The sequence below is a fragment of the Amblyomma americanum genome, chromosome 3, assembly GCF_052857255.1.
Source record: "Amblyomma americanum isolate KBUSLIRL-KWMA chromosome 3, ASM5285725v1, whole genome shotgun sequence".
In the NCBI taxonomy this organism is placed as follows: domain Eukaryota; kingdom Metazoa; phylum Arthropoda; class Arachnida; order Ixodida; family Ixodidae; genus Amblyomma; species Amblyomma americanum.
The window spans coordinates 181,193,708-181,295,865 of record NC_135499.1 but is presented as its reverse complement, the minus strand read 5'-3'; the positions used below and the strand labels follow the sequence as shown (position 1 = coordinate 181,295,865).

Sequence of the window (102,158 nt, the reverse complement as noted above, 5' to 3'; positions counted from 1 at the left end):
TTTGCCGATCTGATCCCAGACTGCTGCCGTTGCCGTTCCCGTCGCCCCAGTACCTCGTAACAAACCCCCCCGTTACATTTGGTGGAGGTGCTGGGTAAAAACATCGGCCCTGGAGCTCCGTAGTCGTGCTCTCCCGGCGCGCACGATGCCTGAGGACGTCCAACACCAGGCCGTACAAGTGGGCCAGGCTGTCATCTGTGCCGGCTCTCTTCGTCAACGGGACCCGACCATTTTCAGCGGGACTGACGAGAACGATGTGGAAGATTGGCTCACATCGTACGAGCGGGTGAGCGTATACAACAAATTGGACGATGTGACGAAGCTAAACAACGTCATCTTTTATCTCGCCGGTGTGGCTAACCTCTGGTATCGCAACCATGAGGCAGATATTCAAACCTGGTCCATTTTTAAGACTAAATTTGCAGACGTATTTGGTCGACCGGCTGTCAGGCAACTCCGAGCCGAACAGCGATTGCGTGAACGATCTCAGCAGGCTAGTGAAAGCTTCACTAGCTACATTGAAGATGTCGTCGACTTGTGCAAGCGGGTCAACGCTCGTATGTCGGAAGCCGACAAGATCCAACACATCTTGAAAGGCATCGATGACGACGCTTTTCAGATGCTTCTAGCGCGCGACTTGCGTACCGTTGCTGAAGTCGTCACGCTGTGTCAAAGCTTTGAGCAGTTGCGCAAGCAGCGGATTCTGACACGCCAGCGGCCACAGCAGGTTGAGTCGCTCGCTGGGCTCACGCCTGCTCCTGACCCCTCGCTGCTACAGCAGATTAAAGACTTCGTGCGGGAAGAAGTGGCACGTCAACTTTCCTTTCTGCCGAGCGCTCACGACCGACCCTCATATCTGACTCCAGCGCTCCGACATACAATTCAAGAGCAAGTTGCTGAGGCTCTTCCACCGGCTCATCCGTCACCACCTGTCACGGTTCCGCTGACATACGCTGACGTTGTCGCCAGACCACAACCTGTGGCGGCTCCGCTCACATATGCCGAAGCCGTCGCGAGACCGCCTCCTGTCGCGGCTCCAGTGACATATGCCGATGTCGTAGCAAGACCGCAGCCGCCAATCTATAGTGCGCCTCCGGCGCATTTGCGAGGGCCAGTGGCTTACCGACGACCTACTCCAAGGGTCCGCGATTCCTGGCGCACAACGGACAATCGGCCGATTTGCTTCTTTTGTGGTCTCCCAGGTCATGTAGCTCGGCATTGCCGCCGTCGTCTCCCGGACGCGGAAATTCCTCCCCAAGCTCCTGGGTACTGGCCCCCACCGAGTCAGTACTCTGTACCAGCTGCGCCGCCGCAAAGTCGTACTTCCTCGCCGGACCGTTCTACCCTCTCCAGCCGCCGGCCCTCTTCTCCACGACGCCGGTCTATTTCGCCTATGCGACGTCGCCCCACCGCTAACCAGGAGGAAAACTAGGCGCCGCAGTTCCTGAGGCGAGAACTGCGTCCACAACGAACTTCGAAAGGCCTCATCCGTCAGCCGCTAACCTCATTGAAATTTCCGTCGACGGCGTTTCTGTCATGGCGCTTGTCGACACTGGTGCTGCCGTTTCCGTCATGGACGCAAAGCTGTGTAGTTCTTTAAGAAAAGTAAGGACGCCAATTGCTGGACTCTCACTGCGCACCACCAGCGCTCAGAACATCCAGCCGTCAGCAGCGTGTACCGCTCGCGTTGTAATTCAGGGGACCATTTATGCCGTCGAATTCGTCGTACTGCCCTGCTGTTCTCATGCTGTTATCCTGGGCTGGGATTTCCTATCGCGCCATGCTGCTATCATCGATTGTGCTCGAGCTGAAGTCGAGTTCTCTCACCTGCCCGAAGCTGTCTTGGACACTGCCCCTCCTGGTGCCTGTGTTAAGGCCCTAGTTGCCGAAGACATTGACCTGCCTCCCTGCTCTTCAGTCCTCGTACCCCTCTCTTGCGGCCCTCTTCGCGACGACACTGTCCTCTTCACTCCGTCCCCTATCTTTCTGCACCGCAAGTGTCTGCCTCTGCCATACGCTGTACTGACTATATCCGCTGGCCTCTCCGTACTGTTCGTGTCTAACCCATTCTCGTTCCCCAACGCCTTGCGCCTAGGTGAATGTCTCGGCACGGTACAACCATTCGCGTCTCTGCTCATCCGCGAAGAGACGGACGACGCGCCGCACCTCTCCATAGCCGCACTCAGCCCACCTACTGCTGCGCCCGATCCCTACTCAACCGAAGCATTCCTTCGCTCCATCGACGACAACCTTCCAGCGCCGCAAAGGGCACAGCTTCTCACTTTACTTAATCAGTTTCGCTCATCATTTGACTCACATCAAAGTTCCTTGGGCCAAACTTCCACTGTCACCCATGCCATCGACACAGGTGACCACGCACCGCTGCGACAACGTCCCTATCGTGTGTCTGTCGCCGAGCGCCAAGTTATTGAAGACCAAGTCGACAAGATGCTCCAGAGCGGCGTCATTCAGCCCTCAAGCAGCCCATGGGCGTCGCCTGTGGTGCTCGTCAAAAAGAAGGATGGCTCCATACGCTTCTGTGTAGATTACCGCCGCCTTAATAAGATTACGCGCAAAGATGTCCATCCCCTCCCGCGCATAGACGACGCTCTGGACTCTTTGCAAGGGGCCGAACTCTTTTCATCTCTTGATTTGCGTTCCGGGTACTGGCAAGTTCCTATGAAAGAAGCCGATCGCCCCAAAACCGCCTTTGTGACACCGGATGGCTTGTATGAATTTACGGTGATGCCCTTCGGGCTTTGTAACGCCCCCGCGACTTTTGAGAGGATGATGGACACCATTTTGCGCGGACTTAAGTGGAAGACATGCCTTTGCTACCTCGACGACATTGTGGTCTTTTCCCCGGACTTTGACACCCACCTCTCCCGTTTGAAGCACGTCTTGACCTGCCTCTCTGACGCCGGCCTGCAGCTGAACTTAAAAAAATGCCGTTTTGCCGCTCGTCAATTAACCATCTTAGGTCATGTTGTCTCTAAGCAGGGCGTCAGTCCCGACCCAGCGAAACTTCGTGCTGTGGTTGACTTTCCCAAACCTACCTCCATCAAAGACCTGCGCAGCTTCCTGGGTTTGTGCTCATATTTCCGCCGGTTTATTCGCAACTTTGCGTCCATTGCTGCGCCTTTGACTCAACTGCTGTCTGGAAGTGCGGATTTATCACTGTGGTCTCCAGCGTGCGACGACGCATACACCACCTTGCGCCGTCTCCTCACGGCGCCGCCCATTCTGCGCCATTTCGACTCGGCCGCTCCTACCGAAGTTCACACGGACGCCAGCGGTGTTGGCCTCGGCGCTGTCCTCGCCCAACGAAAACCTGGCTTTGACGAATACGTCGTTGCTTATGCTAGCCGCACACTCACACCAGCAGAACGCAACTACTCCGTAACTGAAAAAGAGTGTTTGGCGATTGTATGGGCCCTCGCGAAGTTTCGACCGTACATTTATGGGCGCCCTTTTGACGTTGTGACCGACCACCATGCGCTCTGTTGGCTTTGCAACCTGAAAGACCCCTCCGGCCGCCTCGCTAGGTGGGCCCTTCGCTTGCAAGAATATGATATCCGCGTCGTGTATCGCACCGGCCGCAAGCATCAAGACGCCGATGCACTGTCACGCTGCCCCCTTCCAGCCGAGATCGCCAGCCTTTCCACCTCCGACGCTTCTCTGCCCTTGCTTCGCCTCAGCGACATGCCTTCAGCGCAACGCATGGATCCCTGGATCGCTTCCCTTCTCGACTTTCTCGCCAACCCGACGGCTGCTTCACCGTCACGTGCGCTCCGCCGCCAATCTGCCCATTTTGCGATCCGTGACACCCTACTTTATCGCCGTAACTACAACTCCGAAGGTCGCAAGTGGCTGCTCGTTATTCCACGTCACTTACGCTCGGAGATATGCGCATACTTCCATGCTGCCCCCCACAGCGGTCACGCGGGCGTTTTCAAGACCTACACCCGCATACGGCTGCGCTACTACTGGCGCGGAATGTACACCTTTATCATGAAGTACGTGCGCGCATGCATTCCCTGCCAACGTCGCAAGACACCTCCCCATCGTTCTGCTGCTGAGCTGCAGCCGTTACCATGCCCTCCACGCCCGTTCGACCGCGTTGGCATTGATTTATACGGTCCGCTTCCATACACTGCAGACGGCAACCGTTGGGCTATAGTAGCGGTGGATCACCTTACACGATATGCCGAAACTGCTGCCCTTCCGGCTGCCACAGCGACGGACGTCGCCTCCTTCATTTTGCACCGATTCATCCTTCGCCACGGTGCACCTCGTGAACTGCTCAGTGACCGAGGCCGCGTGTTCTTATCTGAGGTGGTGAAGGCGCTTCTCAAAGAGTGCAACACGATTCACCGAACTACCACCGCCTATCATCCGCAGACCAATGGCCTCACTGAGCGATTTAACCGCACACTCGGAGACATGCTCTCCAAGTACGTCGCTTCTGACCACACGAATTGGGATCTCGTCCTTCCGTACGTTACTTATGCGTACAATACCGCTACGCAGTCTACCACCGGATTCTCTCCTTTCTTCCTACTTTACGGCCGCCAACCCTCTGCTACTATCGACACTATCCTCCCTTACCGCCCTGATGAATCCGAATATCGGCCTGTTTCCGACGCCGCGCAACACGCCGAAGCCTGCCGCCAAATTGCCCGGTCACTCACCACTGACACCCAGCATCGCCAGCGCTCCCGTCTCGACCAAGACCGAACCCCACCGAACTACACTTCTGGTGCACTTGTGTGGCTCTGGATCCCTTCAGGAACTCCCGGTCTCTCCTCAAAATTTCTTGCGAAGTACCATGGTCCCTACCGTGTGCTGGAGCGCACCTCTCCGGTTAATTATATCGTGGAACCCCTCACGCCGTCTCCTGATCTCCGCCGCCGAGGACGGGAGACCGTTCATGTCCAGCGCCTCAAGCCCTACTACGACCCCGCCGTCTTGCCATCATCCTAAGTCGCCAGGATGGCTCCTCTTGTCCCCGGGGTGATTGTAAGGCTAAAGAAGAAGATGCGTCTGATGATTTGAAAAGACGAAGACTAGGTGACAGTGTTCTCGAGAGTTTTTGCCAGCGCTACGCTTGTGTGTCTTTTGCCGATCTGATCCCAGACTGCTGCCGTTGCCGTTCCCGTCGCCCCAGTACCTCGTAACAAACCCTACGTTACAATATTCTGTAAAAAAAGGCGAATCCGTTTTAGCGAGTGAGATTTCATAGTATCTCAATCACATAACGTGATCCAACATTCATGGAAACCAGGTGCCAAAGGAGAACGTGTCTCTCTTGATATTACATGGTTTGTGGTGTATGGTGCAAATCTGGTGCATGTTCAATGATACCAAGTGCAGATAGGCGAAATGAGAATTTCTTCTCACGCACCTTTACAACTTGTGAGGTTTCATGACGAAGTTGATGTTTATGTTTGCCGGCCAGAAAGGTATGTGAAAGAAAAAAATGCAAGAAAGCGTAATCGCAACTACACAGATAAGCTGCATGCTTAGTCACTGTAGAGCTAGCTTGGGGTCTTTTGTTTCCAACAAATGGTCCAGCCATGGCTGTGACGTCATTTTCAGATTAAAACGCCACTTCTCCCGACAAGAGCTGACTTCGCATAGAGTGACAAAAGTGATTTGTCGTAAAAAAAATGTATTGATGTAGAAGACCTTTGCGAGTTCTATTAAAACAGCTGTCATTTTCGTCTCTACCACATCTTGCTGCTGCACGATGCACTAGCAAGACAATTTGAGAAGTGCAGTTTATTTTTTGCGGTTTCTGTTCCATAGCCGAGACCATGTCTCGAAAACGACAGCAAACATTTTTGATATTTATACGTTTTGTCAGAAACAGAGGAATGAAGTAAGTCATCGAATTCACTGTGGGGTATTTTAGTCGCGAGTGTTGCTCTATCTAGTGCCATCTGTCCTGAATGTCATTGCGAGTGGTGTTCGAAGGGACGCTTTTCTATGTGCTAAAATGTTTAATGCGACGGAATTGAGGTTTCAAAGCTTTCAAATTGAACGCCAGTTTTTCAGCGTGATAAAGACTTACGGGGAAAGAAACAAAAACGGTGGTGCTCTGCAAACGACGAGCGACCGGCTGTGGTTATGGCGCTCCTCTACTGAGCCGGAGTACCCGTAGTCGAACCCGGCCGCGGCGGTCGCGTTTCGATGGAGGCGACACGCAAAGGCGCCAGGGTGCTGTGCGACGTCAGTGCGCTTTATAGATCCTCAGGTGGTCGAAATTATTCCGGAGCCCTCCACTACGGCACCTCTTTCTTCCATTCTTCTTTTCCTTCCTTCTTTATTCCTTCCCTTACGGCGTGGTTCGGGAGTTCGCCGAGATAAGTGAGACATTATGGCGTCATTTCCTTTCCTCAAAAACCAATTTTAAATTTTTTAGCTACAAAATATGTGAGGACATTCAAGCAATTAATAAAAAGTGAAAATATGAGAGCAAGTGTAACTGCTGACTGAGTGAGTGAAAATTTCGATCGCGCTGTGAGTATTCGGGGCCGTCGATCTACAAGAAGAGGAAGTTACGCACCTTTCATTTTCCCAAAACCAGCGCCGGTGTTGGTGACAAATTTTTATTCGCATAAAGACAATGAGTCTGAGAGGTTACAGGTCATCTTTAAGTATGTTGCGTGGATATTCACGGTGGCGTCAGGTGGCGGGAAGGCCTAGCTCAACTTCCGCAGTTTTGTTCGGGATCCGCACTGAGCAATGGAGTCTCCCACTGATTTTGGCTTCAGAGCTGGAGCCCTCAGGGTAAAGCCATAGGGCGCTTGTCCAGTATTTGTTTGGTATTAGCTTCTGAAAAATGCATCAATTGCAATTTTGCGAAATCGCATGTACTCATGTATTTCGCACAATAGAATTCGCACAAGTACGCGTTTGCGATTGCCTCTAGGCAACTTGTCTTGATTTGGGTTGGAATCTATAGTCACCCCCGCTTAGAACAAGATTAAGGCTTTCATTCTGTTAATATATAAAAAAAAGGTGGATAACTGGCTTGCGAAGTCAGCAGACACATCAATCGCCCTATGAAGTACGTGGCGTTCCCAACGCTGGCGCCTGTTGGGATGGGGTAGCGTGGTCGGGCCGGAGAAGGAACGAGGAGCATCGGAGACGTGGTAACGAAGGGAAAACAAGGAAAACTTTATACAAAGGCTATTTACATATTGTACAGGTGAGAGCAACTGAGAGTACGTGCCTCTCAGTAAAGGGAGCTTCTTAGCAGTCGGGAGTCTCTCCCAGCAAAGCGTATCTTTCAAGAGGGGGGCTCTCCTTTGGTACCAAACCAGCCGCTCCTTAAATTCTCTTCGTATTCCTCAGATCCCTAGCTGTGGAATACAGCTCGAAGAATGATGTCCAATCACACGATGGCACTGATGGTACCACCCACGGCAGGGCGGTCCTCATGTTTCCTCGCAGCTTGGTCGGCGGAAAGGGAACAGGACCCGGTCACGTTGTCGTCCACGCGGCCTCCAGGTGGGCGCGCACGTGTGTCCGGACCGCGCCCATGTTGACCCGGAAGGCGCCTGCATGACACTGGAATGCAGGCTGTCTCCCAGCAGGTGTTGAAAGATCTTGTACTGGTGACCGGAACGCAGAAACTCTGTCGAAGGTGCGGCACTCGGGCAATTGTTCAACCCCAGCGTGACCGAAGGGGACCACACTGATACCGCACTTCATCGTCTGAGGATCGGAACGAATACGCTTATGGTCGTCGCTGCTTCCGGCATTCCTGTTCGAACACGTGGGGACGCTATTGTCGCTGCTTCCGGCATTCCTGCAGCCACGTCTCCCCCAGAGGGCTCACCCACCCTCGCGGTGGTCTTCAGGGAATATTCCTCATGCCCAACTTCGCCGAACTCCACAGCAGAAAGGAAGCGCGAGCAGAACACGCCCTACTGCTCAAGGAGGAGTGAGGACATCGTTTGCGTGCCACGCTTCGGCCGCTTGCTTGAAGTGGAACTGGATCACTGGCGAGCAGACATCTCAATCGCGCTCTCAGGCACGTGGGGTTGGGGACCCAGCGATTTACTGCTCCAGGAGGGTCGATGAGGTCATTTGTGTGCGGCATTTCGGCCACGGGTTTCTGATGATGGCAGTGATTTTCGTACAGTGAGGCATGTAAAGCTGTTGCTTTAAAAGTAGATTTTAGGCTACTAGCATGCACCGGGTACCACAGTGAACCACTCTCTGTAACAGCGGCTGAGTTCTCGCACTCTCGTGTCTGAGTCACGCGGAAAAACAGTTTAAAAGAACACCGCACAGCCACGTACTAATACTCAGGTTATAAAAACTATTTCCAAGCGGTCATCAACAAAAGCACATGGATTGACCTCTGATAGTCTCGGCAAGTGAATAAGCGTGGAGCCAGGCCGACAACCAGGCAGACCTCTCCTGTTCCCTTAAAGTCACCTCCTCCTCCTCCTCCTATGCTTTGCTTCTGAATTTCTATCTCAGCCCGATAATAATTATTGCTCATGCTCATTATTCGTGCGCTTAGTTTTTCGTCCGCCTAACCCGAATCAGTTGAGGAAGATTTAAACGCGGCTTAATAAGGGCAATTGCAGGACTCTAGTAATTCCTTCATACGCGGTAGCGTATACAGCTCGTTTGGTCGAAAAACCGTCGGCGTAGTCGGCACCGCGTGTTGAAAATAATCGGAGGCTGTGTAAAATAAATCCTACCATGCCAACTGTGGGCCGCAGAATGTTAAGTATGGTGCCATACGATTCAGCCTAGCTCGCGGCAGGGATTCGAATCGGCGACCTACAATAGGGGCTGCGTGGAAAAATCGTGTTTTGGTAATTTGGGTTCTTGTGATTGTTGATTTATTGGTGTGTGATAGGCGATGAAGAGTTAATGAAATCAGTGCAATTGTTTGATGTATTACTCAAAGAAAGAAATTTAAAACTGAAAATGTGGGGTTCAAAGGTGTGAATAGGTTCAAAATGAAGATCCATTGCTTGCGTATGCTAATTAGGAAAATTTAGAGCGTGTAATGTATCAATAATTATTTGAAACAATTAAAAATAAAAAATGCGTTCAAAGGTGTCAAGATGCTCAGAATGGAAAGCGTAACCGACGACGCTATCGCGTCATACCCTGAAGGCGCAGCTGTAGTGTCCTCTTCAACATTTCAGTTGGTTTCTATAAGTTTCAAGCTTCAGAAAAATGTCCGACTGACGTGTTTCAAGAAAAAGATTTTAATTTATTATTGTTTGATCCTCTCTGCGCTATCACTGTATACAACATGCCGTCAACCTGTGCCACCTTGCAGAGCGCAAAGAAATCCTAATGATCTGGGGCTTAGCTCATTTCACAACATGTTTCTTCTTTAGGCTTCCCCGATCATTAGCTGTGAAATCAAAGCTGTCTTCGTAAGTTATCGTCGATAAATTGCAGATTCGTGTCATCTTATCATGAGACGATGCCAACTATTCTATGTAAGTTTAGAATTTCTTTTTGCACACTAAAAAAAAATTGACCAAAGCTGTTCCATGCGGCGCTTTGTATGTAATAATTGCTAAATTACACATTGTGTTGCCAAAATTTTAGCTTTAGAAACTATTTTTTAGTTATCCATTTTAATGAAGTGCTTCTCGACGTATCATATATTTATCTCTTTTTGAAATGAATGCTGTGAGTATTTGAACGAAAGCTTTCTTGAAATTCAAAATATATGGTTGCACATCTTCATATGATTTTTCAATCCTAGGAAAGGCACACTCCACGTAATTACCTTTGTGAAGTTCTGTTTGATTCTGTTTTCTAATGCTTTTCCTTATTTTAAGTGTCTTATCGTTGTGAAAGTCAGTGGAAGCGCATTAGGCGATCGTAAAACTGTCGTTTAAATGCCCTCGGGGCTATTCAAGCATGCCTGGTAGAGCCGTCACTACAGTGCAGGATTTTACTCAAGTAGTGGCGGTTTTTGAAAACATTATCATCTCGGTTGGGTACGTTTTCCTCTGCGTCTGCGATCAACTTCAGATTGCGTGTGTGCTAAGTAATGTCACTCGGCAGAAGGTCGTCGGTAGCGGCGGATGTTCCATCGTAAACATAGGTCGGGAAATACTGCTGCTCATAAAGGGCCCGGGCCAGCCGTTAGTTCAGTGTATTTAATATTTTTTGCGTTGTCGTAATAAACTGCATAATAATTTACAATTAGAAAATGAGGCGTTACTCAGCACTTTTCATTTCTCATAAAAGAGGAGGGCAGGAAAGCAACGCGGCAATGGCATGAGGCAGAGCGTCTTTTTTTCTATTTTTGGATATGACATGTCCGTTTACCGATGCCTAAGCCAACGTCAGAAGCGCAACGGAAAACGCGGCTTCTTCCGGAATAAACATCACTTGGAACTCAGCGCCTCGGGTTCTTAAGCTCACATTACGAGTGAGGGTCTTGGTGTCGCGCTAGGAGCTCTTTAAAGACAAAAAAAGCTGGCTGAATGTGCTTTTTTCTTTGAAAACTTTCTCTATAATAATCAAAAACTGTTAGAGCGGACTTCAAGGATTCTTTAAAATACGCATTCTAATAAGTTAATTATTCTCAAAAAATTGCTTTTAGGAACTTTCTCTTCTTCACTACTTCGCATACTTTGTATAGAAGACAATTAAAATTCGGGGATAATATCCTGCATATTGAACCCAGCTGTATTTTTTTATGAAAGTATAACATGAGGTATTTTAGGTCGTGAGGATAATAATAATAATGCTAACTATAGAGCATATAATGCTGTTAAAATTTCAAAACTTGACTGGGGAAATTAAATATGATTTCGTTCATGCGGTTTTGCGTGTTCGCCCCAGTTAAAGTACGGGGTCAATAAAAGAATAGTTTGTATTAAGCAGCTGTCTAAAAAAAAACATGGCACGTGCATGAGCACTCAATGTTCATGCTTTGACATTCCATGCATACCATTTTCCGTATGCAAGGTCGATAGAAAAAGAACAAACATCGAATTGACTATTCATCTTGATAATGAGCCGCAACATCAGTCTTCAGAGGAATATGAGACCGCAGGCTTCGGCTCGTGGTGACTCCCTGCTGACGCGTGTTGGAGCACGGACGTGGTGCTGTATTCTTATCCAAAATAAATGCCGGGTGCCCAATCTGAACTTTTTCAGAGAAGCATTTTATATGTTTTCCAATCCAATGTCACTTTATGTTCCGGCTGTAGTTTCTCTGTCAGCCACAGTTGCACCACCGGTAGGAACAGGTAGTGGGGCGAATGAAGATCATAAAACTGAAAGAATACAGTGATTAGAAATAGGCTGCGGCTAATTGAATTCACGATATATAAATAACGCTCGCACATGGCACGGACATAAAACAATCGTTTTTATAACAGACATGTATTTTTGTTTTATTATTTCTATATCTGCTTCAGCAAGGCAGCGCAGACTTGTTGCGCGGGCACTTATGCCATGCATGTGCTTCGCAGCCGTTGTGTCTCAGGGCATGGCCGAGTAAAGATTTTATTTAGACAGCAAAAGCGCCACGGCCCAATTTTTCCTGATGTGCACTACGTGGACCCTCGTTATTCGTTTCCACTATATTCAACTCCGAACGTGGAGAAGTTATAACTATTGGCTGAAAATTTTACACAGCATTAAAATTTTGCATTCCTGTGATGTGATATTTCAATACCTTTATGGAAGAAACATCATCGCTGTGTGCACAGACAATCCGCCAACCCTTCGCCAGTTTTCCACGGATACGCATCTGGATTGCGTTCATGGGTAACGAGATAAGAAATGAACATGAAGAAACCCTTACTAAAACTAAACGTACTTTCTGGCCATCACGCCGTACAGTGAAACAAAAGGTGTACGCGCTTGCCTGATGAGCGAATTTCACAACCCTGTGGACGAGAGTGCAGTGAGCAACCTAACTCAGAAGACGTAGGCTTTTTGAAGTACGTGTCTACCATTCCTTTTAACCTCGCGCATAGTTTTTGCCGTGTACTTGCTTGATTCTTAACTGAGATTCTCTGCTCATGCTTCGGAGTGTAGGAATTGTCTGCTTGCTCTAAACAGAAGTGCAGACTGTAAGAAAGGGGCCAGTGCATCGAGGTACTATTGCTGACACTGACTCTTATTTCGCGCATGATGAAGTACCTCCGAACTTACCACCAACCTCATGGGAAGCTTTCCAAGAAATACTTGATGCTAAATGAACGAATGGCGAATATACTTTTGAGTTTTTAATGAAGACCTTCCACTAGCAGTTGCCCTTTCAATTCACTTTTTCAATCGTATGTGAACCCGATCCTGCTACGGCATCAAAGTGAGACACACGTACATATTGAAAAAAATGAATACAATCCACCAAAGGAGGCATCATTTGAAATATGACCAATCCAGTTTGTTCATGAGGAAAGGAAATCGTGTCTTGCTCGCTGTTTAGAAACTGAAGCACGTGTCTTCATCGTAGGACATGTGGGCGCCTTCGCAGTTTTTTTCAAACTCTTCCACGCAAGTTTGCGGGGCTTCGTTTTTTGCCTCCCAGGAGGTCCACAGCAAGCACTCTGCGGTGACGGAAACAAGGAAAACAATGACGATGAGTGGACGGCGAAACTTGTCCTGCGCATAGCTACAGTTGTTACCTCATTCGCCATTCCCTCTAAACGACGGTGGGTTTTACAAAACGCGAGGAATTTTGGTCACATTGCGCGTTTTCGTGCACGTTACCACATCATGTATGAGCACACTTGTATTTGCAAGCTGTAAAGCTGCATGTTTTATCGTACACTAAATTAAAAAGAATAAGCACAGGCCTCAGGTAAGTCACGTTCTTATCAAACCAGGACAAAATGCTACCTTCCAAGCTTCCTGGCACGCACTGCATGAAGAGCGGGTTGTCTCCTGTTTTTCCTTACCTTGCTTCTCGACCATGTACACGAGAGCGCAGTCCTTGTAGTCAGTTTAATGCAAGATACCGTTCTCAAGAGTTCCGTCACCTGTAATGTCATGATAAATATAATGGATGCATTTTCAGAAAACCCCTTGGGCGGCCCTATTTTCCTTGATGAATCATTTGGCTTGGTCTTCCTTTTGAATGATGTCATCGTTAGGTTCATGTTGCTTCTTCGATTCGGCCCATTTGGGATTTCTGACCTCGCAAACAGCATGGAATTTCTTGTCCTTAGCATGTGAAATGAGATGAAGGCATAATTCGAATGCTATCTTAGAGCTTGGGCGCACTTAGGACTTATCCGCAGTGCGAAAAAAGTTGCTGTTTGGCCTTTATTTTTACTGCAGAATGCTTTCACGTTGTTCGCCCCATTTTTCATTGCTCTCTACATTAGTGTTACGCAGATATTGTTGCCAGGAAACTTGCCTAGTTACTGATTTTCTCTCCCCATTATGCACTTTGCGTCGACATGTGTTCAAACGTTGTTGGCCCAAATCATTCATTGAGAAATAGTACCGCGCTCTTTTTAAGTGATTAGCCAGCAGCAAAAACATTTTCACAGGTTTTGGAAAATCATCCAGTGCAGCATGCTGTTTCTAGAGTGCCCTCGAACTTCGGAAGGACTTTAGTGAAAGCAACATTTTCTTTTAACATCAATGGGCAGGTTACTTATTATGTTCGTACTTCCCGCGGTTGTGGCCATTGCGAAGGTTGCGCCCTTTCGATGCCAGTGCGAATATGATGAGCAGTTCTCTAGAACCCAGGAATCGTTGGTTGCTTATCACTCGTATTTGTTTTTGAATATTAGGTACCGTTACGAACTTCCTCACAACTTGATAAAATTTTGTTGTACATTTGTTGACAGAAACATATTCACGATATTTGTCTCAGAAGTTGAAATAGTTTGGCGTCTTTCCAGGTACAACACAAAATGTAATATTCCGCCTGAAATAGGAGCAAAAACATTGTACTTAAAATGCAACATTCTTATGAGCGCAACCCTGAAACACGTGCTGTATATGCTAAAGTTCCGGCTGTCTGAGCGTGTTCGACGGCTAACTACGAGTCTGTTTCTTCAACTCTCGATGCTAAACCCCTATTTCAACGCGCTAGTTGCGGGAAGAGCTCGGGAAGGGTACTGCTAGTGAAGATAAACCTGCTTCTTACAAGCTCCACAACCACTTGTGGTAAACGTACTTCGTGCTTACGAATGATAAACCGTCAGCCATTATTTTCGTGCCGACACGTATACCGTCTCAATACCCGTCAGTGTGTGAACACACAGTTAGAAGAGCTTAGGCATACCTTGACCGCATACGTAGGCTCCCACATAGCGATGCATTGCCGGGGGACGGTTGCTGCAGTATGTTCGATAGAACAGCAGTATTATTTCGCCATGAGGATGAGATAAAACGGAATGTAGTTGAGGCGTACGAAATGAAGCAATAGATTAATATTTGTGTTGCCATGCGCTGTCTATTGACTTACATGAGAGAGAATTTCTATTTCTGAACTTGTGATGCAGGTGCCTTTGTTTCGTTTGGGATTTTGTCTTTCGTGGTTTTTAGCCAGTGGGCAGCTTAGCATCTAGTCGTATAATGCTCGTATTTTTCAAATTTATTTCAGGTGATAGTTCAGCGCTTGTGGTGTCTAGTTTTTGTTTTTTCCTTGCCTTATCCCCCTTACATTTCAAAACGTGCTAAACTAGCCCTGCTTTAAGTTGTCGTACACCCTATTAGAATAGGTCATTGTGGCACGGCTGAATGCTCCTCACTACAAATTTCTTCCCGTTTGAGGTGACGGGCCGATGCGAGAATCACTGGAGCACGTATTAGCAGATTGGATCTGGCAGCTGTCGACGGTATTCTACCAGGTGAAATCAAAGCATTTAGCTTAGCTGTACCTTAGGTGACAGTGGAACATTGTAGTGGAGGTTCAGGCTGAAAGCTGTAGGATTGTGGGAATCTTACCTTTTTTATTCCAGAACATATTGCCGCCAGGTGTCCCCGGGCGGCGCCTTGAGGACAAAGAAATGAGACGCACGTGCTCTTGCAGCTGGCACACTGCTTGACTGCTTGCTGCCTGTGCCCAGCCCTTTTTGGTTCTGCAGCCTATTTGTGGCATTTTGTGGTGGAGGTGCTGGGTGTCGATCCCAGTACCTCTTAGCGCGTTGGTGGACACAGGAGCGGAGTTTTCAATTATCAGTGGCAAATTGGCAGTGCATATACAGAAAGTTACAACTCCTTGCTCTGGCGTGCAGATCCGGACGGCGGGGGGCCATATCATTACTCCGCTTGGACAGTGCACGGATAGGGTCCAGATCAGCGACTCGACGTTCATAGTTAGCTGCCTGGTGCTCCGCGACTGTTCTCGTGACCTGATTTTGGGCGTAGATTTTCTCCGTGAGAATGGCGTTGTTATCGACCTGTGGTACAGCACCGTAACGTTTTCTACCGCGAAAGCGACGACACTTCCGACGTTTGTCAACGCAGCTCCGTCTTTCGTATTTCCTCTGACAGTGTCTTGATCCCGCTGAGATCCAATGTTTTTGCGAGCGTCGAATGCGATGATGAGTTACGTGATGGACCTGCAGTCGCCGAGGGCAACCTTTCCTTGCTGCTGACACATGGCATTTGCTCGGCCCGAAGCGTTGTCCACCTCTGTAACGGTCGGTCGGAACTCCTGATTACTAATTTTACGAACGAACCTCGTCACCTTTTCCGAGCTACTGCCGTCGCGTGGGCCGACCAATTGGCCGATGTTACTGAGTGCTTTGCGTCCGAGGCCATGGAACGTCCGGGCACGTCCTTGGATCGCATCGATATTAGCTCCGGGCTCTCAGCGACTTCCGGGCTTCCATGTTCAAATCTCTAGTTAGGGTTGCAATCAGGCTAAGCACTTTTAAAACACAAACAACCAGGTGTCTGGCTTTTTTTTTGAAATCTTTGCGTGAATAAGTATGAGGTGCTGTTTCTGGAGAGGTGCAGGCTTTCCGAAACAAGTATTTTTGAAAAAACACGAACTACTGATAAAACATTTTCTCTTACGTGTTTCATTTATTGTCTAGCTCTGTATCGAAACCACTTGCATTTAGTCAGTTATGCTTCTCTATATTGTCATGAAATTATACCGTGAGGCGGTAATTGTCGTGACAATAACGATGATAACACTTATTAGAGCCACAAAACCTTGGTAAAAAGTGTGTTGGTACGGGGGAATACGAAACACGGCACTCCGTTCGCCTGGATGCGCCTGTTCGCCAATATAAAAGTATGCCGCCTATCAAACGGCACTTTGAACTAAAATAACATCTTAGAAACACACATATCACATGAATAGGTTTGCTGTGCACTAACAACCTCTTAATAGCTAGTTGCATGTACTGGTCGGCCGGAAAAGCACGCATATTGCCCTCAATCTTCACATCCATATTGAACCGCAAACTCACTCTTCAGAAGAGTGTGGCACCGTAAGCCTCGCCTCAGGGGGAATCACGGCGGACGCCTCTGACTGCTCTAGCGTGGTACTCGTTTCTGCTTTAAAATGAACTAAACCAATTCCGATGCCAACGACTTTCAGTCTGTTAATATACTTTTTTTTTTCCACCGCATGTCACTTTGCCTTTTGACGGTAATTACTCTGACAGGCCCAGCTAATGGTCAGGAATGAAAAGGTAGTGCGGCGAGTTAGGATCGAGAAAAAAAAATGAATAGAAAGTGCAAAAAAAGGGCATCACTATTTTCCTTGACGAGGTTGGAATGAACACATGCATTGCTTTCAAAGCCGTTATTCCGTTGTAATATTTTAGTATCTGCTATAGCAAGAGAACAAACAATAGAAGTGGGCGTGACTGTGCGATCAGGTGCGCATTCCTTTTCGTCACGTGGTCACCTCGTTGTATGGCAAAGTGCAGAATGTTTTGAAGGCGAAAGCCTGTAATTAGGCATCGTTGTCCGTCCGCACTGTCGCACTGTGACGTCATCAATGGCCTAATTGCGGTAACCCATATACTCTTAGCAATTACTATGTAATGGGTGACTAGTAATTAGTCATTAAAAAGCGTTTGGTTAGAAAATAAAATAATTAATGAAAAATTAATGAATAAAATGTTGAGAAAAGTAAAAGCAAAATCAAACACAAAATTAAAAAAAAACGATTGTTAAGCGCATTCAATCATAAACAGAAGCAGCCGAAGTGGGCGCAAAAAGGCTTTCGCCTCGCACACTTTAGATCGCCAAAGTGCCTCCTAAATTTTTTGTCATAGAGGAAGAATGGCACAACGGTTTTTTTCCGGGTTCAGACGGCGTTCCCATTGGCGAAGGATGTCTTAACCGAAGACACATGCGTTCACCTCGGCACTTGTGGGAATTTTTTGACATGGACCCTTAACAGGCGTCACCGAGGAAGAGCTCCATTGGTAGTTGTCGTTCACGCGCACATATCTTATGTGTAGTCTCTTTAATCGTCACCAGTGTTTTCTGTTCTTAATGCGGACTAGGCGTAAATATTAGAGAAATTGAATTAAAAGCATTCGAACTTCGTTTCGCTTGAGTGGATTCTTCAACATGTTCACGAAAAAAGACACTACCATTGTGCATAGGGGCAGGGAAGGTACATCCCATGAATCCGATGAATACTCCTGGGGCGACAAAATACTTATATGCACAAGCATCCCAAACTGCAGGCATTTCCAGAACATCATGTTTCACGTGAACGCAGCGCTAAGAACACACGGGAGAAAAAGAAAATGATATGAAATAGCGTCCACCCATCCACTTCCGGGACTTGTGTAGTCTCAGAGCTGTGACTAAACTTTTAGTGACTTCTCGCCCTTAAGAATTTAACCACGACCTAACACCGCAACGGTTTAGTGCAGGATTTGGCCTCACAACAGATGGAAGTGGAGGCAAGAAAAAATAATGGTTTCGTTTCATGTGTGGATAACGGCGCGTACGATGGTACGTACGACACACTTCGTGAAAATTTGACGGAGGTCGAATTTGCGCGCAAATTCTGCGAGCGCAAAGTTCTCAGCCTTGGCTTCATCCGCATGGCTACGCTATTCTCCCTTCGCGTGGTATTCACGTTTGGCTGGTTGGCCGTAGTGTAAAACAATATCGGGGACAAAATACGGTTTATGAAAAGAATTTTATTGAAAGCCGCCAAAAATGAACGTGTCGTAAGTGCAGCTTTTCTATTTAGAGGCATGGCTACCGCTCGATTACCGCAAATGGGGCCTGAATAGGGAGTTCAGGGTGCCTTTTTTTTTTTTAAATCGGCGAATCTTCTTAATGGCAAGTGCTTTGCGGCCAGGTGATGGAAAGATTTCATACTTTATTGAAACGCACATTTATTTCTGTTTCACATTATAGTCTTTTCCGTGTAATTTCTTAAGTCAAGGCGGGGATTCCTGGGCATTTTTCTTAAAAAATGAACGCGCATTGTTCTCTCATGTTCTTAAGTCAACTGACAAATTTGTGAAGAAGGGCGTGAATAGAATTGCATATTAGTGCAGGCTGAATTTTATTCCGAATTCCATCACTTACTTCTGAAGTTACTACCGAACCTCCTGTGAAACTTTTCAAAACATTCTTCATACTAAATGAACTAAAAGCGGATGCGCAGCTGAATTTCTAATGAAGACGTACCACTACCAGTTCAATGTTCAATAAAACAGTCAATCGAAACATCGCCATCCACAAAGCGACAAAGCAATCTTTCTTATAAATATACCAATGCTTCGTTGATATCTTGTTAAACATTGTAGAACGGAAGCAATCTATCTTATAAATATACCAAATGCTTCCTTGATATCTTGTTAAACATTGAAGAACGGGCTGCACGTTTCTTCGTCGTAGGACTTGTGTGCCCCGTCGCAGTTATCTTCGTACTGATCCATGCACGTTTGCGGGACGGCGTCTTTCATATCCCTGGAAGTCCAAAGCATGCATTCTGCCGGGAAAAAAAAGAGAGGGTTTTAAAGTAGTAAACCGAATAGACATGTTAAAAGCATGTGTTTAGCCTGATTGGCTCTTGGTTTTTGCGTTGCTGGGTCGTCGGAACGTCTGTAAACTATATAAGACTCAGGTTAAACTCTAATCGCGGTTAAGATGATGTTATCTGTTTGTGCCGATGATGGAAGAAGTTTACGAAGACGACGATGTGCTTTGCCCAGCGCGAGGACGTGTTAGAGTTTCACACGGCGCGTGATCGGCCGCGGCGATTACATGGTGCTCTCCTGCAGTGGCCAGCGAAGCTGATCTTTTCGTAGCGCCTCCGGTTCGAATATCAGTCGCGGTAATATTTATTTTTCCAAGGTCAAGATGAAGTCTTCAGCGATGAGTCGGCTTTGGCAGTTCTGGTCGTGAAGTAGAGCTTCCGCACTAAAAAATGCTACACTAGCGCACCGAGAGTACGACCAAAATGTACTGCGGCAGAGAAAGCGTTGGCGCATTCAACACTACCTCGAGACGAAGATGTCTTTCACAAAAAATTGAGGCACCTTGGTCGCCATGCAATTGCCTGATTTCTTGCTCCTTTCCTACCCTTTGGGCAAACAAGACTCTTCTTGGACTCTGAACTTCTCTCATCGAAGGGTGCTATGTTTATTTTGATTTTTACATACGCCTTTATCTTCGATATATCAATTTTTTTCCACTCCCTTTATTTTTTTCTATCGGCACATGTTTTCTCTTGTTTATACACAGATATGAGCATTTTACATCCTGCTCTGACTGTTACATACGCGTCAGGTTTTGGGTAAGTGTATGCTTTAGCTTACGTCTTATACATATTCTCCACCCCAGCCCATTTTTTAGTTCATATTGTGTTGCACTGTCAAATTCTGTACAAATTATCGATGTCTACTTTCTCGAATTTTTACCCCTCAACCTTCTTTTTCTGGCTACATTCTTTATTTTTAGGCACTATTCCTTGAAGTTTCCTGCACATCTATTCTTTTGCATTTTATTTTTTCTCCACGTTTACCACCTAATTTCAAAGCAACTATTTCATGTCAAATTAATCTTATTCCAATAGTGGCGTACATTGACAACGGTGCTCACTTTTTTCCCTAATATTATCTCTTTCTGGCCATTCCCTCCTTCTTAAGAACATTTGGCCTTTTGTCTCGATAGTTTCTCTCATTCTACAGTCCGCGTGTTCTTTATTACTTCCTTTTTATTTGGTTGTTTTAGCATAATTTGCTTTTTTGGCAATGTGACCACATTTATCGCTTTCTTTTTCGGATCACAGCTGCTTGTAACACATGACCAGTCTATCATGTAGCCTCTACGTGCCTCCTTAGTTGACGGTTTGCCTTTAGTACTTTTTATCTTTTTTTAACCTCTTTGTTTCTCTCTCACTGCTGTCTTCTTGTATGTTCTGCTCTACTGCTTCTTACCGATGAATTCATAAGGACACCTCGACTTGAGCTGCTATTACAAGCAGCTCACGTTGCCTGGTTTTCATTTCAGAAACCAGCCTCCGTTCTAATCGCTCCTAGAGTGAAGGAAAACCTTGAGAATTTCTTCCACAACCTCAAGATAGCTCCGCCGGTGCCTTGAGCACTCCTCCAGGATCTTCGACCGCCAGTTTCCTTGTGAACATCGCGAACGTCGCATCGTCTGCTCGCTCATTTGATTTCGTTACCTCGGTAGACAAAGGTTTTCACGAGCGTGCATATACGAGTTGAGTTCGTTCGACCCGGAATTTTTGACACGTTACCATTTTTCGAAAGAGGACCGTGGCTAGTTTCTTGACAATCGTGCCTGCCGCTGAACCGGAGCACGGATAGTGGTCAGCCGCAGCCTCTAATTCTATAGCTCTTCGTCACACCTTTATAAGGCGCGGGACAAAATTGAAATTGTAACTGGAAACCTGAGCAACGTTTTATATATCCCACCATGTGTGGAGTGCTCGCTATTTACCTGGTTTTTGACGTTTCTGCACACGTTGGTGCACTCGTAGGGAATGATGCACCGCGCAGCGGAAACTCGGGGGCTCCGGAAGCATGGCTGAGGTGTGCGAATGCCTGTGCCATCCGCACCCATGGCTTTCCCGGCGCCTAAGGGTACGTACGTTTTGAAACGCGGCGCGGCGAAGCCGTATACTGCAGAAGCGATATTCGCGATCGGCAGAAGAGAATGGCTTTTAAAGTGCGTTCACGATCACGGCTCCCAGGTGGTTTCCTACCGGCAAGCGGTGCCCACGTCTGCAGTGTCCAATTCTACATGTTAAGAAAATTCAGCGCGAAAAAAATACTAGGACGAAAAGCAGGATCACACACGGGAACGCTGCGTTTCGTCCTCGTCTTTTTTTTTTTGTACGCTGAATTTTCCAAACATGCATCCACTGCAACTCGCCCAATTCAGCATCCCCGTGCAGTTCCACTTTCCTACTTCAAGCTGATGCGTTGAAATCGTGCAGGAAGGAAATAATTTTGGAGAGGCCATTAAGTCACATTTTTTGAAGCCGGACACGAGGTCTCTCCCTCGTTAGTTGGCCGCCGTCTCAGTGTGTTTGCGCATGCGCAGCCCACAATGAAGCACCCGACGCCGCTGCCCCCAATGCTACTATTGGCTGCGCCATCGGCAAAAGACTCCCAGTAGCCCTTGCGAAATCGCGTGACTTCCGGTAAATTTATTGTAACGGAGCTCGTACAGTGATGGGCGGGCCTCTACTAAGCTTGCTTCCTCCATGGTTGCAGCAGTTCAAATGCGCTGCCTCCACTATAAACACGAAAACACCTATGTGGGAGTTGAAAGGAAGTAAGCTCTCGTCTAACGCAATCCAATTTACAAAAAAGCAGCGCTAGAGGTCAGCTTACTCTGTTTTTGCTCCTATATTGGCGTATTTGCGTTTAGAGCGTCGGCGGTGACATGCCGCCTTATAGCCGACTTTCTGTCTTAACCTCGTCTCCTTGCGTCATTCCTAGCGTCCTCGAGGAAGGCGGGGTGCAGGAAGGTTTCTCGAAAAGCTCCTTCGTAGAAGGAAGCGTCGAGCTGCGTTTTTAGAATCCGGAACGTCCCTCGAGCGCTGGAGCGGCTGTTTCCTGAGCACCGGAGTGCTGACTCAAAACGCGTTTGTGAATTCGGCGGTTAATTACATTAACGTGTATCTAAATTAACGCTATTTAGAAGGCGAATTTTTCCTTCTCATTTTACATGTATAATATTCCCCCTTCTCACTGCTTCGTTTGCCGCTCTTTTGGTCACTTTTTTTCAGTTCTGAGGTGGTGCACCCTGTCTTACCAGTTTCATCTGCCATCCTTTACTGGGGTTGTTAGTGCTTCGTGCCCTGTCTTCGTGCTTTAATTTATGATTCTCCAAACTGCCACGTTTGCTTCATCGTGAACTAATTGTGAGCGCTACCTGCACACATTTCTTATTGTGTAAATAGTTTGTGTACGTTACCTCTCCCCTATCCTCTCTTCCTGTCCCCTCACCTCTTTCATTTCATTTTTCCATTCTGCCTGCTATCCTTTACTTCCGCTTCCCCAGCTCAGGTGCTTCAGTATCGATGGCAGATGCCAAGGCTAGCAAAAATCTTACCCTTCCTTTTTATTATTATTTTAATAAACCATCACTACTACTGCTACTACTACTACTACTACTGGGACGTTGGGCTTTTGTTGTTTTCGCTTGATGTTTTTTTCTTAATCTACTTTGTGAGTGTATTGCTACCTGTAGGCCACACAGGCTTACGCCTGGTAGCGCTCTATTGGTCCGGGCTGCCCCCTTCTTTCATTTCGGTTTTATTTGCTTTTGAGGCGGCTAAATAAATAAAGACATTCTGCACTTTCTCATTTTAATACTATCTTGTATTAGCGAACCTTTTCCTGTGTGTGCCTTGGCTGCAAAAATGTACGTGTTTTCTTAAACCAAATTTAAGAATGAAAAATGAAATATAGACTTACGGCTACCTGCTCGGTTCGATATAGCATGCACTCTATGAAGTGTGGTTTGTCATTTTTTTTCTTACCTTCTCGCTCGTGAAGGTACATAATAACGCAGTCCTTGTAGTCCGTGTAAATATATCTGCCGTTCTCAACAGTTCCGTCCCCTGTAAGGTCATGACAACGATGAGGAGCAGTACTGACAGATACTCACTTGGAACAGCCATTTTTCTGTTGCCGAATTGTCTGGCTAAATCGACTTTCCGCAAGTATTTGATATCTATGGTCATTTGTCTTCTTGCATTCAATCCATCTAGATTGGTGGCTTCGAAAATAGAGTGACATCTCTGGTTAAAAAGTTAAGTTGGGTGTAGTCGTAATAAGAACGCCATTAGCATAGGCCCACGTAGGAGTTATCCAGATTTCGCAGAAAGGCAGCGTATGAACTGCTGGTTAAAGGGACAGTGAGGAGAACACTATCAATTTTTTTTAGCAAAATCTGATAGTTCGGCATTTCATGGCTTTGTTGCCGCTTGTCCGGGAGCGAAATATGCATGTATTTCAAAGAAATTTGGATCCGAAGTTCAAGCAGTTTTTCCCGCCCTCCGATTCAAACTCGGCGCACTCTTATGACGTCACATCACGGAGTGACGTGAAACGTGACGTAAACGCAGACTCCGTGATTTCTGGCGCCTAGTGGTGCGGTCTAGCAGCAGCCGAAATGAAAGCTACCGCTGCCGCACGTTGAAGGGATCTATCGAGGGTCGCTACCGTCGCTTCGTTTACGTTTGCACCGGCGTCTTGCCAGCGTAACGATGGATCCCGTTCCCGAACCCGCCAACGAAGTTCTCGCAAAAACTCCGGCCTGCATTTCAGCGACCTCAACCCGACAGAGCGTGCCATGCATTTGAGGGAGTACGGTTAGGTTATGCGCCGGCGGGTCGTTTCCCCCTTCCTCAGTGAGCAGCCGTTTCTAACAAAATATTAACCCCAGTGCGGGGAGTCGCGAGGGGCGAGGAGAAGTCGGCACGTCGCGCCCATCGGAGTCTGGCCGAGGCTTTGGGGCCAATGGATTGTGAATCCTTGAAAGGCGCTGTTGCACGGTGCAGCAGGTGGCGTCGAGGAGGTTTCTCACGGTTGCAAGTGCCAGGTTATTTTTTTTTTTTTTGCCACAACAAAGGAATGGGTGCTCAAAGGCGCTCGCGTTTAAAGTTGGCGGCTTGAAAGTAAAAGCAATGCGCGACGCTTCAACGGGTTCCACGCGTTTCCGGAGGTACGGGGTCCACTGGATCGGGTTCTCTCGCCCACTTGCATGTACCTTCAGATGTGTACTGTGAATGGATTAAATTAGCCGAGAGCTCGAAGAGAACAGCTCCGCCCAACTGCCAAAGCTATTTAATGGAGCCGCAAACAAACTATTTGGAAGAGAGCCGATCTCTTTTAAAGCAAAAGCTTTACTGGCCGCGAACTTGCGATTTCGCCGTGGCGGTGCTCCGTGGAGGCACATTACGTCACAACGCGCGCCTCGCCGCGGAGCCAAATCGGTCTGGACGGGCTGGCGGCGGCTGGCGCACTCGGCGCGAAATAGAGACGTGCTCCAAGTCTCCGCCAGTGCGGTCAGAGCGCGCCGAAGCGCTGAACGCGTCGGCGGTCAAGCGCAGTTGGTGTATAGAGGGTATCGCTTTGGCCTACGTAACGTCGCCGCACAGCGCGCGCGCGCGCGTTACGCCGGAGTATAAACGCGCCTTAACAGAGCCTACGCTTAACCGCTAACCAACGTGTTCGGTGGAGGCATCTATGGGAGCCACTTAAAGCCGCGCACACTCAATGAATTTAAAAAAAAAACCTGTGCCGAGGCTCGGAATTGAACCAGTGCCTTTGGCAATTGAGGCGGAGACGCTACCCCTCCGCCACGACGGCCGAATATTTAACTACGAATAAAGGCGCATCTAGTGAATGCACTCTTCCGATACAGAAGTGTCCGCGCTTTCGCTACGTATATCATGGCCTAACAAAGCTAGGCCATAAGAATTTTTCTTAAACTGCCTTGTACCTTGTCTCTTGTCCTTAATAAACGATTTCCGTTAAGTAGTTCGAAGTTGACTGGCACAGCCGGGAATGTTTCGCCGGGCGAGCGTGCGAAGACACAAGTGCTCTTTATACTACGAACTGCCTTGTACGATCACCGACCATCGTGCCATCATAGTTTTTCATCGACCGTGGCGATCATCTCACCAGCCTTAACAGGCTCCTTCAAAGGTTAACTAGCACTTGAAGCGGCACTTGGAGTTCCTCTGCTGTTCGGCGCTTGTAAATCGAGGCGCATCAAAAACAAAACGACGGGGCACGCAAAGCTCATAGACGCGAAGCGCCATAAAAAATCGAAACTCTCCTGGCCGCCTGTGGCGCCGCCAAGCGTCGGTTTTGTTTGCTACCAACATTCACGTTGTCTTTTGTCTGTCTTCCTTGTGTGATAAAAGTGCACTATCAGTTTCCAAACAAAACTTACTTCAATATTGAACCGCGCCACCTTAGTTTGTTAGCCTCAGAGATTCGTGGCTTCCATGGAGGAATGAAAATTCCTCCAAGGTGGTGTCTCTTGTCCTATGACGTCACCACGCTTGTGTTTGCGAGATTGGCCTGTGGCGGCGATACCTGTATTTTGGTTCTTGCTATTTTCAACCTTACAAGAACTTTGTTTTCAGTAAGAGTAGCGGTTTTGTGATCAGGAGCTGGTATTCTATCGATACAAGCCAACTTCAATTTCCCCTCAGTGTCCCTTTAAGAAACCTGCGGCGCAGTCTCAGGCTGTTCGGAATTTTGGCTTTGAGCTCGACTGTGCTGTTATAAAAGATTTGTTGTGCAGAGAAGCTTGCCTACTCTTTCATTTTAATTCCGCCACGATGCATCCCTTCAGCAAGCAGTCTGTAGCCGTCCTGGTGGCCCAGTGGTTATCGTTCTCGGCTGCTGACCCGAATGAGGCTGGTTCGATCCCTGCCGCGGCGCTCGCATTTTTATGGAGGCGGAATGCTAGAGGCCCGTGTACCTTGCGGTGACAGTGCACGTTGAAGATCCCCAAGTGGTTGAAATTGTCCAGAGCCGTACACTACAGCGTCCCTCGTAGCCTCAATCGCGTTGGGACGTTAAACCCTGTAAAACCAATCCCAGTATACTCTGCGTGTTATCTGCGCAAATAATTCGTTACACAAATACTGAAAATTCGGCAAGTGCAAGAAGTTGGCCTAATTGTTACCCAGTACTTAGTAAGATCTGTTAGCGATAGCGGCATTTTCCTAAGAAGCCCTGGGTAGGCTCCTTATGTTTGTACTTCAAGCGGCTGCATAACCTTTCGATGCCGCTGCGAACAACGACTACTTCTCAAGAGCGTATTTGCCTCTTTTATCTAGCGCTCGTATTTCATTCTTTTCAATGATAAAGTATCGTTCGCAACTTTCTGACTACTTGCCGAACTTTGCGGGAACATTTCGTGAGCTAAAAATAATTACCATTTTTGTCCCAGAAGCGGAAAGTGCCAGGCTTCGCTCCCGGTACAACAGGAAAGGAGATGTTTCTCCTGAAATGCGAGAAAAAAAAGCAAACAAAAAAGCGCAGGAAGGAAACTTTTGCTGTATAAGCTGGAGCCGTGCTTGCGTGAACGTCTCCCACTTCATTTCATGCGGCCTTATCCTCAATGATTGTAGCTGAGACCTTTCTAACGACGTTGACGCTTTATAAAGTAGCGCCATCCATTCAACAACTCCGCCACCTTCTGTACGCACGCGCAAATTGCATTTGGGCATCATATTTTCGGATTCCTTGGGTAGACGCTGTCAATTTTTATATGCTTTTTTTGTACGCTGTTTCTCCGCCGATCTGATTTGCATCGGAGCAGCATAGCCGTACAGAAGAATCGTCAAATTATTCGCGCTATTTAAACCTTTGTTCCGTGAGGCTTGCGCCCAAAGTGTCTCACCCTCTACTGCCTATATCGTGTGGGACGATGATCCGTCGCCTTTCGTTACTCGACCCGTATGCTGCGTAGTTTATTTATTTTTTTTTGTTTCGCATAATCTCAGTCGTTGAAGCATTGAAGAGGGGAATAGTTTACAAGAAGCAAAATATGATATAAAGGTGCAAGGCATACAGTAAAAAAAATACCAAATAAGAATGGGTAGCATGTTATGTAAACAACGAGAAAAAGAAAAGAATACAACTGTAATAAATACAAAGAAGAAAGGAAGAACCCAAGAAGAAATAACAGTAAGGAAACTGCAAATGCAGAAATAACAACAGAAATAATAATCCCTGCGGTGACATCACAACAAACGTCGACAATGCTGGCCTGAAAATAGCTGCTTGCCTGACGACACGCGCTCGTTGACAGCACAGCGCGCTGTTCGATAGCGTGTTATTTCGCACTCAGATGGGGTGTTGAGCGAAAGAAATTGCAGATATTTTTTTTCCTAAATTCTTTAAGCGTGCGAAAGCAGGATTGCAGGAGAAATAACGACGTCGACTAAGTCAGACAATTTTCTGTGTCTTCGCGCCGCAGAGAAGACGACGGCGCGCAATGCACAGAGCGAGAATGTGTTGCAGTTTGGCGCGAGGCGTGATTGGTTGCGGGAATAGCCTTACATCGCAAGATTCTTCTCACAAACACACAAAAATTGCAAGATCTTGCTCGGAAGGCCTTTGAAGCTATATATGTTTACTCTTCATCTTCACAACAGCACACAACGTGCGGAAGGCCACGTGCGCGAGTTGTAGTTCCCGATGTGTCCGCGCGTGAGCGTGATAAGAGAGAGAGAGAGAAACACAGAAAGGCAGGGAGGTTAACTAGGCAGCACCCGGTATGCTACCCTACACGTGGGAAGGGGAACGGAGGGAGAGATAGAAAGGGGAGAGAACAAAGGAGATGATCACTTTTCCACATGTCCGTTGGCCGTTACTTGCAGGGTACACAGGGCACACACTGGAAGCGCGATAAGAAGTTTGTTCTGCAGAATGCGGCAGCTATCGATCGATAACGGAGGCTATTTCTACCACCACGTGTGTAGCAACAAGAGGGATTATGGCCTACGGCTTTAGAGTGTTAAGTTTACAAAGCGACTCGGGCTATGAGGGATGTCCTAATGAAGGGCTAAGGATAATTCGAAACACTTGGGGCTCCTTAACGTGCACTGACATCGCACTGTACACGAACCTCTAGCATTCTGTCTCCGTCGAAAAGCGGCTGCTGCGGCCGGGATCGCACCCGCGTCTTTCACGTCAGCAGCCAAGCACCATAACCTCTGAGCCACCGGCGCCACGCAACGAGACGAATGATGCACGTGATGCAGAGAAGCGAGGGCATCTCCCTTTCAGGACAGAGGGGGAGGCGCATGCACTTGGCCGCGTTCACTGTCCTTCGAGATAGCCCCTTATTCGTCGGAGAACTTCACGCGAATGCGTCATAGCAGTTAGGTAACTAGGCGCATTTTTCGCGGTCAGTTTTAATGTGATAAGGTTTTCGGACTTCCATTTATGATGTTCTCGGCAGCGCAGCCATCATTATTGCTTAAAAGAAAAGTCCGTAGCGTTTCTGAGGATTAATCTGTTCGTGTCGCTTATTTTAATATTTGTTTTTAGGGCCTCTTTGAAGAACTCTAGACGTTCTAAATAAATCCGCAACCCTCTAATGCGGCATCTCTTATAGAAGTCTTGAACACTCGACAGAAAATAAGTAATCACTTACAGGTACTTAATGTGAACTGTACTGTTAGCAATTGTTAGCTATACCTCAATAAAAAGTAACTGAACAATTACAGATAAGTAATCTATTACTATTCCGCTACTTTTTATCTATATGTTGTTACGATAGCAGAAATATACCCGGACGAGAATCATCTAGCGCATTTTTTTTTACCTCTAGTGTGCTTCACTACATTCGCTTGTGATTTTACCAGCAGGTGCTTTTCAAAGTTATCATAGCAATTTTTTCAGGTTACTTTGTGAACACAATATATGTGCAACACATAGAACACTGCCCAACAAAATAGCGTGTACAGAACTGAAGTGTTAGATTTTCTCTAGATTGCATCCTTTTACCCATGCGAACGAAGGAGGATCTTAGTTGCTTTCAGAACCGCGAAGAGCAACGCACGAAGTGCGAATGAAAGAGGCAGAGGCGAAGTAACGCCAGGAACAAGATGTGGGCAACCTTCACACTTTCGCATTAAATTCAAGGTGTTTACAAAGCCACCATATTTTATATCAGTACTCATGATCAACATCATCATCAGTCTGACTACGGCCCCTCCAGAACAAAGGCCTCTCCCATGTCTCTCCAACTCACCCTCTCCTTTGTCAGCAGCGCCCACCCTATGCCTGCAAACTTCCTAATCTCATCCGCCCACCTAACCTTCTGCCGCTCCCTGCTACGCTTGCCTTCTCTTGGAATCCACTCCGTTACCCTTAAGGACCAGCGGTTATCTTGCCTTCGCAGTACATGCAATGCCCAAGCCCATTTCTTCCTCTTGATTTTGACTTCGATGTCATTAACTAAAGTAATGTTCAACAGTCTAGCAAGGAAACAGCAGTTCACAATTCGGAACGAGGTGCTGGAAGTGGTAAACGAATACGTCTACTTAGGGCAGGTAGTGACAGCTGATCCGGATCATGAGAAGGAAATAACTAGAAGGATAAGAATTGGGTGGAGCGCATATGACAGGTTCTCTCAGATCATGAATAGCAGGTTACAAATATCCCTCAAGAGAAAAGTGTACTACAGCTGTATCTTACCAGTACAAACCTATGGGGCAGAAACGTGGAGGCTAACGAAAAGGGTTCAGCTTAAGTTAAGGACAACGCAGCGAGCCATGGAAAGAAAAATGAAAGGCGTAACGTTATGAGACCGGAAACTGGCAGAATGGGTGAGGGAACAAACGCATTTTAATGACATCCTAGTCGATATCAAGAGGAAGAAATGGGCCTGGGCAGGGCATGTAATGCGAAGGCAAGATAACTGCTGGTCCTTAAGGGTAGCGGAGTGGATTCCAAGAGGAGGCAAACGTAGCTGGGGGCGGCAGAAATTTATGTGGGTGGATGAGATTAGAAGGTTTGCAGGCATAGGGTGGGCGCAGCTGACAAAGGAGAGGGTTAATTGGAGAGACATGGGATAGGTCTTTGCCCTGCAGTGGGTGCAGTCATGCAGCTGCTGCTGCTGCTGATGATGATGTCATTAGCCCGTGTTTACACCCTCAGCCACTCTTCCCTCTTCCGGTGCCTATTAAGAAACCAATTTGTGTTACCATGCATTAAATATTTCCAACATAAGAAAATGAACACATGGAGGCACTTGCCATGCGCGATTTTTGTTTTCGCCGTTTCAGATAAACGAACGACGCAACAAGTCGGTCTCACTCGTTCTTACACTAAACAGGTCCGTGAACAGGATACTATTTCCATACCCTGAAAAAAAAAGGACACGGTCTCGGTGCAGCAGAGAAAAAAGCAGCAGTGCTGCAGCATAGCTACCATGCCGAAATGAGGATGCCAACAAGAGTGAACACCGAACGGGAGACAGAACAGCTGTATAGTAAGCGGACACCTTGCATTCATGCTTTTCATAAAGAACAAGCTCTTAATTGTAGGAAAGAGGAAGGTGTTACGAATCCGACATTTCCCAGCCTGTCACAATGAAGCAAGACGGAATATTTAGCCAGGCAGACAAACGTAATCTAACCTTTGATCAACCCAAGCACAGATGACTAGATTAGAGCAGAGCCCTGAATAAGTTAATATAGATCTAGAACAGTTCGTGAGAGAACATACCACTGATGCGGAGTTTAAAACGGTAGTTAGATATGCCAGGAAGATATCTTCTGTACTGTCGCATCTGCGAATACACATTTATGTGTCGGGTGAACGCTACGTTGTATTATCAAACAGTACGAACGGGCGTGTCTCCAAGCGCGAAACAGACGGGAAATGAATTCTTGAAGCTACCCAAAATAACTTTACCATCAGAAGCACGGGGGTTGTCATCAGCATAACAATGACGAGAATGCATGTGAGGAAGACGAGGACATTGAGAGAAGTTTTCCACCTTTTTGAGTCGATGGCGAAACCAGGCAGAGAACTCCATTATAGACTCTATTGACAAAACTCTTCTACAGTACTCTTCAGAACTGCCTTGAGTACCCGATTTCGGGAAAGATGGCGACGAGGTGACCAGATGCATCGTCAGAACAAAACCTCGAATGTGGATGATAAACAAAAGCCTGCACATGTCAGCTACATTGGAAACAGAGATGATGCATGCAAGTGAGCCGGGCAGTGATAGCATGAAGTCCCAGCGCAAGAGTAGCTACCAAGGCGGAGAGCAGAGAGATGAGAAACTGTTGCTCAAGAAGAGTTTACTCCAAGACCGTGACTGGCATGAAACTGGCATAGAGCACTCAGGAAATATCGTGCGCAAATTAAGACTGAGACTCCCGAGCATTGTTTCCCTCACAACTACGGCCAGTGAAGAAGGAACGACGGCCCGACCAGGAAGAGTATACCTATGCCGACGCCCAAGGCGTCACTGACACGAGGACACTGTAGCCGGTGTGAAGAACAAACACTTCGCCCTGCTAGGAGAGAAAGATTTTCATACCCTTTACAAGACGGTCCGGGCCGATTTAAAAAGACGCATATTGAATTAGATGCTGCTAGGAAGGTGTTATTTCTAACATTGAACAAACAAGAAACAACCCGTACATCATTCCACAAAGCACATCTGCCCACTTGAAGAAAGTTTCAAGTAGGTACCAAGCGAACTTACAAGTTGCCACTACTGGCGGTCGAGACTCTGCTACTCATTTGAACGATAAGAGGAAGGAGAAGGTTAAGACACCGAAGCCTCTGTCACAAGCCGTTTTTTTTTTCATTAAAGCGAAACGTGCGACGCCAGCACTTGGCTTCATTTGTGCTTACACAATGTATCACATTTCCGATAGCTTGATATACCTGCAGTCATGTCGTCCCGGCTCCAGCCTCGTCTAAATTAGTATTTAACTTAAGGTGGTCTGCAAAAATGCGATTTAAAAGGACACTGAGAGCAACTCAGTCAAATCATTTTGACGTATGAAGCGATTCTCTCGAAGTTCTGGCTAAGTTGCGCTTGGTCCGGCACCAATGGAAGCAATTATTCGCCCGCAAATTGGACTTGAAATCTTGCCACCAATCAGATAAAACTCGTGACGCTCTCTACGAAAGAGACTGTTGGCCAGCGTTGTGTAATGAACAGCGATTGGACGTAGTCTCGGGATACGCGCAAGAAAATTCGTGTGGACGCATGTATTTTTCATTCCAAATCTGCCGGCGATGGCGACACCTGTATTACGTTTTTTTTTCTTTTCTAGGTTTAAAAGCTCAGCTGTAGGTGTAAGTGGTGCTTTCTGATTTGACTGCCTTACGTTACTGAGACAGGCTAGTTACTATTTGTCGTCACTGATCCTTAAGAGCGCCAGATTTTGCAAATGTGCTCTAAATAGGGAAACAGTTCGTTTTAGCCAGTGACATCACTGAGTATCTCACTATCTGAAGCACATAAAGCAAGCCACAATCCCCAAAGCCAAAGAGCATACTGCAATCTTTCTTTCTTTTTTAACATAACATTTCATATATAGGAAACAATAGGACAAGTAATTTATCGTTGAATAAGAACTGATTAAAAAGGAGAAAAAGAAACAATCACATGCCGCGGGTGGGATCCGAAACCAGAGCCGAATATCTCAATGACGTGTATGCTCAGCTGAAATGTTTGTTTTCATTTCCTTTCTAACGCAAACTCTCCATGTAGTTCGACTGAAGCGAAACGTACGGTTCGCGTCCATTGATCCCTGGGAGCATCCAGACGTATGTCGCTCGTGGCGCGCTCCGATCGTAGTCCGTCCGCAGTGCTGCTACGCAGTCAAGGTCCCCATCTTTGTCCATGTCAAAAATAGCAACACCGTGAGGGAAGGCCTCAAAAACCTGCAAGAAGATATCTAGTTTTCTTGGAGCTCATAGTGACATTTGGCTTAAAATATAAACATCATGGTCAAGCTTACGCAATCCCACTAGCTTCTAGAAAAAAGCGCCCCAACTGCAAAATTTAACACCACACCTGGCGTACATTAACATAAAGGGTGGTATACTCACCCTCTCGATGAAGTGGGTGCGCTGCGTCCAAAAAAAAATTTTTTTTTCAACTTGTGTGGGAAAGTCTCGCGATGTCACATCTGTCTAGAGGACTGGGATAGTTGCTGCAATGTCTAGGCAGCCCCCATAGTCAAAGGCTGCCCCTGTATGCAAAAGGACTTGTCATAGCACAGTCACTCTTTAACCTCTAGCCGAAAAGTTCGGCGAAAATCTTGCACAAACTCTACCCCTTTGGCATCTCGGCCTCTTTGGCATCGTGTCGGGGTGCGGCAAGCACAACGCAAGCTGTGCCGCGTGTGTATCATCATCATCATCATCATCATCATCATACGCCTGACTACACCCACTGCGGGGCAGAGGCCTCTCCCATGTCTCTCCAATTAACCATGTCCTTTGCCAGCTGCATCCACCCTATGCCTGCAAACTTCTTAATCTCATCCGCCCACCTAACCTTCTGCCGCCCCGTGCTACGCTTACCGTCTCTTGGAATCCACTCCGTTGCCCTTAAGGACCAGCGGTTATCTTTCCTTCGCATTACACGCCCTGCCGAAGCCCATTTTTTCCTCTTCATTTCGACTAGGATGTCATTAACCCGCGTTTGTGTCCCATCCACTCTGCCCGCTTCCGGTCTCTTAACGTTACACCGACTAGTTTTCTTTCCATGTTTCGCTGCGTTGTCATTAACTTAAGCTTAACCTTTTTCGTTAGCCTCCACGTTTTTTTTTATTCGAGAAGTGTGCCATGAGGCATAAGTTGAAAAAGGAAAGGGGGGGAAGGAATGCACGGGATTGAAAGTTAAAAGAAGGAGTGAAGAACCGTTGCGCTGAGGTAGTCGCAGAGGTTGTTAATGAAACGGTTGTCCATTGTCCACTTGACGAAGTCATTTTCGCGGTTCCACCGCAGGCCCACCTCCCTGAGGAGCCGTTTCTGCCCCGTAGGTGAGTACCGGTAAGATAATGCTGTTGTACACTTTTTTCTTGAGGGATATAGGTAAACTGCCATTCATGACCTGAGAGAACCTGCCATATCAGAGACTTCCAGATGGCGTTCAGCCGGCATGCGTTTACACGCATGCGAGTACCTTCACCCGAGTGACAGCCCTACTCAGTAATTGAGTGCTGAACAAGCAAGGGGACGACACTTTTGGGGCATTAGTAAAGCGCAGATGGACCGTACACCTGTTGAGCCCAGGTAGTGTCCGCATATCCGGAACATGCTTAGTTAGCAGCAGAATAAGCGTGGTGTAGACACATGTAGCAATCACTATCACTTTATGAACTGCAGCATATAAAGAACTCCCAATGAGAACGTATATAGGCAAATTTAAGCATGTGCCAAAGCCAAAATTTGAAGCACACGAAGGAACCGCATGCTATCAGCCCGAATAGAATCAATAACTTAGTGTGTTAGTAAGTAACAATGGACGGCTACATATCCACACTGTTCCCGCGTGAAGTTACACCGGGAGAATGAGACACACACAGAAAGGAAAGCGCCACGGTTGATGCTGACGTCTAAAGCTATATGCACACTCTTGAAAAGCGGACAAGCCAACTGAAACTAAACGAGTCTGGTTCGTTTCCAAAGATGCGAAGTGCAGAGAAGGTGGGTAATGAGATTTTTTTCCCCAACCTACCTTTCCAATATCTGGAGTTTCATGATGAAGTTGGTGCCTAGGCTTGCCGACACAGAAAGGTATGCTAAAGCAGAAAATGCACGAGAGAGTCAGCGCAAGAGCAGAGATAAGCTGCATGTTTAGCCGACGTAGAGCCAGCTTGGGGGCTTTTACGTCTCACCAGTGGTCGAACAATGGCTGTGACGTAATTTCCAGATTTAAAACGTCCCTTCCCCCGACAACAGCGCACATCGAATACAGGGACGAAATTGAGTTCTCGAAAAAAAAAGATACTAAATTAGCAGACTTTTGCGAGCTCTATTAAAACAGCTGTCATTTTCGTCTCTGCCATGCCGTGCTAGTGCTATGTGCAATATCAGTCCAATCTCTGAAGCTAAATTAATTTATATTGGTTGCTGTTTCATAGCCTAGCCCATGCCTCGGACACGACAGCAAAATTTTTAGTTTATCTGTTTTTTTTCCGCGAACAATGTTATGAAGAATTCATAATTACCTGTTCCGTATTTTAGTCGCATGTGTTCCTCTATCCAGTGCCATCTATCCTGTATGTGATTGCGAGAGGTCTATGACGGCAGGCTTTTCCACGGGCTAGAAAGCTGAGTGCCACTGGATTGAGATTTTTCACCTTTCGAAATTTACGCGAGCTTACTGGAGTGCTTAGAGATTTCCTCGCAGAACAAGTGTTGGTCGAGAAACTTAGGTCTGCTTACTTCTGGGAACGCAAAAACATTCCCACAAGTTTCTTTCAATAAAGTTCTTTCTTCGAGATGGTTGAAAGTTGGGTTTTGAAATTAAAAATACGTTTTTGAGGAAAGGAACCACGCCGCAAGGGGAGGGATAAAAGAGGGACTGAGAGAAGAAAGGAAGAAAGAGATGCCTTAGTGGGGGGGCTCCGGAATAATTTCGACCACCTGGGGATCTTAAGCATGCACTGACATCACAGAGCACACCCGCGCCTTTGGCGCTTCGCCTTCATCTAAACGCTGCCGCCGCGGCCGGGTTCGGTGGTAAGTCTGCGTGGTTTGTTGTGCACGAAGACCGCCACACGATCGGAACTTCGACCTGCGCACAGTTAATCTAGTCACGGAAGATGGCGTCGCGTCTGAGGAGAGCCACGGCAACGAACCTTGAAGGCCAAGCGCGCTGCACGCTGCATACATGAGAGGCCGCGGGAAGAGAGTGCCTTGCGCGTGGGCGATTCCATCTTGCGCATGCTCAGTGGATGGATGGATGGGATCGATGGATGGATGGATGGATGGATGGATGGATGGATGGATGGATGGATGGATGGATGGATGGATGGATGGATGGATGGATGGATGGCAACTTTAGTTTCCACCGGAAATGGAGGCCCCTTACTACTCTCCGCCCCCGGCACGCAGGCCTGGAGGACGGGGGCCGGAGCCTCCGCGACTACTCAGTGGGATGCGTCAGGTGACGTCACTGCGTGCACGCCGCTTTTCCTCTTCACCTGCCGGCCGGGCTACCCCACGATTCGCAGCTAGAGTGGGATCACCCGCGCGCAGTCGGCGCCGTGACGTCGCCCTATATCCATGCGCCACCTATCGGCGCATCAAGTGTTCCTTGCTAGATCTGCGAAGGAATTTCACCTAGTTTGGCTACTAAAGCTTTCGCATTACTCTGCTGAGCTGAAGTAGCTTAAAAAAGCCGAACTTGGGGTTCTAGCATGGATGGGATTCCAAGCCCAGCTAGTAACAATGAGGGAGCGACCATTCTTTGTTAGAAGGGCTGGGGGCTCATACCCTCGTGTCTACGTCATGCGAGAAAACCTTTATAAAGAAACTCCACACGTCCACGCAGTCATTCGCAGAATGTAGAAACTGTTTTCAAATGCTCTTAAAGAAAAGCACGTCGATTGACCTCTGAAACTCTCAGCGCCAGCCATTTGACAATAAGCTGGGAGTCATCCTGTATTTCTCCGTGCTTTGCTTCTCATGCCAGCCGTCGCAAACCAGAAGTATTGGCCTTTTCAGGCGACCAAACACAGAAGCAAACATCACTCGTTGACACACAGTTCACATGATGGTCTTGATGTGTGGGAAACAAAATGACGCGTGTCATTTTAGACCCCAATTCACGTTTGCTTGTTGGTGCCCGTGTGCGGGCAAAGGCCGCGCGATTTCGATTTTACGTGAAGGGTGGACCAAAATCTGTTTGCATGTTTTTTTCCGCCAGCCATTGCAGCCAAGTTTAACTACTCTATTCGTAGGGGATCAGATGTTGCTCCTTAGGGGTTCAAGACTGCGTACTGCTCTTCCGGTTGCTTTACGCGCTCAGGCAGACGTAGGTGCAGTTCTCTGCGGTCGTCGGTAAGCTCGACAACAAGAAACGAGGGTGCAAGGCGACAGCCAGGCTGCCAGCATGAAACACCGCTCGATGCGAGAAAGGAGCGAGCTGCCGAAAGGCGGGGAACGTAAGGGGACTTCTGCTTCGCCACAGCCAGTTTGATATTAAGGCTTATTGATTATCGATGCCTGCGGGGCGCAGGTAAGGAGCCACCATCTTGGTGGAGGTAAAACGAACTTGCGGGCGGCTCGCGGCTTGCATATGTTGGAAAACCATTCGAGTATAGACGAATGCGCAACTACGTCGTGACCCGGTTTGGTGATGCTGCTCGAGGCTGCCTAATGGCCAGTGGCAGATCTATGGAGTGCGTGGCTGAGATGTCGACGGGCTGAGGCAGTAATGAAGGCTGTTCACCGTGAGTCACAAGCATTGGCATGACTTCAATTTTGATAGTGCCAGGAAGGATCCAGACAGCAGGGCCTTGCGTTCGGCTTCCAGAAGGTCGCGATGGCTAAGAGCTGTCTTCGACTTGCTGAGTGATGGAGTGGTGACGTGGGAAAGATAAATCTTCTTATAGCCGTTATGCTTTATACGTGACGAGGATGTGCGCTGGCAAGCCTGGAATGAATGGTGTAGGTTGCGACTTGAGCAACAGATTGCTCTACACTGATGCTGCGGTGCTTTCACTTGTAAGGTTAAGCAGAAGATAATCAATGGCTGAGGAGCTGGTTTAAGTCAATCTGAGAGCTGTCTCGTTATCACTCTCGGTTATAGCAAGAAGACTGTACATGGCTACGGAGCTGCTCAAGACAGCCGCCCTTAATTCGTTGTAAGGCGTGGAAATTTCAGGTGCCAGGGTGAGACCTTGCATTTTCTTCAGGCGGGAGTGCACAAAGCAGCAAGTCGTAGTAAAATACTCGTTTGGTTATGGAGTTCAAGAACGTCGAGGCCTTGACTTGCTCTAGCCACGTTCCCACGCCACTTAGCGAAATCTGTGCAGTGAAAGGGCCAGCTCAGGCTCCAGCGAGGTCGCCATCGCAGCGTGGAGACGAAATAAAGCGTTGTGCTGCAGGTTTGTCCACTGCAGTGTGGTCGCCGGCGTACTGCGTGCGGTGCGTATTGTCTTTTCGTACCCGACGTAAGGAAGGTGGGATGAGCCAACTGCATACACAGTAGTAGAAGCGGGTTTAAGGGACGTGTTCTGACCGGGCACTAAATGAAGTCGGAGCTGCAGCGATTTGGGTTTCCAACTGAGACATTAATTGCACCGGTCACGCTTTGTGGACAAGTCCAGACCTTGTCGTTCACGGGTGCCGTCTCCAGCGCGATTCGAGGGTAGCTACGCGCACGATCATGTTCGATTCCTTAAAAAAAAAAGAAAATCCCGACAGCGGTGGCCGCGTTTCGATTGAGGTGAAGCGCAAAAGGCGCCCGTGTGCTGTGCAATGTCAGTGCACGTTGAACCACGGCCGGTCTCTAGGGGAGCGCGCGCTTTTATTCTTACGGCTTTCGCAATGGGGTCTGCTTCCGCCTCCCACCGCACCTCGGCGGTGTCGCCACTGCCCCACCGCTCCGCCGCTGCGACCGCAGTTCACGCGGAAGGAGAACGCGCGCTCAATTCCAGTTCGGCCCGCGTCAGTAAACGATAGTGAGGTGGCGTCAAAAGTTTAGAAAGAATTATACAATGTGCCCTGAACCACCTGCCTGTGTTGTCATCGTCCCTGCTTAGGCAAGGAATGCAGAAAAGTCTGATCGTGTTTAATGTTAAAGATGCAAAGGGCGTCAGCTTGGCGATGCCAAGAGCTATTCTTTTTTCCTTGACATATGCATGTTTAAGGACGCGTAAGGCTTGATAAAATAAAACTAGCCAATTTGCGTGAAATGTACAACATCCGCTGATCCAAACGGGGCTTAGCTAAGCAGAAATACCCACTGAGGGGGATTAATTGAAAGTTTCTCCCGTCCCTTGAATGCATTTACGATGCCATACTGAAGAATAGGCTTCGTCTCGCACCGATATCCGGGGAGCGCCAGCAGGAGACGACAAACGCCTAAGAAGGCTGTAGAAAACAACGCTCTCATTTTGATTCTGAAGAATGCTTACTACTGTGAGCCTCATCCCTTGTTTTTATGCCGAACCACATGTTGCGCGCTTGAATCATATTTTCAATGGTGAATCAATTAGCCTTAGGCACTGGAATCTAGGCCATCTCATGAAGTGTGGCTATGTACCCTGTCGTAGTGTGAAAGTTGTTTCTGACATGCTTCGTTGGCGTGTGTTTGCATTTTCTTCTCAATGTCTGTTTTTGCTCGTGTCGCTCCCTGAAATACATTACAAATTGTATTCCACTTGCGCATTCGTCAAATGACATAGCAGCTCTATGATAAACGTTATCTGCAATTTTTTAGCGGCAGGGTAGTTACATACGGCCTGTCTACTATCCCAACTACATCGGAGAGAGATGAATCCCTGCTGTTATCATCTGCAGGAAAAAAAAAATTCATTTCACATTAAATGAACACAACTGAACGGGATTTTTTTGGGTCCTCTGGGCTGAAAACAACAGCTGGCATAGATATCTGGAAAGCATTTTTATTGCGAAATATAAAGAGACTGTGCCGCCGCCCGCGATGGCTCAGTGGTACTGGTGCTGCGCTACTGTCTCGAAAGACGCGGGTTGGATCCTGGCTGCGGCTTTTCGCCCTTTTATTGCGGTAAAATGCTAACTGCGTGATGTCAATGAACGTAAATAATCCCAGCAGGTCAAAATTATTTCCATTCCTGAACTATGGCGTCCTTCATAGCCCGAGTCGCTTTGGGACGTTGAAACAACATAAACTAGTCATCGAGAAAGTGCTTTACTATTCAGCTCCTGGCGTGCTCCCGCTTGTAAGAAAGGGCCATTTCTCATACACATGTTTTTCTCCGCGAGTGTCGTTTCGTGCAGCGAGCGTTCTTTTGTGTCGACACGTGTGCTTTCGGTGCGGAGGGGCATCCTTGGCGCCATCCTCCGTTCTGCGAAAAGACCGATGAGCGCCCGCTTCGTTAGCTTGTTGGTGCAGTCGTTAGGGCCGCGGGCAATGCCCCGCTACCCCAAGTACGAACTGGAGAGCCGTGCGGCGTCCCCTTTCAAGTGGCCCGTGCACGTGTACCCGTGAGTGTGTGTGCGCGCTCCTGGTGCACTGCAAGTGCGCAGTACACAACATCCTACTTCCATTCAAAGGTTCGTCTTTGTCGAGAGGCCAACCTCGATTTTTGTGACACGCACGAGCAGGTGCTGACCAGTCGCCGCTCAAGGCAGCTCTGCACTATGCTACTTGAACGCACCCACGAGGACGACGACTATCTCCTCCACGATATTACGGAATTTGAGCGTATCGACCGAGAGCGGGAGCAAAGGTTTGGCGGGACGCGTGAGAAGAGACAATTCACGGCGGCTACCGAAAATGTTCCAGAAAGACCACCTGCGCGGAAGACTACGTACGAGCGATCTGGCAAGCACAGAAGACCACGTCTGACCAACGAAAGAGGCCAGCCCAAATACTACAACTGTGGGCGATTCGGACACATCTCCCGCGATTGTCCAGAAGAAAGGCATGAAATAAAATGCTTACGCTGTGGGAAGAGTGGCCACACGCAGCGTCATTGTTCGATAAACCACAGCAACGAGACCAACACAGTAAACGACACTGAAGACAAAAACGCCCCTGGAGCGCTACAGAAGCAGGTCATACTGAACGGGACTACCCTCGTCGGCATGATCGACAACGGCAGCTCTGGATGCCTCCTACGCGCGTCTACGGCTGCACGTTGCGGTGCGAAGCTTACGAAGGATGCCACGGCCCTCTACGGTTTCGGAAGCCAAGGCACTCTGTCAGCCAGGGCGATTGGCAAGTGCTACAGAGACCTCGAGATCGATGGTGTCAAAGGCGAGAAGGTTCCTTTTCTTGTAGTGTCAGATGATACATTGACGGTTGACTTGCTTGTCGGGAGAACGTACACAAAGCTACCTTATGTGGTTTACGCCAGGCTGGGTGGTTGTTTGCGCTTCTGACAGAAAAGCGTCTGTCCGTTCTCTCACCTGGAACCGTTGAATGAGTCCAGAATGCGTGTGAAAGCGATTAAAGAGACCGTCATTCAGTCCAACTCCATTAATTGGATAACCTTATCATCAGATTCCGATTTCTCCGGCCCTGTTTTGTTGAGTACTCTTGGAAGCGACATTATTGTCGAGATGAGAGAAGGCGAGATTGTGTGCCGATTTTTACGAGCGGAGACAAAGACGTGCTTGTGAAAATGGGATGGCGACTCAGGCGCGTCGTGGAGGCTGACGTTGTGGAGATACCTGACGGCCAAAACGAACCTGCCCGCTTGAGCGAGAGCGATACAACAGAGCCCAAGGTTTCCTGCGTTGCGACAGAGCGCAGACCAATCGAGGATCAGCAGCTTGAAGTAGAGTCCACAGTAACGAAACAGCAAAAGGCTGAGCTTCTTGGCCTTCTAAAGGAATATCGCGACTGCTTCGCCAACAACATTAGCGAGCTCGGATGCACTCCTGTGCTTAAGATGGACATCACAGAGACACGTGGAAGTTGGCCTGCTGCGGTTAGGCCGTACCGAACAAGTGCCGTGGAGCGAGAGACGATTCGTGAGATTGTTGGAGAGAGGAAACGAGAGGGTATCGTAAGCTAGACCTCGTCACCTTACGCGATCCCAGTGATCCTAGTGCAAAAAAAGAAGCGCCACCAGTATCTTTTTGTGCTCATCGACAACCTCACCAGACTCACCAAGAAAGAAAAAAAATTTGTATTGGGCTCTGAATAAGAGGAAAGTTTCAAGGAGCTCAAATCAAGGCTTAACGTGTGAACCTGTACTCCAGCTGTATGACCCAAAAGCGGAGACAGAGCTACATACCGATGCACGTGCGAGAGGACTAGCAGCAGTGCTGCTCCAAAAGAAGGGCGACAAATGGTATCTCGTCTATTGCGTTAGTAAAAAGACCACGAGTCATCCACCAAAGAGGAGAAGATTGCGGGAAAAGGGGAGAGTGTCCCGCAGCCATTCAGGCGCTCGGAACGCACACGCGTGGTGCTGAGCTGAACTATTTTTCAGGGAACATCCAAGGATGCGTGCGACTAATTTTACTCACTTGTTTACTGCCGGCATCAGTTCTATTTTAGTTGTATTCATATGTCTGTATACATTTCTTGACTGTTCGCGAAAAGTTTGTGTGTTGTACAGTTTTGTTCGTTCCTATTAACGAGGACGTTAAATTTTGTCAGAATGACCGAGTGTAAGAAAGGGCCATTTCTCGCACACACGTTTTTCTCCGCGAGGGTCGTTCCATGCAGCGAGCGTTCTTTTGTGTCGACAAGTGTGCTTTCGGTGCCGAGGAGCATCCTTGGTGCGATCCTCAGTTCTGCGAAAAGACCGATGAACGCCCGCTTCGTTAGCTTGTTGGTGCAGTCGTTAGGGCCGCGGGCAATGCCCCGCTACCCCAAGTACGAACTGGAGGGCAGTGCGGCGTCGTCTTTCAAGTGGCCCGTGCACGGGTACCCGTGAGTGTACGCGGTAGCCTGCGGCGCTGGGAGGCGACTCAGCCAAGTGACGGACGAGAAGGAACCAGTGTCTGTGCGATGCTCGACGGTGCATGTGCGCGAGTGGTGTGCGAATTTGGGAGTATGTATTTTGTCGTGTAAAAGAGTTTTTGTATATATATATATATATATATATATATATATATATATATATATATATATATATATATATATATATATATATATATATATATATATATATATATATATATATATATATATATATATATATATATATATATATATATATATATATATATATATATATATATATATATATATATATATATATATATATATATACTTTAGTATTTCCTTCACACGGGTGTTTAATCGTTTCATTTCTTCAGCGCGTATTCGTAACATTAATCTTAAGCGTCGTTTCTAACACGCTTGAGACTAACATCTCTCATGATGGTGGCTTTCGAAAGACCATGGGCTCGCCTAAATTTAGCTATTTTATTTCGTATTCAACAAGTCTACAAGCAAATAGGGACACCATGAGCATAACCGCTTTTCTTCTTGATATATTTTTATGTGGCATCAAACCCAAGAACGAAGTGGGATGGAGGATGGCGATGATATTTAGGGGCTGCTGGCTGGAGGGTATAAGAGGCAATATTCCACTTAATATTACTGTATCATCACATTTCTCATAATTTTACTCCACAATACAAGCTGAACGAAATTGTAGGCTACGTACACTGTTTTGTTCCGGCTCGCAAAAGAATGCGGGCGGGACATTTGTTTTGCTTCGAATTGTTTCCTTCCTTGGCTTAAAAAGGTATTCCACTAATGTACTGTGATTACCTTGACTGTAGAAAGCCATGAGAAGGTCGCGAACTTCATTCATTCGGACTATGAGTCATGCTGCATTACCTAGCTGCAGTAGAGAAGCCGGCACCGTAAACGGATAAGTTGGTGAGGCAAAAAAACAAAAACAAACTGATAGGCAACTTCATGGCCTGCACCTAAACGCAAAGAATACGTAGCTCGAAGGCATATTTGTAATCGTGCAAGTTCCAATTTTAGCGCGCATATTGCGGAGTAGGTTGAATTATATCTGACGCCAGCACACTGACTAGCTTTGGCAATAACCTAAGGACAGAGTTTTGGCACCGTCACGTACAGCATTTTGCTTTCTTCGATTGCGGTTATTGTAGAATATGTTAAGTTTGTGGTTTGGACGCTATTTTCGGATGAATCTAGCAATCTGGCTTTTAAGAGCTGGGCTCCTATCTAGAAATTTATCGACGACACAAAGCCCATGGCACCCGGCGAGAAGCCAGATGAGGCCAACTGAGTGTATGTTTTAGTTAATTGGGTGTTTAACGCACGTGCCCTCTTGGGTAAGTATCATAAAGTTACAACAGAAAGTGGAGGCAAATGCACACTAAAATATTTGTAACAACAGAACAGCAATATATATTCTCGTATACCAAAAAAAATATCGCTGAAAAGACCTAAGAGAACTAACGAAAGGGGAAAAAAAACTTCAGTTTTGCAAGCGGAAAGAAGCGGTCCGACATTTATAAAAGGCTGCAGTCTGTGTGGCACTTTCTCGACTTTCCTTTTATCGCCGCCTCAGCTGTACATGTATAAAGCCAGACGTCCATTTCCTTCGTAGTAAACATCAGACGATGGTGAGAGCTTTCTATGCTCGGCTTAAATGCGCCAAACATGAGACGGAAGAGTGGCCGATTTCAGTAGCCGTATATTCTCCCACTGGTTATTGCTTTTAGAAGTTGGTTAACAGAGTCTTTGATTATTATGTGGCGTTCGAACATAAGGAATGTACAGTCGCTAGTAAATAAAGGTTAGCACCAGTGACGTGCCACCTAAGCAAGAGGTAGCCACTGCAGTTACGAACGCGCTGGTAACAAAAGTGCCAGGTGTATTCACAAAGCACGGCACCACGGCAGCCACGCGGTGCGATTTTCGCAACTGCGTTCACGTCATTGTGCTAATCTGTGTTACTAACGACTGTACTATTCTTTTAGCCTGTTTTCCCGCTTTGTGTTTTCTCCAAAATCATCATATTGTGAGTTCAGTCACGACTGCGGCGGTTGCATTTCGGTGGAGGTGAAACGCATGGCGTCCGCGTACTGTGCGTTGCCAGTGCAATTCGGAAAGCCACAGTTGTTTCAAATTAATCTAGAACCCTCCCCTACTGCGTGCCTCATGGCCCATGTCACTCTGTAGCGTTAAACCTATTATACCATACCGTCATTAACTGTGCGGCGTCCGCCAAGCTGGGCATGACTGGAACGCTATTTGCCTTTTTTTATTTGACAGACACCTACAGCGAGCTGCTAGGCGGCTCTTAAAGCTATAGTATGCACTGTTCGGTATATATCTAGAACGGACGTATAACTTGCCAACTTGTAAAAACGAAAGAAGGCATAAAATTTCCGCCCTGATTAAACTGGGCTTCCAAGCATTCCATTTTCGAGGACACCTGCATGAGTGGCGTCCAGCGGCGTGCAGCTGTGGCGTATACCTCGTGAAGTCAGCTCAGCAACATTGACCGCCTGAAACAGGGCCAGAGGTAAAGCGCGTTTTCAATAAGGGTGGTGCAAAAATTATAAATACAAAACGAGTGCAGTAAGTGCTTAGGATTGTCTATAAACAGTGAGAAAACACTAAAACGCCCGTTTGTCGGATGTAACCGAGGCAGTGACTCTAACCGTAATAAACCCGGCTAGTGATGACGGCGGCTGTGTTCGCCACTGTCTTTTTTTTAGCAAGAAATATTGGTCAATTTAATCAACAGTATTTCGACGTGCGCACTTATGAGATATGCCTATTCGAAGGCCCGTTTTTTGGTTGATGTTTTTAAGAAGATATCCGGCGCGCATCAAAGTTGATGATACTTCCCCTGTCGGCATGTACTAGCGAACAGATATAGAGTACTGCTCAACAGAACTTGAGTCTCAACAGAAATTGAGTTCTACTATCAGACGTTCGATCGGCTAACCTTTCAGTGATCCGGTCGCACAGGTCGCCATAAAACATATTGAAGCGGATCCCCCTGTCCCTGATGGTCCCTACGTAGTCACTCCGGACCCTGACGTCACCCTCACGCGAAGTATTGCTCTTGCGGACACTGTCTTTACAATGTCGGCAAACCGAGCATACCTTCCGGTTCTGAACTTTGGCTCGTCTGTTCAACCGCTCCCGCAAGGCATCTCACTCGCCCCGCTGTGCCCTGCTGCCGAATGTGTCATATCAGTGGTGGACAGCTGCTTACCTTCCACTCATAAATGCCTGTTGCCTGCAACCACATAAACAGAGAAACCAACGGACGACTACGCCGACATGATCTGTTCTGACCTACCGCCGATGCAAGCTCACGATCTTAGGTGCCTCTTATCATCTTTTCGCGACATCTTCGACTTTGATGACTGTGTTTTCGCTCGTACCTCTGTGGTGACGCATTGGATAAACACCGGTGATGCCGCTCCTCTCTACAGACGTCCGTAGCGCGTTTCCAGCGCTGAACGCACCGTCATAAATCAAGAGGTGGACAAGATGCTCGCCTAAGACATCATTGAGCCCTCGTCAAGCCCTTGGGCTTCACCAGTTGTCCTGGTAAAAAAGAAGGACGACAGCTGGCGCTTCTGCGTTGATTACCAGAACCTCAACCGCATCACAAAAAAGGACGTATATCCTCTCCCGAGGATCGATGATGCATTAGATGGCCTCCACGGCGCCCAATATTTCTTTCCAATTCATCTTCGATTAAGGCACCGGCAAATTGCCACTGATGAAAAGGACCACGAAAAGACCGCCTTCGTGACGTCTGATGGCTTATACCAATTTAAAGTCATGCCATTTGGACCCTGTAACGCGCCGGGACTCCCTTCTTCGCGGCTTTAAGTGGTCTACCTGTCTCTGCAACCTAGACGATATTGTGGTTTTCTAGCCAACTTTTGCCACGCACCTCGAACGCCTCTCCAGTATTCTGACAGTGTTTCGTAACGCCGTACTCTAGCTGAACTCATCGAAATGCAAATTCGGTCGCCGCCAAATCACTATTCTCGGACACCTGGTTGACGCTTCTGGTGTCCGACCAGATCCAGCCAGAATTCAAGCCGCGAGGGACTTCCCTCTTCCTAGGTCGTCGAAAGATGTGCGCAGCTTTGTCGGCGTTCGCCGACACCTGTTCGGCCTGCTCGTTCGCTGCTGTCACTTATCACCATGCTCTCTGTTGGCTGTCTTCACTAAAAGATCCCACAGGTCTCCATGGTCGCTGGGCTTTGTGCCTCCAAGAATATTGATACTCCGTCATCTACAAGTCCCGTCGTCACTACCAAGATGCGGACTGTTTATCCCGATACCCTGTGGAGCCATCTGACCTAGAAGACGCTGAGACGCTGCCCTGCCTCTTATCTATCACTGCTCTCGCCGACATTGCCAACAGACAGCGCTACGATTAATCTTTACGACCTATCTTTGATGGCCTCCGCTCTGCAAACCGATCTCCGTCTCTGCAACTTTATGTGCTCCAGAATGGCATTTTGTAACGCCGCAACCTACGCTCCGATGGTCCTCCGCTGCTGCTCGTCATACCCCAACATCTGCGCTCTACTGTTTTTGAAGAATGGCACGATCTTGCGACAGCCGGCCACCTTGGCGTGTCCCGCACGTACGCTCGAGTGCGGAACCGCTTCTTTTGGCTTAGTCTGGTTCGTTCCGTAAAGCGGTACGATGCCGCTTGCGACCTGTGTCATCGTCGGAAAAGGCCCTCGACTTTGCCTGCCGGCCATCTACAACCCATCGACGTACCTCCGGAATCTTTACACCGTGTTGGCCTCTGCCTTCTTGGCCCTTTTCCTACGTCCCTCTCCGGCACCAAGTGGATCGCTGTCGCAACTGATTATACGACTCGGTACGCCATCACGCGTGCTTTGCCCACCAGCGGCGCTACCAATGTCGCCGATTCTCTTCATGACGTAATTCTTCACCATAGCGCTCCTCGTCAACTGCTCACCGACCGTGGTCGTTATTTTTTGTTCCGAGTGATTAATGACATTCTTCGTTCGTGTGCCACGCAGCACCAGCTCGCGACACCTTACAATCCACAAACGAACGGGCTTACGGAACGGTTCAACCGCACGCTCACCGATATGTTAGCAATGTACGTCTCACCGGACCACCGCGATTGGGACGCAGCCTTGCCTTATGTGACATTTGCATATAACTCTTCACGGCATGACACAACAGGCTATTCCATTTTCTACCTTTTGTTTGGTAGGCACCCCCTATTGCCTTTGGACACACTCATGCCGCCTTCTTCAGTCCCCACCACTGCTTACGCTCAGGACGCCATCGCCCAGGCCACGCTGGCGCGCCATATAGCCCGTAGTCGGCTCCGTGCCTCTCAAGCTTCCCAGAAGTCCGCCTAGGACCGCCGTCATCGGGCCGTCTAATATAACGCCGGATCACTCGTCCTTCTATGGACGCCGTCAAGCAGCGCCGGTCTCTCCGAGAAACTCCTTTCTCACTACCGTGGCCCTTACCGTGTGGTGCGCCGTGTCACCGACGCGAATTATGAAATTGCTCCCCTTGCGTCCTCGCCATCTTCCTCCGGCCCCACTACGAACGTCGTCCATGTATGCCGCCTAAAACCTTAACTTGACGCTCATGCGTCGCCACTCTTAACGCGGAGACGGCATTTCATCAGCCGGGGGTCCTGAAGCGGGTAGACGTCGACGACATTCAGCGAATGAACACGTGGACGAAGACGACAACGAAGTTCTGGCTGTGTTCTGAGTGCCGCTCGTAGCTGTTACTACGCTTGTGTACACAGCTGTAGTTTCATTCCCGCAACAATATCGAGCCTGGCAACTTCCGTAAGGCACCAAGTGAGCACGTTTAGTGATTCCCAAGACACTGCCGTGACCGGCCCGCACCTGAATATTCACGGGTTCACCGATTTATTCCTAATTTCTAGGAAATGCCGACTGAAAAAAACAGAAACAAGCAACAAATTGTAGTTTGATAAAACTCTACATGTATCGATCGAAAAAATCAATAGAGCTTATAAGTCTCGGCGATTAGTCCTGCATCAGGATGCACGAAATGCCGGAGGACCGACGATGGTAACCGTGAAAAAAAAAAAAAAACTTTTATGTGGAGGTGAGGCATACCTGCTGGAGGGCTGAGGCAAAATAATGAATTACTACCAATATGGTGCTTGATTTAAAGGAACGAAAGGAGGAAGTTGTCCTCATCGATAGTTTAGCACATTCGAACAAAATCGAAGGTACTTAACTGAAAATGGTTGTTGTATAAGCTAGAAGCACCTAAAAAACACAAGACAGGTTGGGCAGACGCAATTTTCAAAGTCTGACATTTTCAAAGAACATTTCTGAGTGAATAGAAACAAAAACAGAAAGGGCATTTCCCCTGTCTTCTTCAAAGCATGAAGAACACACCTGTTTCCATTTAACGTACTCATCTGCTGAACATTTTTCCCGTGCTCCCAGTTCACGTGTAGTTTTTCTTTTAACACACTCACTGCGTTCGATTTTCATGTCTAGGCTAGCATCTCATATTGACATGCTTTGGTCTCCCCATTTCGTCTTGCCTATATTTTCTGCTTCTCACATAAAATTAAGCCTAGTTTATATTTAGCCTTTTCTCTGCGTATTCATCTTCACTGCGAATTCTCTCTCTAACCTTGCGGCGCAATCCATTTACACCTCTAACCCACTACAGAAGTTCTGCCAATGGCTCCCTGCGCGAAGTCCGGAGCACAAGCCCCACTTCAATTTTTTTTTTGCCTGTATTAATTCTATCTTACTTTACCAACGAAGTCTTCCATTAAAAAGTCAACTCACGCGTTAGATTGTGTTGTGGGGTTTCGACATTCTCATAGAAACTTTTGGTGGTTCCCTTCTTGTAATTTGACGCACTGTAGTACCCTTAGTTTGTGCGGGCAGTTAAAGCTTTTGCGATGACTACTGCGGCTTGGTTTATGCTTAACAGTTCATCTATGTGGAGCCAATTTCTCTGTGTGGTAAGAATCTTGCTCGGTGCTTTCACTGTCTAATAGCCCTTTATGTCACAGATGGGAACTTTTGTTAATGCTGAGCATACATGCCTCACAAATTGCAACCTCGCAAAAATCGAGTGATATCACCTTTAATTCCCGATGATTCTTCTCACCGCACAGCTGACAATTAGTTTTCCTCTATTATAATCTAACATTAAACGCCTAAAGGTTCCATTTCTAATGGCAACCTCTCTGGATACAGAAATAATTAGCATTTTCGACTGTGTCACAGATATTATCTCTGCGTTGTACACAGTGGAAAAGGCGCGGTGGTGCTCAGCTCAAAATCATGCCTGAAATTGCCGAATGCTCTGTACCCCAGCATGTTGTAAAATGAATTCAAGATATCAACTGAGTGAGTTAATATTTTTCTACAACTTAGCATTATGGCAACGCCATTCCAACATTTAGCTTGCTAGTCATGCATATATTTTTCGTACGGGAGACCACACCACACATTTATTCTTCCCTTGTGTGCTGGTCACAGATGGCGCGTAATTCAGTTCGTAAAATACAAACAAAAATATATTGATAAGATTCTCTTTCGAATCGCTCATGCTACATGGGGAAAGTGATTTATACTTTACCAGGGAAACATAATAAAAATGAGTAGCAAGCAGCGAGAAACAATTTTCATTCACGATTTGAGGTTTATCAAAAATATTCATGATATCGGACCACGCCGACATGCACCCAGCCGGTCTGCGAAGATGTGATTTCCTGGAGGCAATTAAGCTGCAACCTGGCGTAACACCGTTGAGATTCCGTGCACTTGTGGCCACTAAGCAACCAGGATTTGAAGTCAACCATTACTATCGTTCAGGCGTCCGACAGAGATTCTTTTTATTAATTGATGTTGGATGCGGAGTGTACAGTGTGCGGTGCCAGCGGCACAGTTATAAAGTGGAGAATTTTTTTGTGCTTTACGAGGCTCATCAGCGAGAGCCAACGTTTTTAGATAAAGACAGTTGGAAAACTTGCTCCGGGGATGCGGCCCAGTCCGTTTCCGCTTTAATCTCAAAGAGACGCGAACGCCATCTCTAGGGTTGTGTCAGTACCCCGTCCTTTGTACTATGGCCTCTAAGATTACCTGCACACGCTTGAGCAGCTACTCTCGGAGGCCATGTTTGTATGACGCCCGTTGGCTACGCTTGGTCACGTGGCCAGTTTTCTGCAAAACTGTTCTACGAAGGCTCGCGCATCGCATTATCTGCGCCGGGTGCGACTGCTTCTAGTGGCGCGTCACTACTGATGTCCACTGCTCGGATGTCGTCTGCGTATAGATAAGTTCTCGGGCGCTCTACACCTGGGGTACGAAAAGGGAGGATGCTCGGGGTTGAGGTTTTGGTTGTAGATCGCGGCCGAAACTGGAAGCCCTTCTTTCCGTTGTTCGATATTGTGAAATCGCAGTAACACGACGTGTCGCCTGCCCCTTCGTAGTTTGGTTTGACGAAATTATACACGTGGGTAATATGTGGCTTGGCAAAAAAGTCTGCATCTACTCTTCGTAGTGGCTGAAGTGGCAGCGACAGCACTAAATTTCGCGAAGTGCGGGTCCTTTAGCGCTCACCTTGCAGCACCGACTGCAGGAGAAAAGCGCCTTATTAGGAGATTTTCCCTCGGATTTTTTAACAGCTCTGTTAAGGAATAAAAGATTGAGTGGTTGACATTCTCAGGAGTAATTGAAACAGCTACTGAATTTCGCAGGCTCGGCAAGGCTGCAAATTCCAATTTAATTCACAAAATCACGCCGTTAATACGAAATCTGACGTTTAGAAGCCGTCAAAACCGCCTTTTCGGAGGCTAACGGTACTAGCTTGCCCCAGCATAAGCGGTTAAAGAAGCCCGAACAACAAGCTTTTAAGCTTTCATGACGGAACACAGCATTCCTTCACTATATCGGCTCACTGAAGATATGCACAGCTGGGAAGTCACGAAACGAGCAGCCGTTTGCCAACGCTTCTTTAGCGTGCCTGGCTAAAGTTATGGTTTTATATGCTACTAAATCATATTGTTTCATTATTACAAAAGCGGTAAAGAAAAAAAGTACTTTTGTATTCCTTAAACACATTTGTGTTCGCACGCGAGCCACCGTCAATTGCGCTCGTCAGAGTAGCAGACGACGCGTCTGTCCCAAAGCGACCGCACCGCCATCGCCTATGCGGCAACTGTCTGGGTCCGCTCTGCTAGGGTGGCTAGAACTTTTTGAGGTGTGTAAAGCGGCCGCCGGAAGCTGCCCCCCAAAACGCACCGATGCCGCGCGGGGGCGCTGATAACAGCGGCGCCGTCAGAGCGAGCAGCCCGGAGTGAGCCACCGGAGCATTGCTCGCAGCAAGAAAGCATCGCTTGCGCTGATTTTTGCTTACTGAAGCAGATGAAGTTAAGGTGCATGGACCGCTAGATGCGTCATTTCTGCCGCGAGCTTTGAGAATGCCACCAACAGCAAAAGAAAAAAAAAAGACCCAGCGCTGGTGTTTCGTGCCCACAAGCCAAGTTTTACTGCTTATAACACGGGTTCACTTTTTTTTAAAGGAGTAAATCAAAAGGAAGACGAAAAGAACGGAAAAACCGTGAAACCATGCGTTCTTTAGCGCGCTTATCATGCTGTTGTGTACTACGTGGATGAACAACGGAAAATAAGCGTTCTTCCAGAAACGCGTCTTTTTCTTACTGTGCTGTTTTGCTGGGGAAGTGCCCTTGTCACACTTCTATGCTTCATGAGCTGCACTTCTTGGGAGCGTTTCTTTGAAAAGGGAATTCTCGTTTGCTGAGATTGCAACGCATGTAAAAAACTCCACGCGGTAGAAAATTAGTCCGGAGCCTCCCACTACATTTTTTCTGTATATTTTCGGCTTCGGCACGTAAAAACCCACTTAATTTCTCACAGTACAGACGCGTATGCGACACAATGTAGTCTTGACATATAATGGTCTAAGGAGCAGAAGAAAAGCATGCAACGCTTTCCGAATATGTTAAAATTTTCAACACAGTAGCAGCGCAAATCTCCATGCTTTGTTTAGAGCATTTGGGCTTCAAATCAAACCTCTTGAAAAACAGATCTAGTTGCTCTGTTGTTATCCTTTGCTGCTCGACGTGTGTATCTTAGCGAACCCCATCGCAGGAGGCAAGAGAAGGTGCTGACCCAAGACACTCACTTCCCACTTCATACATTTTAACCTCCCAAAGGGACTCAGGCCATATGAGGGACGCCGTAGTGAACGGCTTCGAAAATTTCGATCACCTGGGGTTTTTTAACGTGTACTGACATCGCACAGTGCAGGGGGCCTCTAAAATTTCGCCTCCATCGAAGTTCGACCGCCGCGGCCGGGATCGAAACCACGTCTTTCGCGTCAGCAGCTGAGGGTAATAATAACAGCTCAGCCACCACGGCGGCTGCTGACGCAAAACAAAAATACCACACATTATTGAGGAAGCCCATCTGGAAGCAAAAGAATTTCCTAAAACTGAAAGGCTACAAGCAGCGCGAGCGAATCGCTCTAGCGGCGCGGAAAAAGAAGGGAGGGGGAGGAGAAAAATTTTGGCACTTTTTTTCATGTTACAAAAGAATAGTCGAGCGCGCCATTCGAGAGCGTTCTTGAAAAACGTGTGGACGTATGCGCAGCAGCCTTTCACGCCAGCACACAAATCGGACCTGATAAGTTCTCCAGTTATCTTTAAATCAAACCTTCGCAAATGCCCTGCTGAAGAAACAAAGCGAGATGATTCCAGCTACTGCTTGTCGCCTGCTGCCCAAGAAAGCGTTTCTGCTTGGTGAATAATTCTGCAGAACTCGGAGCTCATAACTGCATCGTGTGGACAAACCACCATCGCGGAGCCATTTTTCACCATCAGCGGCATCCCAAAAGCAAACCACAGCGCGCAAATCACGCAATTAAACGCGGTCCGCGCGCTTTCCAGCATGCATGATCAGCGACCGCGCGACGGCGCCTCTAGCATCAGCGCCCCTGGCGGCATCGGTGAGCAGCGGTGCCACTTCCGGCAAGAGAAACGCGCCGCGTTTTTCACACCTGAAAAAGTTCTAGCCACCCTAGCTCTGCTGCCTGGTGCGCCGCTGCTGTTTTCCAACTGCCCTTGTCTAAAAACCTTGGCTAGAGCACTCGTAACGCGGCAGGACGCCGGTCTGCACCGCAGAGGATCACGGTTATTAAACACCTGAAGCTGGCTCATTCAAAAGCCATACTGCGTAATATTTCATATTGAATTATTTGTGGCTAGTCGAAAAAGACGGCGATTTCCGAGGCCGAACGCAGAATACGTTCTGTAAGCGCCAAGATGAGAACACTGCTTTCTAAAGGCGCGTTTGCTATTTTTCTTTTCCTGCTGGCTCTCCCCGCAGCTCAGTGCAAGGCGAAACACCAGCTTAACCATGACGTCGTGGATGCATTCAAGGCACGTGATATATAATTTTGTCTTCTTTCTATTGATAGACGTTGCCGCATCGCTCACATCTCCAGCTTTAGGATCTGCCTGAGCGCCACTTTTAAGAATGTTTGTGTAGGTCTAGTCATTGACGTAAAATGTTGGTTAAAATGTGACGTAAGGAGTTGCTTTGCAAAGCGATGCGCCTATTTCAAGCTCATCAAACTCAACTCAGAACTTCAAGGCCATTTGACAATGGCAATTAAATGGCACTAAACAATAAGAGCACATGCGAACACCAGCTGTAATAGGTAAACTTCCTTTCGGTGTACTTGCGGAGGAAGTCGTGGCTGTATAGACAATGTTGATTTCTTGGTGAACATAGTTGGGGCAGCCAGATTACATGACTGCAGTTTATCGATTTGCCTGATGAGTATTTCTGAGCGCACTGAACTGCTGCACCGCCACCGCGGTGGCTGAGTGGTTATGGCGCTCGGCTGCTGGCCCGAAAGACGCGGGTTCAATCCCGGCGGCGGCGGTTGAATTTCGATGTAGGCGAAATTGTAGAAGCCCGTGTACTGTGCGATGTCAGTGCACGTTAAGAAACCCAAGGCGGTCGAAATTTCCACAGCCCTTGACTACGGCATCGATCATAGCCGGAGGCACTTTGGGACGTTAAACCCCCATAAACTAAACTAAACTTAACTGCTCCAGTGATGTAGCCATTCAGTTAAGCTGTAAACATGAATAACCTGATTTATTCTATAATGCAGATAATGCGCTATCAGACTGGAATTCAGTATGTGATTGCATCTATAAAAATATCTATGAGCAGCTTCGTTCCGGAATATGGAAACAAATGCGCAGCCAGCAGCAATCACCTGTTTCGAATGTCACCTACGACGCAGGCTAGCTAGGCTCTCTTATGTGTACAACCTGAAAGGTACGTAAGCTCGACCAGTAAAGCGCGTCCTGACGCTCTGGCGTGAACAAACACGTGCAGTCTGCTCTATAGTCGCTTATGCCGTAGGTGCATCAAGTTGGCCCGCTGCGGCTGTAATTAGAGAGAGAATAAGGGAAGCGTAGGTCCGGATAGGGCCCAATTGGTATTGTGCCAGTATAGAAAATCAGTTTGCCCCAGCAATATCCAGAACGTCCGCTGGAGAGCTCCCCTCGGTTGAATGTTTTCGTAATCGGTAGACTCTGGTTAGTTACATACGTCAGACCAGGTCATGCTTGAGTTCTTCATGCACGAAGGGACGCCTGTATTCGGTGGCACTTAAGTCATCCACAGCCACCTCTTGATGTCCGGCTGTGCCATTCTGTCGTCGATAAGGAGAGCGGTATATGTGTGGTGAATGAGGCGCAACGTTCCATTGAAGTACACGTGGTAAGAAATGCGACGTTATGAAGGATTCCAGATTAATGGCGACTTCAGTGGGCTCTGTAGTACGCACTCACATCACACTACACACAACCGCAATTCCCCAGAATAGATATGCGACTGGGATTCGAACTCTCATCGGTAAGCTCAGCCGCTGTAGGCCATAGCCATAAAGCAACTGCTGTGGTTTGTCGGAAATGTCGGGACAGCTTGCTAGAGGAGGTCCAAGGGTTGCGGCCATAGTGAGCGAGGATACATAGGCTCGGAAGTATTAAGCAAGAAACGCCGCTGGATTGATAGCTTCAACGAAGCGCAGTTGTATACAGACGTAATTTTCTTTTCAAGAGCATCTAAAGTTATGCAGTATCGAACTTCGCAAAGTGTGCGGCCATACAAACGCGCACAGATGTGAGGCTATCACGTAAGAAATCAAAAGCTGGAACATCAGGAAAGAATAAAATGAAGACTTTGCTTTGAACAAGCTTCGCGAAATAGTCCTGACTTTTCTGTAACTGTTGTATAAACTTTACTAGTGGCATCTATAATTAGCAGGTTTATGTCACTGAAACCGCCAGGGGATATGAAGCAAGAACATAAAAGCTGAATATGAATCCTAGGACTTGATCCTAACCCGTATGAACCTAGAGTAACCGCAACGCATTAAAGGGACCATGACATGGTCGTCCTTGATATTGCAGTTTTCTGCTTCAGTAACTAATGCAAGGGCTTATGATTCAATTTCCGAAATTTGGCTGCCCTGGACGCGCTGTATATTCCAAAAAATTCGATCGAAATTGAGACCGGGAGACTCCCCCCACCGGCAGCGACCGCCATATTGAAAGCTCTCGTGACGTCACTAGCACATGCACGGAGCAACGTCATCTGCTCTCGTTGCTGCAATATGCGCAGCGAGGTCTCTTTTCCCCCTGCATTTTCGCTGGCGATTGAAGTAGCAGTCGTCCTCATATATGAATGACTGGTACCGCAAAAGCGATAATAACAGTAACGCAGTTTTTCTCCGGTATAGGTAGGATCCGGTCACACTATAGGCCGATGCGAAGGCGATCGACGCTCGGTGGGCTGGTCGGTATGCAAATGCCGTCGCTTACGCACTGGTCTGTCACGCTAGACCGACGACTACGCAAGAACGATCAACGATCGCGTATCGTAGTAATGTTATCAGCTTAGCGGGAACCAGAAGAGAGTGGTAGGGGACTAGTTGGTATGACATTCTGTAAACTTAAGAATTTTAAAACTTATGGGACCTCATGCTAGCCACGGCGACATACCCGATGTGCGTGCACCAGCGAAGATGTGCTTTCATTCGGTGCCTGCGCATAGAACCGATCGGCGAGGCAAGCGACACGGGCAGAAAACGCCGCACGATGGTGCCGCGCGCCGCCGTCGCCTGGGCTTGTGCGGCCGAGCGAAAGCTTCACGGCCGTTGAGGCGACGGCCGGAAAACCTGCGCTTGCGTACCTTATCCGTATCGAAAAAAGCGAGACAAGCGGCTACATATCATATCTTCATACTTTGTTACTAATCAGTGAGGAACTTTTGCCGAATTCTTGAATTTCGGTTGACGGTGGACCACCGGCACCTTTCCTGACGAGGCCCAGCGAGTACGCAGGATTGGTGTGTGCGTTTTCGGCGATTGCGGAAAGCGAATTCGCAAGTTTTAGCGCCTGCAGATAGCTGTCGAGCATAGTTTTGGCTACAGTGCCCTCAAAGCGACGATTGCCTACATCGCAGGACGCGAGTATACAATAAGGGGGAAGTGCCGATATATGTGACCCGGTCTGCATAGTGTTGTGTAATCGTCGCGGCTAGAGCGATAGCGGCGGCGCGACGATCGCGAGAGCTGGCTATAAGATAAGCCGCGCTGTTCGGCCACCGGGGGGCATTCCATTACAAGCTGTGATGGAATAAACCACGTTCGGTTTTCCGCCCACCTAGCCTTCGGTTGCTGTCCCCGACAAACACATTTGGCGACGAGGATGGGATTCTGACCAGTTCTACAGCAAGCCGACATGGCAACGGATGGTTCGGCAGCGGCGGGAGCAGTGACGCAACTCGTGGGTCGACTGGGACACATCGAGCCCTTCGACGAGTCCACGAGCGACTGGCCGTCGTACGAGGAACGCTTAACGTCGTTTCTTCTGGTCAACCGTATCCCCGAGGACGACAAGGTACACGCTTTTTTGAGTCTCGTAGGCCCAAAGACGTAGTCTCCTCAAGTCATTGACAGCGCCGGAGTTGCCGTCAGCTAAAAGTTTCGACGTGCTAAAGAAACTTCTAGGCGACCACTTGTCACCGAAGCCGTCGGTAATTAGTGAACGCGCGAAATTTCACAGGAGAGCGCAACTCGAGACAATCGATTTCGGTATATGTTGCACAGTTGCGGAAATTGGCACAGACATGTGAATTTGAATCCGCACTCGATCAGTCGCTGCGAGACCGTTTTGTTTGCGGTTTGCGCAGAGAAGATATACAGCGAGTGTTATTCACGGAGGATAACAAGCTAACTTTTCAAAAAGCCGTGGAACGAGCGCTGGCCATGGAAACAGCGAAAAAGAGCGTAGCAGAAGCGCACGCCTTTGATAAGGGCGTTCCGGATGTTCACAAGGTCAGAGCCGTTGGGGAAAGCGATATGACGCAGCGAAATTGCTATCGCTGCGGGTCGGCGAAGCATGCAAGCCGACTGTGTCCGCACATAGCAGCCACCTGTTTCAAATGTGATAAGAAAGAACACATTCAAAGGGTGTGCCAAGCTAACAAGCAGCAAAAGACGAAGGGAGCGCGGCGAAACTCGATGAAGATGTTGGTTCCCGTTCAAGCTTCTGTGAGCATGAAGGAAATTGTTTCGCCTGGTCTAGCTCCGATAAAAATTTCTGTGCACCTGCAGAAGGCAGCCGGCAGTAGCCGTCGGCGTTGACTGTGGTCAACAAATCTGGTTGTTTTCATTAATGCAAGTAATGTCCGAACGTATTTTTAGCTAAACCGATCTAAAATTAAATTTTGGTGACATAAGAGAAAGCAGATACAATTAGCGGAAAGCGCCGGTCTCCTACGCGAAGCCTTTCCCAAATAGGCAATATAGCATCATCGGCGCTTATTGCAGTGTATCATGGTGTAACTGAGTAATAATGTGCATTTTGTGAGCAAGAGTACGTAATATTTAAGGTAAGGATAGCCCACCTGGCGTTTTATGCCACGCAAACGAACAGTACTGTTTGCGCACAGCCATGTAAACAACCTCAGCGCGGAGCTGCAGTTGTCGTAATCGTCGCACTCCTGCGGCACAATGCGCACGCACAGCAAAAGGCTGTACTATTATTTCGAAGCACTCACTTAGACGGCGGCGACCATTCATCGTTGCTGACAGTGAAAGCATTCGAGTCACGTAGGGTTTTGCAAGCGGCTTGGTTCCTGCAAAAAGGTTATATGAATCTAAGAAAATGCATGTTCGACTTACAAACGCGTACATGCAGCGCGGAAGTCGTCGCACTCGGCACTTTTCTCAGCTCCTTTCGTGCCTTAAGGTTACTGTAGTGCACCTTTTGATAATTTGAGTTTAACTATCTAGCGATGAATAGCGGACAAGAACTTGATATATAGCTACAAAACGCCGCGGCTTTCACGGCGCACTTCGGCGAAGGCATGCACGGCACGTGCCCCTTTTCACATACGGGAGTACTTGACTGCTCAAAAGAGACCACACTCATAACATACAAACAGCATGCTTCTAAGCGTAAATAATAAAGCAGGGGTCCATCGATTTCTGTTTCCTCAACCATCGGAAAGTGGGCGCCACGAGCAAGTCCGGTTTCCCAAGCATCACTCAGCTCGCGTACTAAGTTGAAGGCTTCCAAAAAGAGAACACGGAAGAAGCATTTTATTTCGCTAGGCTAAAAGAAAAAAAAATCTTTTCGAGCGACCGCTGTCTACGGTGTGCATGCAAGCACCTCAACAGCTCGCAGCAGAAGACGCGTGGCGTGCATGCGCTCGTGACGTCAGCGATCAGAGGTTGCCATACCTGCATGCAGTTCGCAAAAGGAACGAAAAAAAATTCGTTTTAAAAATATTCAGGGCACGGAATCAACTGAAAATTGGAGGAATTGTAATTTAACCTGTTGGGAATTAAAAGCGATAAGCAGGGTATGCGTGAAAATAGGCTGTCATGTCCCCTTTAAGCGGTTAAGTCTCACAAGTTCCTGTTTGGTGGAGCAAACAATCGTTAAATCATATAGAAAAAACGTAAGACAGTCCGTTCACATCGTTGCGCTTGTCTTGCGACCGATTTCGGCTTACATGGTAACAGGAATTTCTTCATTTTACCCAGAGTGAGATCAGAGTGTCCGATGACGCAGTAGCTGTTTGCTCAACCTGTGCGTTCAAACTGTGGTTGAACACCTGCTGAAGCTTTGGACTCATTGCATGTGGTATCAAATTTCGAGCCGCGTTTTTTCTTTCGGATAGTGCTGGCATAAGCGCTGACAACACTGCATCTGCTTTACCAATGTTCAGTCGACAGGAATACATACCACTTCGTTCCTGCAACGGGACGAACTTTTGTGTTACGTTGCAGTAAAATTACTCTTTTCTTGCAGGCCATCGGGGCTGTCGTCTACTCTATTGCCTTGTTTGACATCGACCAGGACGGAGACCTGGACTGCGTGACTGCTTTGCGAACGGAATTCGATAAAAGTGTCCCAAGCGCCACATATGTGTGGATTCTGCCTGGCCTCAGCGGCAAAGAAAAGTAAGACCGACGATCCTGTGTTTTCCCCAACTTCGAAGCGCTTTGGGAAATATTTTTAGAGCTCATCTATTAAGCGCCCTTTCTTGAGTGCAACGCAGGCATCGGCAACGCCCTTGACGTAACTGCGTATCCGACACACAAAACGTTCAACAAAGCGAAGCATGAAAGTACGGCGATTATGAAGAGAGCGTGAGGGTGAAGCGAAAGAAGGGGGTGGATGGGCGCGTGAGAAGGAAAGCGGTGGAGGAGAGTATGGCGAGACTAGACGAGAGCGCTGTAATGCAGAGGAGGACCTTCCAAGAATGGTACTTCTGTCTACGTCCCCCCCCCCCCCCCCCATTCCAGTCTACAGTGACTTGTTCCTGAGGAAAACCTCAGCGGCGGATCTTTTGGGTGCTGATTTAGGGACACTGAGGAGAAATAGAAGTTGGCTTGTATCGTTCGAACACAGCTCCTGATCACAAAAACGCCCCTCTTACTGAAAACAAAGCTCTTGTAATGTAGAATATAAGAAGAACCAAAATGTAGGTATCGCCGCCAGAGGCCAATCTCGCAAGTATAAGAGTGATGACGTCATAGGACAAGAGACGCCACCTTAGGGGAATTTTCCTTACTCCATGCACGCTACGAATCTCTCAGGCTGACAAAGGAAGGTTGCGTGGTTCAATATTGAAATAGGTTTTGTTTTAAAACTTTTGTCATACAAGAAAGACAGACAAAAGACAACCTGAATGTTGGAAGCAAAAAAACCGACGCTCGGTAGCTCCACAGGCGGCCAGGAGAGTTTCGGTTTGTTAGGGAGCTTCGCGTCTATGAGCTTTGTGTGCCCCGTGGTTTTGTTTTTGACGCGCCTCGATTTACAAGCGACGACCCGAAACTGTCCCACAGCCCCCATAACTGTGAAACTCTAAAACCGGTACATACCGGATGTACACACTCTCCGGGTACTGGGACTCCACATCCAGAACAACGGGAAAAACACTCTCACCATCCAGAAATTCAAGCAGATGGCGGTGTCGATATCCCACCTAATCCGCCGAGTTTCTGGACACCACCGGGGCATGAAGGAGCATTACCTATGTCGTCTCATTCATGTCTTCGTCCTCAGCCGCTTTCTCTTCACGCTCCCATACCTGAAACTCCAGGGCACAGAAATCTCCACCCTGGATGTAATGTTCCAAACAGCATTTAAGAGAGCACTACACCTACCCCTAAATACCTCAACCGATAAACTCCTCCAGCTAGGCCTACTCAACACGATAGGTGAGCTTATCGAGGCCCACCGACAGACACAATACATACGTCTCGCGAGAACCACAACCGGCAGACACATCCTACACACTCTCGTGAGGATACCGGCCACGGATCCCACACAGCTCCCGGTCCCCCCCCCCCTCCCATTCACCGCGAACTACTTATTAAACCTCTCCCCAAAAACATGCACCCCACCTACCACGAACCCCGCCGCAGAGCTCGTGCACGGGCGCTCCACAAACGCTATGGCATGGAACCGGATGCCATGTGGATGGATGCCGCATGCATAGGCGAGGACGCGGTTGTAGCCATCACGAACCCCGCCCTCCAACCGATTGTCACCCTTCACATATCCCCAACTGCCACTTCGGAGGAGGCTGAAGAGGCCGCTATTGCCCTAGCCATCACGCGCACGGAGGCCCGGTATATACTATCGGACTCCTGCCATACTAAATTTCGCCCGCGGGAGAGTTCACGCCCCTGCATTTTGCATATTGTTCTCCCTCGCCGCACACCAGCCCCGCCACATGGAGCTCATATGGGTGCCTGCCTACTCCGGGAATCCCGGAAACGAGGCTGCCAACGCTTTAGCCAACGCTTTAAGTTGAAAGTTCTCTCAACCGGGCACCGGCGGCCTCCGATCTGGGGTTCTCACGGGAGCGCATGCATTCCTTCGGTGACCTGACGCAGGCCTGCAAAGCCGAGCGTCGGCTGTACCCCCTCACCCCATCCCTCCCTCGACAATTATCATCAGTCACTTTGGAGGCGGCTCCAAACACGCACCTTACCCTCCCGTAATATACGCTCGCGCTATTACTAAGTCCACACAAACCCCTCCTGTACCCTCTGCCACCACCCCAAAGCCACTCTCGATCATATCCTTTTCCTCTGCCCGGCGAATCCTCCCCCGCGGGGCCTGGAGCACCTTACTACTTGGGAGGCTTGGGAGACCCTACTGCGCTCCGAGGACCCGGCCACGCAAGCCATCGCCACAGGCCGGGCTGCCAGCGTCATGAGCCTCCGGGACATGAACGTTTGAGTGCAGCGGGGTCGTGCGGGGGCCCAAGGACCTGCGCGTCCTAAACTCCCCTGTGTGTAATAAACTTTCCACCACCACCACCACCGAACAGAGGAACTGCAAGTGCTGCTTCAATTGCTAGTTAACCTATGAAGGAGCCTGTTAAGGCTGGTCAGATGATCGCTACGGTTGATGAAAAACTATGATGGCACAATGGTCGGTGATCTTACAAGGCAGTTAGCAGTATAAAGAGCACTTGTGTCTTCGTACGCTTGCCCGGCGAAACGTTCCCGGCTGTGCCAATCAACTTCGAACTACTTGACGGAAATCGTTTATTAGGAACGGGAGACAAGAATCAAGGCAGTTAAAAAAATTGCTGATGACCTAGCTCTGTTAGGCCGGGATATATGTAGCCAAAGCGCGGAGTCTACTGCATCGGAACAGTGCATTCACTAGATGCGCCTTTATTCGTGGTTGAAGCTTGAGCTGTCGTGGCGGAGTGCTAGCGTCTCCGCCTCAAACGCCAAAGGCCCTGGTTTGATTCCGAGCCTCGGCGCAGGTTTTTTTTAAAGCGAAAGGTTTACTACGCCAACCTGCGAGCCACTTCGGCTCGTCGCGCACTTCAGCCGTATGCCGTATGGTATGGCGTGGCCGGCCTTGAGCCGCCGATGCATAGCGACGCCGCAGCCGCGCTCCAACAGATGGCGCCGCCGTCGACGCCGCTGCCGTCGCCGCTCGCTCCACCAGATGTGCTCCGCCGGGGTAGAGGGAGAGGAGGTGTCGCACCGCGGTGGGTATATATATATATATATATATATATATATATATATATATGAGAACAGATAAAGGAAATGATGGGCCCGTTGCAAACTTATTAAGGGAGCGAACGAACAGTCACCGAAGCCAAGGTGCATAGGGGAATGTGAATTTTTTTAATGTGTAGTGCTTATCAAAGGGATAATAATACTTACATTAATCTATTGATGAAAGAAAATTACTTATAAAGCAGCAGAAAAAACGACCATGCCGCTGGTGGGATCCGAACCCACGACCTCCTAATATCGCGTCCGGTGCTCTACCAACTGAGCTACGGCGACGGCTGTCCAATCTGCTGCTCTCGTGGGTATTTATGTTTACTGTGCGTAAGTGAACTTCGAGAGTGTTCACCAGCGCCACCTTCGCCCATAGCGGCGGACGTAGCACGTCCTGTAATACCGCGAGTGTGACGTAGAACGTCTTCGAACGGCGAGGTTGGAAACTGTGCAAGAGCCCTCTTATGCTACCTATGGCATCAAGAATGCCAGAACCGAGACCCTCGTTAAGCTATTAGCAGACAAGATAAAGGAAATGAGCCCCTCACCTTGGTTTCGGTGACTGTTGGCTCCCTTAATAAGTATATATATATATATATATATATATATATATATATATATATATATATATATATATATATGCACTTCGCCTCAGTGTAATGGCTCATACGTGATACCTGATTTAGTATCTGGAGCGGGTCCTTGGACCTAAGACATTAAACTTATTTTTGGAATATAGCGGTGTGCTTAGCTTGCAGCACTTTGTTACGGGTCAGCCTTGCACTTCCTCCAGTATTGGCCTGGGGACTATTAGCGCGGCGTTTTTTTTCTCTGAATTTTTGCTCTTCTATCCTTTAACTCTCCTACTTTCAGCACGCGGTAGCGACCGTGGCTGGGCTTGAGCCAGCAGGCAGGCCCGTGCTCTTTCTTTTTTTTTCTTCCTCTCAGAAACATCAATCATCAGTCAGTGTACTTTAGTCGTTATGGGGAGCGCGAAAGAGACGCAACAACGACAGGACGAAGCGAGGAAGATACAACGCGCTCAAGAGACGCCAGAACAACACATCGCACGACTCGAGAAGCGTCGTAACGAAGTTGCGGCTAGAAGGAGTCGTGCCACGCCCCGGAGTGACTCTTCAACTGCGGAAGAGACCGGTCTGAGTTCTCGAGAGCTTCGGAATGAGACGCTGCGTAGACGACGTGCCGAGGAAACGAAGGTTTCGCAATTCAACTAGGGTTAACTAGAACTAAACCACAGCTATTTTTTTTCGCTACCGGACAAACGGCAGCAAGGCCATGAAATGCCGAACTATCTGATTTTGCTAACAAAAAAAAATTGATAGTGTTCTCCTCACTGTCCCTTTAAGCCGAAACCCTGAGCCGCTTCCGTTCAGCGCTGCGCATTTCTTATGCGTTTTTTCAATAGTTTAAATGCAGCAGATTCTGAAAAATCGCTTCATCGAGACTCGTAATTGTCGGCCATACTATAAAGAGCAATTCAACAAGCTACAATGTGGCTTTTCTTATTGGACTTATGTGTAACATTCATCTTGCTATTGCCCGTGCTTCCTAGAATTCATATTTATACATCACAGATTTCGAAACCTCAATAATGTCGCCATTGACTGATCATTACGAATCGGTTCCAGGTCTAAGACAGTTACAAATTGACTTGAAACTGGATGTGGAGTTTTCAGTTTGAACCGGAAACGAAAACTTTGAACTCGGAAAATTAATTTTTTAAAAATATTTTGCACAAGATCACTATCTTTCAGATGTACGCTCAGTTTGCTGGCTCTTTAATAAGATGTACAATTTGGTCACAAGAGAAAATTTACAAAATATGGAAGCCAGGACGGAAATGTGAAGTTGAAATTTTGAAATCAGTCGTGGAGTTGTATGTTTTAATGCACTCATCCCCTGACTTAAATGAACACCGGGTGAAGACCGCGAGGCTAAACTACCTGGTCAAGCTTTGTATACTAGCGTCGCGCCTTCTCCTGGCAGACTCTCATCTCCTTATGAGAGCTGCTATTTGGTTAAGAATTTTTCGCTCGGCATGCAATGATGCTCACTAAATTCCTAACTTAAAATCCGGCATCAACACAAACGTGCTCTAGCGTCACGAAAAGGTGCCGTGATCTGTCTTTCGGGACGGTTCAGCGGCACTTCCATCGCTGCCTGCTTTCCGTTTGGCCCGCCCTAGGTTTTGGCCATGGTGACATTTAATTCAATTTTGAATCAAAACTTTGCTCTTGTGATGTGTTTGATACTCCCATACATAGTTTCGTGACAAAAGAATTGCGCAGTATACGTCCCGAAAAACAGACTTCAAATACAATCGAATTTGTCACAAACAGATTAAAGATTTTCGGACACCAAAGCGACTTGACAGAAAATTACAATCAATTTGATACATGTCAAGAACCACAACATACACGTCGTATTCGTCAGAACATGACAAGTTACAATTGCAGGCAGGTTCAGCTTGAGATACATGAGCTCCGTTCTGTGCCCTCGTTGTCTTGCATTTTTATGGTTTGGTTTATGGGGGTTTAACGTCCCAAAGCGACCCAGGCTATGAAAGACGCCGCAGTGAAGGTCTCCGGAAATTTCGACCACCTGGGGTTCTTTAACGTGCACTGACATCGCACAGCACACGGGCCTCTAGAACTTCGCCTCCATCGAAATTCGGCCGCCGCGGCCGGGATCGAACCCGCGTCTTTCGGGCCAGCAGCCGAGCGCCATAACCCCTCAGCCACCGCGGCGGCTCTCTTGCATGTTTAGTTCAATTTACGCCTTCAAGAACGCCATGCACTCGTGTGTACGCGACCTTTTATGCGCCGCCTTCGGTCAGTAAAGGAGTGTAACGTGGCGTATATAAATGCTGTATATTTCCTTACAACTTATGCGATAATCTCGTAGGCCTACGTTAGGCCGGGTACCCGAAGTTAGCCCAAAACACAGCTTTTCATATGGAAGCGTCCACGTTTCGCATAAGCGCTGATTGGCTGGCTGGTGACGTGGTCAATGAATTGTGACTTAGAGTTGTTCACACTGAAGAGCTTTCTCAAGAGTGCTATTTCTTACTATTTCTCTCAACTACCGTTATGCGCAAAAGGACAACGTATCTCAGAGCGAATTCGAGCATTAGGCAGACGAAAAGTGCTCCTTTGATGACTGCTTTTAATTCTTCTCTCTCTCCCGCTCTTCCGCTCTTCCTTTTTTTTTCTTTTCTGCTTTTGAGAGATTTAAATTCAAAGAGTTATGATTTCCTTGCAAATTTCTGTCATACCGCACTTATTGGCTTAAAGTCGGCACCACAATAGGACTGCATACAGCGAATCACTTTGGAGTACACCAAGGCGAAGTTCTTTTTCTGGAGGAGAAGGGAAGATGTTAAAGTTGGTGGATAACCGGGAGAAGAAACGTTTTTCCTATCCAGCACTGTGGGAAACAACTGGAATGATTTATGGAACCGCGCAAATAAAAAGCGGGACGCAGGAAGAAACCAGAGAGGACGTTTGCGCGGTTCCGTTATATATTGTGTTTCGAAACACCAGATAGGCCGCCTTTCGTCGTTAGAGGCTATTGAACAGTATTGCCTTTTCTTGCTTATGTTTTTTTTCTCTACTTACATTGCCTCTGCTGTTCGCCATTGTTGTGCTCCCTGTTTCTCTACGTTTTGTTTACACCCACCCCTGCAATAGCCCAATAGGGCTGCAGTATGTACAAATAAATAAATACATGCTGGGAGAAAAAGATGAGGTGACGTAGGTGAATGAGAAACGAGGCGAGAGGAAAATTAAGTACGTAGGTGAAAAGGCTGCGGTGTAGTCACAGTATTTCGTGTAGGCTGGGCGCTTTCAAGAAACGAAGCAGCGCCTGGTAGGCCTTCACTGCCGACGATCGCCGTGCCACTGTCCGAGAGACTTCACGTCTGTTAACTTCATCTCCGTGTAAACTGGAACGGCAGAATCGCACAACGGCCTTCTTTCGCTCCCTTCTTTATCCCTTCCCTTACGACGCGGTTCGGGTGTCCGCCTAGATATTTGAGACAGTTAATGCGCCTTTCCTCAAAACGAATTTTCTTTTAAAAAAAAAATAAATTGGTTGTTGGAGAAATGAAATGGCGCAATATCTGTAGATTTTTGCTAGCCCCGGCATCTGCCATCGATACTGAAGCACCTGAGCTGGGGCAACGGAAATAAAGGATAGCAGGCAGAGTGAAGAATAGAAATGAAAGAGGTCAGAGGACAGTAAGAGAGGATAGAGGGAGAGGTAATATATACAAATTATTTACACAATAAGAAATGTGTCCACTCTGTGCGCGTGATTAGTTCATGATGGAGGAAACTTCATGAACTATTCACGCGCACAACCTGGACACACCTGATGCTGCACTTCCGGCGATCAAGACGGTCGGAGGGTACGTGTTAAGGCCTGATTGGTGTCGTAAGGAAAGGGGTAAAGAAGGGACTGAGAGAAGAAAGGAAGAAAGAAGTGCAGTAGTGGAGGGCCCAGGAATAATTTCGACCACCTGGGGATCTTTAACGTGCACTGACATCGCACAGCACTTGGGCATGCACCTTTGCATTTCGCCTCCATCGAAACGCGGCCGCCGCGGTCGGGTTCGAACCAGGGTACTCCGGATCAGTATCCGAGTGCCCTAACCACTTAGCCACCGCGGCGTTTTTTTTTTATTTTTGCATCAGTGCTTGTTGTAAACGTTGTGGCCTGGTAACAGGAACGCTGGAGAAATTGTGAGAGGGAACTCGAGAAAAATATCGAATATGTGTCCTCAGGGTGTGAACTCTTATGTACGTAGTTAATTTATTCTCGTGGGCGGTTTGTGCGGTTTTGGCCATATAGGTACATTTCGGCAGTCCTAGGAAGATGAGAAGTGCTTGAGCTTGACCGCTTTGTGCCCATCTTAAGATTGTTTTCTAAATTTTTGCAAGTGCAGAGAGAATCCACCGAACGAATCTCATGAATAATGCACTCTACAGCTATATCATCCACCTCACAAACGCTGCTCGCCAATTATCCACGATAATGGCAAGAACGTGAACAATCGCTGTCAGTCTCTTTTTCATTTGTCAAATAGGGGGGGGGGGTCTACGATAGATTTCGGTCGATGGGTGCTCCTAAAAACCGAGGGCTTCTTTCTTATGGTATTGCTGTGCCATGTATACATACTGCAATGTGACATGCTCTTCCATGCCTGTAAACGCTACAAGGAAACACACTCCGCTTGAAATCTCCAAGTCTTGCAGTTGGAGGTTGCGCGTAAGAGTGCTTGCCGCCTTTCAAGCCTCAGTCTAACTTGTGGGCATGTAACTCCTCACGCCCACATATAGCATCGTCCACATAGATTGAAAGTGGCGCCGACTGTGGCCTACTACCGATGTAGAGTACAATAAACAAACAAAACAATAGTAATTTATTCCTCAATAATTATTTTATAGTATTGTATGGTTTAACGTCCCAAAACAACCCAGGCTATCAGGGCCGCCGTAGAAGGGCTCCGGTAATTTCGACCACCTGGGGTTTTTTAACGTGCACTGACATCATACAGTACACGGCCTTTTTACATTTTGCCTCTATCGAAATGGGACCGCGGCGGCCGGGATCGAACCCGCATCTTTTGGGTTAGCAGCCGAGTACCATAACCACTGTTTCGCCGTGGTGGCGGTATGCGCCCTTAATCTGTCCCTTGATCCGGATGGGAAAAAAGAAAGAATGGGCACATACATTATTCCGGAGGTAAAGTCCTACGCTTAAAATATGATTGACTGCGTACCCACAAGTTTAGTTGCAGTGTGTATACTGCCGAATTTGAAACAATATCTCTGATGCGTGTTTTTCAGGAAAAACGTAACCATACACGTCAGGGCCGGTACATTGCCTGACAAGCCTGTGTTGACGGTCGGCGACGGTAAATATGATGATCATCATATAAATAATCTAGTTAAACAATGCAGCAGGATAAGCGCCGTGTTCCTTTTTAATATTCTACTTTTTCTTACCGCCCATTTATCCACTGCATAAACACAAGTGGGCAGAAATCATTCCGGAAATAGCTTCCTAAATTTGCAACTCTCACTTTTCATGTTTGTATGACACCTAATCTAATAACTCAAGGGGAATGTATACTACAAATGTAGCGGAAAAACTTCTCTTTTTCTGTTTGCAGTCACCGCAGCAGATGTTACGGCATATTGTGACGCGCCTTCTGCTTACTTGAAGCAACATGAAATGGATGATCTACAAGGGGAAATATTTTGCCCAGATATTTAAAGTAGATGCTATAAACTTGGTGTTACTCGGGCATATCGGGCAAACTTTGGCCGATATGTTTACTGGAACTTAAGTGGTTGCAATGTTTTCGCTGGCGTAAAGGCATCACTTACATATTAGGCTACGCAACAATGATTTAACTTGGAACACATTAAGGCGAGGCGAAGAAAATTGAGTTTCAAATGACCGCTTATTTAGTCCTAGTAGAATCTAAAACATGTCAATAAATAATAAAACTTTATTCAGCTCGTTTGTTAACGCTTGAAAACCTTCTGTACTGGTGTAAGTCAACAGGCAGCCAATTGCTTACAGTCCAACTGGGTCGTATTTAAATCTGACGAAGGAGTAGCGAATAGCCTACCAATCGATTGAGTCGTAGTTCTTTTCATTCAGCGAAAATTTCTTCACAGCTACTTTCTTGTCTAACGCTAACCGAAAAACTGATCAGTAGTGCTCGAATTAGAACAATTTCTCTATATTTATAAAACATTTAATAAAAGCATTGAAACATTGGTGCAAAGAAAAAGCCAAAAGCGTTAAAAGTATACGCATGTCTGCACCAAACATTGATTTAATGTACAAAATTGTATTTTTCTGCAGTAATCCCCCCCCCCCCCCCAAGGACTGAAAAAAAAAAGAAACCTTACTTTGCAGTGAAAGCTTTTACTTTGTGCTCCCTACAGTTTGCGCTAATCACGCTGAAATTTTTGTTGAAAGTTTGGAGTGAACACCTCACGACACAGACGAGATGAAGTACCCTTCATAGCGAGTATATGTATGCATGAGCGATTAAGTTTGAAGGAGGTGAGCGCTGAGCGCAGCACGTATATGCCGTGTTATAATGCCGCCTCCACGAACATGCTACCTGCTGCTTCCAGAATGCTGGCAGAGATGGCAGTTGCATTAAAATTTCGTGATTCGTGTAATTGAATTTTGTTTGAAAGTTGTGTATGCGTTCTTGGTTTCATGAATCTTAAAAGCGTATCATTAGAGTGCGGAGCGTAATGTTAGAGAAAGGTTAGAATATATGGCGGGCTGTGTATTTTGTACCTTTTTCCCCACAGAAATACTTTTCTAACGATCTCCTAACGTAGCATCGTGAGTGAAGGGACTCAATGCACATTACATTTCCACTCGATACAACGTAACGAGCAAGCAAATTTGAGTCTTAATCGACAATCTGTATTGTGATTCAATTTGAATGCTTTGGCGAATTTGTTAAAGTAAATCCATAGAAAAAGTCAATAACAAGTCAATTTATTATCGAAATGTTTATTGAGCAAATTGAAATAAGCATGAACCTAAACTCATGAAGAAATTATTTAGGGGTTTGACAATGCCATGGAACGAAGAACGCAACATGAAGCATGGTGCAATTCGTCGATGTTATTTCGTTTATCTATACTATCCCTTAGACGCACTCCTTTGTCTTTAGTTGAAGCTATCATGAGCCTGATATTACGGCTCTGTTTTTTAGGCTTTCCGAGTAAAAAACGTCCTATCTCGACATATCCAGCAATTCTGGACACAAGCATTTTTGAGCAGGAAGCCGTTTATGAGCGTAATTTTTTCATGTAATGTAAAATTTCACTGTAACAATCAATCTACCCGCACATCATCCGACGGAAATTTTCGATTTTTTCTGTTGACGTTTTTGCTATCGTCAAAAGCGTTCCCCGTTGGATTTTTATGGCAGTCTTAACTGTTCGATGCTATCGAGGGAAACAATTTATAAGAAAAGTTTCGAGGCATTTAAGATAAATGGACCATCTCTTCCAATATTTCCACAAGAGTATCTTACAATTTTTGAATTTTAAAATTTTTGTCCGAGAAAGTTGGACTTGAGGGCACAAGCCTTTGAACCAGCTTTTTATTATTGTGAAGCACTACTTCACTAGCAATACTATAAAACCGATGCGTCTCTGCAGCCTCGAATTTCGGACTTTTGCCTTTGAGATGAAATGTCCTGGATTCGGTGTTTCCAGGGGATGGTCGCGCGGTACGAAAGTTTAAAAGAAATTGTCTAGAAGGCAATGTCAGCAATGTCAGGCAAGAGTCAACCGAATTCGAAGTAGAAGTTAAGGTAATGATTAGGCAATGGCCAAACTATTTCGAAACCAGGTGTTTTCGCGCTTCATGCTCATTTTAATGGCGTTTAAACTGTCATGTTCTCTTTATAATCCAGATGGCCCGGAGCAGACCGCGAAATTCTTCTACACAGATTACAAGACGTGCGCTACTTTTGAGGCTCCGTTTCAAGGCTTGGAAGGTAAACAAAAATAAACTTGCTGATAATTAGGGACAGCACTTTTGTTGCTTTTCTGAAAATTTAAAAAGGTACATTGTGCAATTGGTATGAGCGCTTTCAGTCAAGCAAACACATTTTGCTCATGCACTGCATACTTAGCCCTCCTGCAGCTCAAGTTTTAACACTGCGTACTTGAAAAGTGGCTGGCGTAGCGTTCTTTCATATATTGGTCCCTCAGATATAATAACACAAAAACCTGTGCTTGCCACATTATGGGATTGGTTGGGATATGCCGCTCAGCAAAACCCACCAGAAGTTACACAATGCGCAATGTTCGTCCTGCGGCAAAGCTTATGAATTTCTAACGAAGGGGCGGCGTAGTATACATGCTACTTTCATTAAGACAGAAAATATGGCGTATGTAACACAGTAATAAAGCGTTATTATGGCCATAATCAGATTATATGCGCTTTTAATTATTACAACATTTGGTCTAGGAAGAGCTTACTGCGTCCATAAATCTGTCATGACTGAAAGTGCTACTGTTGATTTTTCAAAAAAAAGTACATATTCATGGTAACGAAATGCTTTCCTAATAATTAGCCAGTCCTAATTTCGACAGAACCTAAAAGTTCTTAAATTAACTTTTGCACTGGTAAATGCTAAACAGAGCTTTCATACAATTTGCAGTAGTAAATCTTGTTAAAATCTTTTCGTGTGCATTGAAGACGGATACCAGGCATCACAAACTCAGGCCAGGACATACTAGTTCACAATGCACATAGATTTCCCCTGTGCCTTTGAGCCTTTAGTTAGCCTGCCAAAATAGAGGCCAAAAAACTGATAGTTTTGGCCATAACTGGCAGTTCTTAGGCCTCTGAATGTATGTAAACTATAATGGTAGAAAGGAAATTGCTTGCACTAGTTTGAGAGTGTTCGCCGACACGGGGCCCATACCCAGGGAAAGAGAAACCAATGAAACGGAAACGAAGGATACTTTTACTTCAATTTGCCCGCTTAACGCTTTTCTTGCTCATTTCGTAACGCATATTTTAGATGCAAAGCTCTAATCTTGATGTTTAGAGCCTCGCGATCACACACACCTGTGTGTGTGTGTGTGTGATCGCTTGTTGTTGTTGTTTGCCTCTTGCGCGAATGTGCCTAGCGCGAGAGCTCCTCATCGTCGTCTTTTACAGAGCACTGCATATAGCGCGAGCGCTTCGTCCCGCGGCACTTCCCACTCATCGTCGTTTTCTACGCAGCACAAATCGGAGGCTCTGACCCGAGCAAAATTATGTTTGGGGTGCCTCTGAAAAAAAGGCAAAAATTTGAATCAGTCCTTATGTTTGTTTGCGTCGATCGGTTCAGTCATTCAAGAATGTAAAATCTGTAAAATAAGTCTTGGCTAAAAAAAAAAAAGCCCGTGCTTTCGCTCTGAATCCAATCATTCTCAATAATATTTTTCCTATGATTGTGGAACTAGGCAGCATATCCTCAAGTGTTTTCGTTGGTACCGTTCCAGAGTGCATGGTGTGGGTGGCGAAAGATGTCATAGCCGATCCACCGCAGGACTGCGTCGACCAGTACGAAGACAACTGTGATGTGAAACACATTGCATACGACGAAAACACCTGCAGTCCGTTCATCGCCTAGACGCACGTTGGAAAAACACTGATTATAAAAAAAAACTGCTAAAAGTGCAGTGGAGGTCCAGTGATCGTCTCAAATAAAATAAAATATTCCGTCTGTTTAAATCGTGTCTCGAAAGCTCGTATCTTCAAGAGAGTTATTCATTTATATCACCGGCGCTCATTTAGCCTTGCAGTAATGAGTGGCAAATATACAGGTAATCAAGTGCTTTCAGTCGTCAGCTCTTGTAGGCGAGTTTGTCATATATACATGCCGTATCGCCCCCCCCCCCCCTCCTCTCTCTCTCTCTTCCAGCACCCACACGTGCCGTTAGTGGATAAGGGCACATTGCGCAAGTCCTGTGTGTTAACTTTTCTCATGGATGTGCCGCAGAATAGCTGTGCTTTAAATCCGGCCAATAAGAGGTATAAAACGGAATTTTGGTCAGGCAGCAGACAACATATATATAAAAAAATCTCTCAAGTGAGCAACTTAAAACAAGAGGCTAATAGGTGAAAGGCAGCTTGAGACCATGGAGTGCTGGCTTCTCCCCCACATACCCTAACATGCCCCCCCCCCTTTTTTTTTTCTTATTCAAACGGGCTCAATGTACGCATCACGTGAGTGCCAGCAGGAGAGACGCAAAGCTGCTTGACGTAAGTAGTCCAGTGGGGCATTCGAGAGCAAGGATTCAGGAGTGCAGTGAACTCAGTGCACCGAGCTGCCCTGCCACCTGTTGCGCTGCGTGGCTTGGTGTACGTAATCCTTCCCCAGCTGTAGTGCTCACAAGAACCGAGAATGGTGTGTTGTACAGAGGTAATAAGGAAAGCATGCATAATGACGCGAAAGCGCATAATTAGTGAGCTGAATAAACAGAGACACGCCGAGAAGCACGGTGTGCACCGAGCTGCACACAGTGAAGACCACGTGGCTCCGAGAAATGTACAGTTTTGAGGTGGAAGGCACAAATGATCGGACAACGGCAGGCTGAACGAGGTTTAAATTTCGCCTGGCATAAGGCATTTAATTGTTCAGCACGTGAGACAGAATGTCTTGCGAAGCGGGCCGCGCAGTCGTAACAGCTGTAAAGAAAACGGAATCCAACGCGATAAAATGCGCGGAAGTGGCTGGCCGCGAAGGCAGCAAGCTCCAGGGTGTTTACATTTTGTTAAACGTCCTATTCCATGTAATAAGAAACACAACAGTCAGGTCGGGTGCTTCTAGAGCCCTGGGGGCAAGAGAGGCTGCATATGCGCGCAAAAAACAGCACAACCAGCCTGACTGAAATATCATAACTGTCTCTCCCGGGAGGCGGCGTTGTGCGGAGATGCAAGTGTAGTGCGCCTCGATGCAGCCTCTGAAAGAAACTTGGATCGAGGCACAATTATACAGGGTGTTTCACCTAAGAGTTTACACACTTTTTAAAATAGACTTTTTGAATTACAGGGACACCTTTTTTGGCATAACACTGCCAGCAGTGTAATACATCAGAATAGAGCTGCGACGTGCTAACCAGCACTTTAACTAATATTGCCTAGCTCAGTTTTTAACTATAACGGTTAGGTTTCTTAATTATTGAGAGGCGTGTAGCCCAACGTAAGTAATATGCATATGAGTTTTTAAAGTTTTGAAAACGCGTTTACCCTCGGCGCTGTGGCCTAAGAACTTTTTGCTCCACCGTGCCAAAATACATGAGCTTTCGAGAAGCTTGCCGGCAAAGCAACATGCCTAGTGCACGGAAGTCGTAAAAATAGCAAAATTTGTTGCGCTGCAGCGCCGACGGCAACCGCGTTTACGAAACTTTAAAAAGTGGTATAGATATTGCTTACGATGGGCTACATTTTGCGCGCACCAAGCTGCGCCTGCATACAAGCGGCCATAAAAAATGCATTTTAACCCTTCTGCACATACCTGACAATTCCGTTCAAAAAAAAATTTGAGCGGGAAACTTTATGAACGTAGTTTTTTTATATTATGTAAAATTTTACTAGAACAATCATTATATACGCAGATCACCCGACGGCGTTGCCGCATTTTCTTTCTATTAACGTTTTTGCTACTGCCAAAACCGATTCTCATTGGTTTTTTATGGCAGTCTTAACTGTTCGATGAGCTCAATGAAAATTCTGTAAAAGAAAGATTTTGTTACGTATCCGAAGAATGGACAATTACCTTCAATATTATTAACAAAAGCATATTACAGTTTTCAATTATCAAAAGTTTTGCCCTAAATTTTCGACATGCTTCACGTTAACAGAGGGAAATTTTTCTTCACATCTTATAATCAGACAGAAAAAGGACGGTGAACTGATGGCACTGCGCGAATGTTGCAGATATCCTAAGGGTGGTATCTGCCAGACACTTTGTGTGCCGCACTGTTACATTTAGAAGTTCTGCACTTTTACTACCAACAAATAGCCGAAGAAAGTCAATATATAGTGCCCCTGTTAACTTAAGCCAAATGTCAAAACGTAGCGAGGCTAGACAACTGAAGCCAGCATCAGCCATTCTGACCATTTTATGTAGTTACTCGGAGATTTTTCAGTGACAAATTGTAGCGTGCGCCGTAAAAGTCTCCGAATGAGTTTATGAAATCAATTTTTTTATGAATTGTAAGATTGAATTTTAACAACTAATACAGCGTGTTTCACCTAAGACTTTACACAATGTTTAAAAGGAAGCCTTTTGAGATAGACGAGCGCTTTTTTCGACATTGCATTGTCATGGTGTAATTCATCAGAATACAGCTAAGACGTGCTAATTAGAAGGATCTTTAGCTGATATTAAATGGTTAACCTCTTAACTCTTACGGTTAAGCTCCCTAATTATTAAGAAACGTATAGCTCACCTTAAATATTATTCATACCAGTTTTTACAATCTGATCTTATCTGTGGCCGATCAAATTTTGGCTTTTTCGATTAGTTACATGCAGAGGACAGGTTGCTTTGCCTGCAACCTTCTCGGAAGCGCATGTATTTTGGCGCGATTTAACCAAAATTTTGTTGGGCCACAGCTTTGAATGCAGCCGCATTTTCAAAATTCTGAACCCTGATATAGACTTTAATTACGGTGGGCTACACGCCTGTTACTAATTAAGGAGCCGGACAGTGATAGTAAAAAGTTAACTATTCAATATTAGTTAAATATCCTGCTAGTTAGCAGGTTTAGCTGTATTTTGATGTTCTACGCCGCTGGCAATGCTGTCAATGCAAAAAAAAATTTCTTGCTAACACAAACAGCCTTTTTACAAGAATTTTGTAAAGTCTTAGGTGAAACACCCGGTATATTGGCAGACCTCCCATCGCCAGGCGTGCATTTTTTTCAGCTATTGACGTTTTTGCTACCCTCATAAACATTCCCCTATTCGTTTTCCAAGGGTGATTTAGCAGCTTGATGTGAGCGAGGGAAGAAATTTAAAAGAAAGATTTTGCTACCCATGGGAAGAAGGAACCATGGCCTTCAGTATTTCCATAACTCTGCCTTACAGATTTTCAATATTCAAATTTTTTGCCCATAAATGTTGGGCATGATCTCATCACTTTTCACAGCCATAATGTTAAGGTTCTATACATGTGCGTAAAACTTGTCGCCGTCGCAGGCGGCGGTGGCGCGAGCGAAAAATCATCATGCAAATCTCCTGACGTGACCCCTGAGTTGCCACCTGCCCGCCATGGCATTAGGCACTGCAATTAATGACTGGTACTGAGAAGCTGCACAGCAATTGCAAACTACATCTCACAAACCGCACCGGTGGCTTGTGGCCACCTGCCGGGGCAGGCACCTGTCGGGCAGCAATGCATCGCTCAACCGGTGCACCACTGCGCCAGGAGTGGTACGAGCACTCCCAGCGATGTATGAAAATAAAGAATGACCAGTTCCGCCTAAATGTGCATTAATTCATTAAGGCTGTCACGTCATAACCTCAAGGTGGAGCTTAAGTGGCCCCTCCTGCTTTTTATTTCTTTATGCAAGAGATCAGGTTTTTCCGCTTTGTAAAGAAAGCTCGCGCATTTTGAAGATTCCCAGGCCACCACTTGCGTAAGCGCCGCAAGAGCAGCGCTCTCAAGTGTTGAATTCATGAGTGTAGCCGCGCTCGGTGGTTCCGGGAATGTGACGGCGGTGTAATAATGGAGTGGACGCTGGCGCCATAACTGCCAGCAAGATCTGTTTCGTCACATTTTTCCTTTTAACAAAGTTTCTTTACTCTTTAAAAACGGCTTGCTACCTCCCGGGTATGAGCGCTGCGGGAATTTGTAAACGCCAAAACGGAATTATTTCGGAAGAATTTAGTACCACGGAAGAGAGAATGATTGCGAAAAAATGTTTATTCAAGCTTCCCCATCTGTGTCTTAGGTTAAATCTTCATATCTCGAAGAGATGCATCCGTCACCGTCCGGCTTTCACTGTAACAGCTGTCCGCAGGAATCTTCGTCGTAGGCCAGCACTCCATTCTCGCAGTTTTCTTGAAACTGGTCCAAGCAGCTTTGGGGAACATTGTCTTTTACTTCAGTATTTACCCACAGTATGCATTCTGGGGATGGTGGAAAAATTTGCATAATTTAGCATGAAGAAGAAGCCAGGCGCTTTGAAGAAAGCATTCTCATGTAACGATTGCAACGAAGTGGCTTTAACAACTCGTGGAGACAATAAGTGGCTTTCAAAAGACCAATGCCGCAGCTAAAAGCAAGTTTTTCCTGTTGTATGCAACACTTTTAAAGGCCATTCTCCTAGTATTACCTGGCAACGGCCGCCATCTGACCGATGCCACTCATTTATGCAAGTTGGTTTGAAGGATCTACAGCAGAAACCTAGCAGTCCGAAAATACTTAGTTCGCGAAAGTTTATTTGTGTTCCTCTGGGCTGTTTCTTTTTTCATCTTGTGTTTGTTTAAAATTGCGACTGTTGGACACGCATGGGCTCACCTTGACGATTGTCGATAGGAAACTCGTCGATTGCGCAGTTGACGTAGTCCGTGTATATGAAACGGCCTTGTAGCTCATGGTCATAATCTACAAAGAGTCCATGAAGCAGATTAGAGCACATCTTTGTACCTTAAAACTTCCCAGCAGGGCTGTATGCTTTAAGGTACGCTGAAGTGTGAGGCTTCTGTTTATTTTGGTCAAGTGGAGTTTTTAGGTAAGCTCAGCAGTCTGCAGTAAACACTGAAAAAGAAAGATTTTAAAACTAATTCCGAATATTGAATACCTTGGGATACCTTATGAAAGACATGTTCGCGGCCGAACTGAATTTGCGAGTGGATATTTATTAAAAAATTAAAATTCACGCGGTTTTCATAAATAATAATAATCGCGATATATTGAATTTCTAGATTTTTGGCATATTTGATATAAATATTCATGGCAGTTTATGGCAGGAACCTGGTTTGTAATGTCTGATTACAAGATTACAATGCAATGAGCCAAATTACACTACACGTGCGACACCCAAATGGTATGTGCCTAGGATGCGAACAAATTATGGTTATCAAATGTTGAGCTACACTCTCCCACATCAACTAAATAAGGAGTCCGAATTGATGTACAGCTAATGCCAAATATGTTACTTTTGTTCATTTCCTTTTTTTATCCCTCGGAGTGCTACCATGTTGTGTACCACTGCAATGCCCTTGTGGGGTGCGTCGGCCTCGTCAAGCCTTCCCAATGGCTTTTTGTCGGCGCACCCAACATCGACATGATGTTAAATAAACATGATTGATTGATTGATTGACTGATTGATTGATTGATGTTCTAAACGACACGGGGTCCCGGATTAGTGTAACCCATGTGACCAAAACGGTCATTACTCGGGACAGGGCCGCGCAGTTTGCGGCATATGTACTTCAATGATCAGACACTATAAATGTGAAAGCGATGACCATGTGAACGACCCCATATTGTAGTTTTAGGAACTCCATACTGTTCGTGCAAACCTGAGAGGAAATTTCTCAGCGCAGTATGCCCAGAGGTGGTCTGCTTCAGCACACACGAGTAAATGATCTGTATGGGAATGTTGATGTGCACGCCGAAATGAGTTTTAAATTTAGGAGGGCGGAATATTAGAATTCATTAGGTGTTTACTGGGCGTAACTGTGATTTTTACACTTATTATGAAACTAACAAGAATTTGTTATTACACGACCTGCGTAAAAAAAAGATTGAAATTACGAAATACATTACTTAGGGAGAGGGACCCGGGAAAGCAGGAATCATAGAGCAAGTGCCTTTATTAATCATATGCCATCTGATTAAACACAAACCAAATGCGCTTAGTTTTCCTTCATGTAACAATGAGGAAAAAAACAGAAGATGAAAAAGATAAGTAATATGTAGTCCCCGACTATTCATGATACATAAATTCATTTTTGTGGGCGCGGGAATGAGGATCTTTTTTTGCAACTTGGTTACGGGCAGCGTAGTGAGAGCGTACGTAGGCTCGTGGACCTGTCGCATGGTGTTGGCTGCAGTGTCTCATCCTGTGCATTTATTACATCACTCGCTTGAAGGGGGTAAAGGAAACAGCACTGGCCTGTTCACTGCGGCCTCCAGTGCCACTAAAGCTTTCATGCGAGAACAGAGTAGAGTTATAAGAAAGAGAGATTAGAGGAAATATGGAAAAGCTTGACGCGCGCTGCAGCCTCTCCATAGACCTGAAGGCCGGTGATGCTTTCGCAACAGCCAGATAGAATGTATGCCATGTCGCCGCCATCCGCATACGTGCAGCGTTCCGAGCGCGACACTCCACATCGGCTTCATTTGCGAGGAACATCCCGATATGGTCCGCCGTATGTCCAGGCTCCTCGCTGCTTTTACTTCTATTCTCTTCCATCTGCACTCTTTTCTCTCTCTATCCCAGGGATATTTAGGACAGGGGCACATGTGGACGCGACAGCACTGTCGACAACGACGCAAAACTACGCGAACTGGACTGAGATATTCCCTGCTGTAAAACAGTTTCACACTTACCTTCGTTAACGGTGAAGAGCTTTATGTCAGGCGTCGGTCCAGGTGTTATGTGAAAAGTTATGTTCCGCCTGCATTCAGTGTCAAAATCTGCACATCAATAATTGCTACCCGCGGGTTAATAAGAGGACTTGCCAACTCCAGTCATCTGTCGTGAAACATATGAGCTTCATTTGACTTAGAAATTTTTCTAGACATGACCTCTTCAAGCACCGACTGTTAGAAATATATCGGGGGCCATGAAGAAATTTCTGCTCCATTGCATTGATGAAGTGAAACTGTCGGACACACCCATTTATTATGTGACTTTGTTACCGTTTTTGACAGATGGTGGCAATTGTCGTAAGCTTACGCTGCTTTTCAGGTACGCCGGAGGTGTAGAGGAGTCTGTTGCAATTAATGAATGTTCATTTAGGATTAGCGTTTAGATTATATTTCATAGCAAGTTGGTATAAATATACATTAAAGACTTCGGAGGCCATAAATTTCTCCTAGCAGGCAAGCAGATCATCTAGTTTGTTTTGCGTTTATATTTTGAACATCCGTAACTGGAAAAGAATTGGAAGTTAATGCAATGTGAATACATATGTGATTACTTCAGTAGAATTTACTGTAGAACTGTGAAGGCCTTCGTATCTGTACTCAGCTAAATATTATAAATAATCAAAGAGCATCAACGGTACATATCATGTTATGAAACATGCGTGATTCTCTCGAACGACATATGACTAATATGCCCAAATTTAAGGTAAGGTTAAGAAACAATATTCATAGTATTATGCACCTTGAGATTATCAGTAGAAAAATTTTCACTTGAAATTTGCCGTCAATGGCTTCAAGTCTATTCGGGTAACTACGAGTTAGAAAGTTTGTATCCAAAATACTCTAAATTATTGAAGAATTAATAGTGGCTTCATTCATCTGGAAAATTCCTCTGCGGAAGAGGCACAACCAAAGGTGTGATCATATATAATGCGTTATTATTAGAAATGTTTTCTTTCGTAGCACTCTTGTCTGAAATACGCGTTACGAACAAAACAAGGATGCGCATTTTAGCTCTTAAGAACATGCACACGTTTGTACAATAAAATGCAGCTGCCGTTAGTAACACACGGAGAAAGCCAAATATTTTGTGACTGAAAAGAACCACCTTCAGGTTCATTTAAAACATACGCTTGATGCCCGTTGAGGCCCTTGAGAGACAAAATGTAAGTTGCGTGTCGCGGATTGTTTGAAAGTTCTGTCCTTTCCGCTGTCATGCAGTCGAGGTCTCCATCTTGGTCGATGTCGTACAAAGCGACAGCAGAAGGAAAATTCTCGAAGATCTGAAAATGCAAATGTGCGTGGTAGTAGATTTATTCTAAACTAAAGCTCCAATTCTTATATATGTTATATATGATATTTGCATGCATTCTTCAGGAGATCAAATCTAAAAAATTTTTCACCTATCCCGCCCTTCCTAAGGCGTCAAATGGCAGAGTGATCGCGCCTTTCCGAACGAGGCTTCCACTATAAATGGAAACTTTTCTGAAGGAAGAGGCAAAATTCGTGTGGGCCGATCGACACCCATACATTAAAAACGCACTCTAGCTACTGCTTTTTTTAGTGAGGGCAATAAAAAAAATTCTATCCTCATCACGTTTCAGAGACTGTCAGTACGGCCTCTCCTTCTTTAACAGCACTACATTATAGAGGGAAACGTCTTTGGAAGATAAGAAAAAATCTCGAAGGTACAACAGCTAGCTTATGTATAAAAAATTGAGTCCCTTATTCACCTTCTTTTATAGTCTTGGGCAAAATAAGTGAAATTTTCGTACTCTCTCCGCGCACCCCCTGTTCTTTATTCGACGTTCCTGCACAAGAGAGGGCAAAAAATAGCTGCGGTTTAACTACTGCTGAACCTGGTTAGGGAGCGAAAGCTGTGGTGTATCGGCCATGTAGACGCGGCTTGGCGTCTGTTGTGTTGAGTGCGTTCCACACACTAGATATGCAGCGCGCCCACCCTGGCACCCTGGCAGGTGGCAGTTAAATTAATGGTTCATCGGGAGAGCTTGGTCACCCAATGAACACTGCGGCCTTATCTTTGCCCTCTACCGGTGAATCGCAAGGTCAAAGGTCAAGTAGTGCGACAACATGGTGGACCACATATGGTAAGGCTAACAGCCACACTTGACCTCTGGCTCACTTGAAGGTCAACCGGCAACGCACGACGAAATAAGCTTTACGTAGCATTTTGAAGCTTTTGCTTGAAAATTGTGGTCTCCTCCGAGTAACCATATTTAAAAATGGAACGGTCTAACACAGAGGGCGGTGACCAACCATGCAGCATGAACACGACTTAAGCCATACGGCTACAAAAGAAAGTTGTACCGTTATTATCAAATTTACGGCTGATTGATTTATGAACACTTTATTTACAGCAATTAAAGTAGGGAGGATAGTGGATCAGACGGCCGAGAGCCCTTGAACCCCAGTAGCATCACCGTTCCTGGCCACAGATGAAAAGAAAAATTATTTCTGGACGAGGGCAGCCGCATCGGCAATTAATCAACTCAAATGGCTAGAGATGCCGCTGCTACGCTGAGGAAATCAGTGTAGGAACTGAAACAACTCGCAACTGAAGTGGATCCAATCCATGGTGTTTACAGAATTCCCAAGGGAGCAGACGACTTGAAAATAAGACTTAATTGGTAGCCATAAGGCTGCCTTTGGCTGTACCAATGCCAAAATCCTATTAATTCATTACTCCTTCAATATTTTCTTACTTCAACGTACTCAACATTAGATGAGAACGTTACGTTCTTTAATGGGGACTAGAGAGGTCAGCCTGGTAATCTTACAAGCGTACTAACCTAAAGGAGTTTGAAGATGTGCACTGAAAACTCGCTGAAACCTCGCTCACATAGGCAGACATAGAGGAATATCACCTGATGTGTATAAGACCGACTACCTTGACAAGTTGGACGGCTGCGTTTGTAGCACGTTTGGAATTCCCCCAAAACACGCTACATTGAAATCATTCCGCCCTTATAGTGATCGACAACTGATTAAACGGGATACGGAGGTTATGGTGGTATAGAAAAAGGTATTACCTGAAAATGGCAGAATAAAGCGCTGCTATAAATGTTCGTACGATAATTTAGTATTTTATCTATGCATTGAAAATCACATAAAGGAACATGTACACACGATTTGCGGTGAAACATAGGCATTATCATTTTATCCCACAGCATGGCCACATACAATATGTCCTTTATATCGGTATAGGAACATTCTTCTGATTTTTATGGGCCACATTTTCTTTGCGGCAGTGTAAAGCTACTTGGCCAAATAAGCGCATATGCGGCATCAGAATTAATTACCAACATACAAAGAATTTATAAAAGAGAATTTTTTGGTATGGCAGCGATTTTTACCCGTGGCAGTAAAGATCTGCTTACCATGGCAATAAAGACGTGACTACCCCGCCACCTACATAGACGGCGGTGGGAATTCGTACTGCCTTTTATGAGCACGACAATAACTAAAACGTCTGCGTCTTATTTTATGTAGAGCGTTGAGGCATTAGCCAGGTCTTAAATGAAGCTGAACCAGCGATATCATCCCAGATACCGGCAACCATTTTTTGGAGCACATAAGGTTCAGATATGCCTCTATCTAGCTTTGACCATCGTTTATCGCATAGCCGAGAATGCATGTTTTTCGAAAGCTTTGCCAGCTATTTACATGTTATAACACGTACTGTACACACATAGCCTTTGCTTGTTACCGTAAGTTGGAACAAAACGTCTTTTATTCCTTTCGTCTCTCACTGCCTCCTTTGTCCCTTCCCTTACGGCGCGGTTCAGGTATCCAACGATATATGAGACAGATACTGAGCCATTTCCTTCCCCCTCAAAACCAATTATTATTATTAAAGAAATAATATAGACTATTGCAAGATTAAACGTGCACCGTAAAAAGCTTCGCTCGGTTACACCGCTCGTTTATTCGCATTGGCATTTGAAACAGAGATGACATACTTAGTCTTGCTATTTCAATACCGAGCTTTTATGATGTACTTTCTTTATTTAATCAAAATTAATTATAAGCCCGCACAGCCTGCAGCATTTACCCATAACATGCAGCTTTCGCAGAGTGAGCGTCTAACGTTGCAACAGTCTGTATAGCATTTTTAACCGTCATTCCCCTCATTTACCCCGTTGTGGGATGGCTTGTCTGTCTCAAGCTTGCTTTGCTTCATCGAGTGCTTGGTAGGTGAGCAGTGTGCCCACCGTGTCAGACACTAGCTCCATTAATCGTTAGAGGCTGTACGGGAAGAGAAACCTAGATCGCAACCCAACTCAAGCAACTCAAGTCCCACCGATGGCAGCACCTGGCATAGAAGGTCAGTGGCGCATCGGTTGACCGCTGCACCACTGCACAAGGAGTTGTAGGTATATTCCTATTCTGCATATATGCACATTAGCCCATAATCGCTCTCCGAACAAATGCTACCCGTGACTACTGGATCTGAACACCGGAACCGAATTGAATACTGAAGTCTTAGCGCGCCTAATTCGCTTTTCGCCTAACTACCTAAAGCGACCATCGTTTTTTTCCTTCACTCGCGAACTGTTTACTTTCGCCGTGGCTCTGTTTTTGGCTGCTGCTGATCTTCTACCTCTGGTTGGCGGACGCTCAGTGGATAGCCGTTCGGCTGGTATGCTGAAGGTAGCGTGTTCAAATTCCTCCCGCTGTAGGCGCGTTTTGATGGAGGCGAAATATAAAAGACATCCGCGTGCTGTGCTTTTTCGGCGAACGTTGAAGAATCCCAGATTGCCGTCATTAATGTGGAGCCCTCTCAATACGGAGTCTCCCTCTTCCCCTCATTCTTTCGCTTCCACCCTCATGCGTTCGCTCACGGTGCTGTTGAGGCGTTAACCGAAAGTGAAATGTTGCCACGCCTTTTATTTATTCACATCGAAGTTATTCTCTAAACCCTGAGGACAAAGCTAGAGCCGCAAGCGCTGTAGAAGGACTGCTTCGAGGCAGCACTACGGTAGGCGAAAAAATTTTGCCGCCATTTCACTAGCGGTTAAATAGCTTTCCTAACGTTGTCCTACTGATCGGACTCAGTTTTCACGTCGTACTGGACGGCTGTTATTATGTTCAGCAACTTTCAATAGGAGCTCTGGCTCATTGCACTGAAAAAAGTTTGTGTAGTCGTAGCTGCACGCTCTAAGGCCTGTAAAAATTGACAATTGTCCCATCTTAACCACTTCGGGTTTTTTATACATTACCCGCGTTTGTTTCGTTAATTTACACGCTGCTCTGAAGCCTACAAATCACCGTGGAATTGACCGGAATTGCTCCACAGTGGTTTGGCCAGGTATACCAGGTGGAGGAAAACTTACCTTAAAGGCGTCCACAGTGTCATGCTTTGCTTCGCAGGAAGTCAGCGGAGGAGACAGCAGCACGATGCAGACAGTGGCTAGGCAAGCTGCAAGAAACCTGGCCATTTTAGCGCAGAGCAACTGGCTTACTGCAGGTTCTCTATCTTCAGTGTCTGCGATAGGACAGGGTACAGCATGCGCCTCTCAGCTTTATATGCTTCCACGATAATGGAACTCTAAATGGATGGTATCACTGACTTCAGATTCGTTTTTCGCAGTTGTGTTCACAATCCAAATCGTTCGTAATTCTTTTTGTGAAGCTTGATTTGTAAAGCAGCCAACAGTATAAAAAACCGGAGCCTGCACATCAGTCACAGAGAGATGAGGCCGGTTCATGAAGTAAATCTTCCCGTCATATAATTGTCTCCTCTCCCCGTCTGCTGTGTTCATAACAGATCTGCGTGGTCGGTGTCAAAGAGGTCTCCGATCCAATCGTCGTCACTGTCAGCCCAGTTTCCCGCACAACCGCCCAATTGCCACTCCTGTGCATTTCCAATTAACTCCCTCCTACGCGAGAAGCGGCTCGTTAACTTCGCGAAGTGCGCTGTCTCGGCCATCTACATGTCTCTCTGCTACCGCCGGCTGCGTTAGGTTTCCCTTGGGGACCCTTCCATTGCCCAAAGCGACCATCAGCTGTATGTTTTACATCAGCTGTATGTTTTACATGACCAGCGCACGCCTGTTTCTTATTACTCTCACCTAACCTTCGTACGATCAAAAATCAATTGAGCTCTCTTCCAGTTTCGAAACATTGTAGCTATCACCTTCCTTTCAGTTGCGTGGTGCGCTATACTCAAGTTAATATCAATCCTTTTTTGAGCCTCCCAGTTTCTCCCCCTTGCGTACGTGCCGACAAAGTGCAACTATTATATATTTTCATTTTGAGGAAGGCTGTTAATTTGCTATACACGACCATCAGGTACCTGTGAAATGAACTCTATCTCAATGCTAATGTCACGGTTTTTTTGTTCACACCAGTTCCTAATGTGTAGCCTCTACCTGCCTTTAGACCTGTGTTTTTTTTTATGTCATATTTCTCCCATTCTATCGTAAACATTTGGTTCCTTTACCGGAGAGCTCAAGAATGGTTAGTTACCTTTATCTTAATTCTCCGTCCCACCTTTCTGCTTGGAATATTTAAGCCATCAACGACATCCTGCAATTCCTCTCCAGTTTTACTTAGCAGGGCAATGTCCTGCTACAATTGTTCAGTTCTCCTCATCTCGCTTCTTTGTTCCACCGTCGTGCTTTGAAATTTTAAGTCATCAACAGCAATCTGGAGTTGCTGTCTTGAGTTACTTATCAGGTAAATGTCGTCAAAATAGTGTGGATTACGAAGATGTTTTATTTACTTTTAATTCGAGTAGTTTTTAACCCAGTCCTCCAGATACCATAGGTAAACACGCGGTGAATAGAAGTGTAAAGATTGTGCCTGCTTGATTTGCTGTCTTACCGATTTGTACTTCATCACTTTCCGATGGAGGACTTTTTTTACTGCAAGGCCTCTAGGTGGGTTCACTAGACTCAACATAGGTTTCTTCCACATCGAGGCCATGCATTGCTGAAATGACTGCTGGAAAACTTCCTCCCTAACAACATAGAAAGATACCAAGAGCGATGGCCGAAGACAATGTTGATACGTTACATTGGTTTTGTTCTCATTTTTTCTTAGGCGGCTTTGCTGCCAAAGAATTGACTATCCGTGCCACTAATTTGAACTGTGCCGTAATGACCGCTCACATTTCAATACCGGCTCAGCGTGGTGGGCACGTAAACAGATATAGCCAAAGAGCCATTTGCAAAGTGAGTAAAATGATTAGCACGGAAAGTAAGAAGGAAACGCTGTCAAGCTAATTTCTAAATTTTTTATCTCTGCAGGAGCAAATTTAGTCATGTGGTTTAATCCAGACTGCGCGCAGGTTTCCTCACCATGTGGAATCTGCCATCATTACTCCGCGAATGCAGACCGCGTTCACAAGCAGCTTCCGATACAGATTAGTTCAAGTGAACGGTCAGAATTATGGGAGCTGTTGCTTAACCTAAACAGCGCAGAACAATTTGCTAGAATTTTAAGCTTATAAAGAATACCATTGGCACACAACTAGAGCAAAACAAAGACCTTCACACAATTTACACTATGAGTGAATTGTGTTCTAGGTCCCTGGGCCTGACTTTCGCAGCAGCGCCCCACACTGTCTTTTTCATTCGTTTATCTCTCAAGCTGTATACATCACCGGCCCAATATTGAAAATGTGGTTGCTACAAAGACCAGGCTTTTCCAACAAATTTTCATGCTGCTAGAGCAGGAGGACATTTCACTAATCGACAAGCTTCAAAACCTTCGTTTATTGCACTTATTTGTTTGCAGCACACTAAATATTTTGTCTGCCTAACTTCATAGCATGGATTTCTTGCTTCAGTATAAAAACTACTCACGTTCTCTTCCGAAATATTTTTACCCCGATTCAATGAACGCATATTATTGATATACGTATATTTCTTGAGTTCAACAATTTTTTTCACCCTTCTGTCACAGCCTTTTTTTCGCAAAACCAATCCCGAACAGTAAGTAGCAAGTTAGCATTTTTTGAAATGCCAGCCGAGATCTATGTTCTTCATTAAAAGGCCTCTCTGCCTTCGTTAACGCTTATAATTAGGGTTTTGTTGTGGAGCTATCACAGTGGGCAACTTTTTTTTTCGGGCAGAAGGTGTTAGTGAAGTAACTTATGTATAGTGTTCACTTGATTGAAGGGATGGTCGTTGCTACAAGCAACGTCTGGCTGAGGATTGGGGCTCGGACTGCTGATGACGTTCGCGCGTTCGGACTGCTTACCGGTGATAGAGACAGGGTTCATTAGCCGTAGACCGGAGGCATGATGCGTAGATGGATTCAGTAACCGATACTTTTACTAGGACAAAATATTACGACACCAAGCTTAACAAAATACTGACAGTTGGTCAGGCGCAAGGCAATCAACAAGAAGCATTTAGGATCCCAACAAATGCGTTAATATAAGGAAGGAACGCAATGGGTAATACCTATACAACAAGGCTACGCGAGAAAGAAATACTATACAAAAGATTGACAAGAAACAGCGAGCGATCAGACAAAGAAAAGAATTCAAGAGAGTGGGGAGAAACGTTGGCTTAGCTGGGGAGTGGCAAGGTCCGGTCGCAGGGAGTGCCGGGCTGCAGATCTTTGTTGCGGGGTTGATGGGGTGTCGCGGATACGGCCGATCTTGGGCCTCGCGTCTTCGGGGCCGCCGTCACCGAGCTCTACGCGTCAGACCCCCGTTTAGATTCGCTTGCCGAGCACTTCCCTGGCGGAGCCTGCGCGCGTCCGCGCGTACCGATTTCTCCAGGCCACATGCTCGACTCGCGGTTTTCTTGGCGCCGCGTTCGCCTGGCAAACAAAAAAAAAATCTCTTCAGGCACCGCGTACATACGAGACGCAATCATTTAAAAGGAAAAAAAACACGAAGAAATGGCAAAGGAACACCAGAAAAATCTCCTATCTTTACGAGGATCGTCTGCGAAGGACGCGAAGGGTGCCGTGGCATTCAACCAACAGCTTCCCGTTCCAACCACGTAAAAATATTCGCGTCCGGGCGACCATACGAGGATGGAGCGGAATGGCCTTGAATCACCCTTCAGCACGCGAGGGGTTAACTGTCTACGCGGGAGGTCAAAATTATCGCCGCCGCGCCACGACATGTTTCCGAAAAACAGAGGCGCCTTGGCTACTTCGGCCGCAAAAGTTAAAGGACAGGGCAGGCACGAACTTTGGGACACTTAGCGCCTCAAGTAGTGCCACGTTTTAAATATGCTTACTTATTGTGGGGAAATCCGCGAGTGCCCAGTCCATAACGTGCTAGTGAATGATATTTTCCACGGTACGTAGTTCGGCCTCTATAAGATTGATACCTGCGGCTCGGACGTTACTATAGCTGTATATTAAGGAATATCCCTTCGCATAGAAAGTTCTATAAATCTGAAGACTTGACCAAACGCCTCACGAGGCTTGGCGTGGGGCATACAAAAAGACCGGATAAATGGCCAATAGAGCAAACTTTGATTTTAGGCCCATGTTGGACCATAAGCTTTATAAGACGCGGTTCTGGATATACGCGGTAATCTGGAATTTATATTCTGAAATACGCCCGCTGCAGGACAAAGATCACACACGTATCCCTCCAGTTAATCTAATCCTCTCGATGCTGTGGCTACTTATGTCCGTGAACTTCCTAATCTCCTCCGCTTATATCTTTTCGCCTCTCAGCGCTAGGCTTGCCATGTTGTTGCCTGCCACCCTTGCCATGCAGCCTCCTTTTGGATGGATAGGAGATTAGACTATATGTAAGATTAAGATATAAATGTAAAAGGGCTTTCTGCCTCGATACTGTTGAGCTAAATTTTTATTTTAGCTGTTGATACGTACCTTCGACGGCAATAAAAACAAGTTTATCAGGCGCTCGCATTGACTTACCATAAAGGGTTATGATTTTTCAAAAAGAGGAAAGAACGGCATGGTAACACAGGAGCTGTAGCCAAATGTTTGGTTATGCAATTTGTTCAGAGGCTATCGGAGTACATTTTATTTCTGATGCTGGAACATGCAGCCAGGTTTTTATTTGTTTTTGTCATTAAAATATGCGCCAACACTGGAAGTGGCGTAGTACTCTTCTCAGTACACGGATTAACATTTACCGTGGTGGGTCTCACAACTGGCTATCTTTTGAACAGAGCCGCACGTGTTGCACCAAACATTTTTGCGCTTGATAGATGGATTAGTCAACGCCAGGTAATTGAAGACTCGTCCTCCCCTCTTGTGTAGGTTGGCGTGTTGCCGTGTCACGATTGCCCTGTTTTAAGAGCCTGGAGCGGAAAAAAGAAATCTTGCCCCTACAATCTATTTATTGGAGTATTCGCTTCTGGCCCCATCGAACTGATTTTGCGCCTCTAATAGTGTTTAGGAAAACTAACAATTACGCCTGCATGCCTGAGGAGTTTTTGACATTTCGGACACTGTGACTTGGTAGCAACACGCGTTTGGACGTCAGATATTGTGACGCTTGAATCGCCTATCAATTAGCTCTTGTAATGATTTCTGCGTTGTCCTCTTATGTGCATGCCGGCGAGGTGTAATGTATATACTGTCTTATACGAGCTTCGTGAGAGAAAGATAACTTTGCCAAGGCTCATAACGCACTCTGGGCAGTTTGTTACTCCGGTACCGTTCAAAAAACCAGTCATCCAGTCAAACGGTATTAGTTAGGAGAATGAAAAACTGATGAACACATTTCTGTTTGTATATTGGCAGGAGTGGCATTAAATGTCGTGAGGTTTTCTGATGGGCTGGGAATAATCAGACATGTGCAGCGTAGAATGAGGTTATCTTCTCTGGCACAGAATTCTTTAGGAAGCGAACACCGAGCGAGGCTGCTCTATCGCAGAGAAAACGGTGCAAAATACTTGAATTCTTTAGCATAAATGAAAGCATATTAGTGGTCATGATGCAACCGAAACAGATAAAAAGTGAATACAGTGCAACACATCAAATATCAAGAAAGGTGAGGTCGGAAGTTTTTATCGATATGTCTGAAAGCGCAGCACAAAGTATTTTTTTGTAGCTCTTTTAACGACGAACTAAAGTGGAGAAGTAAGGAAGACATAAAAAGCAGAATAGGAACTTGTAAAGTATGGCTTTGCCTCGGGGCTGCGCGAGAAGAGCATTTAGGAGAATTTGAGGCGATGGTAGACATTTGAGTTAGAAATGCCCGGCACTGAGAACATAGGAATAGACAGTGGTCCGAAAGTAAACACACAAAAAGTCTAAAGCAGATATAGGCTTCGCATGTATCAAGGCGCTTAAGCGCTAGGCAAGATACAGTGAGTGACCGCAGTGTCTTAAGGTCGAATATTAACACTGACTCGAACAGCGAACAAAGGCATGTTGTTAAAAAGTACCATGTAATTCAGTTGAAAATACAGAAAAAATGCTGAACAAGTCAAGTGATATTCGTAAGCACAAGTAAACTTGAAAAAATGTGCATGCATTGAAAACAGACCCCTTAAAGGTAAAAATAAAAGGTACAGTAGAATATAGAGTTATGGCTGATGGAATAGACTATTAAGAGAGAGGAAAAAGAAGCGTGGATGGTTTACCAGAATAGTGTTCCGGAACGACACCGGTGAACTGTTGCAGAAAGAATTAAGTCTGAATTAAAAAACGCCAACAGATTATTCCTTGCGGAATTAGAGACAGAGTCGAGCTGACAGAAACGTCGAAAAATACCGATAAGCAAAAGTTCTCGAAACGAAGCAGGCTACAGTAGTCAAAGATTTATGGACGCGCTAAAGAGCGAAGAAATATGAAAGTGGCAATAAGGTAAATCATGTTCGCGACGTACGCAAATAAAATAATAAAAATAGATTTGTCATCAAGCGCCTAGAGTTCTTTAAATGTAGCGCAGTCACGCCAAACAACCAAATATTTTCGGAGCGCCGAAAATTTATAAATTCCAATGTTTATTAAAGAGGAAATGAAAAAAGTCAAAATATAGCCGACAGAATAAGAAGGGTGGTCGAGAATCAAATGCCTAAATGTTCGAAGAGAAGGCAGCGAATGAGTGCTCAGAAAACTTCTATTCCTTCATAAGAAGAATATCTGATACTTAAAAAAACGAAACACTGCTTCTTGTTTTGTTTGCATAAAAGAAAGCACTACAATGGGCGCATGCGTATAGAGATCAACATAGCATTTGTGATGACTGGAATCTACCTGCTTTATATCCTAAAGGATTGGATGGAATATAAAATATTTTCCGAATAACAGGGAACGCGTGTCTATCGTCAAATGTGCGCCCCTATCAGGGAACAGTTCGTGTACGCAGTTTTGCTGAGATCACACAGGGCAAAGCCCTCAAATCTCTCTGTAGTTACCGTTACCTCTGAATACCATGATTTGCAGTCATTATCAGTCATATTTTTTGTCGAAATCAAATGAGTTGCAGGTATTTTCTTTTGTAGGCCAGAGTTTTAGCAGGCGCGCAGAAGAGGAAGCTGTGTAAGAGCAAGAAAAATCTGAATTCGTCAAGAGCCCGGCTCGAATTGTAGCCTTCTTCAGAGCTCGTCGGCGGCTACCACACCGTATCATCCGTGGCCACCCACCTTCAGCAATGAACACAGCTGCTCCATCCGCACCCCTGCGTGCCACAATCTAAAGAATTAGTTCTCAATCAGTCATTTTGTCAATTCAGTCAATATAGCAGTCATTTGCTGCAGAAACAGTGTTATCGTTGGAGTGCACAGTTTGGCGTGGTGAATGTTGTTGAAGAGGATAAAGTACCAAAAAAATAGGATCTTATTAGGACTGCCACTCAGAAAAGTTTGTAAACGACACTGTCACAGCGCTCGGGTAGACAGCTGCTACGAAGTGCAACGGACTCAGGACTTGATGCTGCGACAGGAAAACAAATCACTCTGTTGTATTGATTCCTCATTTGGTAGAGTTCCCGCCGCTCGAAATGGGTCTGGTTACGGTCGGCGCTATGAAGCCGTCCTTTCTTTGTTTCAGAAGATGAAAAAAATGGCTGTTTTTCATTATATAGCGGTAAAGAAGAGGAAAGAGTGGCAGTTTCTCATTATACAGCGATACAAGCATGGCAGAGCTTTCGTGATTAGCCATCTGCCGAGATGGCCTTCTCAGGAACGTTCACTTAGCGTTCCCATTTTGTGGTTTGGTAAACACAATGAAAGCGAAATACCGAGAATAGATGCGCTTGCCACCGCCCTGCTTTGAACTGCACACTTCTCACATAACTCGCTGTGTGGTCATGTGATCCTGATGGTCACGCGGCTGTCGCAGTCTTTGTTGCGCTGGGGTTTAGTCATAACGACGCTAACCCAATCAAGGAGACTCCAACTCTCAAATTTGTTTGACTGGTACAATGATTTTCTCTCTTCGAAGTATGCTTTGCTGTATCTGTGTGATTGTTGGTGCTCTGCATTTCCACGACGCTTTTATTCATAGGCTAGCTCGTTGCCTTTCGCCCACACAATGGTCATTGCCGTAGAATCGAATGCGTTAAATGCTCTAACGTTGTGCCTTGCAATAATGGTGAGTTTTGGCAAGTTTGGTGGCCCCTTCGGTGGAAACAGGAGCGCTCGGAATCTTACAAAGGTTACCTCAATTTTGTACAGTACATTTTTTGCTCTCAACAGATTGCAGCGTCTTTGCAACAGAGTTAACTGTGAAAGACAGACACCAGCCGAATTTGAGAAGAACCATGAATTCTCTTATGTGCCATGGCGAAAGAATGTAGAATACAAAGTTGGGCTATCCTGTGCACTATGGTACATCGGACAAACAGGGCGTGAATGACCACTTAAAGGAACATGAACGCTGCTGGGAACCACCCCGCCCAACTAATCTTGCTTTACATTGGCTTGAGTCCAAATGCACACCAGTTTTCAGCAGGACAACCATTTTATGCAAGCTTAAACACCAGCGCACACGGGAAATAGTTGGAACGTTCCTGATTCATTATGAGCAAGACAAGTGCGTGAGCAAATCAGCTCTTGCACTCACTAAAATAAAAAAAAAAGATTATCTAAGCGGCAAAGTGACGAGTGGCTGTTCTACTTCTTTCCTTCTTTCGTTTTTTTTGACGTACTCAATCAGCTATTCGAAGCCACATGTTGGTTGTGCTTTGGTTCTCCGATTTATTGCGCCATCATAGCAATAATATCATCAGTCGTAAGTCAGCGCTGTGTCTGTCCACTCCTTTAGTCCTATTTCGCGCTGAACGTTTTCCTGTGAAGCGACATCGCTGACGGCTCTCCCATCCTCTCAACCATTGTGCACTGTGCCCAAGAGCATCCTTTTTACGGTGATGTTCCTTATCCATTGGCACCCTCCCGCCGACCACATGCATATCACCTACGCCTGTCATCTTTAAAGACCCCTCTGCTCAGACCCTTTTCTTCCCGCGCGTTTGCCAGCGCACGCTTCAAGGCATCCGCTCAGAAAGCACCTGCCATTCTCGTAGAGCGTGCCCATTACATATGCTTCCCAGCGCTCCCAGCGCGCATGAGCCCCTCTGCCCGTTTTTTTCCGCCCACACCTGCGCCCAGCACACTGCTTCCGCAGGCACTGATGCTGCTGTCCTTCTGTGACCTGCCTCCGGTTTCGTCATACCGGTAACTTCAAGCGCTCCCCTAAATGAAAAAAACCTTGGGTCATGGCGAGCTTTGACCGCAGTTCACCTTGAGCTGTAAAAATTCAATATCATCATCATCCCCTCGACGTCGACCGCGATATCTGGTGGCCGCACGATGCCCTCCTTCACTCACGGTCCAACATGCAAAGGTTTGCCCTCGGTCGAGCCGCTGCGCCGATCTCTCGTGCTTGATTCTATCACGTTCAAGGCTGTCCTCGCCAACGACGGCATATGCGTTTCTCCCATCTGAGGCCTCCGGAGTGAAGTATACAACCCCAGTTAACTTCCCATGACCCTGACCTGGCCCATGACCTGGACGCGGACTTGGATGGAAATTCCTGTATCTTCACTGTAGATAGCTTTCCCTAGCACATAACTGTCGATATTGTGTCTTGTTCTTGAATTGTTTCGACCTGAGCTATAGGCCGGGGCCCCTCTAGCGCCATCGCGAAGGAAGACGAGGCGGTGGGCTGGCACAGATCAGAACGCTCGGGATCTTGGCCTCAGCAAGACTCTGCCCTCGCCGCTTAGGCAATGCTACCACGGCAAGTCTCCTAATGAATCTGGCGACGGTGATAGCTGTGACAGGACATTATTCGCTAGCGAATAGGAGGTAAAAAAATTTAGCCGGGGTTTAACCCTGCTTAAACAGCGTGTCACGTGCGTAAGCGCGATGGCGTAAATGGTGACACCGCATGCGACATCATAGCAACAAGATGGCGAAAATCTCAAAGCTGTGAACAAATTTTTCGGGGCTTGCCCGCACAAAATTTTTCGAAACGACCCGGGTCAGATTTGGAGGACGCTATCGGAGGATCATATGGGCTTCAACAATTTCAAAGCCGCAGTTACAATCGAAGTTGTGGCTCGAGAAATTTCGGCTACATCGCGCCTAAATGCATGCTTTTTCTAAACGTTTGCTTGCGAAGCAACTCCTCCTGTTCACATAACTCGTCGAAAAACCAAAATCTGTCGGGCCACAGTGCCAAGGGTCACTACGATTTCAAAACTGTAAAAAAGTAACATGGAAATTACTTACGATGGTCAGCACTCCTCTTAGTAAATCAGGAGACTTACTGTATATGCTAAAAAATAAAAATTTAATACTGGTTAGGCAGCCTACTAGTTAATATGTCTTAGCTAAATTCTGATGGGCTGCATCGCGGACAATGCTGTGCCTAAAAAAGCGCAATTCTAACTCAAAAAAACAATTTTTTTAAAATTGAAGAGCATCTTTGGTGAAACACCCATTATATGCAAATGCGGTAGGAGGTGCGCAGGAGATGCGTATAAATTAAATTAAGAGCGACACCATGAACACAGGCATAATTCGTGACTTAAGCTGGTGCACGCCATTGCTCTGAAAGGTTGCGCGATTTGCCGGGTTGTCTTTTTAAACTCATGTTTTTTTTTCATTGCATCGTTGGTATTTAAAAAAAATCGAAGTTCCATGTAGCAGCACAGGTGCACACCACTGCTTTTTTTTTCGTTTCAGTAACCATTTTTTTCACCAATTCAAAAACCTGTACGACATTCTGGAGATGAACACTTGTTCAGTATCTTCTTAGAAACAACTTTTTTCTCGTAAAAATAAATTAATGCACTCCAGGAAATGAATATGAAAATATATTAAGTGATCTTAGGCATTAGCCTGAGGCTCAATGTCGGAATCTGACTCGTGGGGGAGTGAAAACTTCGCTGCTGACACTGATGTCAGCATCCTTGCCATGCTTTTGTAAGAACAGCTCTCCGCACGAATCTTTGTCGTAGGCTTTCACTCCATCGTCGCAGTTGTCTCGAAACTACTCCAAGCAGCTTTGAGGGACGTTGTATATTGCTTCACTTTTGACCCACAGTACACATTCTATGGATGCAACAGGAATTCACATAACGTTAGAATGGCCAAGTGGCTGCATTAGATAAACTATTTCGAGGCAGTAAAAACAAATTAGTGGGATTATATAAAACTGCGTCGACAATATAAGTAGTTCGCAACAGAGAAGTACTTCTAGTCCAATAACAACTTTCGGCGAGCGCACGAAGCTTTCTTTAACAATTAGTACTGCTAGTAGGCATGAAAATGGCAGCTGTCATCGACGCGCGCCATTGTACTGTAACCAAGCTGTGCAATATATATATATATATATATATATATATATATATATATATATATATATATATATATTGGGGGGGGGGCAAAGATTCGTTGGTAAACGTAAGATATGTTTTTATCTTTATTGCGTGCTTCCGCCAATTTCCGGCTTTGCTCCAAACATATGAGGCTCATGGCTCACCTTGACGACTGTCGAAAGGAAATTCAACAGCGCATTTCATCTAAACCGTGTAGATGACATGAGAATTTAGCCCGTGGTCGTAGCGTGTAATTGTTTACAAAATCAGATTACATCTGACATATTTATCTGAATTGGCCTAAGCGGCGGTGTGTTCCAAGAGCCACGCCGTAGTTATAGGCGTCGAAATTATTTTGCCCACTTCGGAGAACTGCTTTCTGGAGATTGCAGCAAGCGCTTAAGTCGTGAGGCTTCATTAGATCGGGGCTTATAGCTCGTGCTCTCAGTGCTCCTTGGTAACTTATGAAGAATGAGGCGCAATTTTGAGCATTGGTACTGTCGTTGTGTCACTGACAGTCAGCTTCAAAGTGCTGACCACGCTGCTGATTTCCAATGGTAGTTTTGAGACCTTCATATTGTTTGCATCACATTGAAAGGACTTTTTCTGAGTGTAGTATGCCCAAAGCCGTTCGGATTTAGCAATGATGCAGAAATACAGTGCCTGAAAATGATGACGAACGCGTCTTAATAATTTCAAATGTATGCGAAAAGGTTTTAATTTACAGTGTTTGTTTTACCTCTCACTTTTATGAAATGATGAAACTAACAAAATGTATGTATTTTACGCCCTTCGAAAAAAAGGGACTCAATATAGGGAAGGAGTTTCAGGGGGGAAAAAAGTAAAGGGAAATACCTAGCAATTCCTGGAAGCGCTTCATTTGAACTGGATTTTAGGATTAAGAACTAGGACGGAACTTTTCCACCCAAAAATGGGGAAAAAATTACAGTAGAATACACAAAGCAGTATATACCCATCTTCAATTTATTTTACATAAATCAGCTTGTGTAATGACATCTGTGGCGTAATGCACAGCTTCCTATGAAGCCTTTCCAAAAAAAGTTTTTGGAAAAGTATTGAACAAAGAGAATTGGTTATTTCACCTGATTGTGTTATTAGCTTATTGGTGCGATCGTAAAATTGGTATATCGGAGACCTTTACCATTACAAAGAGGTTATAGCGCATAGACAGTAGCCGTGTGTGGTGGGCAATTTTTGAACTGTAGATTTGGGTTTAAAATAATTTGTGCGCAGAGAGCAAGATCAAATTCGACATGTGGTTCAACACTCAATGATCGCGTTGTTACCAATGTTTTTAATATGGTTTAAGGCAGATTTTCAAGACAGTCCAAACAAAGCACAGCTAAGAACAGCTATTAGAAATATTATACACGTTGGCTAATTAATTGAGAACGCCTGATCCAAATACGTTACAAACAACACAGAAGCAACGAAAACGTTGACTGAACGCCCAGTTTTCTTCAGTTATTATGATTTAAATTTTAATCTCTGAAAAATTATGTACTTTTCGATTAAAATAAAACTTTAGTGTTCATGCTTGGCAATGTTGCTTCATCCCAGAAATTATGCTAGAGGAACAATATAATAAAGACAATAGAGGTTACTGCTTAATCAGATGATGAGAATTTGTGCTAAATAGGCATTTTCGACTTCCAGAAAAATGTTCGCATAGACTCGTCGAAAAATCTCCCTTTTAATATTATATATCTCACAACTGTTTACCTTCTCTTCTTCTATTTTTGGTGATGCGACCAGCTCTCATGTAATGACTTAAATGGCGAGCATATACAGTTACCTAAATTGTTGACGGTAATGTCAGTTGGCAAATTGCTTGCAGTATAACCACTATTTTAGATGACAGTATTCATTCTTCAAGAAAGCTGGTTTATCAAACTTGTGTTTCCATGCGATATCCTCCACTTTAAAGTCAACGATAATAACTTGTTTTGTACAAAAGTGATTAAACCATATTCAGACTTACATTCGTTAACAGTGAACTGAGTAGTATAAGGCGTCGGTCCAGGTTTTGCGCGATATGTGATATTTCTCCTTTAATACGTACCAAAAACCAGTCTTTTAATAGCGCCACCTCCTGGCTGATAAAATAATTTCGCCTAATGCTATTTTTTATGAGAAAAATACTAGCTTTATCCGGAGGGCAGAAGTTCTGAAAACATGTGCCTCTCAATCTCCATTGACTATCATAAATTATCGGGGAACAGGGCCGCTTTCAGCTAAAGTTTATGCGATTATTGGAAATATTTGTTCCTGAAAGTAGGTGGACATGCCGCGCAGTGGATATATTCAAAAATTTGTTGTGAAATACCGACTGCCTTGTGGAGTGTCGGGGCTCACACTCAGTTCAAGGTACAAGAAGGTCGAGGTTCACGAACGGTGCGTAAAGTGTATCAAAACTGGCGCGATTTTTTTGTAACATACACGCATCTACGTGACGAAAATAAGCATTCGTTTTTACAAGCCAAAGCTTCCAGTTAACTGCGCATCGTGAGGCGGACTATGCAAAGGTTAAGTTGAATGTTGCCTTTTATGACCTTTAGGAAATGTACTTGTTTATTCAAGATTCACGTACATAATTATGGAAGCTTCGAAAACACAAAATAGTGCCTGCAATCTTGTTAAGAGTGAAAACCACAGTTCTCCTTAACTGTAATTCTTTATTCTTCGCCATGTTATGTTTGGTTGCAGCCTGATGCGATATCACTGGTTACCAACGAAGCAAAATTTGCATGCATGTGCTTGTTGATAACATACACACGTTGATAATTTAAAATTGTGCTTTAGTTGCTCACAAAAATCAAAAGTCGAATTATTCAGCGCTGTAAAAAGAACGATGGGCAGGTTGAAATGAAACGTACGCTATATGTCCCCTCAGGCCCTTGACAGAAAGAATATAGGTCGCAGCTTTGCGGCTTCTCTTTCAGTTCAGTTCTTCCCGCTGTCACACAGTCCAGTTCTCCATCATGGTGTATGTCGTATAATGCGACAGCATGCGGAAAATTCTCGAAAGCCTGTAACGTAGAAGTGTGTGAGAATAAATAGCTCTCTAACAAGGACTGCAATCTTTGTCAGGCTGCCATGTTTCGCAGATTGCCCACACATGTTTCTCACCCATTTCATGGCATCATTTCTTGGCACCCATTTCAGGGCATCATTTCATGGAATTAAAAGGCAGTGTCTAAGTGAAGAGAAAAACACCATACAGGCACATCTGCTGGCATAGATATGTTAAAAGGGGCATAAAAAGCATATATTTTATAAAAACAGCCCTCTTGATAGGTTAGTTTCCGGAAGCTTTTGATCCCCTTAGGCGCGTCATGCTGGTAGTTATTCGACATTCGAAAAAAAACAGGCGGGACTAAACTACGGTCATCCCAGTTTACTGGTGTTCACTCATTACAAGAAAATGACTAAAGTAATTGTGGTCATGAATATAAGTAAAGCTCAAAAAGAAACTAATTGGTTTTTCATGTTTAACTTCATTATATAAACTTAAAGACAGAGGTGAGAGGCTCAGAAGTATCAGCGCAAGCACAACTATACTGGTAAAAGGTAGTACCGTAGCTTCCTGAGAAATTTCACATCTGAAAAAAAAAAAGAAATTCTTCATGATAACGGCAGACGCTCGAGCTAAGAAAAATGGGCAGCCCATGCCAAGGTAAAGATGTATAGATAAGCAACTCAAAGTAAAAACGATGTTAATCTGGGGTTTTTACGGACATACCCAACTCAGGAGTAAATTTGAAAACATCGTTACTATATACTTGTATAGCTGCGCTTGCGTGGACAGATGAGTAAATTGTAAGAATTAAAGGCTGTCTTAATAAAGATTTCCACCATTTTAAAGTATGGTCATTAAAAGTGGAAATTAAACTTTTAAGCGCACTTTTTCAGGACCAAGAGTAAAGCAGCAGAAATTTATACCGGGAAGCTCATTCCATTTTACTAACAGGCAATAAAAACGTGATCCAATACGACAGCAAGCGCAATAGTTTGGATGTGTTTTTCACTGCGAAGACACACAAGGAAGGTGTACCTTTCAGGTGCATAGTGAGCGAAAGAGGTTCCTGGCAAAATCTTGTTAGCCGCTACCTTCAAAAACAACTCAATAACCTGGTAGTGGAAGATCCGTTTGGTGTGAAGTACAGTCTGGAAATCATTCAATTTCTGCGGGAGGACGAATCACTATGTTGTATTTTTTCTCTAGATGTGGTTGATCTCTTTTACTCTATACCACATGCAGAGTTGATGGCATCTGTCTTGGCCTGCATTGAAACAAGCGGCCTGATTGCTTTCCAAAATACTGCCGGAATATCTGCGGATAACTTTTTAGCACTCTTAGAGTTTTATTTGTCTTCGACAAGCGTTTCTTTTCAAAGTGAAATGTATGTGCAAAAAAGAGGAATATGCATTGGTTCGTGCGTCGCTCCCGTACAGTGCAACATCTTTCTTGCGGGCATTGACAGAACCTTATCTGTGGCATTTGACGCAAGCAAAGTTCTCAAGACCTTTAGGTACGTTGACGATTTTTTAATTATGTTGACTAAGCAATCACCCTTGACTTATTTGCAAACTGTGCAGGATATCCTTTTAGATTTTAAACAACATGGCAAGGGTTTGGATTTTACTTATGAACTCGCGGAAGAAAAAAAGTTAGTTTTTAGATATTGACATAACCATTAATGACGAAGGCGTTTGCTGGATGTATCGACCTCGTGCCCGCAAAGAATTGTTGCCCTACGATTCGACGTACTCTAAAACTGTGAAACGTGCCATTGCCATCATGTGCCTTGAAACATCTCTCAAAAAATCGTGCTGTCATAAAGTACAGGAAAGCTTTGATATACAGATACAAAAGCTTAGATAGGCAGGCTTTCCTTCCCTGGTGATTAGTTCTGTCACGGAAGCATTACTGAAAAAAAGTAAAAAGAAAGAGAAAGAAAGAGCGAAGATGGTGAAGTATCTGAAAAG

At 46.1% G+C, this 102,158-nt stretch overlaps 3 protein-coding genes across 6 annotated transcripts; 1 reads left to right on the top strand and 2 right to left on the bottom strand.

Moving 5' to 3' along the window:
* Nucleotides 1–18,081: 18,081 nt before the first annotated feature.
* LOC144125561 (uncharacterized) lies at nt 18,082–34,821 on the bottom strand. Of its 3 annotated transcripts, XM_077659049.1 has the most exons (6): nt 34,651–34,773; nt 33,015–33,157; nt 32,695–32,846; nt 26,354–26,421; nt 22,934–23,014; nt 18,082–18,904 (listed from the first exon to the last, which is right to left on the bottom strand). In XM_077659049.1, the coding sequence occupies exons 3-6, from the start codon at nt 32,805–32,807 to the stop codon at nt 18,771–18,773; spliced, it is 396 nt and encodes a 131-aa protein (XP_077515175.1). In that variant the 5' UTR covers nt 32,808–32,846; nt 33,015–33,157; nt 34,651–34,773; the 3' UTR covers nt 18,082–18,770. The 3 variants fall into 3 exon arrangements, with proteins under 3 accessions (XP_077515175.1, XP_077515174.1, XP_077515176.1); XM_077659048.1 differs by lacking the exon at nt 33,015–33,157 and having other exon boundaries at nt 34,651–34,821; XM_077659050.1 differs by lacking the exons at nt 32,695–32,846; nt 33,015–33,157 and having other exon boundaries at nt 34,651–34,791.
* An 18,944-nt stretch (nt 34,822–53,765) lies between these two features.
* On the top strand, nt 53,766–73,518 carry LOC144125560 (uncharacterized). 2 transcript variants are annotated; one of them, XM_077659047.1, is made up of 5 exons: nt 53,766–54,025; nt 59,990–60,141; nt 69,096–69,163; nt 71,711–71,794; nt 73,296–73,518. In XM_077659047.1, the coding sequence occupies exons 1-5, from the start codon at nt 53,909–53,911 to the stop codon at nt 73,424–73,426; spliced, it is 552 nt and encodes a 183-aa protein (XP_077515173.1). In that variant the 5' UTR covers nt 53,766–53,908; the 3' UTR covers nt 73,427–73,518. The 2 variants fall into 2 exon arrangements, with proteins under 2 accessions (XP_077515173.1, XP_077515172.1); XM_077659046.1 differs by lacking the exon at nt 53,766–54,025 and adding an exon at nt 54,035–57,568.
* Nucleotides 73,519–77,710: 4,192 nt separating this feature from the next.
* Nucleotides 77,711–85,936, bottom strand: LOC144125558 (uncharacterized). The gene is made up of 5 exons (XM_077659045.1): nt 85,759–85,936; nt 81,536–81,687; nt 80,366–80,433; nt 78,326–78,412; nt 77,711–77,934 (listed from the first exon to the last, which is right to left on the bottom strand). The coding sequence occupies exons 1-5, from the start codon at nt 85,861–85,863 to the stop codon at nt 77,804–77,806; spliced, it is 543 nt and encodes a 180-aa protein (XP_077515171.1). The 5' UTR covers nt 85,864–85,936; the 3' UTR covers nt 77,711–77,803.
* Nucleotides 85,937–102,158: the final 16,222 nt, after the last annotated feature.

Bases quoted from the DNA above. Each gene is read 5' to 3' on its own strand.
- LOC144125561 (XM_077659048.1), bottom strand. From the start codon at position 34,767: ATGCAGCTTATCTCTGCTCTTGCGCTGACTCTCTCGTGCATTTTCTGC. The intron at 26,422-32,694 runs GTACGTTTCGCT...CTCGCATTTCAG, and splicing joins GGGATCAATGGACGCGAACC to GAGAAACATCTCCTTTCCTG. The intron at 23,015-26,353 runs GTAATTATTTTT...ATGACCTTACAG, and splicing joins CCGCTTCTGGGACAAAAATG to GGGACGGAACTGTTGAGAAC.
- LOC144125560 (XM_077659046.1), top strand. From the start codon at position 57,410: ATGGCAACGGATGGTTCGGCAGCGGCGGGAGCAGTGACGCAACTCGTG. The intron at 60,142-69,095 runs GTAAGACCGACG...CGTGTTTTTCAG, and splicing joins GGCCTCAGCGGCAAAGAAAA to GAAAAACGTAACCATACACG. The intron at 71,795-73,295 runs GTAAACAAAAAT...GTACCGTTCCAG, and splicing joins TCCGTTTCAAGGCTTGGAAG to AGTGCATGGTGTGGGTGGCG.
- LOC144125558 (XM_077659045.1), bottom strand. From the start codon at position 85,863: ATGGCCAGGTTTCTTGCAGCTTGCCTAGCCACTGTCTGCATCGTGCTG. The intron at 78,413-80,365 runs GTAAGTGTGAAA...GACTCTTTGTAG, and splicing joins GCTCTTCACCGTTAACGAAG to ATTATGACCATGAGCTACAA. The intron at 77,935-78,325 runs GTGAGCCCATGC...CACCATCCCCAG, and splicing joins TCCTATCGACAATCGTCAAG to AATGCATACTGTGGGTAAAT.